Consider the following 144,179-nt stretch of genomic DNA (forward strand, 5'->3'; position numbering starts at 1 on the left):
GTGTCAGTTTCAACAGTGTCAGTGTGGTGTTTTGGAAAGAGGGGGCATGGCTAAATCAAGGTCTCAGTCCCGTGGAACAGTAAAAATAGCTTACAGAAACTGTGGTAATTGGTTAACAGCCTGCAAAACAGAGAACATAGATTTATTTTGATACTGGTCAAATTAATTATCTTCCCCTTGAATAGATATCATTGTACAGCAGGGTAGTAGCAGTCAATTTAAAATTGTGTTGGGGGTATGGTACACACATGGGACAAACAGCTGTTAGTAGGTGGCTCGCACAAACACAACACTTACAGTGCAGTAGTAATATTTAATGGTATATATTAATACATTATATATGTGTATTTGTAATATTTTAAAGATTCAAGTATTACAAATGAATTGCAAAATTAGCTGCAAAAAACAAAAGGGCATCTTGTGGAGCACTTGCTTCTGTTTCACACATGACAATAAAAGACTGAGCACAAGCTGGTCCTGAATAAATTATTACAATAATGTTACAATGACAATAATGACAATTGTGCATGTGCACATTTTATTTTTTTACTCTGTGCATTGTGGGATTTAAATGTATCCAAGTGGCTCGAGTGTTTTGACAACATTCTCCAAAATTTGTCATATCCATTTAATGATTCAGTGACCATTTCTGGTGATGCCAGAAGTATGACAAATGAGTGTCTTGTGTGAAATAAGTTAGTCACTGAATCAACGATCAAAAGAAAATTGAATCCTTTAATATTTGTATGTCTACAGACCTACAGAGAGAATTTAATAGAGGTTTAAGCATTATAGGAACAAAACAAATCTGTCATTTCCCAACAGTTTGTGAACTGCTGTGCATGACTTTTATAATAGTGACATTAATAATAGTCTTATAATAATTATGAGTTTCAATAACGTCCATATCTACATATTCACTTCAGTAAAATGCACAGATGATCTTTCTTTTTCCTACAGTTTATCGACTGCACACCAACATGGATGTAAAAATCAGGAGCTGATATTAAAAGTAGCTTTACATATTTAACACAGATCTATTAATCTGCTTAAATGGGCAAAAACACCTGATCAAACTATTACTTCAAAAACTTCATGTAAAAAGCATAACTTAATGAAGCCTCATGTGCTGATATAATCTCCACTTACAAAGTGTTTAAAAGAACGATTGTCCTTTGTTTTTTTTTCTGCAGTGCATTTCACGTAATGCTGCCAATCATGAACAATATGCAGATCAATAGATTATTCATTTAGATCAACATCAATGGAGATAAATGAGCATTGTTGAAAGCAATGTGTTGATCAGACTCTCTGATTGACGGCATGTTACGTAAGGGTTGTTTCGGCTCATGAAACGCACCTGTGATTGGATGGATGGTCGCTCAATCAACCCAAAGTAACAAAACGCAAAGAATACTGCATACAAATCCACCATTTGGACTCGGTATGGGTTTAGCTTGGAAAAGAGCGGGGGACCAAATCACCTTTTTAAAGAGTGCGGGTCCCCCGTGGTTGCTACGCCCTTGAAGCGAAGTACCTTCAAAACAGCTAATATGTAAGACATGTAAAGATTGAAAAACAAAAAAACAAGTCAATTTGTATAGTGTGATATAAATATTTGAAAATATAAAATTTTAGGACAAAATTAAAAGGAATATTCTGGGTTCATTACAAGTTAAGCTCAATTAACTGCATTTGTGGCATAATCTTGAATACTTACATGTTGAACACACTTACAATGGAAGTGAATGGGGTCAATCCGTAAACGTTAAAATACTCACTGTCTCAATGTCAAACGACAAAATTCATTTTGTGTATACAAATTATGTGTATACAAATTATGTGACACACTGACATTTGGTAAAACCAAACTTTTCAAGAGTATTTTACTCTTTCTCCTTCTGGTCATCACTCCGCTCTGCAGTCTGTTCTGCCTGTGGCCCAACAGTCTCCACAGAAGCAGTGCTAACCGTACTAACAGGCACCATAACTACAGTGTTGCCTGCAGCTCCTCCTGCTGGTGCTGCCAGGTTCTGTACTGTGGCTCCAGCTCCAACATTTGGCAGAGTGACCAGTTGAAATGGACTGACCACTTTGACGATAGTGGGTCCCGTGGTGCCTTCCGATACAGCGGCAGTGCTCAGCACCTTTAGATTCGACCCATCGCACTGGAGTTCAGCCCCTCCCGGTGACGTCAACACTGTGTATCCACCAATCTGAGGAGACTGCGCCTGGGCGGACATCACTTTGTCCAATGGGATGCCGGAGAGCTGAGTGATGGGAAGGGTGAAGTGGGTGGGTTGTGCTGGCGTGGCAGCCCCGGTTGCGGGGCCTGAGACGGCACGGGTCATGCGAGGACGCTTGGAAGTCGGAGGTGAGGTCACAGGGGTCAAGGTCATCAAGAAGTTGTTGAGGTGTTGCGATTTGCTCTTGAGTTCTTTGGCGTGCTTGCGATGTTCGTCACACTGTTGCTCTAGTGCTACAAACGCAAAGGTTGAGAGGTCACTTGCAATAAACCTTCCTTTAAATTCCCCCCTTCGATTAACTGGTCTTATTACACAGCTTTCTGGAATACTTGATTGACTTGGCGCTCTCTACTCACATGATACAATTATTTCAACCTAAATCAATATCATTTATATATTTGCTAAGTAGCCACGCAATAAACAGGACAATTTACAGTCCCAAGGTCATCATTACAAAAATAAGATAAGCTGCTTTAGGGTGATAAAAGACCCCGTCCGGGTTTATTTTGCTATAACGACTGGCTAACTGTATGTTATCCCTTACATATAGACAACTATATGGTGCTCTGTTGTGATTTACTATGACATAATTTAATAAAGACGATTGTAATCCATCTGTGGCTACTACACTGATAATTATTCATTTTTGCTAACTTAAGAAGATATAGACCCCACAAACATACACAAATGCAACACACACAGAAGGTGCTGACCAACTAAGCTGCGGGTGTACTGCTCTCTGCAGCGGTCCATCTGGCTTTTGTGACTGGCAAGAACTTTCTTCACCAGGTCCAACATCCCAAAGTTCTGAACAATATTGTTGAGCAGAGCTGCATCTGTTCACAGATCAATAAAGAATATCAGAAATGCAGGATTGTGATAATGTACAGCACACACACACACACACACACACACACACACATATATATATATTTTCAAGTTGTAGAGAAACACTGGACAAGTTTGACTTCACTTTGGCAGCAAAACGCTTTTGTGCTGCTATGAAATATCAGAAGAAAGTGTCATAATAAAAAGAGCCAAGTATATTAGCCATGGTGAGAATTATATGATATAACCTAATTATTTGTTATTTTAACATCTCTTTGTAAATTAATAGCTCTAGTTTTTTTTTATTTGCACCCTGTTGAAAGCATTTTTTATTAGACTAATTCCATGAAGGGTGTTTTCTTTTTTAATGGAAAAGCAGCTATCGTTCATCTGACTCGATTGTGTGTCATTATTATATTGCATTATTGTGCATAGTCCAGCACAAAAATAGCACAAAATAAACATCAAAATGAGATGACTGGAATTTATACAATTTGTCTGGCAAACTTTATCATTCCTGGACAAGTTGGCCAATATAGAATGTCAGACTCAAATTATTAAAAAATAAACCCCTTCAGTGTGACAATTCACCTGGTCTGGGTGAATGTACAATCAGTTGGTTATTACTGCAGAATAAACCCAGACCAGGTGAATTGTATTATATTATAAATAAAGGTAAATAGGGGTGGAATAAAAGTTGTTTTGTAACTTTAACCTTTAACCTGCAGTGGCGGTTCATGAATACGTTCCTCCAGGCCCTTGAGGATCTCCTGGATTTCTGTTTGCAGGTCTTCCATGACTTCATCCAACAACCCAGCATTCTTCAAACCTCTCCAGAACATCATGGTGTCCTCTGACATGAAACAGAATGGCAAGTGAGAACATTAAATTGACCAACTACACAATTCAAAACATTCTAAATTCTGAAACATCAAAACATTATAAATTCCAAAAGAAAAAAGGTTAGAACATTGAACTTATCAACTACACAGATTCAAAACATACCAAATTCTAAAAATTCTAAATATTCTAAATTCCAAAACATATTAAATTCCCAAACATCAAAATTTTCTAAATCCTAAAACATAAATATTTTCCAAATTCTAAAACATCAACTCATTCTAAATTCACAATAAAAAAAACATTATAAATTCCAAAACATCAATACGTTCTAAATTCCAAAACGTTCTAAATACCAAAACATCAAAATGTTATGAATTCACAAACATGATAAATTCTACAAACACTTTATAGAGCGTTAAACTGACCAATTATACAATTTCAAAATATTCTAAATTCTAAAACATCAAAAAGTTCTAAATTCTTAAACATTCTAAATTCCAAAACATCAATACGTTCTAAATTCCAAAACATCAATACGTTTTAAATTCCAAAACATCAAAATTTTCTAAATTTCAAAACGTTCTAAATTTACAAACATGATAAATTCTACAAAAACTTTATAGAGCGTTAATCTGACCAATTATACAATTTCAAAATATTCTAATTTCCAAAACATCAAAATATTCTAAATTCCAAATCATCAAAGCTTACTAAATTCCAAAACATAAACATTTTCTAAATTCTAAAACATCAACAAGTTCTAAATTCACAATCAAAAAACATTATAAATTCCAAAACATCAATACGTTCTAAATTCCAAAACATCAAAACTTTCTAAATCCAAAAACATCAAAACGTTCTAAATTCCAAAACATGAACATTTTCTAAATTCACAAACATAGAAACATAATAAATTCTAAAAAAAAAAAAACTTTAGAGACCATTTAAATAACCAACTACACAGATTTAAAATATTCTATCATCAAAATGTTCTAAATTTCATGGAGAATTTTCTGGTCGGGCACTTTCTCACCTCCTATAGCCGTGACCCATTCTGTGCAGTCCTCATTAGTGTCTGAGGATCCATTCACTAGAACAACAATATAAATTTAGTTTTTTACAATTTATCGACCAATTAAACAATTAATGGCAACACTGTAGAAAAACATTCAGAAGTCCTCTTTCACGCAGCTGCCATGGAACAGACCATTTCAGAAACTGTGTAAATGTTTTCTGTAAACTGTTTCAACAAACACAAATTATTCAAATTTTTGGGGTGTGTTCCTACCGTCCACTGAAGCGGGGGTTGCGGGGGCAGTCTCTGTGGACTGCTGGCTGCTGAGAGATGCTCGCGACCCAACCAGGTCAATCTTGGCACTGCGGCAGGTGTTAGAACAGAGTCTGGAGTGCTGGTAAAAGTCCAGCTCACCTGAATCCATGATCTTCCTACAAAGGGAACCAGGATAAATAGCCTTTAGGTGGGGCAACAACTGAATAACTGTATTTTTATCTAGATTATAGAACATTATATGGAACAATTCAGGAATTCCCAACACAACAGTTAAAGAGATAGTTCACCCAAAAATGAAAATTCTCTCAGCATTTACTCACCCTCATGCCATCCCAGATGTGTATGACTTTCTTTCTTCTGCCGAACACAAACAAACATTTTTAAAAGAATACCCCAGCTCTGTAGGTCCTCACAATGCAAGTGAATACTTGCCAGAACTTATGAGAACAGATCTATTTTTAAGTCCTTTTTACTATAAATTCTCTTCTCTGCCCAGTAGGTGGCAATATGCACGAAGAACGCAAATCGCCAAAAACAAAAGAAGAATGTGAAAGTGGAGATTGTAAAGTAGACAGTAAAAAATTGCATTGTATGGACGTACAGAGCTGAGACATTCTTCTAAAAATCTTTGGAAATTCACATCTGGATGGCATGAGGGTGAGTAAATGATGAGAGAATTTTCACTTTTGCATGAACCATGCCTTTAAGTTGCCCAGACCTTAACATGGTCCCATTGAGGCGGATGGCTCTCTTCCAGTCCTTCAGTGTGGATTTGCCTGCCAGATACACAAACTCCTTTGGACTGATCAGATGCTCATTCAACTGAAACACAGTATTGACGAATATCATATCATAAAGGGTGCACAATTACACTAAGAACATGAAGTAACATCAATTCTCTTCTTAAGTTACTTATGTGGTAAGTATATGTGTTTCTTAAAGGTCACAACAAGACAAGTTTTTATGGGAGATTCTTTAACTTCAATGCGCAATTTCATCAAATCTAGCTGTGTTAAAAAACATGACATAGTAACAGCTATGATTTAAAACCATTGTTCACCAGCTATTGTGTACAGTAGTTTAGTTTAGTTTACATGTCAGGTACATTTAAACATACATGTTTGTGTGTATGCACAGTATATTCACCTGCACACATTTGATGTTGATGCCAGGACATACAAATTTCTTCCATACGAGGTTGGCTTTGCTGTCTCCACATGTTATTGGGTAAAGAATTTCAGCCTCCACATCAAAACGTTCTATATTCCAAAACATTAAAACATTCTATATTCCAAAACATCAAAACATTCTATATTCCAAAACATCAAAACGTTCTATATTCCAAAACATCAAAACGTTCTATATTCCAAAACATCAAAACGTTCTATATTCCAAAACATCAAAACGTTCTATATTCCAAAACATCAAAACATTCTATATTCCAAAACATCAAAACATTCTATATTCCAAAACATCAAAACGTTCTATATTCCAAAACATCAAAACGTTCTATATTCCAAAACATCAAAACATTCTATATTCCAAAACATCAAAACATTCTATATTCCAAAACATCAAAACGTTCTATATTCCAAAACATCAAAACGTTCTATATTCCAAAACATCAAAACGTTCTATATTCCAAAACAACAAAACGTTCTATATTCCAAAACAACAAAACGTTCTATATTCCAAAACATCAAAACATTCTATATTCCAAAACATCCTAAAATCCAAAACATCAAAACATTCTAAACTGCCGCTCACACTTTAAGTTGCATTGAGAAATATTTTTGAAAACACAAAGACTATTGTGCAACATGTAGCCCTAATTTTATCTGAAAAAAATCCGATTTACATCAATAATCATTGGGAAAATGTTAAGTTTGTAGATGAAAAAACAATCGTTATATAAATTGTTATCGTGATATATTTGTACTCATATGGTAATATAAGATTTTGGTCATATCACCCACCCATAGCTGCAAAGTTGTTTAAATTGTCATTTACCAGGACTACAGGGTTTACGGCATCATGTCGTAATGACAACAAAGTTGTAAAATTACATATAACTTTACAATGATAAGGTTATTAATCCTTTAAGCTCTGAAGGTATTTTTAAAGATGTCCTGTTTCAAAATTAAAGGCTTATAACTCGACAAAAATAACAAAGATGGTCAAGTGTTTGGTATCACTGTAATTTAAAAAAAAAATTAATTTAATGATAAAAGATTATGATACATTCTGAGACTCTCAGCCTAAGAAACTGCTGAAAAAAATCACAAAATGTCAAACTTTTTTTCTGATTGACATTATATGTCTCTGGGTGTAAATAAGGTGGCTCCGAAATAATTTAGTTTTGTTCCTAATCATGTCAACTCTATCTGAAAATACCTTTGTGTTGATATGACAAAGCAATCAAAAGTTATAACATTACAAACATAATTTATCATAGTGTCCAAAAACATCTCCATGTGTCCAAAATAACTAATTACACATGCAAACACAACAATGACTAAAGGTTTGCATAGCATTTTAGTATTGAAATTTTACAGAATGAGTTTCATTCAGTGTCATTTGAGTCATCATTGAGTCTGTGTCGTGTATTTGGCGCCATCTCCTGGTGGTCACATGTAGCATTGTGCTTCATGTGGATTATCTAAGGATCTATGCATCCAATTATATCGTGTGTGTGGACTCGTTTGAAAGAGAATCACCTCCTCTAATATTGGTATGTGTATTTATGTTCCGTTTATATTTCCATGAAGTTATAAGTGAAAACGCAGCATATAAGCAACACCAACGTAATTGTCAAGACATGTTCTTTTAGCTATTACTCGCTATATTTTTGCCTTTGAGCAAAAAAGGCTGATTGTATTTTACTCTTTGAGAGCATTCCAACTACATATGACACATGACTATTGGATCAGTTTGATGTTTTTACTGATTGCAATACTATGTACAGTGCAAATGTATAAATTATCAAAACGGAGCACTTCTGATTTGTCTGCAAATTTCAAAGCACTTGTTCAGTTTTGGTCATAATACCGGCATGCATTGGAAAGTCGAGCTTCTAAGCTTTCAAACAATACCTATTTTGTGTGGGTCAAGGCTGTAGTTATTAATATTTTGATGATTATTTTTTTTTCTTTTCTCGTGGCCCATCCGAGCTTAAAGGTTTAAGCCATTTTATTGCACTTAAATCATGTTTATGTCTTGTGGCTATACTTTTCATACAGTGAGTATTTTAACGTTTACAGATTGGCCCCATTCACTTCCACTGTAGGTGTCTCACTGTAACCCAGATTTGTGCTTTTTTTTAAGGCGGGACGAGTCGATAATATCTTTTTGTGGTAATCAACATTATGCCTTAAATGCTGTCGATTGAGCTTAACTTGTATTGAACCTGATATATTCCTTTAACTGTGGTAAAATCAATGTCCACGACAGCCTCTAATGGCTTATTACTTTAATATGTGAAGCAAAAGTCTACCCAAGACAGTCTCTTTGGGCAGGGAGATGCTGGTGCTCGACTCCGTGGACTGCTCCATGTTTTTCCTGCACAGGAAAAGACAGACGGATGCTGTCAGTCTGAGAGAGGTGGATAATGGGAGATGATGGGACACGTTCAGTTTACATGTTCTCACCCAGCCTGTTCGAGATCTGTCGCCACCAGAATGTCCTTCTCCTCTTCTGAGAGAGTCTGACCTGCGTTGTCAGGGGTCGTGACCACCACAACTTCCTCCATGTGGACGTTCACCTCAGAGGATGATGCCATGAGGTCAGCAGCTTCTGACAGCTGTCAATCACTCAGAGCAGGACTGAGGAGGAACAAAAGAGTATATTGTTTTATACATCTGGAAATAAATTAAACATTTTAGGAATTCACCAAATGCACCACTGTACTTTGATAAACCATGGTACTGGAAGCTCAACAGATCATTCATATATCAGGGTATTTACATGCCACTTCTCTGTATTTCAAAGAATACATACATGTTCAAAATTAAATTATGGTAATACCATGGTGCTTTTTCTAAACCAATAAATAGACTATAATAGCAATATCAATAATCACAACGAGCCCTCAAGGTCTCTAAGGTCCTCTGAAAATGTATTACCTGCAAGAGTTTGAATTTGTGTTTAGGAAGCGCTGAGCTGACCGACTCAACTACGCATGCTCTATGACGACGTCATGTGCGTGACGCAAGGGGGACGCAGCATATGCTGTATTCTGTATTAATGACGTTTTTGTATGTTCTTACTATTTGTTTTGTTAAACTTCAATAAAGGAAAAAAAAAAAGCTAGAATGGAAATTCGCATGACGCTTTGAGTGTTAATGTAGGCGGGGCTTATTTGGACCTGACTGTGATGACGCGTTTCCGCCTTATTTAGCAACGTAAATCCTTGCGACAACGGAAGTTCTAAATGCTTGATCGTCACGTGATTCACGTAGACTTCAGATAGTTCCAGGAAGTGCTTTTGCGGTCATTCCAAACTGTTAGAGTAGAGTGACAGAACTGCGATTTCTGGTAATTAGTAGTCAATAAATGCATTTATTTTATATATTTATGTAACACATCGACATATGTATGTAGCATGAGTATGTTGTTACAGCGATGTTGTTTTTTTAAAGATCAAATCAGCTAATATTTGAGGATTAGTGTTCACTTACCGTTATTTGCCTCAACTTATTTCAGGCTAGGGTTTCTGTTGCCTTTTTATGTTACCTCATGTTCATTGTTTTCACTAATCTCATGGTAACTAATGTCATATTTATGACTTTTCAGATAGTACAGAGACAGGCTGGTGACAGGTGATGTCCAGCTCGCACCGCACAATGGGTCAATGAACTATTAACTATTAGCAGCAGTTACGGAAATGTAAAATTTAGTGAAATGAAGCTTATTGTTTACAATTCTATATATAGTAATATAATTATTTATGTATTATAAATATTATATATCTAATGTATAATTCTTACAATACTTATTCATATACACAATATATTCAGCTTTAAAACAACTTAAGCATACTCCTATATAAACTGCCGTTCAAAAGTAATGAGGCTGAAAATTCAGCTTTTACAATTAATAGGGTGTTCGTTACTAACTTTATCCAGCTCCAATCCTTGCCTAATCTGTTAGTTATCCGATAACATCCCTTATCTCCTAATTTAATGAGTAATACTCAACTATAAGGTTTTAATTTACAAGTTATTTTTATTTAGATGTACTGATAATATACAGAATAAGATAATATTATTCTTTAAACGTCTCACCTTATAAAAGTCGTCGCATAAGCGGTTTGTTCTGATGCATCTCTACAGTGTTTGCTGCTACTTCTGGGAACTATTGAGAGGCTCCACGAGCCGCCATTGCTGTAAAAAAAAACGTTCCATTGGAGTCAATGGAGTTGCTGCAACTCTCTCTCTATATGGCTCTGCGTAAAGCTAGCTTATTTTTTTTTATATTTGCAATTTTTTTTTATTTAGTGTAAATTAAAAATATTATGATTTTTAATATATTAAACTGGAATTCGTTTTAAAAAACGAGTTGGCCTCTTTCTCTCGTCTGTCTGCTACGTCCACCACTATCTATATAATTTATCTTTTTGTAAAGCTGTGAAATCATAATAGCGGATTTTTTTTTTCTTTTGCAATTAGAGCAAAATTGACAAGCAAAAATGTATATTTGCTTTGGTCTCACATTCTCTGCTATACACGTTTACCCTGCTATTTATTTCTCAGCTATGTTTATGCATAAATGTAAGTGTGTGTAGGGTTGCCACTCCTCCCGTATTTAAAGATACAATTATTCGTCATTTGTTCCGTATTTAAGCTGTTCAGAGTCATGGTGAAATCATTTCAGGTCGCAAATTTAACATTGATATAAGTTGTAAAATGTGCCTGTGGTGGGTAAAGGACCGTCCGAAAATTCTACAAATGGTGCTAAAACTGTGGATTTTTTGTTTTGTTTTTGCTATATAAATGTACATAAACAATTTATGAATACAATCACTGAGTCATAAAGACAAGTAAAGGTGAAGGAAGACAAAAATACATACAGGTGCACTCAAAATATTAGAATAAAGAATTTATAATACAGAAATTTCAACCTTCTTAAAAGTATGTTAATTTATGCACTCAATACTTGGTCGGGGCACGATCTTTTTACCAGTTGATTCTGGAGACTCGGTGACCCTTGTGTTACTGGACCTCAGTGCTGCATTGGATACTATAGATCATGGATCCTTATCTGCCATTTTGAGCAGTCAGTGGGCATCCAAGGAACTGGTAAATGGTCTGCAGTTATATAGCACTTATTTAACCTTAGCAATTTCAAAGCACTTTACACTCATTCACCCATTCACACACACACTCACACACCAATGATGGCAGAGCTGCCATGCAAGGTGCTAGCCTGCCATTGGGAGGCACTTGGGGTTCAGTGTCTTGCCCAAGGACACTTCGGCATGTGAGTCATGTGGGCCGAACCGCCAATCCAGTGATTAGTGTCCAACCCGCTCTACCACCTGAGCCACAGCCGCCCCAACTGCTCTTGAATGGTTTAAGTCTGATTTGTCCAATATACGTTTTTCAGTTAACCTTGGACAAGCATCGTTCTCTTCAACCCCTCTTAACTGTGAGGTTCCCCAAGGGCCCATTCTTGGTCCCATTTAGTTTTTTCGCTGTGTATGCTGCCATTAGGGTCTATTTTTAATAAACATGGAATCTCTTTTCATCGTTATGCAGATGACATGGAAATTGATCTGCCACTGAGAAAAAAACATGAAGCGTGCTTTAGACTTACTGGCCTGTTTGAATGATATTAGAGCTTGGATGTCTATGAACTTTGTAAATCTCAATGAAAGTAAATCTGAGATTGATTGTTTTGGGGGATCTGAAATCCTTTAATACTCAAATCTGGGCCCTTTGGTATATAGTTTGATAACACCCTTACATTTGACAAACAGATTAATTCAGTTGTCAAATCTACCTTTTTTCATTTGAGATTATTGGCTTAAGTTAAGCCTTTGGTTTCCTTTAATGATTTTGAAAAAGTGATTCACACCTTTGTTTCCACACGACTGGACCGCTGTAATTCTCTTGGCATAGGAGCCAGTCGTCATCGTCTCCTTTGCAAATTGGTTCAGAATGCTGCTGCTAGGCTCTTGACGGGTACATGCAAGCTAGATCATATTACCCCCCATTTCAGTCTCTCTTCATTGGCTGCCGGTCCACTACAGAATTGATTTTAAGCTCTTACTGTTTGTTTTTAAATCACTGAATGGATTAGCCCAACCCTGCCTCTCCAGCCTCCTGCATATACATTCGACCCTCAAGGTCTCTAAGGTCCTCTGAACAGAGAACTTTAACTGTAGCCAGGTCCGGGATAAAGTTAAGGGGTGACCCGGCTTTTGCAGTAGCTTGCCCTTGTACATAAGAACTGCCCCATTTTTAAATCACAGCTTTATGCTGTGGCATTTGGTCCAAAAGAGTTTTTGTACTGATTAGTGTTATTGATAGTTTTACTGTTGTATTTCCTTTTCTGTTTTGTTTCTTTTTCTTAATTTTTATACCTTGTTTTACATTAAACATACTAAGCAGTGGTGTTGCCGGCCTACCCAAATTAGACACAGGCCCACCCAGAATATTACAGATTATACTTTGACTTCAAATATACATATAAAATATAATAAAAATGCATAAATTCTGATTTCTGAAAGTGTGAAAGTACTGTTTGAATGTGCCGCCTTTCTGTTATTAAGGAAAATAAATAATACATAAAATTGGCCCAACCATTTTTATTGAGGCTCACCCAAAAGTCATTTCCTGGCCACGCCCTTGATACTAATACATTAGAATGGAAATGTGCTGCCAAATAAACAATATATATACTGCAGAGCACCCGCCATCAAAATACAGACTCTATTCAGTGTGCTGGCCCCATATTACTCCAAAAACTGACATGTTAATAACGGTTTCATTTGATTCACTAATAGTTACACCTCCAGGGGGCGCCTGACAAAAGCCGAATCTTCCATTGAGAAGCATTCAAATCTCAAGATGTTGTACGTCTCATTAATGAGCTTTGTTGATTGAAACGTGCAATCTTTTAAATCTATGAAGTACAAAGATTGGTTTGAGACACACAAATAGATATTTTACCTAGACAGATTTCTGCCTGTATTCAAGCCACTTTGGAAACTTAAAGGGATAGTTGAATAGTCTCATCATTTCCTCACCCTCATGCCATCCCAGATGTGAATGTCTTTCTTTCTTTTGCTGAACACCAATAAATCTTTTTAGAAGAATATCTCAGCTAGGTCCTCACAATGCAAGTGAATGGGTACCAACATTTTGAAGCTCCTAAAGCACATAAAAGGCAGCATAAAAGTAACCCAAAAACCTCCAGTGGTTTAATCCATGTCTTCAGAAGTGATGTGATAAGAGAGGGTGAGAAACAGACCAATATTAAAGTCCTTTTTTACAATCAATCTTCACTTACGCTTTCACATTCTTCTTTTGGTTTTGGCGATTTGCGTTCTTTGTGCATATCGCCACCTACTGCGCAGGGAGGAGAATTTATAGTAAAAAAGGACTTAAAAATGGATAGTTTTGCTGTTGAACGGGACGGGGCATCAGAAGTTTATCGAGGCGCTTGAGGTAAACCCCAGACATCCCCCTGACTTTCACCAATGTCCGCTTAGGTCTATTTGGTTAATTTTGTAACGTTCGACGCAGGATGTTCCCAGGACATTTTAGATATTCGCTACAGATCTCATTTTGGTCCGGGCGAAACAGTCTGAAAACCACATTCAAGGGACATTTGCGAACGCCCCTGTTTTGTCCCATTAACATCTCTTCGTCTTTGGTCCCTCAGTTGAAGATTTCATAACATTCAGTGATCTTCAATGCAAGAATGTTTTTAAGTGTAGTGATGCATTTTAAAGATAAGGGCGTAAATTGTAATTTTACCTCCAAACATTTTCAAATCATATCTATCTATACTGAGTGGTGGTGGCATAGTGGGCTAAAGCACTTAACTGGTAAGCAGAAGGTTGCTGGTTCGATCCCCACAGCCACCACCATTTGTCCTTGAGCAAGGCACTTAACTCCAGGTTGCTCCGGGGGGGATTGTCCCTGTAATAATTGCACTGTAAGTCGCTTTGGATAAAAGAGTCTGCCAAATGCATAAATGTAAATCTGTACCAATGTGTTACCTTCTTTCTTCAGACCTATTGACACCTGACACTGTCAATTAAATGTGTGCCACAATGTGAAGTATACGTTAGTTTAATTAGGGAAAAGTGCATTGGAAACAGACACCATTGTAAAGTTATATATTAAAAGTGTCAATGTCAATATTACAAATGGATGGTGGTAAAATTGATACATTCATTGTGAAAAATAATGACTCCCTAATGTTCCCACACGTCTCAATGTTGACCGAGGTTCTTTTGAAAGTAAAATGAAAAGGATGCTTAATGGACCGGTAGCAAACATTCCCTAAAGGCCCCTGAATGTTCGCTGGAAGTCCTGCGAACGTCCCACTAAACATCCTTTTTTAACATCTAAAGAACCCTACACGAGGGAATGTTCACAGTGGCCATTCCGGGGACCTCTTGTTCTTAGCGGGGATCTAGGGAGGCAATGCCCCCTCTAGACTCACCCCATGGTTCTTAGTCATAAAATGGCCCATAAATATCAAGAAAAAGAAGACAATTACCAACAAAATAATTTAAAATAGTAAAATCTAAAGTTAGGGGCTACACTTATTATGAAACATGACGTTGTATGTTTATTATATGTGCAAAAGGTCATTATGCCTGTGAAGATGCTGACCAAATTGGTCACATTCCAGAATCGTCCTTTAGCTGTTAACCCCATTTTCCCATCAGATGGCAGCAGAGTGCTGATCTGGAAAAGAGACATTTTCCCAGATTTTCTGTTGCTGCTTCTTTAACAAAGTAACTGTCAATGACTATGAAAATCTGTTTCCTAAAACAGTTTCATGTTTAGGAATGATATAATCTTAAAATAGGGGTCATTTATTTTTTCACAGGCATTGAGGGCATACTCTTATGTTTTTGCCAAAATATACCCATCCAATGTAATTAAAATGATTATTATTTATTTATTTTCATATACTATTTTATTTCTTTACCATTTCAACTCAAATATCTACTGCTGGACTTTCTGTAGGCTGTTATGTCTTAATATATATTTTATGTTATGATGGTCTGATGTTTGTGAAACACTTGTAACACTACTTTAAATGGCCCCAAATCTGTAAACTTCAATGAAAACATTGCCTTAATGTTGAACATTTTACAAAAAGGCTAATAATCAGTGTTATGGTTCTAACATTGTGTGTGTGTGTGTGTGTGTGTGATACATATACACACACACACTATTGAGCAAGTCTTTATTATTGATTTCCTTTTTAAATGTGCACTCAGTGTTGTTTTTATTTGTAGTCTAGGACTTACACTGACACCTAGTGGTGTGGATGCAGCATACAAACGCAATAGTTTTCAGTTACCAGTACCTATATATAAATTTACTACAGTTAATTTAATTCATGAGTAGAGGGTCCCAAGTGAGTGAGTAGTATTCAGCTGGTCATGTGATTCTAACATGGCAGCCCCCATGAGGGGACCCACTCCATATAGGATAAAACAGCTTTTATATGGTTACAGATATGACTGGTGTCCTAATCTCATGTGAGTGCTCATGATCTTATAAACGTTTCAAAATTACCATTAATTTAACCAGGAGTACAAACTTTTTAAGTGAGGAAAAAATGATCTGAGTGTACCTTTAACTGTCTTAGTTAGGCGAATGAAAACTTTCATTCGGATTTCAATCAGTATTCGATTATTCTGCCTGATGGCCACTGAACCCGGAAGTAGCGTCCTGATACACTGTGTAAAACAGAGGATATTTAGCAGATGTGGGCCACTTCTATTCAAATGAATGGGTGAATTGGAACGCTCAAACAAAGAGCTCTGAGCGCTCAACGGATGTAGAAAAGAAGTCCCGCCTTAAAGTTAAAAGAGCCAATTACATTTTAAATACAGACATCAACTGTCAATCAGCTCTAGAACGCAATGCGCATTAACTATTAACCGTGTTCCCCCATTCAAGTAGATTTCGCATGACTGGAAATAGCCTCCCGAGAGGGTTCCAAAAATACCCGACAGTGGACTGACTCGCTAGAGGGACTTTGGACTTTGTTCGAGTGTCAGCGGCCTCTTATGAGAGTTCACTTCACTGTCGGTCTACTGTTGATTCAGAAGAACAATGCGAGTCACAGCAGTGTCAAGGTGAGCATGACGATGGTCGTCAGACCTGCACAACACGATTCACGTGCTTATAATCACACTGTGTGTTTGATGGTTCTGAAGAGTTGAATGAATTGAAGAGTTGAAAACACACACGAGTGCATATGTAGGTCATTTACGTGTGTTTGTGTGCCATTAATTGCATGATTAATGTTGATTATTCTCTGATCTAAACATTTGGATCAGTCTGAATAATGGCAGTGGGTTGAAAGGCAGCTTAGTTTATTAAGGCACAATTCTAGTGCACCAAAAATACACTAAATGTGCAATTGCATGTTTTTGTGATTTTCATAATGTTATTAGTAAAAGTGATTTACAGTGAATTCAAGGTGTACATTATTATCAGTTTATGTGTTCCTTGTATACCTTGTATATACTATGGCATATGAATATGGAAATCATTCAGCATCTATTTTTTGTGCTTAAAGGAATAGTTTCATTAATCACAGATGACGAGGTAGTCAAAAAGTTGTCAATAAGATTAACTGGTTGAACATCTACCTAGGATAAACTAAGAAAGTGAGGTTTACTTACAATGCTTACTTATACAATGCTTATTCAACAAGTTATATACAGTCAATGTATGCTCCGTAAAAGCTCTGGTGGTGTCTTCATGGAAAACACTAACAAACGTTGCACTCGGTGGATTGTCATTTGTAACTGCAAATCTCCATAATAATAATAATAATAATAAATAATTCAGTTGTCAAATAGTTGCTTGGTGTCATTTAACATAACTTGAGATCATATAAAACTATAATGATGACACGCGAGACGAGAGGAGCTCTGCAACTCGAGTGTCTGATAGAAACACAGATCATGTCTTTATTTCATCCTTAAAGTTCGTATAATACGGGAGTGTGCCATGTAAATAAGCACAAGCTCCAAAACTGTCATTCCCTGTGCGGTCAGAGCCGCTTCAACCAGTCACGGAAGAGACCCAATCTGAGCGGGAGTCGAGACCAGGAGAAATCCGCCGGCTGATGCGCACTCTTAACACGGAGACGCTCGTCTCTCTCCCCCGCTGTCTGCAGCTCACTACGTCATCATCATGAGATCATCATGATAAGATCAAGCTTATGTGAAAAATAACACTAAAATGACAACAATAGAGTGTGTGTATGTATATATGTATAGCAAGAGGAGAACAAGAGCGTCATATTGGTGCCGTGACCCGGATGGGAGTGAGGTTTAGGGTGGTGAGTGTAATGGGAGCCAGCTGGTAGATAGCTGTGCAGTGTGTAAACCTCACTCTCCTGACCTAAACCTCACCACCCTAAACCTCACTCACATCCGGGTCACGGCACCAATATGAAGCTCTTGTTCTCCTCTATCTACCAGCTGGCTCCCGTTACACAGACTTTGCCAACTAAAGCTTGACTAAAAAATAAATTGGATAACATTTACATTTATGCATTTGGCAGACACTTTTATCCAAAGTGACTTACAGTGCACTTATTACAGGGACAACCCCCCCCCCCACAGATGCCAGGTCATTAGGAGTGTATTAATGCAAAGCCAAGATTTACGTGTTCTTAACATCACTTTTTTGATCAGGATGGTACCACCTCCGCCTCATTTTGAGCCAGGAAAAACCCTGTTATAGCCGAGTTGTTGTGTACTCTCCTGTGCATTTATAGGTGTGTTTGGGGGTTAATCGAACCAGCTCTGTGTTTTTATGGAAGGCCTCTGAGTAACTTCACGTGTAGGTCTTTGTGTTCGGATGTCTTCCTGTCTTATATTTGTCCCGGACTTTAATAAAGGCCCCATAATAATAGTATTTTAGGACAAGCTGAAAAAGACATGATAGTATTGTACACGTAAAAACAAAAAAATATCTTGTCATTTCAACTTTAAAGTTACCGTGCTAACTTAAAAATGTAACTTTTGTCAACTTGAGATGGAAAGCTGTTTAAACAGAACGTACAGTTGACTTAAATGTAATAAACTTGTTGTATGAGCATAGTACATTTTTAAGTAAACCTCACTTTCTAAGTTCAATCAATTTCATTGTAATTTAGTTCAAACTCAATACAGAAGTTCAACTTATTTTACATGAGCCCCTTTCACACATGCAACCAGGCAAATTACAGGATTGGGTTGCCTTTACTGGTAAATAGACCACATATGCAGTTCACACATGCTTATTTTTTCCTTTTGCTAGTACTATTCACAGATCAGCACCAAATGCAGTTAAACTCTGTGACGTCATTTGCTGGAAATTATGGGTTCTTGTTTGAAAATTTGGCAGGGTATTATTCATGTCATTTTGTATAACTCATTATCTGTGATTAAACTACCATTGTGTGGCTAATGGCACGTAATTGATAAGAGACCAACATCTGATGCCTTTAGCGTGTTCATTGTTAAGGTTGTGAAGTAAACACATGTGGGACACTTTATATGCCATTCCCAATGATGGTGACGATCATTAAACGCATGATTGAGTAAAAAAAGATGTGCTTTGAATTATTGCTAAATGACAAATGACTGAAAGTGACAGCAAACATCAACAAACATCATAAATATAGCAGCAAAGAGTAAAACAAATAAATAATAAGACCGTATGTTACGTGGTTAAGGTGGGCAAGGAGGCGGCAGGTACCGGCTGAACAGTCAACGTAAATTGTAATGCCAAATTCATTATACTTTAGACACGCGTGCATCTCTCTCTCGAACTGGCATCTCCGGCTCCCCTTTATCTCGCTCTCCTGCTGATCAGCTGACTCAGCGCCAGCCGTGCACCCTCACGGCCCGCCACACCCTCCTCCTCGTCACACTCCTCCCCTGCCACTACCACTGGCATAGATCTGCCCTTTTAGCACGATGTTACAGGAAATACAAAGATTTTATGGAGCTTGTCAGCCTCTGATCACGGTGTACTTTTATTATACCATGCTATGTGGATAAGCTTTTTTGCAGATGTGTCATTCATGTTATGTATATATCTTTTATTCCCAGCTTTCCGAAGGTCCAGGCAGTGTTGACCAATGCTGCTTCAGGACTAGAGGACTTCAAAGCTTACTCTGTCTTCCAGGAGATCAATAAGAAGCTGCAAGAGGTACGAGAATCACATCTCCGGTTAATTAATGTGAATTCATGCAGTGGCGATAAAGCCGCTCAATGCTTCAGCGTCTCTGCTGGCGGCAACCATGAGATGCCAGATGCATCTGAATTTGTGTTATTACCCAGCTTTAATTATGTAAGCAATGAGCCATTGTCAGGTTTCAGGCTTTTCCCTGCTGGCTTGTGTTGATGGGATTTTATTCAAACTATGGGGGGGCCCGGGTAGCTCAGCGAGTAAAGACGCTGACTACCACACCTGGAGTCGCAAGTTCGAATCCAGGGCGTACTGAGTGACTCCAGTCAGGCTTCTTAAGCAACCAAATTGGCCCGGTTGCTAGGGTGGGTAGAGTCTTATTGGTTAACCTCCTCGTGGTCGCTGTAATGTGGTTCTCGCTCTCAGAGTTGTGCGTGGATGCCTATGTCTCTGTGGTAACGTGCTCAACAAGCCACGTGATAAGATGCGTGGATTGAGTGTCTCAGACACGGAGGCAGCTGAGATTCGTCCTCCACCACCCTCATTTAGGCGAGTCACTACGCCACCACGAGGACTTTGAGTGTATTGGGAATTTGGCATTCCAAATTGGGGAAAACAAAACAAACTATGTAGTTTCGGGGTACTGAAAGTGCTGCCATTTTATTGAAACCAAGTACGTCAAACAGGACAATGTCTAATCTGGAGAAGCGATATGCTTATCGTGTTATTTTTTTGTCTCTATTAAAATACTTCGATCTTTCTGCGAAAAAATGTCTCCATCCCTTCCACCAAACCATGCTTTCATGACCTGGTTAATGCACGGGCCATGATGAGGTCTTTCCCTTTCCCGCTCAGCCTTCCCATCCAGTTTTTAAGTTCTAGTTCACCCAAAAATGGATATTCTGTTATTATTATCATCTCACCCTCACGTTGTTCCTAACCTTTATGACATTCTATCTTTTGTGGAACACAATTGTTTTTGCATACAACAAAAGTGGCCTAAAAGCACCATGATTGGACTTTTGCATTATATCAGAGATTTTTAAGCGGAGACGGACCAATTCTGTTAAAATGAATGGGCGATATTGGAACACCCAACGGTCAATGGTTGTATAAAATAAGTCACACCTTACAGGTAAAAGAGCCAATTACCTTTTAGATACAGACATCACCTGTCAGCGAGCACCGAGGACGAAAATTAGCTAAACAACCTGGGAAAATAGCGTTTCTTAGCGTAATCTGAGGTAAAGAAGCACAATTGAGGAAACAATTGTTGTCAGAATTGAATGCTGATTTGACGGGGGCCTGGCTCAGCGAGTATTGACGCTGGCGACCACACCTGTAGTCGTGAGTTTGAATCCAGGGTGTGCTGAGTGATTCCAGCCAGGTCTCCTAAGCAACCAAGTTATTGCCCGATTGCTAGGGAGGGTAGAGTCACATGGGGTAACCTCCTTATGGTCACGATTATTGGTTCTTGCTCTCGATGGTGTGCGTGTGGTGAGTTGTGCATGGATGGCGGAGAGTATGTTCTTCGATCGTAATCTTGAAAATGTCTGACTCTTTCAATTCAAGTAGATAGGAGCTGCTGTTGTATGCTGCTTTTTTTTAAAAATAGCTGCCCGAGAGCGTTCAAAAGATGGCCACAAGTTGACCAACTTGATAGTAAGACTTTGGCTATATTCTTCGGTCTTCTGAAACCATTCGATAGCTTTGTGTGAGGAGCAAACTTAAATTTGCATTTGTTGTCCTGGTGGCTCATTGTCCACTTTAATTGTAATGAAAACAGCATCTCGGTGTTGAATTTTGTGTTCAATGAAAATGGAAAATCACATGGGTTTGTAACGAAATAAGGGTGAGTAAATAATGGCAGAATTTATTTTTTGGTGAACGCACTCTTTAAAACATTTATTCATCCATGCCTCCTATAGAGTGCAACAGTGTCCGCCCACTTTTTCAGTGGTCATGGTTCGGTAAGTATTTTTCCCCATTCATTTTTTCCATAGGGATTTTAGAAAATCCTACATAAGAGTTCTAAACCATGAACCAAACCAACCATCTCCGAGATGAACGTTACAAACTTATAAGCATAAAAGTATTTAAAAATCGGACAAAAAGACAAAGGTACTAGACTGTGTACTTAACGTCTTTAACGAGTGAAAGAACTACAATCCCATGAAGCATTGCAAGGTTGCTTCATTTAAAGTGAGTCATGGAAGTGGGTGGTCGCTGCACAGCTCTTTTGGCATGCTTTATTGACCATGATTTTCTTATTGCTGGTTTTTGCCCCTCAGGATCATGAGCAGTGTAAGAAATTCCACTGTAAAACACGATTATTAACAAATGAAGATTAAATAACAGACTGATGGCTTCAACAGAAGCATATACCATTGATTAACAACCTCAGATCTCATGGTACATCTGTCTTTTTGTCATTTTCAGTGGGTTTGCACATATGAGTTTGTTAGGCCCCGTTGCAAGATGCCAGTTGTAGAGTTTTTCTTATCTTTCAGCCTTGACAGTTGGACCCTCTTGAGAGTCACCCCATTTAGCTCTCACACAGGCAAGACGCTGCCATTTCTATCACTTACTGTTATAAATAACAGCTCAAAAAGGCCTGTTATACAACCAAAAGTACTCTGGGGAAAAATGTATTCATCTGATCCTTTAAACTTTGTAATGCAGTATGTCATTTTTGAGGGAAATTTAATAGCGTATCTCTCACAGTCTAAATGTGGTTTACGTTAAGTAGCCCATGCGCCTCAAGGTTCGACAAGTTGGAGTGGTGTTGGTGTAGTGGGCTAAAGCACTGAACTGTTAATCAGAAGGTTGCTGGTTCGATCAATCGCTTTGGATAAAAGCGTCTGCCAAATGCATAAATGTAAATGTAAGTTGTCCATTGTAGGATGCTATTCTTCTCACCACAACTGTACAGAATGGTTGTCTGAGTTACCGTAGCCTTTCTGTCAGCTCGAACCAGTCTGGCCATTCTCCGTTGACCTCTCCCATCAACAAGGGCCTTCCATTCACAGAACTGCCGCTCACTGGATGTTTTTTGTTTTTGGCATAATTCTGAGTAAACTCTAGAGACTGTTGTGTGTGAAAATCCCATCACTTAGATCACATTTTCCCCCATTCTGATGGTTGATGTGAACATTACCTGAAGCTCCTGTCCTGTATCTACATTATTTTGTACATTTTACTGCTGCGTATGATTGGCTGATTAAATAATTGCATAAATAAGTAGATGTGCAGGTGTAGGTGGCCACTGAGTGTATATAATCATAAAGATTATTTCTGTTCGCTCTTCACCATTATTCAGAATTAGCTTTTTTTAAACTAGCCACAGTTCAGGTTACTGCAGGTTTGCAACTCATGTCCTGTTATGTGTGTGTGTCTGTGTGTAGGACGGAGAGCAATTTGTGAAGAAGATCGGAGGCGTGTTTGCCTTCAAGGTGAAGGAGGGGCCGGGTGGGAAGGAAGCGACCTGGATTGTTGATGTGAAGAATGGGAAAGGCTCTGTTGACAATGATAGCGGTGAGTTTGTTCGAAACAGTATTTTTGTGCGCATTGCCGGAATTTCACTGCTTTTAAACGCCTTAAACGTTGAACTGTCTAATGTGCAGTTATTGTACAGGAAAACTGCTGTAAAGTTTTAAAGTTTTTTTGGGGTTAGAGCTTAAAGAAGAGGTTTTATCCCAAAAACAGAACAACACTCGCTCTGACCACACACACACACACACGCACTCACACCTGCACAAACACGTCCACACACATGCACACACGCGTGTGCACACACATGTAGAAACACACACACATGCACAAACACGTGCACACACACACATGCAGAAACACACACGCGCACACATGCATAAACGCACGCGTACACACATGAACAAACGCACACACATGCACAAACACACACACGCACACACACATGCACAAACACACACGCGCACACGTGCACACACATATGCACAAACACGTGAACACACGCGCACAAACACGTACACACACAAACACGTGCGCACACGCGCACAAACACGTGCACACACACGCGCACAAACACGTGCACACACGTGCACACACACGCGCACACACACGTGCACACACACGTGCACACACACACGCACAAACACGTGTGCGTGCACACACACACGCACAAACACACACACAAACACGTGCACACACATGCACAAACACGTGCACAAACACGTGCACACACATGCAGAAACACGCACAAACACGTGCACACACATACAGAAACACACGCACAAACACGTGCACACACATGCAGAAACACACGCACAAACACGTGCACACACATGCAGAAACACACGCACAAACACGTGCACACACATGCAGAAACACACGCACAAACACGTGCACACACATGCAGAAACACACGCACAAACACGTGCACACACATGCAGAAACACACGCACAAACACGTGCACACACATGCACAAACACGTGCACACACATGCACAAACACGTGCACACATGCACAAACACGTGCACACACACACGCACAAACACGTGCACACACACACGCACAAACACGTGCACACACGCACAAACACGTACACACGCGCACACGTGCACACACGCGCACACGTGCACACACATATGCACACACACGTGCACACACGCGCACAAACACGTGCACACACAAACACGTGCGCACACGCGCACACACACGTGCACACACACGCGCACAAACACGTGCACACACGTGCACACACACGCGCACAAACACATGCACACACGTGCACACACACACGCACAAACACGTGCACACACACACGCACAAACACGTGCACACACACGCACAAACACGTGCACACACACACGCACAAACACACACACAAACACGTGCACAAACACGTGCACACACATGCAGAAACACGCACAAACACGTGCACACACATACAGAAACACACGCACAAACACGTGCACACACATACAGAAACACACGCACAAACACGTGCACACACATGCAGAAACACACGCACAAACACGTGCACACACATGCACAAACACGTGCACACACGCACAAACACGTGCACACACACACGCACAAACACGTGCACACACATACAGAAACACACGCACAAACACGTGCACACACATGCAGAAACACACGCACAAACACGTGCACACACATGCAGAAACACACGCACAAACACGTGCACACACACGCACAAACACGTGCACACACACGCACAAACACGTGCACACACACACGCACAAACACGTGCACACACACGCACAAACACGTTCACACACACGCACAAACACATGCAGAAACACACCCACAAACACGTGCACACACACACGCACAAACACGTGCACACACACGCACAAACACGTGCACACATATGCAGAAACACACGCACAAACACGTGCACACACACACGCACAAACACGTGCACACACATGCAGAAACACGCACAAACACGTGCACACACATGCAGAAACACACCCACAAACACGTGCACACACACACGCACAAACACGTGCACACACATGCACACACATGCAGAAACACACGCACAAACACGTGCACACACATGCAGAAACACACGCACAAACACGTGCACACACACGCACAAACACGTGCACACACACGCACAAACACGTGCACACACACGCACACACATGCACAAACACGTGCACTCACATGCACAAACACACACGCACAAACACGCACACACACGTGCAAACACGCGCACACACGCACAAACACGTGCGCGCACATGCACAAACACGTGTGCGCACACATGCAGAAACACGTGCACACGCATGCAGAAACACACACACGCACAAACACGTGCACACACACATGCACAAACACGTGCACACACATGCACAAACACGCACGCACGCACACACACACACACACACACACACACACACTTTCTCTTCAGACTAGTATAAAAATGGGCTTAAGTCAGGTTTCTCAACGTCGTGGAAATATAAGGGAATTTAAAAAAGTGTCATGCAGGCCAGAAACAATTATGGAAATGAATAAAATCTCAGAAGTCATGGACATTTCTAGAGTCAATATATACATTTCAATTTTTTTTTCATCTGCTCTTAAATATTTCATGAGCTAGATGATGTGTTTGTGTTGAATAAAACTTGCTCGTTGTGATGTCCGATTTGTCATTGAATCGTTCTTTTGAGTCAGTTTAGTTCAAATGCTTCACAAATCGGTTTAAATGATTATTAGAAAAGCACATTCTGTGCTGAATCAGAAATAATCTTTACAAATCTGTATCCAGTCATCACAAATTCATGGAAATTCATTGGTCAAAAATGGTGATAAACCTCTTAATAAACGCATTAATAAACATACGTAATAAACTGACAAACGAAATAAAACACAAACCAATAAATAAGTAATTGCTTAATACAAAACAAATAAGTAATTAGTATTAAATTAAATACTTTAAGTTAAATTTAATAAATAGTTATTAACAAAACCCATAAATTAAAATAATAATATTACAGAAATACTATTTTTTTATTATTATTTTATCTGTAAAAAGATTTTTTCCCATTTATTGTGCAATATTCATTGGTGAATGTTGTATGTTCATCTTTGTGTACCTTTATTGAAATAACTTGCTCCCACTGAAAAAACGTTTCGGCTGATGTTACCAAACCCTCCTAAAGGTCAGAACCGTACTCTTAGCCAATGCACGGTCTGGTTGAACCTGCTTCACGTTCGTTCTTGCGTTACCTTGGCGGTAACAAACCTCAGTAGGTGATAGAGTTACACTCAAAAGTAACTATCTAAAGCAACTTTAAAGTGTGCCATTAAACTGGATGTTATTATTCAGGTTAGTTGCTGCAAATATATTGATTAACTTATTTGCTCAACAATATTCTTTTCTAACCGTTGCTTCGCCATGACAGTGGTTGACTTGAAGGAGAAAACTCACTGTAGAACAGTTCACACTTATGTCCGCTATAGCGCCCCTCGTGGCAACGTTGAGAATGCAACGCTTAGTTGCACTGTGCCATAAGCTATAAGCTTTAACTTCTTGTTCATTTCCTCCCTATTAACGTTCTCCTTTGTCTTTCCCAGGAAAGAAAGCCGACTGCACCATTGCCATGGCCGACTCTGACCTGCTGGATCTCATGACGGGAAAGATGAATCCACAGACTGTGAGTACTGAAGAACCATTAAACATCTATTAAATGAGCCGCCTGTCCTACTTTTCAGTTGCATACTATGCAAAAATATGACTTTCTTGATCCGTATTATGTTACGTATTGCAGAAACAATTTCTAAACATCCGTAAAACAATATAAATGTTCCTTACCACATTGGCTAAATGTTTTTTGCATGTTTAACTATTTAAGCTAGGATGAAAAAAAAATAAAAAAATTTGACCAACACAAAATAGGTGTCGTTTGAAAGCTTAGAATCTCTACTTACCAGTGCTTGCACGCATTATGATTACATTATTAATATATTATAATATATAAAAATAAATAGGATTGTACATATAATTGCAATCAGTAAAAACATCAAACAGCCATCATACAGCCATGTGTCATATGTTGTTGGAAAGCTCACAAATAGTAGAACTATTTGTTTTACTCATAGACATAAATATAGTGAGTAATAGCCAAGTACATGTCTTTGACATTTATGTTAGTGTTGTTTATATGCCACGTTATTGATTATAACTTCACAAAATATAAACGGAACATAAATACACATAACATTACTTAGAGGAGATGATTCTCTTTCAAACGAGTCCACACACAAGATAATCAGATGCACAGATCATTAGATAATCCATATGAAGCACAATGTTACATATGGCCACCAGGAGATGGCGCCAAATACACGACACAGACTCAATGATGACTCAAATGACACTGAATGAAACTCATTCTGTAAATCTCATTACTAAAGTCATGTCTCTATGCTGTGCAAACCTTTAGTCATTGTTGTGTTTGCATGTGTAATTAGTTCTTGTGTACAATTATTATGTTTTATTTGTTTGGAGAGGCTTTTGGACACATGAAGACCTTTTGTACACTAGGACAAATAATTTTTGTAATGCTCTAACTTTTGATTGCTTTGTCGAATCAACACAACATTTTGAAGCCACCTAATTACTGTATAATAATAATTTTTGGCTCGTTTTTCAGCAGTTGAGAGTATCAGAATGTTTTATAATCTATATCATAAAAAATGTGAAATGTTTTCTTTACAGTGATACCTTTGACCCTCCATGTTTTTTTTTTGTTGAGTTATAAGCATTTAAATGTATTGTTAGCAACTGAAACGCATTCAGAACTTAAAGGGTTAAAGCATAAACCTCACTACAGTTTGTTCGATTTATGCTTGAAACAAGACAAAACTATGTGCAAATGGTGTAAGAAAGAAATTCTCTAAAAAGAAGTCAATAAGAAAACATGGAAATTTTTTCTTGTTTTAAGGATGTTTATGTACAAAAATACCATTAAGAAAATGGTCCAAAATTTGGATAAACTTTCATGAAATGTTATATTGTACTATAAAGCTCCTTCTTGTCTCATACACAGAAAACACCATCATTACCATCAAATGCTCTGTTTGTAGCAGGCTTTGTGGGGGCCATGACATCTGTTGCAGTGCTCCCTGTTCTTCTATTTGGCATCAGCTATTAAAACACCCATATTGATCGACCACTAGTTATAATGGTTATGATTCTGGTTGATTATTCGTAGTTTTCCTGTTTGGATTTACCACCCCATCCCATATGACCCATGATTATCGTGGCTTTTTCAAGCAGCGTTTGTGTTTTCAAGCTGCATACGTGGTTTAATATCTGTTCTTTCTGCCAATACAGGAATCTCATGTTTACAGATTTATAAGTGACGCACAAAAAGACAGCTGTATACATGTGCGTGTGGGGGTGAATTCAAGGCGCTATTGTCTTTTAATTACACAGCAGATCTTGCGTTTTATATTTTTCTGCGATTTTGCAATTGAATGAAAGAAACAAGAGGACATTTTATCATTCAGGGACTTTGCTCTTCTAAGAAAGAACCCCAAGGTTGAGCATTCAGAAGTTCAACTTTGTAGAGCTCCAATCTTCCCTTCCTGCGTTTCTCAAACCCACATTGTGTTGTTCTTCCACTTGACAAAAGAGCTCACTCCTAACTTGCTCTCCTCCTTCTAAAGCTGATGCCCCGTTTTGAGAAAAAAAGTTTGTTCTGCATTTTCAACCTAAATGTATATGGGTGTATTTAGTAAAATTGATATTTTAGGTCCTGTAACTTGTCAACAAGTATTTTGTCTTAACATATTTAAGTGGTTTAAATGGTTCTGCTGTGTGATAAATTCATTTTTAAAAGTGCACATATTCCAAAAGCTGCATGCTTAACTAAAACCAACTTTAGCTTTAAATTGGTCACGTTAAAGGTCACATTAAATCTGATTTGGGAACTTTCTCACCATGCCTAAATCTTTCATTTTTGGTCCTTATCAAATGTCTTATGTATACATTTGACTGTTTTAGTCATGTCCCTGACCCAGACTTACAATATTAAACTATGAAATTACAAATTATTACATGTTTAAAACTATGATTATCTTAAACAAAGAGTGAAATAACCTTTTTAGTATTTATTGTGTGAAAATGATGAATACTGGTATCTGAATCGGGTCCGATACCGCTCTCATGTACTTGTACTCGTGCTTGTAAAAATGCTCCAATACCAAAATCTGATGCCAACGAATGCCATTCCGTAAACATTCAGTGCACAAATTAAATCAAGCTATCCCCTAGTGTGATTATTAAACCGCAATGGCTGCAATTAAGTAAGATAAATATATAGTTTGCATGTGCTGCACACTTCAAAGTGTATATGTTAGGAGCCGGTGTTGTATTGCTGTCAAATAACATTTTTAATTTTGAATATTCATTGAATTTAACAAAAATAAAAATGCACATTCGAATGCAAAAACCGTGCATTCGAATTTTAGGTGTGTCAGGATCATAGACTGTAAAAAAAGATGGACGACGCCCCTTCGCTCTTTTCCATTGGTGAGAACTGAAGCCGCCAGTGTCCCTATGTGGCGCTGACATCTTGGGACCAGACCTGCGCAGTATTGAGCAGGAAGTAAAGCCGCGAAATCAAGGCCCCGCCCTCACTCTCACTGAATCAATCGCAAGCACACGCCCCTGCACTTTTGACATTTGACTTATGACTTATGGTGTGAAATAATTCATTATAGAAATTTAGATATTACATTTAAAGCTCCAATCTCCTCAGTCCTCCGAAGATCCCGAAAAAAATTCAGTTGGTGCTTCAGTGACTACTTCAGAGAACCTGTCAATCACAGCTGTCAATCATGATGTCACAGCACCGTTTTTATAGCATCAAATAACTAAAAACAAACTTATTTTGAAAACAAACACTTGAAATTACATCAACGTGACAGAAACTCTCTTTGGAAAAAAGATATGAGAAGTGTAATTTAATTGTTTAGTTGGTCTCACGTCCCGTTGAATAACATGGGGAGGCGGGGTTTATGACCTATACTAGGACCAGTCACCGGGGGGTGATCGAGACGTTTTGGCTTCACTTTTGAGGGCTTGTGCGGCACACTTGGTCAGGATGCGCGCAAGATATGATGATGATGTAGCTGACGCGGTTTGTTTTTGTTAGCCTATCCAGTTCAACCCATTAGACGCGGCATGGCTGAAAAAGACTCTCAATCGGGGAGGATCTGACTTATACCAAAATCTTAATAGTGCTGTGTGGCGCTTCTTCGGTTTCTGGAGTATCGAAGGTGAGATTGTTGACAAAACCAACGTCATATGTAAGTTGTGTAAGAAACCGCTGCTATATCATTCCACAACATCTAACTTGAGAACTTCTCATCATTTTAGTGAGAAGAATTACGCTGTCTCATATTACTGATGCACTTCCAGTTATATGCACTTTTGTTACCTCAATTTCCTTGTGTGCACATTTAGGAAATTATATTTGATCTATGAACGATTGCTTAAAACGTTATGCACTTTAAACAAAGTCATGTCATTTAATTTAATAAAAAAATGAATGCTTGATTTGGATTATATTTGCTCATTGTGCTCACTTGCGCCCTCTTGTGGTCTTGGGAGACAATACAGTCATTTTTCCCCCTCTAACATAGTTATCTTTTAGAATTCTAATATAATTTGAATATTACTATTATTTAAGAAATTCGAATTTAGTTTTTCAACCATTTTGACAGCCCTACGGTGTTGTGCCGACACTGGCTGCTCAATCCTTTTAGACCTTGTTGGCTCATTTACATTCAGTTTTTCACATTGCGTGCTCTGTTCGTAGCAGATTGCAGCGAGCAGAGAACTAATTCACTTTGTAGTGAGAGGCACATACAGACTAATTCAATTAAATAGCATCCTTGTGTGGTTTAATAATAACATTAGGGGTATGTTCGATTAAGATTTGACCCTCTTTATGTCCTATTACCTTCGAAGACTTAATCATCCACTGTGAGAGCTTTGGAGGGCTGGGAGGTGTTATTACTTTTAAGTAGTTTTCATTGGAAATTCTGTTTAAAGAGCTCTTCCAGCATGCCTAATATGATTATTCTCCCCTTCAGAGGCTGGAATGCAGGGTATGTCATGTAGAGACCTGGGAGTGAGAAGCTACCTTCAAAAACACACAGATAAAAGCTTCTGCCAAAATAAAAGCTCAATTTAAATGGAATAAAGTTTGACAAATATATTGCTTCTGTATAGTTATGTAATATTCATTGTAATACCACTGCTACTACTACTACTACTTCTAGTAATAAATAAACAGTCATATTTATGCTATATCACACATCCGTGATGCTCTGTTTTGCAGCACTTTATTTGACAAAAATAAACCCAGTGTTGTATTTTGGATTGTGCTGTGAGTTTCTGTATAAAAGCACTTCATTTGACGAAAATGATACAATATTAAGCTGCGTACATACTGCCAGCGACATCGCGCTCGACAGCGACACTATCCCATTCATTTTCAATGAGAGCACAGCGACTTTTGGCGACTAGATGTGGGCGTGTCCATCGACGCGACAAAGTTGAGACAAGTTCCACTTTATTCAAATGAAGAGCGAAGGAGAGAAGACGGGAGAACTCACATGATCCTTCTCTCTCTCTCAGCTCCTGCTGTAACGGAAAGATGGATGAAAGGCTAATTCTTGCTGTTAGCAATTTTCCAGTGCTCTATGATATGGATATGGTATATCCACCCGCAGCTCTTGCACCAGCCGGTGGTACTCGCCGTGCTGACTCCGAGATTTAATGGTTTTATGCGTTTGCGTTTTCGCCGCAGATAAACAGCCGCTATGGCAAAGAGCACGCCTTGTTTCTCATTCATCTTTGATATAAAGCATTTTATGTACTGATTCAATTTATATTTAGTCTTTTCCCTCCAAAATGTTTGTTTTTAGCGCCAAGAAAAGCGATTTTCTGTCAACAGCAATGGAATGACATCCGTGAATGTCATTTATAAATGTTACTAGGCAACCAGTAGTGGGAACGCCCACTAGCGACTTCACCGCCAGCCACTGGCAACCTGCAGCGACAAAGTTGCTGGCAGTGTGTACGCAGCTTTATGCTGAAAGTGAAATGTTTCTTTTTTATATTTTTATTATTTGCTTAAAGTTTTTATCAGTTCATTTATTTAGACACCATTTTGATGAGAAAATGGAAATAAACCGTTGAAGGGGAAAAAAAAACAGGTATCAGGATCGGCGAATATTGAAGAGGATCTTTCGGTATTCATACTCGTTCTAAAAAAAAATGGTATTGGGTCATCCCTAAAAATTATTACATTTTTCAAAAATGATGATTGTCCCATGGAAATTGCTGTGTATTGTGATAACACGCTTAAGCTAATATATGGGACAAGTGATGTTTGAAGAAAAATTTTAATTCAATGTAAATATCACCGCACAATATTTTTGTTGCTCACAATTTCTTGCTGTTATTTTGCAAAATTATGCAATTTTAAAAAAAATATAATTTAATTATGTGTATTTAGGATACATGATCTTAGCCTTAGTAAGACAAAAGATTAAGCCATTTTATAAAAAAAATAAATTAAAAAAACATAACGTTATTTCCATCATCACCATTTGAGGTGTGGTAGAAATGAAACTGGTGTGAATTGTCAAAAAGACACAAATCTGCAGTGATGCACATACATGCACTGTTGGACATTGTTAGTAGATAAATTAAACTAATGAGAGCGTTAACTTCCAGAAGTTAACGGAGCTATTCATTTTTTTTTATAATTTTTTTTACAACATTTGTTAAAAAAAAAGAAGAAATTGCTGGAAAAGTTAAACTTTTGAGACCCAGCCCTGTCGTCAAAGAGCCATACGTGTCTTGCAAAAGCACAATTTGGTACTTGGGAATATGTGGACTCTCTATACTTGGCACTAACTGAGTCACAGTTTGATCTTAACTCATTTAGCAATTGTGTAATTGCATCTGTGCTGTTGGGGAACAGATTGAAATGAGAAGTCATTAACGGTGTTCGCTCGTGACTCTCTTTTAGCTCTAGCCGAGTGCTTCCTGTAACTATGGCTCGTTGAATGTTTACAGGTTGCGCAGTGCTTGTAGCTTACAAAGTTTTTCAACAAGGCACTCTCGCTCAAATTGCTTCAGTGTGCCAAATTTCTGTCCTCCGGGAAAAGAGCAGGGCACACGTTGCACCCTGCGCATCACGATTGCAGTTGAAGTTTGCATTTTATTTTAACATCACAAAGTTTCTTTCTATGAGAGAGCCGTTCAGAGTACATTTACCATTTAGAATCTCTCGAAACTTGGCAAGAGCACGTGCTGGTCATATTTCACCCCAAAGTAAACAGACAGATATAAGAAGTTATATTTAGCCTTTGTGATACTACAGTACTTTGATTAAATTAAGCAGGTATATTCTCACATCATTTGTCTGAAAAATGCCTTGGTCACAAGGAAAATCAAGGGGGCAGTGCCCTCCCTAGACCCTGCAATATGTTAAATATAATTTCTTATTTGATTCTATTGATTTGATTAAAACCAGGACATTTTCTTGACAAGTTTCATGAGAATCACCATAGTGCATTTAACCCCATTTTTTTCATTGCTGTAATGCAAAAAGTCAAATCTAATTCTCATTACTTTTAATGTAAAAAAATAAATAATGCTATATCATGTAAATTGTGAAGTGTTTATTAGGGACGCACCGATATTATAATTTTTTTTGCCGATACAGATTGTAACAAAAACTAGATGATACTGATATTTTGCCACTTACCATATTTTGTCATCAGATCACTGTTTTACATAGGAAGTATGCTTTAATATTGTACATATAAGATGTACTAAACTTTTTTACTGTTGTAACAGTAACTGGTAATCAGAAGGTCGCTGGTTCGATCCCCACAGTCACCACCATTGTGTCCTTGAGCAAGACTCTTATCTCCAGGTTGCTCCGGGGGGATTGTCCCTGTAATAAGGGCTCTGTAACTTGCTTTGGATAAAAGAGTCCATTAGTTACATGTAAATGTAAATAATTTCCACTGAACATGAATTGGATCTGTTGAACACAGGCCAAAATTTTAAAAAGAGCCACAATGAAAGTTAAATAAAAGATATAATTATATAAATATAATGATAATATAAAAAAAACATGATTGAAATAAAAAAATGTAATTATTATGTTTACTTCTGAAACATTTGTGCACTTTTTCTGTTCAAAACAACACTGGAACATTACAAATTTATACTATGCATATGTTGGGCACTTCCATGGAAATGTTAACCACATCATGGAACGATAAAAAGTTTAGCCAAAGGAAGAAAATCCCTTTTTTAAATTCTGTTTTATACTGGTTTAATGGCTACTGCTGTCTAGACCGCTAGAGGGCGCCACATGCTCACACAGCCTGTATTTTAAAACACAGCCTTTTAAGGTACTCCAGTTCAGAGTTTATTTTGGACTCAAGCTCGATTGTTTAAAGACTCAAACTTGACTCAGACCTGACTAAGGTGGAATCGAACCCAACACTGGTAACTGCACAAGGCCTGATTAATCAATCATGCAGCATTGATCAGAATCAGAATGAGCTTTATTGCCAAGTATGCTCACACATACAAGGAATTTGTCTTGGTGACAGGAGCTTCCAGTGCACAAACAATACAACAACAGGACATAGATAATGATAATATAGCTAAAAAAAAAAAAGAATAAAATGAAGTATTTATATACAAATGTTATATACAGAAGCAAGGGAATGTAATGACAGGAGAGTTAGGATATGTTGGATTAATAAAAATAGACTAAGCTGTGTATTGCACATATTTATTGTTCAGTGTGGCAGATGGATGTCATACGATGTCTGCTGGTTCTTAAGCCTTTTGAATGGTTTCCCTTCTGTAGCCTATAGGTCAGTGCCGCTTTCACAACTGTCACGTCCATTTATGACATTCTTTCCGCATTAACATGAGAACGAGAAAGAATAAAATGAAATATGTTCTTAGAAGTGCTGACCTTTCTACATATTGTGGCTATTACAAATTTCTGGATTGTGCATTTGAATTCACAGAGTTTTAACAAAGTGTGTTACTAATGAATTATAAATAAACCATCATTTTTGTTTCACATCAGCGTTTTCATGCTTACAAATTAAATGCAGATTGTTTTAATTTGGTCAATAATTGGTCGATAAATATTGTCAGCCAATAAATCAGTGCTTACCTAGTATTTAAATATCATGGTAGTAATTGTTCTAGATATGCATATTTTAATTATAATACATTATATTATAGTAATTTTTATGGTTAGGCAATTGTCTCAATTCATAAAATCTTAATGGTCCAAAATAATAGGCTCAAAATAAAATGGATAAATAAAATAGATTTACATTTTTTTTTTTGTTCCTTATGATTTTGGGGTGAAATTTCACACTTTCTCTCTTTTTTTCCCCACAGGCATTCTTTCAGGGCAAACTGAAGATCACTGGAAACATGGGCATGGCCATGAAACTTCAAAACCTGCAGCTACAGCCTGGCAAAGCCAAGTTGTGAGAGGCTCCACCTTCTGTGGGTGGAGTTTTGAAGGGCTCCTCCTGTAGTTTTAAATCTATTAGTGTACAGTGGTGGCCAAAAATATTGGCACCCTTGGGAAATATAAGCAAAGAAGGCTCATAAGAAAAAAATCTGCATTGTTTATCTTTTTGATCTTTCATGCAAAAATATAGCCATTAATTGAAGTAAAACAATTGAAAGAGGGGAAATATTTTTCTCAAAACACGTTGGCCACAATTATTGGCACCCCTAGAAATTCTTATGAGTAAAATATATCTAAAGTATATTCCCATTCATATTTAAAAATTTTCAGTGCACCTGTCTAGGAACATTAAATTGTTCAGCCATGACTTCCTGTTTCCCAGGGGTATTCATATGAGTTGACACACAGGCCAAATTCCCTTTATCATCAATCACAAATCATCAGTGGGTTGGACTCAAGAATATAGTTTTGATGTATGGCAAGAGGTTGTTGAAATTCACAAAATGGGAAGAGCTTTAAGGAAAGAGCTAAAGCATTAAAAATACGCATTTCCACCATCAGGGCCATAATTAACATGTTCCAATCAACTGGAGATCTTAAGAATTGGCCTGGAAAAGGACGTGTGTCTATATTGTCTCCACGCACAGGATTGATCAAGAGGCCAAAAAATCTCCAAGAATCACAGCTGGAGAATTGTAGAAATTAGTTGGGTCTTGGGGTCAAAGTTAAAAAAAAAAATATATATATATATCAGACATCACCTATATTACCACAAGCTGTTTGGGAGGGTTTCAAGAAAAAAGCCTCTCCTCTCATCCAACAACAAACTCAAGCATCTTCAGTTTTCCAGACACAACTGCAACTTCAAATGCGACGGGGTTCTATGGTCAGATGAAACAAAAAAAGGGCTTTTTAGCAGCAAACACCAGAGATGGGTTTGGCACACACAGAAAGAAGTACCCAATGCCCACAGTTAAATGTGGTGCTGGATCTTTAATGTTGTGGGGCTGTTTTTCTGCCAGAGTTCCTGGACATCTTGTTCGGATACATGGCATCATGGACTCTATCATATACCAACAGATAAAAAATAAAACCTGGCTGCCTCTGCCAGAAAGCTTATAAAGGGCCCTGGCAGGATATTCCAGAAGGACAATGATCCAGAACAAACACAATCATCACAAACATGGTTCACTGACCACAAATTCAAGTTTCTGCCATGGCCATCCCTGACCTGAACCCCACAGAAAATGTGTGGGGTGACCTGAAGAGGAGAGTCCACCAACATGGACCTCTGAATTTAAAGGATCTGTAGAGATTCTGTATGGAGGAATGGTCTCAGATCCCTTGCCAGGTGTTGTCCAACCTCATTAGGTATTATAAGAGAAGACTCGGAGTTGTTATCTTGGCAAAGGGAGGTGCCAATAATTATGGCCTTTGCGTTTTGGAGAAAAATTTAATAATGAGATATTTCCCATGTGTTTTACTTCAATTAAAGGTTACATTTTTGTGATTTGAGATTTTTGTCACAGCCTTCTTTACTCATATTTACCAATGGTGCCAATATTTTTGGCGACCGCTGTAGCTGCACAGGATCAGAAACTAATGTGTGTTTCTGTGCTGTAGTGTTCAGCTCTCTCTAACAAGTTTAAGGAACAGTTTACCTAGAAATAAAATGTGGTCATTATTTACTTGCGCTCTTGTTGTTCCGAACCCAAATGCTGTTTTTTTCTCCCCCGTTGAACACAAAAGGAGAATTTTAAACGTCAGCTCTTTTCCATGTAACAACAGTAGTGACCCCGTCTGCCAAGCTCCAAAAAGGAGGGAAAGATTATCAGTGAATAATGACTCAGGTTTGTGTCTGTTCCTCTCTTAAAGCTATCGTATGGCTTCAGAAGTGTTTTTGGTCATTTTTTGTTCCACAGAAAAAATAACAGCATATGGGTTGGGAACTACATGCGGGTGAGTAAACGATGACAGAATTTTCATTTTTGAGTGAACTATTCATATAGTTATGAATAAGAACACCCTGATAGAGGTACACAGAAGATGTGCTATGTAATTAATACGGCTCTTAATGAGATCTGTTTGTAATTGATATAGTTTGCTTATAACTGGCCACCCATAGCGGTGTTTAAACGCTGTGTGTTCGCTCAGCAGTAGCAGATTGGAAGTTAAGGATGTTAAAGTGCCTACAGGGTATGTTTGTGTGTGTTTGAACGAATCCTCATCTATCAACACAAATATACAGCATGGTACCATGCTTTGTTAAAATGTTAAACAGCAATGAATTCCTTCATCTTTAGTTATTGCAGATCTTGTTACATATCAGTGAAAGGACATGCCTTCATAGGACAATTTTAACTGGGAGTATTCATCTGTGATTTCTAAGTGTTTCCCTGTATGCGTGTCTCTGTATGCACATCTCATTCTTGAATTCTGCCCACAAGATATTAAAGTCTAAAGTTATTTTGTACTAAATAAACATCTTTCTCATTAAAATGGCAAGTCTTTCTTTTTAAACGCCTTCCTCAATTTCTCCAAAGCAATGATGGATGGCGGTCAGACGTTCAGATTAGATAAGGTAAGCTCTTTAGTCTGACGTTTAAATATCACACTCTTCTTCAGACACTTCATGTGTTTATTAATGCAAATAGGATAGATAAAATCTTTAATGTTGTGTTCAGTGTGCTGTGGTGGTTAAAGATCTTTTAACAGAAAGGTTGTAGGTTCAAACCCCACAATGGCTGTCAGTAAAGACACTATTTCTGAGAGCACATAACAAACTAGCTCTATTGCACAACAACAATTCGTACTATAATGTAATTCGATAATTGAGATTGAAAATAAATAGTTTCTTCAAGAAAACACAGCTATTGTTGAACGGCTGTCAATCAAGAAAGATGCATTTTGCCATCATCTAGGGTGTGGGTGTAGTTCCAGCATCTACCAACAGGGTCTAACGAAAACCGGCTGCTGACCAAATATAACTCGCAGACATTAGAGAATTTTTTTTTTTTTAATCTACATATTTAAAAATGCATTTCTAAATGTGGCTAAAGGAATAGTTCACACAAAAAATGTAATAAAAAATTCTCTCATCATTTACTCACCCTAATGCCATCCCAGATGTGTATGACTTACTTTCTTCTGCCCAACTCTGTAGGTCATCACAGTGCGAGTGAATGGTGACTGAAACTTTAAAGCTCCAAAAAGCACATAAAGCAGCTTAAAAGCAATCCATACGACTCCAGTGGTTTAATCCATGTCCTCTGAAGAGATCCTGTCGGTTTTGGGTCATAACAGACCAAAATGTAAAATTTTCATTTTTGGGTGAACAGCAAGTTTTTAAGAAATGGTTGATGTTATAAAAATTTTATTAATGAAAAAAAAATCTAACTGTTTTCTAAAATTTAGTCCTATAATATTAGGGGGTTTATGAGTTGGCCGACCGTCTGGGTTGGGGGTCCCTGGATCGGAAAATTTGATGGTCTCTGTGCTTAAGAACTACTTATTAATGTTGAGTCAATAAAAGACGAAGTGGATCCTGTTCAAGGCAAGAACTTAAGAGTTTTGTTGAATCTTGTTTTTTTCTTCTTCTTTTTAACTCTCTCGATCAGCATTTCTGAAAAGCTCAGAACTATCCACCCGAATATATTGGCCTGTTTCAAGCCTGCCACGCTTTTGTTTTCCCTTGGAAAACTTCAGCTGAAACACAAAATCCCTAAAATGAACCAGATCTGACCTAGATTCCATTACTGAAACCTTTCAATTTCCTCTCTCTCTCTCTCTCTCTCTCTCTCAATCTCTCTCTATCTATTTGGAATTTGTATTCTTACAAATCAGATGTACTATTTCAGATATCTGGATTCAGTATGCCGAAGCTGGGCTGGACTGGTAATCTGGAATACCGGGCATTTTCCCGGTGGGTAGACGCACTTTTGGGCCAATCGGGTGGAATGACCATCGGGAGAACTGAGGGGCTGGTGGTTCGGCCGCGAAATGTGCTGAATGGGCCGCGATAATCAACAATGAGCCTTTGCCTTAATGCAGAACGGACCACTAAATGGTGCTGCGATATGCAGAAAAGTACAGTGAACCCCAATGCCCCCCACCGCTTGACAACATTTGGCTCAACCCCCCCACTCAACAGTTGGGCCAGTTGCCATGTAAAATTCCAGGCCGATTTCTCTTCCCCGTCCAGCCCTGTGCCGAAGTAATATAGAATTAACAACGTGCCGTTTCAATACGGAAAGGGATGTCAACTGGACAGTTGGCAATCCTAGTGATTAGCCTGCTATGCTAACAGTCCATAATGTATTTCCTACACTTTTAATTACCCTGTAAGGCTTTAAAAATACAAATAAAAATCAGCTCAAGTACTTCATGTAGTTACATTAATACTTTGAATTTACTTTGAGGATGAGAGTTTAATGATCATTGCAATGAAAATGCCACCTATATAGGGACTAGTTCTTTTAATTAGTCAACCTCACACTTAAACTTTGGGAAATGTTTCATTTATATAATAAAGTGGTGGTGGTGTAGTGGGCTAAAGCGCATAACTGTTAATCAGAAGGTTGCTGGTTCGATCCCCACAGCCACCACCATTGTGTCCTTGAGTAAGGCACTTAACTCCAGGTTGCTCCGGGGGGGATTGTCCCTGTAATAAGTGCACTGTAAGTCGCTTTGGATAAAAGCGTCTGCCAAATGCATAAATGTAAATGATATATATATATATATATATATATATATATATATATATCATGAGTTTTGGTTGGACTATCTGTTTGCTGGACCAATAGCAGATGGTGGGTGTGGTTAAATGTTTGAATACAGTCTATTTTTGCCTTCCACTTACTGATGCTAGTGGCTTGTAAATGGCCCTCTTCAGCTTTATACCTCGCCACATGTTTGGTTATGATAGTGTTCTGAATGATCAGTGTTCTTTGAAGAGTACAGTTTAAAAGAAGAAGGATCAAGTTTGCAATATGTAAGGTCTAATCTGCTGTCTGACCTGAAGGGAGTGTTTGAAAGATCCCCAGAGAGAGTTTTTAACAGGAGTGAGGAATAAGCGATAACATTCGTGGCCATTCAATTTATGGTCTGTTTCCTCAGATTACAGACAGTGAAAAGTAAAAATGAGATCATTTTTTATGGGCAGGTTTGTGTGGCCATCTGATGATAAATCTTTTAAATGTGGTGTTTATATTGTAAATGAATCTTTACAGTGCAGATATAGTCACATATAGCTCATGCAAAGATATTATATGCAGCACAACTGCAGGACAAATACAGCTGTGTTTTTCAGTCCAGTTCATTAGGCAGGTTCTGAAAGAAATATGTCTAGACAAGACAGAGGCCATTAGAAGGGATAGTTCACCCAAAAATATACATTCGGTAAAATCATGAATTACTCATCATCATGTCATTTGTTTCACCCATGGAAGAAGACAAAAGGAGATTATTTCAAAAAATTATCTGGACTGAATTCTGAATATCTGAATCTTCTAGTTCAGTTCTCTTTAATTAAATCTAGATAGGTAGAGTTTGTCAAGACAAACTTTGATGTGAGATAGATAGACAGACAGATATATAGACACTATAGATAGACAGACAGATAGATAGACACTATAGATAGACACTATATATAGACAGACAGACACTATAGACAGATAGATAGACACTATAGACAGACAGATAGATAGATAGATAGATAGATAGATAGATAGATAGATAGATAGATATACACTATAGATAGATAGACAGGCAGATAGATAGATAGATAGACACTATAGACAGATAGATAGATAGATAGATAGATAGATAGATAGATAGATAGACAGACAGACACTATAGATAGACAGATAGATAGATAGATAGATAGATAGATAGATAGATAGATAGATAGATAGATAGATAGACACTATAGATAGATAGATAGATAGATAGACACTATAGACAGACAGATAGATAGATAGATAGATAGATAGATAGATAGATAGATAGATAGATAGATAGACACTATAGACAGACAGACAGACAGATAGATAGATAGATAGATAGATAGATAGATAGATAGATAGATAGATAGATAGATAGATAGATAGATAGACAGACACTATAGACAGATAGATAGATAGATAGATAGATAGATAGATAGATAGATAGATAGATAGATAGATAGATAGATAGATAGACACTATAGACAGACAGACAGACAGACAGACAGATAGATAGATAGACACTATAGACAGACAGACAGACAGACAGACAGATAGATAGACACTATATAGACAGACAGACAGATAGACACTATAGATAGACAGACAGACAGACAGATAGATAGATAGATAGATAGATAGATAGATAGATAGATAGATAGATAGATAGATAGATAGATAGACAGACAGACACTATAGATAGATAGACACTATAGATAGATAGATAGATAGATAGATAGATAGACAGACACTATAGACAGACACTATAGACAGACAGATAGATAGATAGATAGATAGATAGATAGATAGATAGATAGATAGATAGATAGATAGATAGATAGATAGATAGATAGACACTATAGACAGACAGACAGACAGATAGATAGATAGATAGATAGATAGATAGATAGATAGATAGACAGACACTATAGACAGATAGATAGATAGATAGATAGATAGATAGATAGATAGATAGATAGATAGATAGACACTATAGACAGACAGACAGACAGACAGACAGATAGATAGATAGATAGACACTATAGACAGACAGACAGACAGACAGATAGATAGACACTATATAGACAGACAGACAGATAGACACTATAGATAGACAGACAGACAGACAGACAGATAGATAGACACTATAGATAGACAGACAGACAGATAGACACTATAGATAGACAGACAGATAGATAGACACTATAGATAGACAGACAGACAGACAGATAGATAGACACTATAGATGGACAGACAGACAGACAGATAGATAGACACTATAGATAGACAGACAGATACTATAGATAGATACTATACACTCACCTAAAGGATTATTAGGAACACCATACTAATACTGTGTTTGACCCCCTTTCACCTTCAGAACTGCCTTAATTCTACGTGGCATTGATTCAACAAGGTGCTGAAAGCATTCTTTAGAAATGTTGGCCCATATTGATAGGATAGCATCTTGCAGTTGATGGAGATTTGTGGGATGCACATCCAGGGCACGAAGCTCCCGTTCCACCACATCCCAAAGATGCTCTATTGGGTTGAGATCTGGTGACTGTGGGGCCATTTTAGTACAGTGAACTCATTGTCATGTTCAAGAAACCAATTTGAAATGATTCGAGCTTTGTGACATGGTGCATTATCCTGCTGGAAGTAGCCATCAGAGGATGAGTACATGGTGGCCATAAAGGGATGGACATGGTCAGAAACAATGCTCAGGTAGGCCGTGGCATTTAAACGATGCCCAATTGGTACTAAGGGGCCTAAAGTGTGCCAAGAAAACATCCCCCACACCATTACACCACCACCACCAGCCTGCACAGTGGTAACAAGGCATGATGGATCCATGTTCTCATTCTGTTTACGCCAAATTCTGACTCTACCATCTGAATGTCTCAACAGAAATCGAGACTCATCAGACCAGGCAACATTTTTCCAGTCTTCAACTGTCCAATTTTGGTGAGCTCTTGCGAATTGTAGCCTCTTTTTCCTATTTGTAGTGGAGATGAGTTGTAGCCCATCCGCCTCAAGGTTGTGCGTGTTGTGGCTTCACAAATGCTTTGCTGCATACCTCGATTGTAACGAGTGGTTATTTCAGGCAAAGTTGCTCTTCTATCAGCTTGAATCAGTCGGCCCATTCTCCTCTGACCTCTAGCATCAACAAGGCATTTTCGGCCCACAGGACTGCCGCATACTGGATGTTTTTCCTTTTCACACCATTCTTTGTAAACCCTAGAAATGGTTGTGCGTTAAAATCCCAGTAACTGAGCAGATTGTGAAATACTCAGACCGGCCCGTCTGGCACCAACAACCATGCCACGCTCAAAATTGCTTAAATCACCTTTCTTTCCCATTCTGACATTCAGTTTGGAGTGCAGGAGATTGTCTTGACCAGGACCACACCCCTAAATGCAATGAAGCAACTGCCATGTGATTGGTTGATTAGATAATTGCATTAATGAGAAATTGAACAGGTGTTCCTAATAATCCTTTAGGTGAGTGTAGATAGACAGGCAGACAGATAGATAGACAGACAGACAGACAGATAGATAGATAGATACTACAGACAGACAGACAGACAGACAGATAGATACTATAGATAGATACTATAGATAGATAGATAGATAGATAGATAGATAGATAGATAGATAGATAGATAGATAGATAGATAGATAGATAGATAGATAGATACTATAGACAGCCTATGCTTAATTCATAATAATGCACATCATTTGAAGGTTACACAATTCGGTTTGATGGAAATTGTCATAAAAGTGAAATGTGTAAATCTTAAAAATATTTTTGTGTAGTTTATGTTCTTAATTATTTGAGGGGTATTATTATTTCAGGGTGCATTATATTTATGTATTGTTTAGATATAAATAAATGATGTAGAAAAAATAAATAAAATGTACAAGTGGTAATAAAAATACAATTATTATTATTGTAATTATAATATCGTAATTACTATAAATTATCAGCATCTAGTTATTTTAAACTATATAACAGCACAGCGGTGTGTGAACTGTGAATAAGAAACACGTGTTTGTTAAAAATGCTAAATATTATTGGATGAGGTAAAGCAACTTGTTACATTTCTAATGAAAATAAAATAAATAAACCTCCAAAATTAATAGACATCTTTTGCAGACACATGTGATTTATTACAGTGGGTCACATCTTGTTCTGTTTCTCCCAGCACTAATGAAAATCAGACAATAGATGAACAAAAATAACCCTCATACCCCCCATTGACTAGTTTTATTGCCATTAAGAAGAGATTTATGTGATTTTAAACGGTCTGCGATTAATGACAGAGAATCATGTTTGCGTTTCTTCGGTGAGAGCTGTTATCCCGTTATTATCATCTTGACCATGGCTGAATCGTGAATCCGGTTTCCTCTCACTTTGATGTCCACGTGCGTTCACCAGACGAGCTCGTTTTAGAAGGATGACAAAGAGTTTAGGATCTTCCTCTTAAAATTGGCAGACTGCTAATGCTTCTGTCTGGACATTATTTTGTTTCTTTACATTAGTTTTACTCAATAAGACAATAAGTAAATAAGTACAATTGTATTTTATGTTGACATTCAGCTATAGATGGTAAATGGTCTGCACTTATATAGTGCCTTTTTAACCTTAACGGTATTCGAAGTGCTTTACACTGTGACTCATTCACCCATTCATACACCAATGATGGCAGAGCTGCCATGCAAGACGCTAGTCTGCCATTGGGAGCAACTTGGGGTTCAGTGTCTTGCACAAGGACACTTCGGCATGTGGAGTCATATGGGCCGCGATTCGAACCACCAACCCTGCGATTAGCTATATAGACACTATAGACAGACAGATAGATAGACACTGTTATGTCTGAAAACATTCAGTATTGTTTCCTGTTGGACTCCGTTATGTTATGCACTGCGATTGACAGGTTACGGTGCCTTTAAGGCTTACGGCAGTGATTTACGGCAAGGGTCAACAAATGTAATGTTTGCGTCAGTTCAGTAAAACGCAACATGAACAGAGCTACACGGTGTGGTTATTGAGTCTTACACAAACACAACATTTGGCAAATGAGGATGTCTGAATTCATCTTACCACCACCGCCACCTTTCCTACCTGTTCCCGGTGATCCAGCTGTTCCTTGGGATCGCTGGCTGATGTCATTTGAGGATTATCTGCTAGCTTTGGGACACTCGGACCTAGCGGAGGCGAGGAAGTGCGCGCTCCTGCGCCATTGTCTCGGGCAGGAGGGACAGCGAATCTTCGTCACGCTCACCTTATCGGATGATAAGTACGTCACAGCCACGACCGCCTTGAAGGCCCACTTCAGCTCCGGAAGAAGCCGGCAGATGCACCGTTTTGAGTTCCGTCAGAGAACGCAAAAGCCGGGTGAGACCGTTGTCCACTATGTATCAGCATTACGTGAGCTGGCTAGACTTTGTGATTTTGGGGCTTTGGAGGATGGACTTATAGTTGACCAGTTAATAGAGAAAACGTCATGTAACCAACTGAGGGAGAGACTTTTACTAGAGCCAGACTCCACGACACTAGCGGATGCTTTAGTAATTGGAAAGCAGTTGGAAATGGCCCTAATGGAGGCGCCAAGTTCGGCAGCGCTACGCACGAGCCTGTGACATCATCACCACCGTCAGTTCAGCACACAGAGACTGCAGAGGCGGCTGACTGGGTGAGTGACCGTTTGGATGTACAGAGAGTGGACAGGGGGCCTAGGGAGAGTGGGCACAAGAGCTGTAGTAACTGTGGCTCCCCTAAACATGCAACCAGAGATCAGTCATGCCCTGCCCAGGGAAACATTGTCGTAACTGCAACAAGTTGAACCATTTTGCACGCTGCTGTCGCTCTTCCCCTGCTTGCCATGATACTGCGGCTGTCCCCATAAACACTGTACAGACCTCACAGCCTTCGTTCAAGCTCTGCACATGCCGTGTGGGCACAGCTCTCATTCTACTCCTCGTGGACACAGGGGCGAAAGTGTCAATTCTAAACAAATGCACATATGATCGCTTTTTCAGTCGCGTGCCTCTGGAAGCAGTGGCTAAACCCCTGTTAGGCTACGGCCATTCTCCCATCTCCACTCTGGGTGTGGCCCGCCTGCCCGTCAGGTATGATCAACAATGTGCGCCTGCCACCAAGTTCTGCATCACCCGGAAGGGAGCTAACATTATGGGCCTAGACTTGTTCCTTGCCCTGGGTTTTAGTGTGAGTGATGCTAGGGGCCTGCATGTCCTGCAAGTTGCCACCCCCTGGCCTGACCGCTACCCACAACTGTTCAACGGGCTGGGCCGCATGACTGGTTTTGTACACCAGCCCACTGTAAAACCATCAGTCCGCCCTGTTATCCAGCCCCTACGGCGCATTCCCCTGGCCCTCCGTGACGCGGTGGAGGCCGAACTGCATTGCCTTGTGGAGGCGGACGTCATAGAGCCTGTCGACGCCTCGCCATGGGTGTCTAACCTGGTGATAGCCAAGAAAAGGGGGGGGCGGACTGCGGCTCTGTGTCGACCTCACAGATGTCAACAAAGCCATCATCCCTGATAAGTATCCCCTACCTACGGCTGAGGAGCTCACTAGCCATTTCCACGGCTCCACTGTTTTCAGTAAGATGGACTTACAAAACGGCTACCTCCAGGTCCCTCTGGCACCGGCCAGCATGGATCTTACGGCGTTTGTCACGCACGTGGGGGCTTTCAGGTTTAAATGTATGGCATTTGGACTTTCATCAGCCCCGAGCTGTTTTCAGAAGATAATGTCACTCATACTGGCTGGTATCCAGGGTGTCTCCATCTACCTGGATGACGTGGTGGTGCATGCGCCCTCCACCGCACTGCATGACGATCGCCTGGAGCAGGTTTTTCAGCGTTTCGAACAGCATGGGGTCACACTGAACTCAGAGAAATGCATGTTCGGGGTTGAGGAGGTCGAGTTCCTGGGCTTCAGGCTCTCGAAGGAGGGCATCGCCCCAATAATGTCCCACACTGAGGCCATTCTGTCCCTGCCAGACCCGCATTCACCATCCCAGCTGTCTTCCTTCCTGGGGATGGCCGCTTACTACCTCAGATTCATGCCACACTACTCTGACTCAACGGCCCCCCTCCGCTAGCTTCTCAGGAAGGATGTTCCGTGGGACTGGACCCCGGCCTGCCACGAAGCCGTGTGCATCATCAAACGGCAGCTCACGTCCCCACCCACACTGTCCCATTTTAGCCTGACCGTGCCTACTATGGTCACCTGCGATGCTTCCGGGGTGGCGCTAGGCGCTGTGCTCTCACAGATTCAAGAGGGGTGGAACGCCCGGTGGCTTTTGCCTCACGGGCACTTACTCCAGCAGAACAGAAGTATTCGGTGGGGGAGAGGGAAGCCCTGGCCTGCCTGTGGGCGTGTGAACGCTGGCATGTTTACCTATACGGGAGGCCTTTCACCATCCGCACGGACCACCAAGCGCTGACGGCACTGCTGGCAACTAAAGGCTCGGGGCACAGGCCCATGAGACTGCTGCGGTGGGCTGACAGGCTGAACCAGTATAACTTCAGTCTGGAGTTTATGCCTGGGCGGGCCAACACGGTGGCCGACCTCCTGTCTAGAGCTGTGTCTGTGACGAAGGAGACGGGCGAGGTGACACCAGACACAGAGAGCGACGAAGACTGGGTCCACATCCTGCACGGCCCCCTCAGTTCAGTAGTCACTCTGGCGGAGCTGCAGCAGGCCTCAGCTACAGACGAGGCCCTCACAACTCTCTGTAACTACGTCCAGGACGGCTGGCCGGCCAAAGTGGATGACAGGTTGCTTCCCTATTACCGCTTCCGCAACGAGCTCTCCTGCTGGGGGGCAGTGTGTCTGGCCCGTGGCCACCGTGCGGTCGTTCCGGAGATTCTCAGGTCCAGAGTACTAAACATGGTGCATGAGGGGCACCTGGGGGTGGTCAAGGTGAAGCAGCGCTGCCGTGACACAGTGTGGTGGCCCCACATAGACTCTGATGTTGAGGATCTGGTACGTAACTGCGCCTGCTGCCTCCTGAGTGGGAAAACTGGTCAGCCTGCCACAGCCCCTCTCACCCCGACCCCTTGGCCGTCTTCACCCTGGGAACATATTCAGGTCGACCTCTGTGGAGAACTTCACGGGGCACCTGCTCACGCTCGCTACCTGCTGGTTGTGCACGATCTTCATTCAAAATGGCCAGAGGTTTTCCAGCTGAGCTCCATCACTGCATACTCCATCATCGACCGCCTGGACAACCTGTTTGGGTGCTGGGGCCTCCCCAGTGTTGTCACAACGGATAACGGGCCCCAATTTGCATCGGCAGAGTTCACTGAGTTTCTGACGATACGGTCCATCAAGCACATCAGGACGGCAGTGTATCACCCAGAGAGTAATGAGGGGGGTGGAAAGACTGAATAAAACTCTTAAAAATGGAATCTGAGCTTGTCTGGAGGAAGGTAAAACCTTCAGCAACGCACTCGACCAAACTATCCTGACCATCCAGGCATCCAAACATTCCACCACTGCAGTGTCACCTGCATTGCTCATGATTGGGCGTGAACTAAAGCAACCACTGGACTGTTTGAGAGCTGAGCCAGCTCCTACACGTGGAAGCCCAGGGCTCCAGAAAGCCAGAGCTCGAGTGAAAGGTTCGCAGACTCGGATGAAAGCGAGATTTGATGTCACGCACAGAGTGCAAAACCCCTCACTTTCTGCAGGGGTTTGGATCAGGATCAAACACCTCCACCGCCAAAATAAGCTGCAGTCATACTGGTCAGAGCCCCTGTGGGTGACTAAGCAGTTGGGTCCTGCCACTTACAGACTGGAGAATGGGACTCGTTGGCACTCAAACCGCCTGCACAGAGTCGCAGCCCCCACAGCACCTGTATCACCCCCGTCCCCAGCAGTGGCTCTAGGTTGGCAGCCCAGGCCAAGAGCTAACCGGTTGGGGGGTAATCCACCAGCACCGCCCGATGCAGCTTCATGGCCAGCACGCCCTCAGAGAATGAGGGTCCCGCCCGTCTGGCATGGGGACTATGTGACAGGGTGATTGTGACACTGGGGAATGGGGGCTGAATGTTATGTTTCAGTTTCCAGGGGGGGGAGAAAATGTTATGTCTGAAAACGTTCAGTATTGTTTCCTGTTGGACTCTGTTATGTTATGCACTGCGAGTGACAGGTTACGGTGCCTTTAAGGCTTACGGCAGTTCAGTAAAACACAACATGAACAGAGCTACACGGTGTGGTTATTGAGTCTTACACAAACACAACAGACACTATAGACAGACAGATAGATAGACACTATAGATAGATCGACAGTGCTTTACACTGTGACTCATTCACCCATTCACACACCAATGTTGGCAGAGCTGCCATGCAAGGTGCTAGCCTGCCATTGGGAGCAACTTGGGGTTCAGTGTCTTACCCAAGGACACTTTGGCATGTGGAGTCGTGTGGGCCGCGATTCGAACCACCAACCCTGCGAATAGCAGCCGACCCGCTCAACCACCCGAGCCACAGCCACCCCACAGCTCCATTCTGGTATGGAATGCCCACTTTTCATGATCCAATTATCAACCAATGGATACAAATCAAGTCCCGTCCTACATTTCTGTCTCATTGAATATCCTGTTTCATGTTGACCTTTGAATATCTGCGATTCAGTTGAGAAGAATTCAACAGTGAATCATTTTTTTTACCACAACCTGAGATGCTTTCTTATGATAAGTGATGCAGTCTAAACCAAGAGAATAATACAAACCACATGTTTTGCTGTGTTGACCTATTTGCTTCCTACTTGTGCTGAGGAACTTTCTAGATGTGAATGACAACATATAATACTGTTTAACGAGTAAAGTGAGATTTCTCAGAGCTACTGGTGTGCTTATTGATGTTTTCCAGAACGTGAAATCCATACTAGCCTGATATTTCCACTAAAATCATGAAAAAGTTTTTTTCAGGACAGACAGATGTAAGAAGTTCATTTTTGGCGACGCCACTTATTCCCTTTTCCTCTTTCCAGTTTCCACTCCGGGTCTTCACACATCTGGTCGGTGACTGTCTCTGCAGCTCTCCTGATCTTACTAAGTGTATGGGCTTTATTTTTAGGATACTTTGAGCCTTGGACTTTTACTTCACGTCCTGAGCTTGTGTTTGGATGTGCTTCAGAGGCCGTGAAGGTATGGAATTTATAGATTATGCAGTAGTCCCTTTTCATGCACCTCACAGTTTCTGGATTGTGGTGTTTTTCCTTACGATCCATTCCAGAGCATGTAAACTGACTCCAGATGTTTTTGATGTTATTATGTTAAACAGGTGTTTTCTAGGTTATCTCGTGCCATGCTTATACAGTGGTGTGGTTTTTTAAAGTGCTGTTTTATTGGATTTGACATCTGGATATGTTCTTGTGTTACAGTTAGTCTTACATAACAGCAAACTTTAAAGAGTGTGTATTTGTGAATATATCTGTTTTAGTCTCAGAACATGCATTTTTTCATTATTATGAGCATTTGTATTATTTGGCAAGGGAATTGAGCACAGAGTGGAACATATTTAGTGTGGTCCAAAAGTCTGAGACAGTGAAAATGCTTGATTTAATAGTTTTTATTGCAATTTGAGGAAAAATTAAATTGAGCAATTTGCATGAATTTCATAACGTCTTAGTATTTGATATGTCCCTCTTTAGCTTTAATGTCAACATGCATTCATTTTTGGTACATAGTTAAAATATTAGAACTTTAAAGGAAACTGTTTTTAAATAGTAATAGTCAAACAATTGTACTTATATGTCTGTATTTGTTATATATGACGATATATGTTATCCTATAGCTCAAGCAGTAAAGCATGTTAGTAGTAACACCAAGGTTGTGGCTTCGATGCCCATAAACCGCAACCTCTGGTATAATGTTTACCTTTAATGCAAAGTTGGTTGATTTGGATCGAAACATCTGCCAAACGAACAAATGTAGTTGACAGTATGACATATAAAAAAAAGCTAAAACAATAGAAAAAAAAATTTATTTAATATTTTTGGTGGATTAATATAGATAAAAATGTATAAATAAAATATATACGTATTTAAGAATTTTTCCTAATAGATTTTGTCCATTTCCTGAACCTCCCCCAAATATATATTTAAAAACAGTGTGTACATATATATATATATATATATATATATATATACACACTGTTTTTAAATATATATATATAAATATATATACACTGTTTTTAAATATATATATATATGACAATATACCATAAAACAACTAAAACTGTAGAAAATATAAGTATTTTATATTGTTGATGGACTATATTTTAGATTTTTATATATATTTTGGACAATATCTGCATATATACAGTATATTACATATATTGTCCAAAATACATGTATAAAACATATATATGCATTTATGAATTATTATATATAATATGAATATACTAATATATTTTAGCCATTTTATGTAAGTGTATATATATATATATATATATATATATATATATAGACTTGAAATATACATAAAATGGCACACAAAAAAGGGTAAAAAATGATAAATTAATTTAAATATAATTTTTTTTAAATCTACAGTATGTATGAGCAATATATTTTCTATTAAAATACATTTAAACTACACCTTAAACATAAATAAAATATATAAAACATGTATAATGTATTTTCAATATTTATATATTTTATTTGAGTTTGTTTCTTATTTATTTCTGTTTGGGGAATGTTGTTCCAGGAACACGTCCTACTTGGCAAAATCAAGGTCATGATGGCTTTGAGAATATTCCAGTTTTGTTAGAGATTATTTAGAAAGCCTTTTCCCCAAGCAGCCACCTCAGATCAGCACTTCTTACTCTGATTTTAACTATGTATATGTAAAACACCTGTTTGCGATTGACGAAACTCATTCCAGAAACTCATATTCCTTCCAATTCCTCAGCAGGACATTGGGAAACAAGGCTTTAATGAATGGAATGTTGATGTTTGTCATGAAACTGCTCTAAGGTCAGAGGGTTGTTGGTCTTTTCACTGGGAGAAACGGGTGAATGAACCCCAGGAACCAATCTACACTTGTATATATTTACTGGAGTAAAAGAAACAACATTCATTAATTTGCTCTACATTAATTGCAGTTTTATCTGGCTTTTTCAAGCAGTCACCATCTGCTCTAAAGAGCAATCCAAACATTGAGAAATCACAAATAAATAATGAGATTTGACTCGATCAACCCCGCCGCAAACAAGTAATATCCTTAAACATAAAGGTAGATATACAAATAAAAATGCTTTTTTGAGAATTGTAATGTAGGTTGAACAGTACTAATATATAAAAAGTACATAAACGTTACATAAATTACTCTTATGATCATTCTGCTTACTGACTCTATACTTTACATTGTATATACATACAGAGCTATACATGTGGAGATGGTGGTGGTGTAGCGGGCTAAAGCACATAACTGGTAATCAGAAAGTTGCTGGTTCAATCCTCACAGCCACCACCATTGTGTCCTTGAGCAAGACACTTAAATCCAGGTTGCTCCGGGGGGATCTTTGGATAAAAGCGTCTGCCAAATGCATAAATGTAAATGTAAATATACATTCATGCATTTATCCAAAGCGTTCAATCAATACATTTTCATCAGTACTTCCTAATCTGATCAAACTACACAAGAGGAATTTTGTGTTGCTCAGGGGTTGCTCTTTTATGCCTAAATTTACGCATGAGTCAGGCAAATGGGATATTGTTTGATTAGAATCTGAACTTTTCTTAGATGACCATCACTTCTGCATTTATGTTACATAAAATAACAAAATGAGGCCTGAAAATATTTGCGTCACAAATCAGCACCACCTAGAGGTCATGTGGTGGAAATATTAATGAATGTAAACGTCTTGGACTTGCAGTGACACCTAGTGGTTTGGATGCAGCATCATTTAAAATCAATAGTTTTCAATTTCAGATGCCATTGTAGGAATTTAGTATTCCCAGTCAGCCATGATTACTTTAATAAATGAGTGTCAGTGGGGCGTGGATTGCTCAGCGAGTAAGGATGCTGACAACCACCCCAGAAGTTTGCGTGTTCGAATCCCAAGGCGTGCTGAGTGACTCCAGCCAGGTCTCCTAAGCAACCAAATTTGCCCGGTTGCTAGGGTGCTTAGTCACGTTGGGGTAACCTCCTTGTGGTTGCTATAATGTGGTTGTCGCTCTCGGTAGGGTGGGGTGTGTTGTGAGTTGTGCGTGGATCGCGGAGAATAGCGTGGGCCTCCACATGCGCAACGTCTCCTCGGTAACACACTCAACAAGCCACGTGATAAAATGCGTGGATTGACAGATTGACGTGGAGGCAACTGAGATTCATCCTCCGCCACCCGGATTTAGGCGTGTCACTACGCCACCACAAGGACTTACAGTGGGGAACTGGGCATTCCAAAATGGGGAGAAAAAAAACATGTGTGAAAGAGTCAAATAAACAGGACGGTTACTGAGATTAAGCGAGTAGTATTCGGCTGGTCATGTGATTCTAAAATGGCCGCCCCCATGTGAGGACTCTCTCCATGTAGAATAAAACAGCTTTTATAAGGTTACTGATATGACTGGAGTCTTCATTTTAATGTGAGTGCTCATGATGTCCTGCATATATTGCAAAATCACAATTGATGTCTTTAGGAGTTTGAAGGACTTTAAAAAGAATCACAAAGTGAAATATGATACTTGTAAGACATTAAATACAAAAGTCTCTTTATGCACTGATCACTGCTGCTGTAAGCCCCAAATAACTAAAAACCTTCACTGTATCTGCTTTTATCTTAGGCATTTTTCCCAAAAATTATCTATTTTTTTTACTTGTCTGTGAGCGTGCTTGTGTGAATAATCCAATGTTACATCTTAGATGTCCAGAACAAAATATGCGGTCCATAACAAAATCCATACAAAATACAGGGGGACAAACCAGCAGGAACCGCATGCTAAACAAATCACTGGAAAGATATGCTATCGATTATTGATTGATTATCTAATGATCTTCTAAAGCTATCTAATGACACCTAGATTGAGCTTCTAGTCCACTCAGAGGCCGAGATATTCGATGAAACAATGGGGGTGGTGCATGAACTGTAAATTAGACTGAATGTCTATGGACGAGCACATCTGTGAGGGCTAAAATGCATTACAGCGCCACCTACATTTCAGATCTGTATATTGTGATGGAAGGTGATGGAGGAGAAATGTTTTTCTCTCTTTTAGAATTAATGAACGTTTTCCTCTTTTAGAATTGACCCCTTCTTTTTAATCACATCTTATCTATTACTAAGCTTGTTTCATTTTTTTTTTTTTTTTGCATCCAGAACTCTTTGTAGATCTGAGCAGGTTTCTTTTGATGCCCTGAAGTCCAGATTTGATTTGGTTCTGGCTTGACTGGTGGATACATTCCAGAGCTGGAAGAGGAATTTTGGACATTGTTTTAGGCGACGTGAAAGTATTATCCGGCCTGAAAGTGATGGGTCAGTTGAGTGGGCGGCTGGAGCTGTTGTGTTTGGTTTGGTTGGGCTGGACTCTGGTGCGAGGTCAAGGAGAAACTAACCTGGATCTTCAGCTGCTGGATGAGAAGGAAGTGGAATCAGATGAAGCAGCAAAAAATGAGAAGGAAGAGATATTTTGTCCGGAAAAGTGCAGCTGCACTGTGGAGGAGGCAGTGGACTGCAATGGAGTGAGCCTAACAGAATTCCCACCAGAATTGTCCGAAAAAACCCGTCAGCTGTCTCTGCAGGTGTGTGTGTGTGTGTGTGTTTACTGACTGAATATATTGCTTGTGTTTTGTTGATACTCTGATAAAATAAGTTTCAACATGGTTTCCAAGAATAACATGTTTCAAGCAATATTCGACAAACTAGAAGATTAGTATACCAAAAATGAAAGTTTCTGTCATTATTCACTCACCCTCATGCCATTTAAACCCCCCCATTCTTAACCAAGCATGTCCAAGCAGCTCTTTTCCACGCAATGCAATTGAAGTCATTGTATGGAAAAGAGCAGCTTGGAGATTCTTCTTTTGTGTTCCATGGAAGAAAGTCAGTCATATGGGTTTGGGACAACTTGAGGTGCAGTAAGCGATGATAGAAATGACAATTTTTGGGTGAATCAACCCTTTAAATTTCATTTGATCTTTTTATTTTCCAGAATAACCAGATCAAAGAGGTCACGCTAGAACATCTTTCACACCTTCAGCAGTTGGAGACCCTAAACTTACAGAACAACCGCCTCACAACACAAGGTACAGAGGAAGAGAGGGGAATGAGGGGGTCGGTAGAGGACATCAGCTGAATAGAGTGGGAAATAATATGTTACAGATCTTAAAAATGATAGAAAGAGAGAGAGAGAGTGAAAGAGCAGGATGAAAAGGGGTATGCTGTGTTTGGATTGCTCTTCGCCAACAGAGGAACTCTGCTGTTTCCTGCATGTGTGGTGCAAAAACAACGTTTTTTTCAAAACGTTCTACCAAGTGGATGCATTTGAAAATGGCATCTTTGTGTTGTTGTGTGGACAGGGAAAACTGAGATATTCGAAAAAGATGACGTATTTGTTATAATAAGTCTTTTTTTAACCTGTTGATACGCAATCGCCCGCACGCGGTGGTGACGTCTCTCTACTTACATTTAATATAATTTACCATCTATAAATGTAAATATTGTTAACAAATGATACATCTTTTCAAAGGTCTAGGGTTCAACATTGATATCCGATCTCTGTTTCACGATAGTAATGTTCCAGAAACAGTAATTTAGTTATTTGTGCCAGGAGTACAAATGAAAACATGCAATATCAAAACGGGACTTCATACATTTATTACAAAAACACGATCGCCAGATGAATCCAGTTCAACACACTTCGGTCAATCGGCCATCACAAGCGTTCATTGTAAAACATCCAATAGCACTTTTTGTCCATAAAAGTGATAAATGTGAGAGATATTGATATATTCTCCATTGTTTACATGAGATCTCACCTGAAAGAATTACCCTTCGTCATCGTTCTTCATTAAACTGTAATCTGAGCAGCATTCATGTTGTAAAACTGTATATGATCTTATATATTAGAGTCTCATGAGCCTGTCTCCAAAGTCTATTTTTAAAAATGCGGCGTCATTTTATTCAGAATAGCCGAGCAGTGCAGTCAGATTTAGTGTCGTCTTGAGAGGCGGAGCCTTAATTTTACTCTGTACACTTCCAGAGATTTTACAGAGAAAAAAGCTGCAGGAACCTCATTTTTTGTGAGATCATCTTCAAATTTGAAAAGAAACTTCTTTAGACTCGTGGCTTTGAGAACATTATATTTCTGGTTTGTCTTGGTACTTTTATTATTGTTTTTTAGATTATGTTCAGCACAAAATATTTCCATTACTACAAACTTCAGCTACTGTAACAACATCTATTAATTCTGAAACTTGGGAAATAAAGCCCAAAGTGTCTTCTTTCAAAAGATACTACAAAGGGTCCAGTAAATACAACCATTTAAGTCAGGGCTGGACTAGTAATTTGGCATACCGGACATTTTCCGGTGGACCGACGCACTTTGGCGGCCGATCAGAGACTGAATGACCTTCGGGAGAACCGAGCAGGCCGGTGGGTCAGCCACGATACGTACTGAATGGGCCACGATAAGCTAAAATGAGCCGTCGCATTATGCATAACGGACCACAAAATGGCACCACGATATACAGAAAAGGACAGCGAACAACACCCCCCCCCCCCACCCCCCACTCAAGTTTTGGGCCAGTTGCCATGTGGCAGTGTGGACGTAGAGAGTTTAAATAGGAAAATCGCCCTTTTTTAAATTTATCCGGATTAATGTGGACGTAGTCTAATTCAGCTGTTCGCCAATGTCTGTGAGTGAGAATGCATGTGTGAAACAAACAAACAAACAAAAAACGAAATATATATATATTTTTTTCATTATTTACAAACCCAAACACAAAGTTATAGAACTTGGAAACGAGCCCGAAACCAGACTGTCATGTTCCGTTGGGCTTGCGTTGGGTAGCAGACCTCTACTCTAGAGTCACCAAATAGAACTGCAAAAAGTAATGACTGTTTTCCCAAAAAATCCCTGTGTTTCATTGCTGCAAAAACAGATGGTCCTGCCACAAACCCATGGTCCCATGAGCCAATGTTGCGGTGCCAGGCTGGACGGGCCGCTCAAGCAAACAGAGGAACATTTTGATAATGCCACACGTGTTACACTTTCCCACATTATACTTGGGTCTTTTGGTGTTTAGGATAGGAATAATATCTATCCCTCTTTCTCCTAATTACCTCATCGAGACCAGGTGGGACAGTATGTCTACATAATTCAACAAGCACTTGTATCTCAAAAGATCAATGGAAATTGTATTTCTGAAGATTTTGACCTTCTTGAACCAACTAACTAACTTTTGTTCAACATTCCAGCCCACTGTTCTGTCGGCGTACTGTAGCCCCTCTATAGTTAGACAGCCCATGCACATTGATGATTTTAGAAAATTGCTTTTAGAACTTCAAATGAAACATGAAATGAAGGTATGTGCTGCATGCAATGGAATAATGTTTGTTTGTGTATATTCAGGTCTTGATGATGAAGGGTTACATGTTCTGGAAAGGCTGAGTTATTTGTACTTGGCAAATAATAAGGTGAGTCATAAATGTTTACTCTCAAGCTTCATATCTCTCCCTCTCTTTGTCCTATAAACACTATCAAACCTGGAGACAGCTCTTTTCTCCCAAATAGTCCAAATAGGAATTTACATAAGACTTCAGGACCATTTCCACCCTCTCTTGACCCTTTAAAAAAGGCCACTTGAGTTGCGCTTGGCCTTACAAAGCTTGCTGCCAAGATGCAAGTGTGTTGTGGGTGCACTTTAAAAACCAGATGTAGTTTTGTTGGTGTTTCTCTCAAAGACAATCTCTGCTGTGATCGGCACATGTTGTTTTGTTACATTTAACCCTTTACTGACAGCACAGAGTCTCCTGAACTGAGAAATGTTGGTTTGCCCATGCACGTGTATGCAGGGTAGCATGAGGTTAACATTTATATTTATGCATTTATCCAAACGATTTACAGAGCCCTTATTACAGGGACAATCCCTCTGTCTGGAGCAACCTGGAGTTAAGTGTCTTGCTCAAGGGCACAATGGTGGTGGTCGTGGGGTTCAAACCAGCAACCTTCTGATTAACAGCCACTATGCCACCACCATAAGTTACCACCACCATGTTAAGTTAGTGTTATTATTTTAGCATCACATGTGTTACCATGATGGTGACTTTGCCCACACAGTGTTTACACATTCATTGGCCATTTCTCATGGGGGGGGGGGCATTTGTGATGAAATTTAGGTCATAGTGTCACCATTTGTTTTACCATCTGTGTTACATTGGCAGCACATTTAAAGGTAAAGGGTCTGCACTTATATAGCGCTTTTTTCTAACCTCAGAGGTTACCAAAGCGCTTTACACTGTGTCCCAATCACCCATTCACCCATTCACACACGCACATTCATACACCAATGGCGGCAGAGCTGCCATGCAAGGCGCTAGCCTACCATTGGGAGCAACTTGGGGTTCAGTGTCTTGCCCAAGGACACTTCAGCACGTGGAGTCATGTGGGCCGGGATTTGAACCGCCAACCCTGCGATTAGCAGCCTACCCGCTCTACCACCTGAGCCACAGCCGCCCCTGCATTTAAAGTGCAAAGCAGATTTTTCTTAGTTCAGTAGGTTGGTATATTAACAGTATAGCATTGAATGATACAGTATATGCAGTCATGAACTGTACCCCAAAATGACATACAGCAATGCCTGAAACAATTACACAGCTGCCAGTATTTTACCGTAAGTGGGATTTGTTTGCCTGCGAAAATCATCAGATTGCTTGGAGAAACAATAGCACAACTCTCCTCAACGAGCGGCACAATTTGATGTAATATTCGTGTCTGTGGTGCAAACGTGTGAGACGAGTGACACTTAATTTTCAAGGTCTATGTGCGCATGTTGCATCACACTAAAATATGAGTCCTCATTCACTCAAACTGTTGTTGAAGTGTTCAAACATTTACATGGTTTCATATGAGAGTACACGTTTGAATTAAAACAAGTTGCTTCATATGCTGAGTGTTTCTCATTTGCACTGTTGATTTTACACATAATCACCCACTTCTAAATAACCGAATGGTACAATTTAATGGCAATTAAAACAAAAAAAGAGTGGTTATAACAAATAAACCCTCAAAATGATGTCTTGGTGAAATGCCAAAATGTTCTTCTATGGCCTGTGAGAGTGACTCCCTTATGACTTTTTACGATTGTTTTCCAGAACCCATTCACTCGCTGAAGGCATTCACACGTCTGATTCAAACTGACTGATGGCGGAAAATGAAGTTTGATATTTATGTTGGACAGGAAACACAGTCATTTGTTTTCTTGTTCCTCTGGTTACCATACCAAGCGGTGTGCTCATTGTTGTTCAGCTAACCACAATCCTCCAATCTGTCAGTCATATGGATTGTTCTTATTCCAGCTGGTAACGGGGACATGGTGGCAGTGGGTTTTAGTGCACACACATACACTCATGCGCCTGTCTGTGGATGTACCATGCCAGCTTTCCCTGTTAATCAGCCAGCTTTGCACACCAGGTGGTTGACGTAAAAGCAGACCTGTCGACCTCTAGCTGTTTCCACAGAGCGAATGCTGGACAGATTTGCAGGACTTAAAACAGGACAACAGCAAAAGAAAGATATCCTGCTGTATGTTTGAGGGCAGTTTTATCCACGTGGGCACAAAAACACTGGCCTGTATAATCTCCCAACCCCGCTAAAAAAAGGACGTGATGGAAGAGACATGAAGACGGGTCTTAGAGGTGTCCTAGCACATATAAATGCAGTCCTAACCAAATGAACCACTCTTAGGCCAGAAACATATTTTAGGCAAGTACGCAAAAACAGACATGAGCCAAAAAAAAACAGATGTGTCATTATTCAGGTAAGCAGCTATAAATATTTTGACTCTAACAGAAATATTCTCTTCAAACTGTTGACTGTATTTGGCTTGAAAGTGGAAACTCACTGTAGAAGCCAATGGCGGTCCTGAGCCGCCCCCACCCCACTCCACAAAAATAAAGTAAAATACATAAATTAATTTAAATGATGTATGTAGCATATACCGACGATTACTAGTATACAAAATGGTTTTTTCAAAACGGGTCATATTTTGGGATTTCTGTGACTTCAAGTAGACCTGAAGACTACATGGAAGCTGATAAATGAAGAAAACGTTTGCATTTAATATAAATATATTATTTAATTCTAAACAATTTATCGACAAAAACAACAACAATCTCAATAAGGGGGATATTAAACAAAGAGGGTGGCAACATTAAATTGAACACATATATTCATAGGCTATTAAACAAAACAGGCAAAATTCGATTCAATTGAACAAATACATTCATACTAAATAAAACATATTAAATTTAACATAAATGTATTTGTACTAAACACAATGAATAAAACACTTTTATATTAACTGAGTTGGAAACATAGTTGTAAAAATCTGCAATTACCAAAATATTTTACTAAAAAATCCTTCGTAAGTAAATCGGTGAATCGCAAATTTGAAATGCTGCCGCTTATATTGCCTATGCCAAGATCAACCACTAGTGAACGCGAACAGTTCACACCAATCAGTGTTGCCAACTTGGCGACTTTGTCGCTAGATTTAGCGACTTTTCGGACCTCTTTAGCGACTTTTATTCAAAAAAGTGACTAGCGACAAATCTAGCGACTTTTTGGAGAAACCTTAACTACTTCCGTAGAAGAGACTTCATGGTCTTGCTTTCCTGCCCGGACTCGGAGACACACCTCTCTCTACGTCTACTCGGTTCGGTGAGACTGACGGAGAGAGTGGTGAGCTGGCGAGAAGGCGGAGCAGCACAAAGTCGACCGCACGGCAGCTGACATAGACGTGAATGAGCTGCGCATGTGCAAACAGCGTAGTCAAGGACCAATCGCGAATCTGTATTGTTAGCTCCCCTTTAGTTTTACATTTAAATAGTTTAATTTGACCGTTTATTTTTATTATTTTCATGCACTTAATCACGGGAGATTTTTAGACGGTTGTTCATTCCTGTTTCTGAACTCTCTGAATTCAGACACTTAGACAACTCTGTACAATGTACTTTATTCAAACACGTAACAAACTTGACATTTTGCTACATTTGTATATAGGGAATTAATAGGGTATTACAATATGTACGGTAAGCACAGGGAAGCAAACACATGTAAAGGGCGGACACTATGCAAAATGCAAATGAGACCCGGTGAAGTCATGAATATGTTAATTAGCATATGACGTCATCTAGTGACATTTAGCGACTTCTCGAGCAGGCAATGTTGATAGTGTTATGCATACATAAGTTGTGTTGTAAATTGGAGTCGGAATCTTTTAAAAACCTGAGATACACAAGTACTGTTAGTGAGCGTAAATTAAATCTGGATGTGAAAAAATAATGTAGCTTGTCATTAATGCTCATTGCTGAAAACCTTTCTGACCTTGTTTAAAACATTGTTTAAGTTTAATAACTACATATGACAGATAGCGCCAATAACACTGTTGGTTGTAGCTTGTGAGGTGCAAGGTGACCGTGTTAGTGGTGCTATCTGTCATAACAGAGGAAGTCTTGTATATGTGTATGTAGTTGTAATATGTCTAAACTCGTTTCATCTCCCTGTCCAGTACTATTACCTTACACTGTTACACGGGGACCTTTTTCTTGTTCTGTGACCCTCTTCACTCTCAGAAGAAAAGCTGGAGTCCTTGATTACAGCTTTTAATGGGAATGTCAGTTAAACAGGAGGCTCACAGAGTTTTGCCCCCTAGATTGCGCACCAGATCAATGCTGAAACGATATCAAGGGGGACCAACCCAAGTGAAATCCCCCCCAGCATCCTAGTACCCAACCCTGCAGTACAATATCTTTTTAACTTTTTCACAGCTCACAGCTGCTCCGAGATACCTTCCTTCCTCTTTGGTCAGTGCTGATTTTGCTGCTAACCAGCTCACCAGAATCTACCCTGGCACCTTTGGACAGAAGCCTGTTCTCAAGTAAGCAAGAAGCTTTCTTTTCAAATATATTATGCTGCACTTTGTGGCTCCATATACAGTTGAAGAAAGACGTTTACATACACCTTAGCCAAACACATTTAAACTCAGTTTTTCACACTTCCTGACATTTAATCATAGAAAATATTCCCTGTTTTATGTCAGTTAGTATCACTACTTTATATAAGAATGTGAAATGTCAGCATAATAGTCGAGAGAATGATTTATTTCAGCTTTTATTTCTTTCATCACGTTCCCAGTGGGTCAGAAGTTTACATACACTTTGTTCATATTTGCAAGCATTTGCATTTAAATAGTTTAACTTGGGTCAAACGTTTTGGGGAGACTTCCACAAGCTTCTCACAATAAGTTGCTGGAATTTTGGCCCATTCCTCCAGACAGAACTGGTGTAACTGAGTCAGGTTTGTAGGCCTCAATGCCCGCGCACGCTTTTTCAGTTCTGCCCACAAATTGGATTGGATTGAGGTGAGGGCTTTGTGATGGCCACTCCAATACCTTGACTATGGTGTCCTTAAAGGGGTCATATAATGCCATTTTGTACAAGTTAATATGAATCTTTAGGGTCTAAATGAAAACTTTGTAATATACTTTTATTAAAAATTCTCATTAGTATTTTAAGAAAACACTAATTTTACCTGCTCAAAAACAGCTCTGTTTTCAGCACGCCGTTTCAGTGCATATGACTTTAAATGATAATGAGCTTTGGTCACCCCGCCCCTCCGTTCTCTAATATAACGGTTAATAAAACGTTACACTTACTTCTTCTGGAGGTGCAGAGGGAATATAAATAGTTGGTACCGAATAATTTTTCAGCAGCAGCTTCTTAGCAAAACCAGCTTTATACTGACCCTCGTTTATAAAGCAGTCTGGTGAAAAATGATTCGCGCAAACATGAACGCATTGACGTTGCTCGTGGGGAATATTCCCATCGTAAACAAAACTCAGCCACTGCGTCTTCAGCGGTTCAGATTTAGGAACATCAAAATGACTGCTGTGTTCGTTATTACACCGAAGAACAGAACACCACAATCGCTAGGCGCCATTCTGCTCCAGTGTATCAACAATGATGACGGACTATGATTGACAGCTCGCTCACGAGCGAGGGCGGTCTGTGTTGAAACACTGCTGTCAATCAACAATCCTGGGAGGACGTCCGACCGTGTGACGTCACACGGTCGAGCGGCTCGATTTGAGGCAGGGAAAATATATAAGGAGATTAAAACAAAAACACTGGATGGATTTTTATCATAATAGGATGGTTGTGTACAGGCACAGCCAACACACATTTCAGTACAATCAACTTGAAAAAGTGCATGTACCATTATATGACCCCTTTAAAGCCATTTTGCCACAAATTTGGAGGTGTGCTTGGGGTCATTGTCCTTTGGAAGACCCATTTGCGACCGAGCTTTAAATTCTTGCCTGATGTCTTGAGATGTTGCTTCAATATATCCACATAATTTTCCTTAATCATGATGCCTATTTTGTGAAGTGCACCAGTCCCTCCTGCAGCAAAGCACCCCCACAACATGATGCTGCCACCCCCATGCTTCACAGTTGGGATGGTAATCTTTGGCTTTCAAGACTCACCCTTTTTCCTCCAAACATAACAATGGTCATTATGGCCAAACAGTTACATTTTTGTTTCAACAGACCAGAGAACATTTCTCCAAAAAGATAAGATCTTTGTCCCCATGTGCACTTGCAAACTGTAGTCTGGCTTTTTTATGGTGGTTTTGGAGCAGTGGATTCTTCCTTGCTGAGCAGCCTTTCAGGTTATTTTGAAATGGTACTCGTTTTACTGTGGATATAGATACTTGTCTACCGGTTTCCTCCAGCATCTTAACAAGGTCCTTTGCTGTTGTCCTGGGATTGATTTGCATTTTTCACACCAAACTACATTCAACTCTAGGAGACAGAATGCATCTCCTTCCTGATCGGTATGATGGCTGTGTGTTCCCATGGTGTTTATACTTGCGTACTATTGTTTGAACAGATGAATGTATGGTACCTTCAGGCATTTGGAAATTGCTCCCAAGGATGAACCAGACTTGTGGATATCCACAATTATTTTCTGAGGTTTTGGCTGATTTCTTTTGATTTTCCCATGATGTCAGGCAAAGAGGCACTGAGTTTGAAGGTAGACCTTAAAATTCATCCAAAGGTACTCTTCCAACTCAGGACACCTCATATCAGAAGCTAATTGGCTAATTTTCTAAAGGCTTGACGTAGTTTTCTGGAATTTTCCAAGCTGCTTAAAGGCACAGTTAACTTAGTGTATGTAAACTTTTGATCCACTGGAATTGTGATATAGTCAAAAGTCAACAATTGTTGGAAAAATTACTCATTCCATGCACAAAGCAGATGTCCTAAATGATTTGCCAAAACAATAATTTGCTAATATTAAATCTGTGGATTGGTTAAAAAAACTAGTTTTAATGACTACAACCTAGTTGTATACAAACTTCTGACTTCAACTGTATTTTAATCAGTCATCTATGTGCTGTGGGCCAGGTCAGTTTATCTCCATAACAACAAGCTAACAGATGCAGGTCTACCAGAGAACATGTTTAATGGATCGGACAACCTGGAGGTCCTCATCATGTCCAGTAATTTCCTAAGCTATGTTCCTAAGGATCTGCCAACCGCACTCTACCGCCTACACCTGAAGGTATGGCCACTCTTGAATTCCAATAGCTACTTAATTTGGACTGTGCTTTGTTCTTTCTGTGATGGGTGCACATGTTATTAACCTCTTGTGTTCTCCCAACACTATAATGCCAGACTACATTAAACAGAAGGCCAACTTCAGTGAATGGAAAAGTATGCAAATCCAGGGCGTGCTGAGTGACTCCAGCCAGATTTCCTAAGCAACAAAATTGGCCCGGTTGCTAGGGAGGGTAGTCACATGGGGTAACCTCCTCGTGGTCAATATAATGTGGTTCTCGCTCTCGGTGGGTCACGTGGTGAGTTGTGCGTGCATGCTGCGGAGAATAGAGTGAAGCCTCCACACGCACTATGTCTCCGCGGTAACGCGTTCAACAAGCCACTTGATGAGATGCACGGATTGATGGTCTCAGATGCGGAGGCAACTGAGATTCGTCCTCCGCCACCCGGATTGAGTCACTATGCCACCATGAGGACTTTGGGAATTGGACTTTCCAAATTGGGGAGAAAAGGGGAGGGAAAAAATAACGTGCCAATCAATAATCAATATATCTATATTTTTATGACATGCCTATTACTCACCATCATGTAATTCCAAAACCAATGACAAATAAACCTATATGGATATCTACATCTACATAAATAATGCCATATTTAAAGTCTTCAGAAGCTGCTTTGTGTGAGGAACAGATTGAAATAGAAGTCATTATTCGCCCAAAATATTGCTCATTAATGCAAGTGTTCAATTCAAATAAGGTGCATCAAGTTGCTTCATGGCACGTTTGATGTCAAAAGTATTTGGCTCTCTCTTTTCTAGTGCCTCTGTTTTGTGAGAAATGTCTAAAAAGCTGTTTTGTTCAGGTCAAAAAGACCTGATAGAGTACAGTAGATACACAGCACACCTCTCTTTGTATTATAAACATGAACATTGACATAGGCTTGTTTTCTGAACCAAACACAAGCTTTTATATTACCATAACACTAGGAAAAAGTGCCAGCTTTAGTATTATTTTACAGTAAAAATCCAGTAAAACAAAAAAAGCTGATAATATCTTGTTTGCAGTCACGTGATTCTGATGACAGGGCAGGGCAATTCAGATGGAGGGCAGGAAGTGAAAAGCAGAATGGAGGAGATGGAGGAAAGTCCGTACTTTACTAGTTTAGATGCGATTATGAGAGAAAGATATAAACAGAAAATCACAACATATGTTGGACGGGATCCTTATGTTATGAAGGGGAGCGATTTTTCAACTGAATTGAAATACTTCGAGGCATTAGATACAAGCAACTACCTTGTCTCCCAGACATCCTTCTTCTCCAGAAAACAAATGAAAGCATACAGAATTATGGCGGCATTCAACTTTTTTGTTAGTGTGGGTCAATGACCACAGTGGTCCACAATGACTGTCATTTGGTTTTCGCCCAAGTGAGTAGCATTTATTTTGTGTCCTGTGGATTAACCTAGCAACAAACATTAAAAGTGGCGGTGCCTCTCGTTGTTAGCATTACGGTTGTTTACGTGATTAGGTTAATCACTCTCAAAGGTCCGCCGAAACCCCACTAAAGATCATCGCGAAACAAGACGGAGAAGTAATTGCATGTCAGGGTACGTTATTAAGTTTGCCTGCAAATACTTTGTAATTAGCTTTGCTATTATAGTTACTGATTTTTTTATCAATTACAGGGGTACAATCTCAAAGAGAAGAAAAAATAAGTACTTGGAAACGTTACATAAACATAGCCACATAAGTTGTATTACTTACCTTTGACGAAGTGCTCACTGCACACATGAGCATTACCGACTCTGCTCCTCCAGACCACAGACGCAGGTTTACAAGCCATTTTTCCAGCGTTTTTCAGTCAATTTCTTGCATTTTCCCACTTATGAACAACAACTTTTGGTACACGATAAAAGCTCCTTGTGGTTTCTCGGTTTTGTGGATTTGAGCAACCGTAAACAATGCAAAACATAGGCATTTTGAGTTTGTGATGGTGCTTTCCTATGTAGAAAATCACTTCCTGCCCTCCATCTGCATTTCGCCCCACAGCAACGCAGTGCTGTGACATCATATGCAACCAAGCTATTGGAATACTTACACATTGTATCTGTTCGAAACACATGATTTATATCCAAAAATATATATATATTTGTTTTCAGTTTATAAAATGTCAGCCTGAAAAATCCCACAGACATAAATTGAGAAGGTCCACGCACATATCTAAGGATCAGGTGATCATATAGACTTGGGATGGTCTCGTTTGACTCTGGCCGGTGAGCAAACATTTAGAAATGCCCTAGTAACCACCCAAAACACCCTGACTTTGCATATATAAACAAGTGTCACAAAAATGCTATTTTTATTTATTTTTACCTACTTATTTATTCATTGTTTTGGATAATCCAAAAGCATTTTGACCAAATACAAGTTTAAGAATGATTTTCCCATGTTTTTAACTCTTAAAAAGGTAAAGAAAAAAAAAAAAAAAGACCCGAACATAACAGGAGGGCTTGTTTTCATGATTTTTTAAAACTTGGCATGATGCATCTTAATGGACCATATTTTAATTGATGTTTCAGGTCAAGTGTAATGTTGACCTTCCTCTTTAAAAACCATGTAAGAATAAGAACAGGAAGAGGTAACAAAATGGAAATGTTACGTTTGTTCATGAAACTTGGTGACAACATTGCCGTAGAGTGTACCAACTCAAAAATATCGATATCCATACATTATTTTTATCATTATTTGTTTTTATTTATTCTAGAATAACATGTTGGAAAAGATTCCCTCAGGTGCTTTTGATAATTTGCTCCATCTTCGAGAGCTCTACCTTCAAAACAACTTATTGAGTAATGATGGCGTAGACAACGAGACCTTCAGGTCAGCATGACTCAAATACAGAGAAAAAACATAATTTACATCCCACTCTTTCTACTGCTTGGCTCACCTCTTGTTCATCCTCTTATAAAAACCTACATGAGTTGTTACTGATGGAAAATATCATTCCTTCTCTCATCAGTCAGTTAAACAGTTTGGAATATCTGGATTTGTCTGATAACAACCTTACCACGGTTCCTCTTGGCCTCCCGAGGAATATAATCCTGCTACACCTGGAGAGGAACTCTATCCAGAGCATTGCAGTCAATGCTCTGACACCCATCCGGAACTTAGAGTACCTTCTCCTGCACAACAACCGCCTCCAGTCTCACTCCATCCATCCGGCTGCCTTCCTGGGTCTTAAACGACTCCACACTGTCCACATGTACAATAACCTGCTAGAGCGAGTACCCCGAGGTCTTCCTCGTCGAGCGAAGACCTTCATGCTTCCCCACAACCTCATCAGCGAGATCGGCCGCAATGATTTGATCACATTGTACACCCTAACAGAGCTCAACCTCAGTTACAACCGGCTCACTAGCACCAAGCTTCACAGAGAGGCCTTCAGGAAGCTCAGGCTTCTGGAAACTTTGGATCTGTCTGGAAACAAGCTGCAGGCTCTTCCAATGGGACTGCCCAAGAGCCTCCAGATTCTCAAGGTAAAGGACAACCATATGACAGAGATACCAGAGAGGGCGCTGTTGGGTATGAGCAAACTGAGGGAGCTCTACCTGGCAAACAATCAACTGAAGCTGAACTCTATCTACCAGGGAGCATGGCAGGAGTTGAGTGCACTCACGGTAAGAAGGTGTTCTTTGGTGGTGAGGAATTCTAGCTGTTTTCCTTTTTTTTATAGTATCGACTTTCTAGGGGGTTTATTAGAATAACATTTTGCTTTAATTTTGACTCTTGAAACTCTTGTTTCGAAAATAACAACAAAACACTAATTTAGGAAATTTTACTGCCACAAAGGCCAAATGTTTTGTAAAAAGGCACCACCCAAGAGCACATCACAGAGTAAAACTACAGTAGTGATGCTTAATTGGATCATCAGTTTGAGGAAATTGTGTATTTCATTGACGTTTTAGCATAGATGCTAATAAAGTGCAACAGTGCCTTCCCATTTTTTCTGCAGTTTTGGTTCTGGAAATATTTTTCCCAATATTATTTTCCATAGAGTTTTCATAAAGTACTTCATAAAAGAGTTCTAAGTGATGAAACAAGCCAACAAGCTTCGAGGCTAAAGCACAGAACTGGTAAGCAGAAGGTTGCTGGTTCGATCCCCACAGCCACCAACATTGTGCCCTTGAGCAAGGCACTTAACTCCAGGTTGCTCCAGGGGAATTGTCCCTGTAATAAGTGCACTGTAAGTCGCTTTGGATAAAAGCGTCTGCCAAATGCATAAATGTAAATGTTATGAAAATCGAGAGTTCATGGCAAATTCGCTACTGAGAATTTTCACAAGCAAATGAACTTTGTGGCAAACTTGCAACAAATTGTCCATTGTTGCCAAAGATTTGCCGGAGGTTCACCACTACCAGCGAAAAGCTGCAAACATCTGGAAAACATTTGTGGCGAATCAAAAGCTAATTTGCAATTGAAAATAACAAGCGAGCAAGTTTTCAGCTAGTTAAGATTTTTGTAAGGGTTCGATTTGAAGACAAAAACACAAAGGTACAAGACTTAATGTCTTTAATAAAGGAATGAACATTTAAAACTATTTACAGTTGTTGATTTGAAGTACAGAAACAATGCGTTTGAAGTTTATTGTAAAATATTCATGTCTAGAGTATACAAATATGTAAGTAGTTTGAGAGTGTTGGTAGAACGACTTGATATGCGTTGTTCTCCCTACACTCTCATTTACAGTGAGTCATGGGAGTGGGCGGTCGCTGCTTAGCCCTTTTGGCACACTTTGCTGGCCACAATTTTCTGACTGATGGATCTTTCTCTGCAGAATCAAGGGAAGTGTAGTGGTTCACCACTATTAAACATTTTGAAGCTCCAAAAATCACATAGGTCAGCATAAAAGTAATCTATATGACAGTGGTTAAATCGATGTCTTCAGAAGGGATATATTAGGTGTGGGTGAGAAACAGATCCGTATTTTAGTCAATTTTTACCTTAAATTCTCCTCCCTGCAGTCAATCTCCACTTTAACTTTCAGTTTCACATTTTTATTCTTGTGTTTTTGGTGACTCACATTCTTAAATGCAAACGCCCCCTACTGGGCAAGGCGAAGACTTAAATATTGACCCGTTTCTCACCTATACCTATCATATCACCTCTGAAGATATTGATTTAACCACTGGAGTCTTATGGATTACTTTTATGCTGCCTTTATATGGTTTTTGGAGTGTCAAAATTTTGGCACCCATTCACTTGCATTGTATGGACACTCAGATAAAAAATATTATTCTAAAAATCTTAATTTGTGTCGTGTAATGCCGAGTTTACACTATATAGTCGATTCTAAGCCCGATTTGCGCTCACCGACGGTTTTGTAGAGATCGCTGACAAAAGCCTGAAATCGTAGGCAAATCGGTGCTCGCTCCCGTGAGCAACTATCGCAATGTATGTACTATCAAAGACGCGATCTGAGAGAAGCGTTGACGCGTCGCTGATGTCAGCGAGATATCTAACATGTTAAATATCTGGACCTGTCTGCGACTCCAAATCGTGCAATGTGAAATATGTTTTGACTGAATACAACAGCAGCGTTGACCTACAGCCAATGAGAAAGCAAGAAACGAGGCACGGATCGTTTCAGTTTGAGGAGTCCTGATGTACCTGCAACAGAACATCAACTAGCATGACTGCGGTATCAAGAAAGTCTTATTGAACCGAAGAAATGGAGGAAAAATGAGTGGAACATTGGCAGGAGCACCAGCCCCTATTTGATGTTTCCTCTGAACTGTCCCACAACCAGGTGGAGAAAGAGAAGAGTTGGAGAGAAATTGCCAATTCTCTTGGACGGTCAGGTCAGCAAATAGGCAGATTATACAGTAGGAGCTACTTTTTCATATTGTAACCAATAAAATATATGATTAAAAACATACACATTATATTCTGATATAGATAACATATGATCATGCTTTTGTTTTCGTATCTCGTATCACTTCTCGCATGTACTCTGTTGTGAAACGTAATTTGGAGTCCAGGCAGAGTTGTCGGGGATTCGTCAATAGTGAAATGTTTTGTGATGTGTTCACCCCTGTTGCCGATTCCTCGTGTAATTTGAAAACACTGCGACTTCAGTGACAAGACAGACAGTTGTGTAATCTGAACGGAACCACGATCCGACATCTTTGAAAGTCGTGTAGTGTGTAGGAGGCATAAGTCAAGTCTGGGATGGCATGAGGACGAGTCAATGATGACAATTTCAATTGTGGGGTGAACTATCCCTTTAAAGATTTATTGTAAAGTTATCGTTAAAAATTAAGTCGCTTCTTGAGAAAATAAATGGGATTTTTATTTCCGGAACCAGACTTGTTGCACTTATTGAGAGTAAGTTTGATAGAAGACCATATGTCACCAAAAATCAGCTTGATCAAAGGGGGTCATATCATGAAAAATGTGTTTTAAAGGTACATAAGCAAATTCAAAGGGTCAAATAGAGGGTGAACAAGTATTAACTAAATTCCGCCTACTTCAGGTGCAAGAAGCCTTTAAAAGTGTAGAATATGGCCACATTAAACCACTTTTTCCAATTCACATATGAGCTTGTGATCTGCATCCACCTGCAAATTGAAGACAAACTGCACCAGTGTTGCTGCAGTGGTGTGGGGTGTAACGACGGTATGTATGTGGATTTTTTACATGCGGACCACCCGGGTTCGAGTACGCCTTTTGTCCCACTTTTTCCCATTTTGTTTGCTGTCTCCACTCTTAATATTTCCTTTAATTCTACTTATAATAATAAATACAAATGAACATAAAGGCTGATTTTCTCACAGTGATTTGATCACTGTGACGGTCATGCAGTTGAGAGAAATGTTTTTATTTCTGGTAAAATTAACCATGGTTTTACTATAGTAATATTGTAGTAACCATGTTTTTTTGTGGAAGCCATAGTTTTAATGCAATTTACCATGGCGTTACTGTAACAGTAGCCAGCTGGTAGGTAGCTGTGTGTGTAAACCTCACTCCCCTGGCCTCAAGAGGCACAATAGAGACTTATGATAGAGGCCGTAGCCTTTAGCCTCCTCATTAGCACGCCCAGGTTCCACGCTGAAGATGCCGGTTTGAATCCCACTCGAAGCGGGTGTCGAGCACAACCGGTTACATATGGTTTAAAACTCTTAAACCTGCCGGCAGGTTAGTGGGGAGGCTCTATATGGCAAGCTGTTTTATCACTTAAAACACTGAAATCCCTGGATGAATGAGTTCTTTTTTTTGGCCCCACCTAGAGGTTACGTTGTAGAAATTTGACAAGTTAATTTAAAGGTTTGTTGCCATAATACCGCAGTTTGTATTATTTTCAAAAATATCACATTGTGACATTTTATTTCAGTCATTATATCAAATCTTACCTTGGGTTGTTAGCTTTACAATTAGCCTCAAACATTATATCAAATCTTTCCTTGGGTTGTTAGCTTTACAATTAGCCTCAAACAATATATCAAATCTTATCTTGGGTTGTTAGCTTTACAGTTAGCCTCAAACATTATATCAATTCTTATCTTGGGTTGTTAGCTTTACAGTTAGCCTCAAACATTATATCAAATCTTACCTTGGGTTGTTAGCTTTACAGTTAGCCTCAAACATTATATCAAATTTTACCTTGGGTTGTTAGCTTTACAATTAGCCTCTAACAATATATCAAATCTTATCTTGGGTTGTTAGCTTTACAATTAGCCTCAAACATTATATCAAATCTTATCTTGGGTTGTTAGCTTTACAGTTAGCCTCAAACATTATATCAAATCTTATCTTGGGTTGTTAGCTTTACAATTAGCCTCAAACATTATATCAAATCTTATCTTGGGTTGTTAGCTTTACAGTTAGCCTCAAACATTATATCAAATCTTATCTTGGGTTGTTAGCTTTACAGTTAGCCTCAAACATTATATCAAATCTTATCTTGGGTTGTTAGCTTTACAGTTAGCCTCAAACATTATATCAAATCTTATCTTGGGTTGTTAGCTTTACAATTAGTTAAATAAGTTACTTGTCTGTGAGCTTGATTTGGTTAATAATCCTATGTTATGACAAATGTTTTTAGAACAAAATATGAAGGCAGATAGAAAAAGTATGAGAAACAAATAATTGGAAAAATAGGTTTTCATCAATAGAATATGAAATGTTTCACATCTCAGAAGCAAAGACACTCAACAAAACAGTGTGGAAGCTCTCAGCACACACAAAAATGACTTGCTGTCTGTGGGTGAGGGCTAAAATGCATTCGAGCACCACTTACCTTTCAGATCAGTACAATATAATGGAGGGAAAAAAAAAAATTCTAGTACTTGTTGCCATCCAGCAGAATAAAATAAGACTTTTTGCTTGAACACAGAGGATTGCAAAAATTCTTGAAAAGAGTGCATTTATATCTATTTTTGGGCAGAAACAGAAAAGGATTTTTTTGAGTAAAGAGGCAATTTTAGCAAACACAAATTCCAACATTTCAGTCAGGAAATGCATTGTATCAGTAACCACAGGACAGATGTGTCTAGTGACATCTTCTGAAGTGTAGAAACAGTCTGATTTCACATTTGAAGTCACAACTTCTCTGTCCATGTATTTTTCAGACGCTTGATCTCTCTGGTAACATGTTGTCTCATGTACCTGCTGACCTGCCTGAGTCTCTAGAGTTTCTTCACCTGCAGAACAACAGAATCAGTACAGTATCTGAGACAGCCTTCCTCAACACTCCCAACATCAAAGGAATCTTTCTCAGGTAACTTTATTATCTTAATCTAATCAAGATGGGTCATTCATATTTTTGGTCCATTTTGCCGGAAAAGAAAGACTACACAATTTTTGACTTCATGCGTACTGTATATATGGTTTTGCCATTTTCTATGCAACGATTAGACATCTGATCGATTGTGTCCTCGTAGAGTAGCAGTTGATTCGCAGACTCAAACTCAGCAGTTCAGTTGGATTTTCTCTACCTTGATTCAAGGAACTCGTTTAGAAGCTCTCACAGCTGCAGCAATCACATTTCCTATAAAATCAGAAGGACATTGAACAGTGTTCAGACTTTAAAATTGGACCAGATTCAGAGAGAATATGGAGTGAATTAAATGATTCATTTTCAGAACATCTGACTGGCCAGATTTTCACATGCAGAATCGATTATATCAGTTTTAGAAACATAAGGAACAGCAAGATTTTGTCTAGTTTAGATGTTGTCTTGGAGGCCTAAAGAACAGCAGGTGCTGTAGGATAATTTCATGGTAAAAACTGCACTCCTATCAGGCTTTCTGTAAAATAAGATAAGATTAAGATTCAACTTTATTGTCATTGTGCAGAGTACAGGTACAGAGCCAATGAAATGCAGTTTTTTTTTCCACATATCCCAAGCACAGGGTCAGCCATGAAACAGCACCCCTGGAGCAGATAGGGTCAAGGGTCTTGCTCAAGGGCCCAACAGTGGTATCTTGGCGGTGCTGTGCCTTGAACCCCCGATCTTTTGGTCAGTAACCCAGAGCACTAACCGCTGAGCCACCACTGGCTTATAGACGAATTGCAGAGGAAAAACTGTTTAAACCAGCCTAAGATAATCTGGTCTCTCAGAGTGGTCAAGCTTGTTAGACTGGCCTGTTTTGATGATTTTAGATGGATTTTGGGCAATTTTCATCTACTCGACCAGCTTAAATGTGCTAGTGCACATGAATGTTTTGCTCAGTTGGGATGAGATAATTTAACGATTCTGGTTACAATTCCAACATCATTTGATAATTCCATGAACGATTCTGTCAGGATTGTGACAGGTCGGAGGGCGGGGCCGGGTCGTGATTTTACACACCTGTCTCTCGTTATAGTGATGGCGGAGGGAAACTTAAGTGTACAGCAGCCAGAGTGTGCTACTTTATATATTTGTGTTTACATTTATTTATAACGACGGTTGCATCGTTTCAAAAGAAAGAACTAAAACCAAAAGACACAAACACACACATAGGATGGTCAGCCGCCCGTAAACGTTCTCTCTGTCGCACCACCGTCCACAGTCAGCCTTTATCCCTCTCATAGGCTTGATTAGCCTGATAAGGGACCGGGTGTGTAAAATCGCGACCTGGCCCCGCCCTCCGCCCTGTCACAAGGATTTATATTTTACAATAATTTTTGTGCAATTGTGTATTTTTAATTACACTTTGTCATACGAACAACTAACCGGTATTTACTTGGAAGTACATATACACAGTTTTTGGTTCATTTCAAGTTGGACATGATTTACGGTTTAACAGCAAGGACTAATTCACCTTTCTGAATAAGTTTAATGGCCTGGTGAGTGAGCGGGATGGAAGACATAAGTCATGAGTTTGAGTGGCCACCTTTCTTTATAGCGATACTGATATCACGTTGCATAAAATCAGCCTAACTGCAATGGCTGAATTTATGCACCAGTGTCCGGAATTGCAGGTTGGAATCGGGGGATGTGCTTTCCTGATTAGACGTTTGGAAATTGTGTGTTGGAATATACATTTCTTGGAACGTACATGGTGGGAACTATACTTTGGAATTAAGGAAACTATTTTAGGAATGCACTCAAAAATATTTCTTAGGTGCCGGCATGTACTTCTTGGAATGGCAGCATAGGGATTACTATAGACTTTTGGGATTTTTGGGATTGGTATATATGTTCTGGAACAAAAGGAACTACTTCCTTAAAAACAACCTGACCACACTGGCAGTTACTCTTTCCAGGATAGAGTTAATAATACAGTATATGCATTCCTGTTGACTGTTTTACAGAATTTACACAAAAAATGCAACTCTCTTTTTGCGGCACTCAGTGGACATTTAACCCGAAAACCGGAGTTCATTTGCACCCATAGAGTCAACAACATTTCCAGCCTTGTCCACCGGGGGCAGTGATTTCAATTTCAGTGAGCAAAGACCGAAATTTCGACCTACTGTTTTTGAATATTTGTATATTTCCTTTGAAATTAAATACTGAAATTCAAATCATTGTTTATATTTTGGTTTTAAATTTAGCAGAAAAAAAAAACGCAACCTACACAGACCCCATGACATGTTCTTGTCCCTGTTGCAAACCATTGCATTCAGTCTCAAGTGGGTGGGTGGACGTCATTTCAACCTCGATGGTAGTTTCTTAATGCACATGCTTTAACCATTAAAAATCAATGTCAATGCAACTTTTTAGCGATTTAGCCAATCTATTTACAACAATTTGGGCAGGAAAGCTTGTAGTCCTCTTGATCTGAGAACACAGAGAAAAACACAACTGGTCTGGATATTTCAGACAATAACTGTGGAAGGCATTTTAATATAGACTGGAACAAGATGGCATGCTCGAAACTAACTGAGAATTTGTTCCAAAATATGAGCTGCAAGATTCCCTTGCGATATCCTTGAATTAAGTTTAAAATTGTCTCATGATGTTTTATATGAATCTTTTTGATGTTTATGCAATAGTTCAGCCAAAAAGGAACGTTCTGTCATTATTCTTTCTCTCCCTTCATTAGGTTTAACCGTCTCTCAGTTCACTCCATATCTGAAGAGTCTTTCTCTCACCTGTCCAAGCTTCAGGTGTTGGACATCGGCCATGGCAATATCTCTCCGAACCGAGGCCAGGGAGAGGAGGTAGAGGACGAGGACTTATCATATGATCAAGAGGAGACAGATTCATGAATCACACAGGAGAAGAGTAGATGGAAAAAAGTTTAAAAAAAAAGTCATGCAATGAACTTTCCCTTGATCAGAAATGAATTCAGATTATTCAGATTATTTCAAAAACTTTGACCCATTGCAAATTCATTTTTTACATTTTAAGCCTGTGCATTTTCCTCTGGTCTGTTCATGCATGTAAAGCCCAACGTATACTTCGGTTTTAACATGAATGCTTAGCATCTATGTACAGTCGAACTCTAGCCTTTCAAAGAATACTTCATTTGACTCTGTGTGCATACACAGGTGTTTGGTGCCATGACTGCTATGAGATGCCGGACTATTTCTCTTTAGGAGTTTAGACCAGGGCTGGACTGGGAAGAGGGCATTACATATCAACTGGCCCAAAAGTTCAGCCGTGGGGTGTTCGGTGTATTTTTTGCATATTACGGTGCCGTTTTGTGGTCTTTTGCATAACGCGGCGACTCATTTTAGCTTATCGCGGCCAATTCGGCCTGTTTCGCGGCCGACACACCGGCCCGCTCCGTTCTCCCGATGGCCAGTCCACCGCTGATCAGCCCCAAAGTGCGTCTGCCCACAGGGAAAATACCCAGTATGCCAGATTACCAGTCCAGCCTTGGTTTAGACCAATAAAGATGTCTTTATATTCCTTCAGACTCAAGTTATATAAATGTAGGTATCTCCTGATCTCCTCACACATGTGCTATTGACGTACACATCCACTGTTGTTGTTTACACCTTCATCTTCTGATGTTTATTGGCATTACATGTTCTTCTAGTGCTTCTCTGTGAAAGCAATGGCTTGCCACCTTGTAGACCCACAAATATTGCAAACAATTCCAGACGCATGAGCATTTTGCGTGTTCGGAGTATGCACAGTCAAGCCCAAAGCATACTTACATTTACATCTACATTTATGCATTTGGCAGACGCTTTTATCCAAAGTGACTTACAGAGCCCTTATTACAGGGACAATCCCCCTGGAGCAACCTGGAGTTAAGTGCCTTGCTCAAGGACACAATGGTGGTGGCTGTGGGGCTCGAACCAATGTCCTTCTGATTACCAGATTACCAGTTATGTGCTTAGACCACTACACCACCACCTACTTCAGTCTGATGCAAACCCTCTGATCATGGAGAATGCACATACACCTGGAATTATTTGGGGTTCACAAGGTTGCAACGCTCACAACTGAGCCATTGCTTTCACAAAGAAATGCTATAAAATGCAATGGCCTCAAACTTCTTGAGAAAAATGTATAAACAACAACTGTGGATGTGCACATCAAGAGCGTGTGCGTAAGATGGTCAGGAGATACCTGCATTTATATAACTTGAATCTGAAGGAATTGAAAAAAATCCTCATGGGTCTAAACTCCTGAAGAGAAATAGTCCAATCTCTTATAGTAGTCGTCAAATGAAGTATACTTTGAAAGGTTAGCATTCGACTGTACGTAGACGCTAAGCATTCAAGTAAAAACCAAAGTATACTTTGGGCTTTTGAAAATCGGGCTCCATGCGTTCAGTGCTTGAGGTCTCTGCTGATGACGAGATTTGCATCAACCGTCATGTATGCACCTAGCATTCGTGTCTGACTGAAGTATACTTTGGGCTTAACTTCTCCATATACCTCTATAAACACAACCTTTGAAGTCAACATGCAATCAAAATGATTAATACAGTCTTTACTTTATTAATACACATGTTATATATATACACATCCTGGTCTTATTGTGCTCTGTACAACAGTGCATGTTACTCTAAAGAGGAAAAATATATTTTTAAACATTCATTAAAATTTCATATATTTCTCCTCGTCTGAAACAACTTTCTATTTCGGCTGGTGTCATGCTATCCCTCTTACTTTTCAACCCCTCCGTTCAAACCACCTGACTCCATTCTGTAACATCCTGTTTACGATCCAGCCAATGCCCGATGGATAAAAGTAAGTCCTGTTCTTCAATCGATTGGCTCACCTGTTTCAATCTGCAATAAGTCATCTTATGGAAGTAAAATGGGTTTTGAATGTTGTTTTAAAGCCATTTATTGTGCCATGTTTTGTCTGTCTTGCTATCTTATTTTAATTGTATTTTATTAGGGCTTTATATTATAATGGAAAGTGTTACAATCCCGATTCCGGGTTGGCAACAAAAATGGAAAAGACTAGCACAATTGTCAAAATAGTAACATTTTATATTAGACAATCACAGGAATTGACAAAGAACAATTGATAATGAAACACATTGCTCAAGGCCAGGTACAGACACAAGTTATGTATGTGGAACAGAGCCCAGAAAGGAATGAGACTCCCCTGATAGCACACGTACATCACCCAGATGACTATTTGATGTGTTTACATTTAGAAGATGTATTTATTAGGTTGTTTGCTCATCTGCAATTCGTCTATAAGACGTTTAGTCTTGGATGTCAGTGAGACATTCAGCTGATGTCTTTGAGATGTTTATGATTAGATTTCCAGATGAAAAGACCTAAAACAAACATCTCTGAGACCATGGGAGAGGAAGCTGGGTTAAGTAGGCTGGGAAACCTGCGTGCCGGTGTTTCCAATCAATTTTTAGCCCAGCGAACACCTGCTAACATGACACTCAGAGGAAGATAAAGCAAGCAAACAAAAACAAAAAAAAACAACTCATCATATATTAGCAATCTGGTGCAGGATACCAGAAAATTGTCCTTATATTGATTGTCTTTTATTTAATATATATTTGTTTCTTTTAATTTGTGTTGCAGTGTGTTCACACGGCCACAGATATGTGTTTAGATGTATGAAGCAGTTTTTATGTTATGAAAACATAATTGAAAACAAAACAAAAATGCTGTCAGCTTTAATGTGCGTCACATATATCTTTGCAAGGAAATTCCCATTTGCACAAATGCCCGTTGAGATGACTGTAATTCATTGTGCGAAGGTATTATTGTGCGTTAATACTGCATTTGCATCTCTGATAGCAATGTGTAAAACTACATAAATATTTTAAAATCAAACATTGTTAAACAGCTAAAACACCGCACACGATAAGCATGCTAATTATAGCATTGCTGCTAAAATATATATTAATAAAATATATATTGATGAAGGCAACATACTCTATAATTCTATCATTTTTAGTAAACTTTTTTTCATAAGCCCTAAATGGAGACCAAAATTTCTAACACTAATTAATTCTATTGACCTGCTTCAGTAACGTCACATTTTCTCCGCAGCCGCCATATTTATATGTATATAGGAAACAATGGCGGTGAATGGAAAAATACCCGTAAAGCAATGTCAAGAAAAAAACTAAAAAAATGCTTTTGATTGTAAAATGGTCTGTACTTATATAGCACTTTTTTTAACCTTAGAGGTTACCAAAGCGCTTTACACTGTGTCCCAATCTCACACACACACACACGCGCACACACACACACACCCCAATGGCGGCAGAGCTGCCATGTAAGGTGCTAGCCTGCCATTGGGAGCAACTTAGGGTTCAGTGTCTTGCCCAAGGACACTTTACCATGTGGAGTCATGTGGGCCAGGAATCGAACCACCAACCCGGCGATTGGCGGCCAACCCGCTCTACCACCTGAGCCACAGCCGCCCCATGCCATTTTGATACATGCAAGTCCCAGGAAAGGTGTGTACAGGTCTGAGATCAGCACAAATATTGCCAAATTTGACTTTCACGGACATTTAAATATATTTTATCCACAATTTACCTCCGTCACAAATTGTGTCCGCATCGATGATGTTATAAATATAATGGACACGTGTTCAGATAACTGACATGTCTGAATAAACGAGCAAAGACCCACAAGTGTTTTTATCTCTGTTCTCACCATTCATAACTGCTTGTCTTTTGGGAAATTAAGCTGTGTCGCTTAAAAGACAAAACTTTATCGAAAGAAAAATTACATTTTGGCTCTGGTAATTAAAAAGCAGCCTTTTTGATATTTATACATAGAAACAAAAATGTTGCTGACATTTGCCACATCCCACAGCACAGCACATTGAAGGTAAATGGAATTTTGGTCACAAACATGGCGGCGCGGTCATACACTGACGTCAAATGAAACAGGTCAATAGCTTTTAAGCTACATCCAACTAACTTGGCACTGACCTTCAGACTGTTATGACTTAGTGTGCTATAGCTTTCCTAAGTGACCAAATGGAATGCCCGTAAATTCAAAAGTGGGGACTGGATACCCTGACCGCCTTTATCCCTCGCGCGCCTCATCAGGCCGATTGGGGACCGGGCGTGCGATATTCCGACCCGGCCCCGCCACCCTCCGCTCCACAATCACTTTTCGACTTTACCGGGAGTTTTAAAATGAAATTCACGTCTTTGTTTAGTGGGCTGTGCTTTGCTTAAGAGTTCTTCTACCTTACGAAAATCGAGAGTTCATGGCCAATTTGCCGCAAAATTGCCCCAAATTCGCCACTAATCATTTTCACATGCAAATGAGCTCTGTGGAAAACTTGCTGCAAATTTTCCATTGTTGCCAAAGGTTTGCCGGAGGTTCGGCGCTAATGGCGAATAGCTGCAAACGTCTGGCAAACATGCTGCAAATCAAAAGCTCATTTGCATGTGAAAATAACAAATTTGCTGCTAGATTTCTTTTAAGGAATGTGTCAATTTTCTCGAAACGTACTGCTTAATTATAAGTTATTATGGAGCATACAGGCTGTTTAAATTGGCAACCAGTCCCCTGAAATATTGTAATTACATTCATAGTCTAAACCAATAAACAAGTTCCAAGGTTAAATGCAGATGCCATGCAAAGCAAACATGCAGACAAACACACCCCACAAAAAAAACAAAACAATGCCCACAGTTATTATTTGGACATCAACTTTTTTTTCTTTGTACCCAGAATGCGAGCAAGCAAGCTTTTGTAATGTTTTGAAAGTAGATATTGTGCTGATTGTGCTAACAGCATAATGTTCATTTTCACAGTCTTGATTGTGATCAGATCATTTAAGAAGTAACTGCTGTGAGAAACAATGAAAGACATGAAGCCAACAACAGTATTGAACTGATGACACAAGCTCAGCTGCCACAGCGTTGAGTCTACGCCTTACAGAACAAAACCCAGGAAGAACGGTATCCCAGCGTGTATATCTGCTTTCTTTCTTTGACATGGTTCTGCTGTTTTCTTTGAAGATGATATCTTCATGTGAAGGGATATATTGTGGAGGGCTGCTTTGGGCAGAATTGAAATCCATTTGCCATTTCTTTACCTTATGCTTCAGTCAATACCACACTGTTGCTATTTGCACTTTTACTTACTATAATGCAATACGTCCAAGGAAAAACTGGCTATATGAATTTTGCTAATCATTTCACACTAGCATTAAAATGATTTGTTTTTATGACAGAATTGTTGAATTCTTCATTCTGGTTGGTTGTAAAATGTTGTGTATAAAATGCTTTACTGATACAATTGTACACATTTTAGAGTATAAACAAAATGTTGGCTCATGCATTCTCTCATCAATAATCTAGAGTACGCATACGGTCAGGAGGAAATGTATTATTTAACAGATGTTCATACGTAATACCTGTAAGAACATAGCTTATATTTGCAGATTTGGTAGGTTTATTTATTTATAGGTTAACAGACAGATTTGCTTTCTTTCAACTGTTGACAGTAAAAAGGGCCAAAAAGGAGGTCAAATAACTAAGGATATAACTGTGTTACTAATCAATATATCCAAATCTCAGAATTGAATTTGTACATTCAATAAGCATAAAAACGTCTCCGGTTACACATGTAACCTCGGTTCCCTGAGATGAAGGGAATGAGACATTGCTTTAAGCACTATGGGGAGACCTTCTTAGATGATCAATATGAAACCCTTATCCAATCACGGCAATCCTCTGATTGGCAATGTTGTTTCATTTGAGTGTTTTGAGTTTATTGTTTGTGGGACGTTTGTCATTTGTATGTGTGAACACCCAAAAGTGAAATGCTGCGTAAACAGTTTGCATGCTCAAATCGGAGCGTTGCCTATAACTGCTATTTTCTTTATGTGAGTAAATGTCTACATGCTGGGAAGCACTACATAAGCTCTATGGAGAACAGTATCCTATCATGTCGCACTACGTGATGTCACACCTCCAGAGGTATAACACAAAATATATATATGCATAAGGAGTCAAAGGCCACAGGTCGATGTGTATATGCAATGAATAGTTCCTTGTGGCAGATGCCAGATTGAAATGAATGTAGTCTGGGAATCAATATGAACCATATAGATATACACAATATGGCTTTATGAACAGGAAAAAGTAGATTTTATTTCTTTATGGAAGTGCTCACCCATTGACTGTAAGAACTGTTCTATATGGAGAGATCTTGTGAGGAGATGGATGCCACTTATTTTGTCAGCAAACATATTTGTCAGGACCATCCTGCTGCCAAACTTATGTCCTGTAAGGACACACCATTTGTCCATGCCCACGAAGAGGCCATGCCTCTGGTTGAATGCACTTTGGCACCAATAGGGCAATTCACGCCCAGGGACATTCCTTTTGTTCATCCTCCATAATTTGACGGGTGCGCTCGACTTACAATATATGCAATGACCTCACCGGGCATAACATATGCATAGACTACTCTTCTTCTGAATAAAGTGGTGGGGGAAAGAAGGATTGCAAATGAACCATCTAAGCCCTGAAGGGCATTGATAAAAGCTTAGGCGCATGGCCTAATCGACAGCACCTGCATGATAGCAAAGCCAATAGGATTGTGGTCTTTAGGGAAAGCACCCACAACTCAGCAGATTCCAATGGCTTGAACGGGGAGTTTGTGAGTGCCTTCAGCACCAGATTTTAGTCCCAAGTTGGCACCATAGCAGGGCGAGCGGGTTTCAAATGCCTTGCTCCCCTAAGGAACATTATGACTAGATCATGTTTGCCTATCGATGAGCCAGCATCTGGGGTGTGGTATGCTGAGATAGTCAGTACATAAACCTTAATACCAGCATCCATTTGCTCTTGAAGGAATGTAAAAATGTCAGCTATGGGGCAATTCACCGGGTCTTTACTATGTGAAGAGCACCAATAGAGGTGTCTCTTGGACGGTGCTCAAACATATGAAATGGCGTTCATCACCGTTCAGTCAACGTGTCCATGCCCAGCGGGGCTTGGAACATGGATTACCAAAGGGGAAAGTGGGCGTTCTCTGCAAAGGCAAATATGTCAACTTCTGCTTTGCCAAATACTTCCCAAATCTGTATGAGAATGAAGTTTCCATTCCCCTGGTCTTGCTCTTTTGCGAGACAACAGATCCGCTCCGTAATTCAGATGGCCCGGGACATGTGTCATACGCAGGGAGAGGAATGTGGTGATTCACAATGTCAGAATGAAAATCCCTCAAATCTATAAAGACAGCCAACAGCCAGGTTGATGTGCCATGCCCATTTCGCATCTGTCCAGGTGACGAAAGTCAGACATCCATAGCACACCGTGTTCCAACCTTTGTTGGATGCGTCTTTGGTTACCACTTTCCTCCTGATAATTTGACCCAGCATAACACCATGTTAGTAGAAGGCTGGTGCTCTCCATGGTGATAGAGTAGCAAGGCAGCTGTGAGTTCCCACAATTTTCTGGATTGGGAAAAGTGTGCTTTTCGACTAATTGACATTCAGACCCAGATTTACAGATGGCAAAGAAGCAAGTCTCTGTGTTCACTCAATAGAGCCTCTGATTGGGCTAGTAATAGCCAGTCGTTGATGTAATTCAAGACATACAACACCGTTCATATTCAATGGGGTGTGCTCTGCATCAATACATTTCATGAACGTGTGGGGAGCCAGAGACAGACCGAAAGGAAGGACTTTATTTATACACAGTCCCTCAAACTTAAATCTCAAAAACAGAACTTATGTGAGAACATTCTTTATTTGAACAGTACACACAGAAGCAACATTTTGAACAATGTCCCATTTGCGATGAACAGTATTGGGTAAGAGGGGAAAAACACTGTGTGCCATGAATCAAGTCTTCTTAGGCTCTGGGCCTTGAATAACAGCAAGATCTGGGCTCCTTTTCACAGGGCTGGGCATATCAGGAATTTTTCTGCTGCACGGCTGGGGTTTTTCCTTCTCTGCAGGATTCATGCTGAGATGCCGTGAGATTATGCTTGGGCCATAGTTTGCTTGGATTCACAGATGGCTCAGTAGTAGCTTTCAGCTGTGCTGTGGCAGCGATAGATTAATTCTTTGCGGGTGCTGATTGGAAGTACATCAGGAGTGTGCTGAGAAGGGGCAAGTGCTACTTTTCTTTGCCAGAAAGTGTTTCATCGCTTATGACTGCTTTTGTGCAACAATGAAGCATTCTGAAAAGCCTTCCATGGCATTGAAAAAGAGACTGTTGGGTGACACCGGGGTGTCAAGGAGGGTGGCTTTCTCTGCGTCATGCATCTCCGTGAGAGTCATCCAAATATGCCGGTCTAGAAACACCAGGGTGCTCATTGCTTTGCCGATAATCTGAGCGGTAGCTTTTATGGCAGCTGCAAATCTGTAGCGGTGCGGTGCTCTTTATACAGCTGTGGATTGGGGCCTCTCTCATCTATTTGTTTGAGGAGCTTGGCTTGTGAAACCTGGAGCACATGCTGTGGAGTGCTTAACCAGCTTGGCCCGCTGTTGTATAAGCTCTTCTAGCCAGTTTGGACGTCAGTTGACGCCATCCAATGGCGGTACTCGGTCAGAGGTAGGCTGTGACCCCCTTTTCCACCCAGGGGAAGCTTTGAGTAGCCTGCATTGCCCACTTTAGTGAGGACAGCAGCTCCACGCGGACCTCAGGGAAGAATAGAGTGCTCCTCTGGACCGCGGCCTGTTGACGACGACCAGTTTGCAAAACCATTAATCTAGGTGAGACTTTTCTGGCTCTTCTGACTGAGCTCCTAAACCACCCTCATGAGTATGCAATGAGCTCATTGTCCATGGCATGTGCACGCTTCTGACCCAGGCTGGGGGAAGGGGCAGTAACATCCTCTGTGGACCCCTCCCTTGAAGGTGCAAGTGACACAACATCATCCCCTTTGTCAAAGCCACCAAACATAATGAGGCTGTGCGCTCCAACAGAGGGCCGAATCTCATCACGTTCATATTGCACAAGTGAGAACGTTAGATCGGAAGTTCGGGGGGGCTCACATGGTATGAGAATCCTCCTCGAATTCTTCCAGCTCAACCTCACTTCCCCACCGTAACTCCTCATGTGGTCCCTTGGGATGTAACACAGAAGAGGCGGGTGGGAGGGTGCGAGAGTCTGGACTTTCCCTCAGAGGGTGGTTTATCCTTGAGTGTAATGCTCTTGCAGTGAGAGCAGTCTGTATCCATGAGAGCTGCTTCTGTGTGGGCGTGGCTTATATTGACCAACTGCACACCTAAAGGGGCAGGGATCAAACACCATTGCCAATCAGAGGATGTCATCTGAGAAGGACTCCCCATAGTGCTTACAGCAATTTCAAGTGAAATTATTTGAAAGGGAACTTTTTTGACAGTCTTTGATGGAAACAGTTTGACCACAAGTTATAGTGGCCCTAAATAGGTATTTGGACACTAAGCCACATTTAAAGTCTGAATGTCATTGCATTAAAGGTGCTGTAAGTGATTTTAGCCATTCTACTTCCTCTCTTTTCAAAACCCTGCAATCCAAAGATACCACGACCCTTTTAACACGACCGCATTCGCAAATCAGAAGTCGTAATAGTTGGGTAAACGCAACTATGGCTGCTGCCGAGGTGTATGTGTTTTAAAATGTTTGCCTGAATTAATGTATGGAGACATTAACCTCATAGTCTATCAGCAGTTAAATCTGAACTCAACAAAGTTGTTTTTCGAGGGTTATCTGTACGAATGCGAAGGTATGTCAATAAAATATATTATTATTTAGAGGTTGTGCATTAAATCAGCAGGCACATATTTATCAATTAAAGGAATGATCTATAAATCTTTTGCCATAAATTGTAAAAATGCAAAAAAGGGGGCCCAGTTAACAAATCTGTGAGTTGTAATTGGTGAAACTAATAACTGTGTGGGACATTCTATGATTTCAAGGAGTGGAGAGACCCATGTCCCATCCATTTGACTTCTAACCCCGACAAACACACACTCTCGTGTCGGTTGGGTGATGTGTAATCGTTCAAATGAAACCTTGATGGTACAGCTACAAATTTCAAAGCATTACCCAATTCTACCTGTGAATACTGTCCACAAACGAAAGTGCTTCCTTGTTTAATAACAAAGTTATATTCTTTGCATTTAATTGCCTGAACCAGAAGCTCGTACAAAGTTCAACGTATTTTGGAAATTCATGGAAACACAAATTGTACCCCACTGAGAGTGAGAACCATTAATCACAACCACAAGGATGTTACCCCATGTGACTCTACCTTCCAAGCAGCAACCGGGCCAATTTGGTTGCTTAGGAGACCTGGCTGGTGTCACTCAGCAAACCCTGGATTTGAACTTGTGACTCCAGGCTTGGTTGTCAGCATCAATACTCGTTGAGCAACCCAGGCCCCACCTTTCAGCATTTTTAATAAAATTTTGTCATTCAAAAGGCTATGTTTGATTATAGTTATTATTCTCGAAGATGTACAATACAGAGAGCTGCTCAGCTTCTGTTCGGACGCTCTTGCTTACTGCTCCGCGCTTTTGCTCTATCGCTTTTATATTTTCATATTTTATCTCCTTTTATCAACTAATTTTAACTAATTTTAACTTAAACAAATCAGCACAGTGCTCAAAAGCTTGGATTACTACAAAAAAAAAAAAAAGCAGAATTATTTTATCCGACCAGCCTCCCACTGAAAGTTTTCATTCCAGGGAAGGGAAAACACAACTGCCTACATTCAAAAGGATAAGAGAAAATGCCTCTTCTGGAATCTACTTGCTGCACTAACTGCCACAGACTTTTAAAAAGGATTGCAGTTCTTGAAACAAAGTTATTTACAGGACCACCAAACCAGACGGAACACACAACAGAGCTTCGTCATGGATGCCCTCAGCATACAGCCGGTGAGTCCCATGAATCTAGTGCTCCTCGACAGGCCATACTGAGTGTAGAGAAACAAACCGATCGACTTACAAATCGATGGCAAAAACAGGGAGCGAGACTGTCAGATTGTCACGAGCATCTCATATTGCCGCAGTAGCATCCTCTACCCCAGATACGGCTCTGACAAGGAACGCAAACACTGGTTTCCTACCACCGCCTATACGTCTTGAGAACAGATTTGAAGTATTAATGAATGAGGAATCCCCAAATGTGATGAATGTGATCGAACACAGACTGAATCAGCCAGTAGCTAACACTGATGTGAACTGGCGCTCAAGGTCGAGCAGACAGCGGCATTCAGCTCAGAGCGCAGCCGGGCCCAGGACTCTGATAGTGGGTGACTCCATAATCAGAAACATTAGCAGCAGGGATACAACTACATGCTGCCTTCCACAAGCAACAACCTCGGATGTAAACAGGGAACTTCAGAACATTCTGATGAAACATAAGACTGCAAATCGACTCATCATTCATGTGGGGAAGAATGATATTCATAAAGAGCAGTCAGAACTCCTTAAGAAGGATTTCAATGAACTTTTTGAAACACTTAAAAGAATGAAAGTTCAAACATTCATCAGTGGACCACTTCCAGCAAGAGGAACAAACAGGTTTTCACGGTTGCTTGGGCTTAATACATGGCTGCAAAAAACCTGCAATATAAAAGGAGTGAACTTCATTGACAACTTCAATCTTTTCTGGAGTCAGAGGCAACTGTTTCGACAGGATGGCCACCACCCAAACAAACTTGGTTCAAGAGTGCTAAAGGACAATATCTACTTCTCCCTCAATCATCCTTCTGCAGTGTGTGCCAATCCACTCAATCTGAATGGCACACACACACCTGGACACAGTATGAATGACCACAGGACTTCACTTCAGCACCTGAATGGACATGCAGTTGACAAATCACACAAGGACAATGATAACACCACTCAGCCACAACAATTTCTGCTCATGGACACAATCTCATCTGAGCCCTGCCCACAAAGTTCACCACAGACAGACTGTGACATATTAGAACTGCTCCAAGATTCAGCACCCAAGGACGACTTTCTGGAAAACATCCAGGGAAACCAGGACAGCATATTACAGCCCCTCTCACCAGACACGTTATCCCTCTCTCCAGCATCTCCACATCTGTGTTTCTCAGAGAAAATGGAAGAACTGGTGTATGCTGGAACCAAACTATCCCACTCTTTTGCTGCAAGCCCCCAGATATCAAGCAAAAACGTCAGGCCCCTCAAGCACCTGCGGGCCCAGCTCGCCCTCCCCCTCCTCCTGTGAGAGCTCTTCGACCTCTGCCACAACGCCAGGGCTCACACCCTCCTCCATCTGCTCGAGGTGAACCAAAAACAACTGACACCAGCTCTCAGTGATATGTGTTGGGTCCCTGCTATGATAACAGTAACTTTCTCAAATGTTTACAAAACAAGCGGGAACCCAGTGTGCCTGTATCAATCTCTATTGCTGTTCGATTACATCATAGAAAGTCTAAGGCCTTCAAAAGCCGTACAGCAAACCCATCTAATCTGGTGCCTATTACACGCCAAACTAAGATTGCTGTGGGGACAAAAACTGTTAAGTTAGCACTTTTAAACATCCGCTCACTTAAAAATAAATCACTTCTAGTCAATGACTTAATTATCACATACAACCTGGATTTTATGTTTCTAAATGAAACTTGGCTAGAAGACAGCTGTAGTGCAACAGTCCTTAATGAAACATCCCTCCTAACTTTACTTATTTGAGTGTCTGCAGAGAAGGTAGACGAGGTGGGGGTTTAGCTGCTCTTTTTAAAGATGTCTATCAATGTAAGCAAATATCATTTGGGAATTACCCGTCTTTCGAATATCTGGGTAGTGTGTTAAAAGGTGCTCCATGCATTTTACTTATCATTATTTACAGGCCTCCAAAATACTCTCCAGCCTTCGCTGAGGACTTTACAGAACTGTTATCAACAATTACCTCAGAGTTTGACTGTTTTGCCATTGCTGGAGACTTTAACATTGACATAGATAATGCAGAAAACAATATGACAAAAGAAATCATAACTGTTTTAAAAACTTTTGATCTGACTCAGCATGTACATGGACCCACACACAATCATGGACACACTCTAGATTTACTTATCAGTAAGGGTCTAAACATTTCATCGATTGTTATTAAGGATGTAGCACTGTCTGATCATTTCTGTATTTTCTTTGATATATTGATCTCTCCTGCCATTGAAGCTAGATCTGTGTCTGTCAAGAAGAGATGCTTAAATGAGAACACTAGTGTACTATTTATGAAGGCTATATCTTTAACACCAAGTATATCTGCTGACTCTGTTGATTTTCTCCTTGATTCTTTTAACTCAAAAGTTAAAAGTGTAATTGATGATATTGCTCCTGTGAAAGTCAGGAAGAAGAGTGGCATTCAAAAAGCGCCTTGGAGAAACTCAACAGCAGTGCAAAATATGAAAAGACAATGCAGAAAAGCAGAGCGTATGTGGCGGAAAACAAAACTTGTAGTCCATTATAACATCTACAAAGACAGCATCCATGCTTTTAATATGGAACTAGGCAAAGCTAGACAGACTTTCTTCTCGAATATTATAAACAGCAACTTAAACAACACACGCACTCTTTTTGCGACTGTAGAGAGACTGACAAACCCCCAAGCCAGATTCCCAGTGAAATGCTCTCAGACAGCAAGTGCAATGAGTTTGCTTCTTTCTTCTCTGAAAAAATCAATAATATCAGAAAGGTGATCAGCACATCCTTGAGTTGTGCTGGGGTCAGACAAATCAAACCACAACCTGAGAAAGTAGTTACTATGTCTGATTTCAAAGAAATTGATGGCAAAATTTTGGAAGAAACCGTACAGCACCTTAAAACATCAACCTGCGCCCTTGATGCACTTCCCACATCTTTTTTCAAAAGTGTGTTCAACTGTTTAGAAGCAGATCTCCTAGAAGTGATAAACTCTTCACTTCTCTCTGGGAGTTTTCCAAACTCCCTGAAAACTGCAGTTGTCAAGCCCCTCTTGAAAAAGAGCAATCTGGATAAGACCATATTAAGCAACTATAGACCGATCTCAAATCTTCCTTTCATAGGCAAGATCATTGAAAAAGTTGTCTTCAATCAGCTGAACAAATTCTTGAACTCAAATGGATACTTTAACAATTTTCAATCTGGTTTCCGATCGCATCACAACACAGAGACAGCGCTCATAAAGATAATAAACGATATTCGCTTAAATACTGATACAGGCAAATTATCAGTACTGGTACTACTCGACCTCAGTGCTGCATTTGACACTGTTGATCACAACATACTTCTTGACAGGCTGGAAAACTGGGTGGGGCTTTCTGGGATGGTCCTAAAATGGTTCAGGTCATACTTAGAAGGGAGAGGTTATTATGTGAGTATAGGAGACCATAAGTCTGAGTGGACGTCCATGACATGTGGAGTCCCTTAAGGCTTAATTCTTGCGCCACTCCTGTTCAACCTGTATATGCTCCCAATGAGCCAAATAATGAGAGAGAACCAAATTGCTTACCACAGCTATGCAGACGACACACAGATCTACTTAGCCCTATCACCTAACGATTACAGCCCCATTGACTCCCTGTGCCAATGCATTGATGAAGTTAACAGTTGGATGTGCCAAAACTTTCTTCAGTTAAACAAAGACAAAACTGAAGTCATTGTGTTTGGAAACAAAGATGACATTCTCAAGGTGAATGCATACCTTGACGCTAGGGGTCAAACAACTAAAAATCAAGTCAGGAATCTTGGTGTGTCTCTACAGTCAGACCTTAGTTTCAGTAGTCATGTCAAAGCAATAACTAAATCAGCATACTATCATCTGAAAAATATTACAAGAATTAGATGCTTTGTTTCCAGTCAAGACCTAGAGAAACTTGTGCATGCTTTCATCACCAGCAGGGTGGATTATTGTAATGGACTCCTCACTGGCCTTCCCAAAAGACCATAAGACAGTTGCAGCTCATACAGAACGCTGCTGCCAGGATTCTGAGCAGAACCAGAAAATATGAACATATCACACCAGTCCTCAGGTCTTTACACTGGCTCCCAGTTACATTTAGGATTGATTTTAAAGTATTATTACTGGTATATAAATCACTCAATGGGCTAGGACCTCAATATATTGCAGATATGCTCACTGAATATAAACCCAACAGATCACTCAGATCATTAGGATCACATCAGCTAGAAATACCAAGGGTTCACTCTAAGCAAGGAGAGTCTGCTTTTAGCTTTTATGCCAGCCGCAGCTGGAACCAGCTTCCAGAAGAGATCAGATGTGCTCCTACAGTAGTCACATTCAAATCCAGACTCAAAACACATCTGTTTAGCTGTGCATTTACTGAATGAGCACTGTGCCACTGTGTGTCCGACTGTTTGCACTGTATTTTATTTTATTCTAAACTGTTTCAATTATTCTTATTTTTTATTCTTATTTTAATCTCTTCTATGTAAAGCACTTTGAATTACCATTGTGTATGAAATGTGCTATATAAATAAACTTGCCTTGCCTTGCCTTGCCTTACTGCTGTCTTGTAGCTTTTGTCTTTTTTTGGTCAGATTTTCAAATACATTCAAAAATGTACATGAATGTGCTTTTGTGAAAACTTTTGAGACAAATATAACTGGTACAATCTGTTATCTCACATGGATGGTGTTTGTAATGCCAAAATTGATGGAGTGAGACCACATTTGTTAAACAAGCCCCTGATAACCTGTTCATAATTCTAGAAACCCTCCCACGAGAAATACATTTTAATCTTCTCCTAAATAGGTATTTGATGTGAATTTATTCTTTTCAGTTAAAATATGTTTTTGTGTGTCATGTCCCTTTAAGTGCCTTTTGCTATTTCACTAATTAACGGACAAATAGTGAGTAAAACACATATATGGTTGTCATGATGTTTTCTTAAAGCTGCACTATATAAAATGTATTTGGTTACAGGTCCATTATTTAGTGAGTACAACCACAAATCTGTGTTCCAATCCCTGTCCTTGTCTTCCTCGATTCTATGGAAGCCGTTTTCCGCTACAGTTAAAAACGTGATTCTGTTTCTCATAAAATTAGAAACTTTTTTTTTAATACTAATACAGTTTCAAGTGCACGTTCGGGAGGAGCTTGTTCATCTAGTTCTGTCAAATAAGTATTTAAGTGGCTGTTCGCTCACTTCTAACACATCTTCTGGCATCCCTCCATCCCTCCATCTTCATATTTTGCAATGCCTACATCAGTTATTTTAAAAGTCTCTTTATATTCTTTGCGTTTGTCATATTGTCCAGAGGGGATCTTAGAGTTTAAGTTCAGTCCCATGTTTGAGCACCTGCATTACAAACAGTACAACGGTTATTTGTACCTTAATACCCTTCAGGGCAATATGAACAGTGAACTTGTGAAATTATGGTATGCATGCGTAATATGCATATGTGACTTAAGGGGTTATTTACAGATGTCAGAGATGGTGAAGGGATTGCCCCAAATGGGTGAGATCAGAACAGGTTAGATTAGAGTTAAGATTAGTTCTGTTCTTTCAAACATGTGTCTGTAGTTTTCTGGAGCGATCTACATTTAATTTCCCCAGACTTTTTTAAAACTCTATTAAGATGACCCTCATGATAGATTTCATGATTTTGTTAGATAACTATCATAGCAATAATAATAATTCCTTACATTTATATAGCATTTTTCTTGGCACTCAAAGCACTTTACATAGCATAGAGATGATGATGCAATGGCAGCCATAGTGCTGCCAGAACACCCACCACACACCAGGAGAGGAGAGATTAGAGTGGTGTAGCAATTCAGGGATGGAGATTAATACAAGGCCATGATAGATAGGGGCCAATGGGATTTGGCCAGACTGGGATTTTTAATGACCACAGATAGTCAGGACCTCAGTTTAACATCTCAGCCAAAGGATGGTGCCTTTTTACAGTATAGAGTCCCCATCACTGTGTGGGCATTAGGACCCACACAGACCATAGGGTCTCCCATCAAGGTACTGGTCAGGCTCAACCCTGCTTAGCTTTAGTGGGCAACCAGGCAAGAGCTGCAGGGTGATATGTCTGCCTGTAGAGCTCCATAGTGACAGCTCCAAGACACTACCACATGTGTCCGGCCCATGAGAGTGGTTCATTCAGCAATTGGACTACAGTTGGGCTGCAACAGTGGAATTGGTAGTTCATTTGTTTAAAGAAGCCAGCTACAGATCCTCATACAGTCGTTCATGAGTTGTCCAGGAATCGGACTACGCTGTTTGTGCTCCATGTTTTGCCCTGTAAATGTGCTTTGATTTACAGATTCATAAGAGTCATCCATTGTTTGTGGAATCACACTTAACTTATAGCTCTGTGTTTCCTGCAGTAGATTCCCGTCTCTGAGACAGTAAGAGTATATAGTATGGTGATCCTTTCGAATTGGCATATTACACTCCTGAGAAATCATTGATAGAATAGTAATGAAAATGATTTGATTCCTGTACTTTTTTAAAAATGGAACTGGTTCCAAATAAGAACTGGCTCTTTGTTACTAAACAATGGGTTGTCTTTGGAAGCCTTCAATCCATTTGCAATTGGTGATCAATCTAAAAATGTTTTTCCCCACAAAGAGCAGCTTGCATGTGAACAACCAAACTGATAATGTTTTCTCAATTCCACTGTTTCAATTTAACTGTATTCCAACTCTTGAATGAACCACTCTTATGAGCCAGACACATATGGTTGTGTCTTGGAGCTGTCAGTTTGTTCTGATATTTATGTCGATCTGAGATTAACAAAATCATGGAATCTATAGTGTGGGTAATCTAAATAGATATCTGTCTCTAAAGCCATGCAATTTTCAGTCTGTTAGCCAATTAAATGTAGATTGTACCAGAAAACTGTAGAAAAAGAGTGAAAAGAATAGACCTAATCCTAACCAGTTCGGACCCCTGATTCTTGTTTTATTCTATAAACTACTGACAACTTTTCTCCCAAATTCCAAATAAACATTTAGAGGATTTATTTGCTGATAATGTCAACTGGTCAAAATAAGACATAAGATGCAGTGTTTTCAGACCTTGAATAATGCAAAGAAAACAAGTTCATATTCACCTTTATACAACACAATACTAATATTTTAACTTAGGATGAGTTCAGAAATCAATATTTGGTGGAGTAACGCTGATTTTCAATCACAGCTTTCATGTGTGATTGGCTCGGCTTTGTTTGATGGCTTGTGGCCATCCATCGTCCTCTTGATCACATTCCAGAGGTTTTCAATGGGGTTCAGGTCTGGAGATTGGGCTGGCTATGACAGGGTCTTGATCCAGTGGTCCTCCACCCACACCTTGATTGACCTGGCTGTGTGGCATGGAGCATTGTCCTCCTGGAAAAAACAATCCTCAGAGTTTGGGAACATTATCAGAGCAGAAGGAAGCAAGTTTTCTTCCAGAATAACCTTGAACGTGGCTTGATTCATGCGTCCTTCACAAAGAAAATATTACCGATTCCAGCCTTGCTGAAGCACCATCAGATAATCACAGATCCTCCACCTGGTCGTCTAATGGTTAGAGAGAGACCTGAAGAGGCCTACAAGCCACAGTGCCTCGCACCCACTGCGAAATTTGGTTGAGGATCGGTGATGGTCTGGGGGTGCTTCAGTAAGGCTGGAATCAGATTCGTCTTTGTGAAGGATGCATGAATCAAAACACAAAACTCTATGTTCTTGGAGGAACATATTCTTGGGAGAAACCAGGCCCAGTTCCCTCTGGCTATATTGCATGAATATAATGCCAGTAGTAGTTATCTATGTGCAATACTAGTCTTGTTTATGTGAGTAATCTCAGTAGATGTTGGGCAATGATTAAAATTAAGGATATTGTATGAAATGTAAGATTAATGATACAGTGTTTTTAAAGTCCATCCAAGTTTTTATTTGGCTGATGAAGGCTATAGTTGGCATTAACTTATTGTCTGTATTCCATTTTATAGAGTGTAGTCCATCCTATCACCAAGATGATGCAGGCAGAGGTCAGTGAGGTGTGCCTCGCAGTAAGGCTGGAAGCTTATGGCAGTTTATTTCTGGTGAAGTCCATTTCATGTCCAAGGTGCAAACAGTGGAAGGTGAAGTATCCCTTGTTTTACGGTTCAAGTTGGCAACAGTACATCCTCTGTGATGTTCATCGAAATGGATTGAAGTGATGGAGGAAAACAGATCTCATTCCATAGAAGTGTGAGCACCCCTGCTCAGTGTTCTTAATACTTATCAATAATGCAGCAATGTGACTACTAATAAGAATTGTTGCTTGCATAATATGCAATTACATTAATTGTCCACACCTATCCTATAGTAAATTATCAACAAATTGTGATGCAACCAGTAAGGCCTAATTGTGTGTTTATTGAATTAATGATGTCCTTCCATTTACATTAATGCATTTGGCAGATGCTTTTATCCAAAGCAACTTACAGTGCACTTATTACAGAGACAATTCCCCCGGAGCAACCTGGAGTTAAGTGCCTTGCTCAAGGACACAATGGTGGTGGCCGTGGGGATTGAACCAGTGACCTTCTGCTTACCAGTTATGTGCTGATTAACAGTTATGTGCTTTAGCCCACTACACCACCACAAGACAAATCAAAGAGACACAGTGTAGAATGTCAACAATGTACAATTCTTGACACCCCACCCCAGAAAGTACTCACTTTCAATCTCTGGTTACGGCCCTGGCTGCAGGTATGTTACATAGGCTGATGTGATGTCAGTGGTGATGTAGGGTTTGTTTTGGACTAGACACTAGAACAATTAGATCTCATTCCATAGACATGAGAGCACCTCTACTCAGTGATTCTTATTATTTAATATTCATACAGCAATGCTTACTGATGTGAAAACAAATAATAAGTATATAAGTATTGTTGCATGCACAAGTCTATAGTAAATAGCCTACAGTAAACTATCAACACATTTTAATGCAATTAATATGGACAGAACAAAGAAAGAGAAATAGTGTAGAATGTCAACAATGTACAATTCTTGACACCCCACCCAGGTCTGGGTGGGGTGTTACAGCCCTGGCTGCAGGTATATTACATACTATTTAAGACTGGTATGTCAGTGGTGATGTAGGGTTTGTTTCAGACAAGACAGAAGCTTTCACTCGTGAAGAGCTGTAGAGCTTCATGAAAATGGCACATGTTTGGAGGACAATATTGATATTTGTGTTTGCACACTTTGTAGGTGAGTTACAGATTGCTTAACCTAGCAGATTTTATTAACAAGTGTAAAACAGTGTTCCTTAGATAATTTCTCAAACTATGACATTTGATAATCATTGGTATCCACACAGTTTGTAAGATTTACTATTTTATGGACCTCTTGAAGTCAGTTTAGTGTTGAGCTGTGCTTTGAAACTGTTTATTCATTTGTCAGTTTCAGAGTCTGGCAAACATAAACAATGTGGCAAACCAGAAGATTATCCGGAAATGCAGCTGGACGACAAATATCGTTTCACATCAGTCTTCAACAATGGGCAGAATGTGGAATATAAATGCGCTCCTGGTTACAAGCAAAAGGATGGCAGTCCAATGTCGCGGTGTAAGGACGGACGCTGGACACCCGTGGAAATGAAATGTCAAAGTATGACACGTCTCTGTAACAATCACATAATCTATGGCTTAATTTACACTGCTGAAAAAATCTGAGATTTTTTTTTAGGACCAACTGTTCAAACTGCAAATAATGTGGTCAGATTTTATTTTATTTAATGTTTCTTATCCTTTGGTACATGTAGGTATAGCCAGAGGTGGGTAGAGTAGCCAAAAACTGTACTCAAGTAAAAGTACTAACATAAATAATTACTTGAGTAAGAAAGTAACTCTTTACTTTCACAAATGACATACTAGACGTTTACTCCCTTATATTCCATTATATAATACACATTGAACATGTACTACAGAATTATTATTATTATTAATAATGGAAATTCAGTCATCATTCACCATCATGTTGTTCCAAACCTGTATGACTTTCTTTCATCCATGCAGCACAATAAGGAGATATTAGACAGAATATTTGCCTGAGTCACTATTTACTTTCAGTGAATGTTTATATATATATATATATATTGAAAGTGAATGGTGACCGAGACTGTCAGTTCCAAACCTTCTGTCTAACATATTTTGTGTTTCACAGAATACAAAGCGTCACACTGGTTTGGAACAACATGAGGGTAGAGAAATTACGACAGAATATTAAATTATTTCAAGTTTTCACTTTCACTTTCACAAAGAGATAGTTCACCCAAAAATGAAAATTCTCTCATTATTTACTCACCCTCATGCCATCCCAGATGTGTATGACTTCCTTTCTTCTGCAGAACACAAATGTAGATTTTTAAAAGAATATTTTAGCTCTGTAGGCCAACATTATGATGCTCCAAAAAGCACATAAAGGCAGTATAAAAGTAATCCATACGACTCCAGTGGTTTAATCCATGTCTTCAGAAGTGATATGATAGACGTCGGTGAGAAACAGATCAATATTTGTCATTTTTTGTAAACAGCAGGTGGCAATATGCAGAGTAGGATGTGAATCACAAGAAGAATGTGAAAGTGATTTCTCTGTTTCTCATCCACACCTATCACATCACTTCTGAAGATACTGATTTAACCACTAGAGTGTTATGGATTATTTTTATGCTGACTTGTGTTTGTTTGTTTGTTTAGCTTTAAAATGTTGCTACCAGAGTATGTGAGTGGAGTGGAGCTTCAACAGTTCCCTCCGCACTCAATGGATTCTTTAATCCCTCCACTCCCGCTCCACTCCGGGTTGTCCATTTCCAGCTCCTCGCTCACTCATGTTCGCTCCATGGCAAAATCAGTGCCTAAATACCTCTCCAGTGTAAAGTTATTTCAGTATGCTTTTTAATATCACAACCTTCCATGCAGAATATGTATTAAATGAAAAATAAATACACAATACTAGAAGAAAAGCTACAATGTGCTTTATTAGAACACTAACATTAGCCCAAGACTAAATTAAATATTTTTATAGCTTACTTTTGAAACATATCGGCAGCATTCTCTGGGTTTGATCAATTAAATACATTTCTTGATGGAAAAAACAAAAAATAGAATATTAATATTAAATTAAAAATATAATTTACCAAATTATATATATTTTTTTATAAATTAGCAGAACAAAAACAAAACATTAAATTAAATCAAATTTATACATTACGAAAAAAAAAGAAACATTATTGGGTCTATGTATTATTGCCTAATTATTTTCTATTATTGCACTTCTTTAATTAACCTTGCCCTATAATTCCGTGAATCGCATTTGCTGAGCTTCTTCATCTGCACATATATAATGCATAAATTAGCCTATGGCACTCAAATAAATTCAGATGGCAATTGATTAAAGTCAAAGTATGCAATATTATCTTGTTCACTTGTTCAGTTGATGTTTTGAGTCATTAAAAGTTCAATACTACTTAATGCGTGACATAATAGGCTACAGTTAAGATTGTGATGCATTAGATTAGAATGATGATATGATTATTCCAAATATTTAATAGGGGAGAGATACAGATGTATGCACTGATGACGTTTAGATTTTCTCTCCACATATGAAGGGATTATCATTGTGTTTTCTTGACACGTCTTTTAGGATTTAACAACAAACCTTTGATCGTGGCACGACCTCCCCACTCATGTTCTCCTTCACCATCCCGTCATTAATATTCAATAAACGGCAGTTGATGCAGGAATAAAGAGACAAGACACAAGCATGTAGTTAGGTCAAGCTTTACCGCAAGATTAACTCAATAATAATTCTTCTAAAAATCTTAATTTAAGTTCAGCAGAAGAAAGAAAGTCACACACATCTGGGGTTGCATGAGGGTGAGTAAATAATGAGAATTGTAATTTTTGGGTGAACTTTTTCTTTAAGGGCTCTTGTCAGATCTGGACGAATTTGTCAATTAGAAGAGAGGTTTGGAAACATTTCTAGTCATTATTACAGTGAAAACGTGAAAATGTCCCACAAGGACATTATATATAATGCTGAAATATAAACCAAGGCAAGATCATGCTTTATTAATGCCTTCTTTTGCTATTTCATAGCTTTTAAATCCTGTGTGGATTCTTGTTTCAGTGTAGTTACAGTTTTCAGTGTCAAAAGTATTTAGATTGGTAGTTCTGTACAGCAGTACCGCCACTCTCTAAATGCAGAGAATGCAGCCTACGTAGGGCACCAACCCTGATTGTGGAACACTGCGTCTGAAACCGCCCCCTATCCACTATAAAGTGCACTATTTCGAGTTTTTGCTATTTTGTAGGCGTATCTGAATTCTGAGTGAGCCACTCGTTCCCTACTTTTGTTCACTCATTCTTACCCACAATGCACTCTTATTTCAAGTGTACATTTCAAATACAATCGATGACAGTTAATTTCCCACAAACCACCATGGGGAAGACATACGAGCTGGGAGTTTACTGCTTCCTTCACTCCTGCAATATTTTATTTCATGCTGAATGTAGTAAATTACTTTTTGAAAAATCATTACTGGATTAAAATAATATAATAACATATAGAGAGACAAAACATACAGATACATTTTAAAATGCACTCTTTATTTGATCAAATGTGGTTACTCTTTATAGTAACACACAGTATAAAAATTACAAACAGAATGAGGATTTTTGTATTAATATATTATTTGATAAGAATAACAAATAAGGCCCATTTAAAAATGTCATATGTGATGTTTCTGCACCATTCCCAGAGCTCCGACACTCTCGTCCGAATTCACACATTTTGTTCACTTACTGCTGAGACATAGTGCACTTAATGCCATTCACTATATAGAAAATAGTGAATGAGTGAACGATTGCGGACACAGCCACTCTCGTCGAGATGATTGCCTTGTGCACATCACATGCACGGGCTTCGCTCTGCATGTGCAGAAATGCTGTCTGTTCTCACTCCAGTTGTCGATCACGCCAATGGCAGCAATTTACGCTCAACTTGAGTGTTTACGTGGATTTATACAGTTAATTCGCTTGAAGTAGCTGCGATAGTTTCCAGTACCCCCGTGAAAGCACAGAGTAAATGCATAAATACTGCTTATGACAGGCAGGACAAAGCACACTGGTATTTTGCTGCACTGATTTAAAAATGTACACTTAAAAACTGATGTCATAAGAGCCCAGTTACAGAATCACCCTGAAAATGAGCATCTCATTACACAGAAAAGCCCGCGTTAGAATTAGAGTCAAAATTTACCTCAGCGTGTTGCTTAAAGTTGGAGCTGTGACTTTAATCTTGAAATATCAGCTTGTCTTGGTGTTAGATGAAGGCATAGCATGACTAATCTATACTTTTTTTACTATACTTTTTTTACTGTGTGGAGTGAAGAAAGTGTTTCACTTTGAAGAGTTTGATGCTGTAGCAGTGACTGAGTGACAGTCTCATCACTCAAGTGGGAGCGTCTCATCATGCGCAGCTGTGAACTTCCGCTCTCGTAAAAGTCACATTCAATAATCTCTCAATAAATTACACATTTATTAAAATGAAACCCAGTAATGTAACGACAGTAATGCCACACATTGTAAAGAAGTAAAAGTAAAAAAAATCATTCGAAATTTACTTGAGTGAGAATAAAAAGTCCCCACTTTTAAACCTACTCTAAAAGTAAAATTTTCCCCAAAATGTTACTCAAGTAAATGTAATGGAGTAAATGTAACGAGTTACTACCCACCTCTGGGTATAGCTGCAGGCCGGAGTCCTCCAAATGGGGGTGGGATCTCCAATAGAGGGTGTGGTTACTCCAGAAGGGGGTTGCACAAACTCAAAAAGAGGGCTTCACGTCCACTCACGGTTAAGGTTAGGGAAAGGGTTAGGTCATGGGTTCCCCATATCTTTAATGGCAGTTTGGAGCTCCCGCCCCATGTTGGAGCAATGCCTCCAGCTATCTCCTTCTTTGGATTTGTCTACCTGTGTGAACATAGCCTATCTCTCCACACTTTAATATTTTCATGTCTATTCTCCCAGAGAAAAAGTGCAAGCCATTGAGAGCCATAAAGAACGGACGATACAACCAAGAGGGACAATCATATGGCGATAAAGTCACTCATGAGTGTAATAAAGGGTATGGAAAACCTGATTTGCAACATTGGTCTTTTAAGTGATCTTTACAAAAGCTCCTATCCCAGTTTTTTTTTGTTAGCCTGCTTATCGCAGGAGATTTGCTCAAATGTTTCAAATGAATGACATGGATGAATATTTGATTCTTTAAATTTAAATATTTCTTTTATATTGTTTTTATTGATTTATATCAGAGACTTTTACAGATTTTACTTGGACCTTAATGTATATTTTAAAGTTTGTTCCAGGTCTTTTCTGTACTAAGTGGTTTATTAAAGCAGGTCAGTGTTTCCTTAAAGGTGCAGTATGTAAGATTCAGAAACCCTTGTTATTAATGACACCTGTGGCCGTTTAGTGAACTGCAGCCAGCTGCCTGTTGCTCGTCACACTCCATAGGGACGTGAGCGAGCATCGGCCAAAACAATGACGTAACTTACAAAGAGACTGAACAAGATCCACCGGCATTATGCTGACAGATGAGGTAGCATAATTAAAATTACACAGTTACATTGTTGTACTACAAACTTTGAGAGTAATCTAAAACTACTAATCAGCTAACATATCATACTGATACACACGTACAGCTATATACTACTGAACTATACCAGACTGTTTACTGTTGCACTGCACTGTTATGTTGAACTATTGTATGTTTTGTATGTCATGTTCTACTACGATCAAGAAACCAGTGTATTTGCATACATTTATCTTGTATACCTGACATTTAGTATAAAGAGAAGGTCGTTGAAATTATTTGAAAGTTATGAAGCAAGGTAGCTTGCAATTTATCAGGGTTGGCAGGCAAGATAAAGTTAGTTAAAATGACATAAGGATGATCAATCCTTATGGCACTATATTTCACTTGCTTTGCAGTTATGTAAGATTACCTGGCCAATAAGAAGAACGCCAATTCAGGGTCGGTTTTGTTCCCCAAAACTGAACGAAGGTCCCTCCAGGAATCAAATGCCCTGCCGATGTTCACTCTAGTTTTCGCTCGACCACGATCACGTTTCCGCTTAGCCAGACGGGATTCAGTAGATTATTTATTTTTTTTGGCTTACTCTGAGTTTGTGTAGGAGTCGGTGTTGTGCTGGACTCCATCTCTAAGATAATGTTACCTAGTGTTTACTGTCTGTTGTCACTGTTGAATAGCAGAAGAGAAGCTATAACTGTCTGAGGCAAGGTTCTCGGGCACGCACATAAACGTCACATCCATGGATTTTCCCAGCAAAAGCGACCCGCTCCCTTCGCATGAAAATCAGTCTAGAGACTTTAATAAGCAACCTTGGAAATCAGCGAAGGGCTCATTTTTTCAAGTTGCGTTACAAGCCGTTCACACATTGGCAAAAAAAAAAAAGGTGAATATTATATGTAAATTGTTACATATTGCACCTTAAAGGATATTTTTGTTGTATTAATGTATTTTAATAATATCATTTTTTTCTTATAGATATATTTTAAAAGGTGACCGTGTCCGTGTGTGCCAGGATGATGACTGGAGTGGGACGAGCCCAACATGCGAGGGTGAGTTTATACTTTCGTCAGCATCACTTCTCCTGTGTCAGAGGAAATAAGTATTAATTAGTCTACTCATGATGAGGGACACTAGACTTGCATTACCAGCCTGAAGTCACACACACTCTGTGTATTAAAGACATGTTTTTAATAGAAGTTTCCCAATGAGACTTTAGCCTTTAAATTAAAGGGACAGTTCACCCAAAAATGGATGAAAATTGTAATTCTCTCATTATTTACTCACCCTCATGCCATCCCAGATGTGTATGACTTTCTTTCTTCAGCAAAACACAAAACATATTTTTGAAGAATATCTCAGCTCTGTAGGTCCTTACAATGCAAGCGAATGGTGACCAGACATTTGGCGCTCCAAAAACGACATAAAGTAAATATACAAATAATCCATATGACTCCAGTAGTTAAATCCATATCATTAGAAGCTATATAAGTGTGGGTGAGAGAAAGTTTAAAATGTAAGTCCTTTTATTACTTTTTCAGATGTGAAAATTAAAATAAACAGGCACCGCATGTGTCCGCACTAGTACAATATAAATAATATTTTAATGTAAAACTGAAACCAAAAGACACAAACACACACATAGGATGGACAGCTGCCCATAAATGCTCTCTATCTGTCGCACCACTGTCCGCAGTCAGCCTTTATCCCTCTCGGAGGCTTGATTAGCTTGATAAGGGACCGGGTGTGTGGAATCACGACCCGGCCCCGACCTCCACCCTGTCACAATAAATACTAGTACCTAATATAATAGTTATTAGAAACAAAAAAGTACTAGTAACATAAAAATAGATACTAGTAACTAGGGGTGTGTAGAGAAGTCATTATCTGTATCTGTCTCTGTATTCGGATTGAACCAGGTGTGGGTGGGGCTTAAATCAGAAGTGCATCAAAACTAAATGAAACTCCCATTTTTAAGAGTAACTCGTACATTTATAGTTTCTATTCATAAAATATGACTATTAATCTGTTATTTGTTTTGAAGTCATTATTTGTGCCTTTCTGAATAAGGGCTTCAGGCACATCCCTAATAGTAACAAAAATTAATAGATACTAGTAACAAAAAATAGATACTAGTAAGTTTTAAGGAATAAATGTTAAAACGGCTTGCCATACAATACGTTTAATTTTCATATCCTTAAATGTTTTAATCCCTATTCAGACTGTAACTATTTGGCATGGGACGAGAGGTAAGAAAGAGCATGGCACAAGCTAACATTTTTTTGGATTTATCAAGTTTTTGCAAATGCACTTGGGGTTCAAAGTATTTTTCTTTTTTCACATTAATTTTCCACGTCTGATACAAATACATGGTCTTATTTCAGGAATACAGCTTATACTTGTTTCGCCTTCTACTTGGAAAGAATGAAAGTGAAATGTTGCAACGTGCCCCATAGGTGAGGGGCACATCTGACCAAATCCCCCTCTAACATCTGTATCTGATCCAATTAAATACATAGATTAACTAAATTATTAGTTAATCCCCCCAATAATGCAGGGATTAATGACACACAAACACACACACACACACACACACACACACACACACACACACACACACACACACACACACACACACACACACACACACACACACACACAGCATGGAGTTTCATATAGTTTGCTCTAATTTAACACTGCATTACAATGTACCCCATCAGCACAACAAGGCTGGATAGTAATTTCTGCTGGCTAGCATGGTGTAGCCACGATGACTAAACTTGCATCAAAAATCCCTTGTCCCCTGTGAATAGATTGCTGGCCAAATAGAGCTTTAGTAAATACTTCTGTAGGCTGAAAAGCCTGACATGCATTTTCATTTCCAACCCCAAGTAAGAATAACACCTAACTGACGATTGATAACACTGCACATGTACTTGAAAGCTTGAATGTAAAGTGAAGACATGCCACATGCTTCTCTGGTATCTCTTTCTCTCATTCTCTCTCTCTCTCTCTCTCTCTCTCTCTCTCTGATTCCTCAGTGGTTGAATGCCCAGTCCTTGTCATTGCCAATGGTCAATTAGCCCCACAAGCTGTGGAGTTTGACACTGTTGTTCAGATCACTTGCTCTGCTGGATTCGAACTGCATGGAGAACCGCAACTCCAGTGTGGAGTAGATGGTTCCTGGACACCAAGTGTTCCCACCTGTGAGCCAAGTAGGTGACCACAAATACCTTCAGAGTTTTGATATGAAGTCCTTCTATGTGGAAGGATGCTCACCCTTGAACATGAAATGCCACAACCCCGCTATTGATTCGACAGTGATGTGTAAAGTTTGACCAGTGTAACCTGATGAACTTGTTCTTGTCTACTCAAATGTTTTAAGAATGGAATTGGTAACTGAATTAATCTCAAACAGATTCTGTATCCCAAATTATTCCTTTTATGTCTGATTCAAAATGCACAAAAGTTAGTGATTTGTGTTTTTGTCACAGTAAGTTGATGAGGTTAGATGAATCCAAATGGAGAGAATTAGGTAAGAACTGAAGTACTCAAAACAGTGAGGATGAACTGAAGACCTATGCTTATTGGGTGATCAGAAACGTGGGCCAAATATCAAGTTTGCTGGATTTATAGTAAAAAAAGAAAAGGGGGCAAACAATTTGAAAAGCTTGAATGAGAAGACTCACCACATGCTTCTCTCTCTCTCTCTCTCTCTCTCTCTCTCTCTCTCTCTCTCTCTCTCTCTCTCTCTTGTTCCTTAGTGAAATGTCCAGTCATTACCATCCCCAATGGTCAGGCAGCCCCATCAGCAGTCGTGTATAACACCAGTGTTCAGATCACCTGCTCTCCTGGATTCAAACTGAATGGAGCACAGAATGTCACCTGTGGAGCCGATGGTTCCTGGACACCTAAATTACCCACCTGTGAGACAGGTAGGTGATCTTAAGGTGTGCTAGGGTTTTGATCGGCGGTAGATTATTAACACGGGTACACACACTGAGCACCTCAAACCAGTCTGGCCATTCTCCGTTGACTTCTCTCATCAACAAGGAGTTTCAATCCGCAGAACTGCCGCTCACTGGATGTTTTTGGTTTTTGGCTCCATTCTGAGTAGATTCTAGAGACTGCTGTGTGTGAAAATACCAGGAGATCAGCAGTTACAGAAATACTCAAACAGCCCATCTGGCAACAATCTTGCCACAGTCAAGGTCATTGAAATCAAAATTTTCCTTTTATACTTAGTATAAATAGTGGAACATGCTATTTGCACCCTAATGCAAATTGTGTTTTCTAAAACAGTATGAAATATAAAATCTAATCAGTGTATGTAGTATAAGTATTGTGACAGAACTTAAATACTTTGCTGGCAGTGTGACGAAACACACCTGATTTTTCATGTAATGGCGCCTCATCACTGCTGCCTTTAATTGCAGAGCGCGGCTATAGAGTGACTGTTCTCTTCCCTGTGAGGACACATACCCATCCCATGTAAGCAAAAACAACAGCCATTAGATTTAATGTAACAAAACGTACCATCCTCCATCGTGGATCAACGCCAGTCCAGGGCACTCTCCCTCCCATTGCTCGCTGGTTTAGATAGTGTCCATTTGTTCAAACCACTTCTACTTTTCCTTGATGGTTCTGTAGTCACTTTTAAGTTTTTTTTACTTTTCCCTACACTGTTGGTAGGTCCGGTGGTAGCCGTGTGCGGCCAACAGCTGAGACACTTCCTGAGAGACTTTATCATTTGGCTCATCTCTAACGAGTGGACCGTCTGCACCTCGTTTATTGACCATGGAGTGGTTTTGTGCACAGCCATTTCTTTTTTCACAATTCGAAAGTCGTGTGAACAAATGATACTGCTATCGCTGTTGCTAACTTTAAAACTAGCGGATTCATGTCGCAAATTCATGACATTTGTTTTTCATTGGTATCCACACAGTTTGTAAGATTTACTATTTTATGGACCTCTTGAAGTCAGTTTAGTGTTGAGCTGTGCTTTGAAACTGTTTATTCATTTGTCAGTTTCAGAGTCTGGCAAACATAAACAATGTGGCAAACCAGAAGATTATCCGGAAATGCAGCTGGACGACAAATATCGTTTCACATCAGTCTTCAACAACGGGAAGAATGTGGAATATAAATGCGCTCCTGGTTACAAGCAAAAGGATGGCAGTCCAAGGTCGCGGTGTATGGATGGACGCTGGACACCCGTGGAAATGAAATGCCAAAGTATGACACGTCTCTGTAACAATCACATAATCTATGGCTTAATTTACACTGAGAATCTGAGAAATCTGAGAATTTTTTAGGACCAACTATTCAAACTGGAAGTAAAGTGGCCAGATCTGATATTATTTTATTTTATTTCACTCACAGGACTGCAGTCCATTTGGTAGCACGGCCACATTGGTTGTCATAATAACGCAACTTGTGTAAATTTAAACTTTAGCAATGGATGTGTCTGCCTGTGTGAAGATAGCCTATGTCTCCACACTTTAATATTTTCATGTCTATTCTCCCAGAGAAAAAGTGCAAGCCGTTGAGAGCCATAAAGAACGGACAATACAACCAAGAGGGACAATCATATGGCGATAAAGTCACTCATGAGTGTAATAAAGGGTATGGAAAACGTCTAGGTTATGGATGTAACCTCCGTTCCTTGATAGAGGGAACGAGATGTTGTGTCGAAGAAGCGACACTAGGGGTCTCTTTTGAGCACCTTTTGCATCTCTGATCTATGAGAAAAGGCCAATGAGAAATTGGCAGACAGAATTTGCATGTCCCGCCCCCGGACATACGGGTATAAAGGAGGAGAAATGCATCTGTTTCATTCAGGATTTTTCTGAGGAGCCGAAAATGGTTCGGCCGCAACAGTGGCTCGGTTCAGTGATGTGGCCGGGAGGACAAAATGTCTCGTTCCCTCCATCCGTAACCTAGACGTTCCCCGTCTGTCGCTCACTTCGACGTTGTGTCGAAGAAGCGACACTAGGGGTCCAATTTAAATCGCGCCATGCACTGAGCCGTGTACATGTACTGCGCAGGGTTTTGTTATGTTCACTGTGAACTGTGGTAAAGCGGGGGCCCCAATGGGGGGGGGTCTGGCAAATTGAATAGCGTAACCGAGTCGAATGGTGTGACGGATTGGGAAGTGAGAGCCATGCGTCCAAACTCCGAGCTAGGGGCACGGTTATTTTTTTATGTACCCGGTGGGGCAGAGCAGGTAATGTGGCATTGGGAGGCAAGGATGCGTCCCGAGGCTCTGGTGCTGAGAGAAGACTCGAAGCTCTTACCTTGCTCTGCACACCCGGCAGGGGGCGGGTTAGTGACTGAGTAGGAGGTCCCGTAGAGGCGTCCTCTGGACTCGTCAGAACCGGCCGGCTGTCCAGTGGCACTGTAGGCTCTAGAGGTCAGTGAAGACGTCATACTACAGACCTTGGAGGGGAGCACAGGGCGACCCCGCCAGGTGGCAGCGTTCTAGGATCGCAACCGCTTGGTCCACCTGGGGGACCGCCGTGTACCCGTGGGCTGCTCTGCCGTCGATGGACGTGAGAGCGGATGAGCGAGAGGCTTTGTGACTGGTGGAGAAGGGTGTCCTCCATGAACTTGTCAGCTCATCATGCACTTCCGGGAAGAAAGGAACCGCGGAGGAGGGCGCGTCTGTGAGCGGCGCGCAGACCCGAGGAACCAATCGTCAAGCTGCGAAGGCTATGTGGAGGATGAAGAGTTCCAGTCCAGCCCCATACTGGCGGCAGCCCGGGCAAGCATGTCGGACATCTGGGCGTCAGCCTCAAACTGGGCATGCTGGCCCGAAGGTGGCAGCCCAGTCGAGTCATCCGCGTCAGACGTGGGACCGCTCTCCGATGCAGCAGCGAGCTTATCCAGCTCGGGGGGCTCAAGACGGAAGTCAACGAGCCCGGACGGAAGTCAACGAGCTTGCCGGGGGGCGGGTGGTTTGCGGGGGCGTACCCTGCGGAACCGAGCCCGCTGCCATCCCCAGATCGCCTCCATCGCCATCTGGGTCATCCTCAATCCCATTGGAAGAAGGAACATCGCAGAGGTGGCTAGAGTGGTGTTCCTTCTGTTGAAGGAAAACTGCGACCGCAACGTTGCCATGGCCATGTTCTCGCAGTGATAACATGAGCCATCCACAAACGCTGCCTCGGTGTGATCGCAGCCCAGACACACAAGACAGCGCCTGTGGTCGTCAGAAGCAGAGCGCACTCTACCACATCCAGGAACTACACGGGGCGGAAAGGCATCTTTATAAAGACGCGTCCTGAAAATGACGTTCAACCTCAGCTGTGTTATTGCTCTTTTAGCGAAAATAACTCTTTTAGAGAAACTCAACTCTTTTAGTTGCGCTGTCGAAGCGCACAGGGGCAAACTGCACTGCCATGCAGAGAAGGAAGAAAGTCGCTGATATACGCCGTAGATCCAACAGCAATCGCTCAGAGATGAGAGGAGCAGTGTGTGACTCGCAGCTCGCTGCATACACAACCATCGGCTCCGAAGAAAATTTCTGAATGAAACAGATTAATTTCCCCTCCTTTATACCCGTATGTCCGGGGGCGGGACATGCAAATTCTGTGTGCAAATTTCTCATTGGCCTTTTCTCATAGATCAGAGATGCAAAAGGCGATCAAGAGAGACCCCTAGTGTCGCTTCTTCGACACAACATCGAAGTGAGCGACAGACGGTGAACCTGATTTGCATATTGACTTATCCCAGTTTTATTTTATCTTAGGAATTTTGCTTAAATGTTTAAATTTAATGACATGGATGCATATTTGATTCTTTAAATTTAAATATTTATTTTATACTCTTTTATTTTGTATTCAAATAAGTTGTGATCAGAGCCTTTTTTAGATTTTACTTGGGCCTTAATGTACATTTTTAGTTAATTTTGAACTATGTGGTTCATTAAAGCAGGCCAGTTTCAATAATTATATATATATATATATATATATATATATATATATATAAAGCAGTTTTTATATAGTTTATGTGAGTAAAATTTTTTTTTTAACCAGATTTGTTTTGAGAGGTGACCGTGTCCGTGTGTGTCAGGATGATGACTGGAATGGAACGAGCCCGATATGCGAGGGTAAGTTTATCATTTAGTCATGCTAAAAATCAGCATCATTGCTCCATTGTCAAAGTAAATGTAACATATGTGTTCTCCCAGCCCTTTCGAAAATTGAGAGTTCATGACACACTTGCCGCAAATTCGCCTCTGACAATTTTCACATGCAAATGAGCTTTGCGGCCAACTTTCGGCAAATAGTCCATTGTTGCCAAAGGTTTGCTGGAGGTTCACCACTACCGGCAAAGAGCTGCAAACTTCTGGCAAACATTTGCGGCCAATCAAAAGCTCATTTGCATGTGAAAAACATGAGCAGCAAATTTGCAGGCAAGTTTGTGGCTTGTATAGAATTTTTGTAAGAGAAGTGGCCGCTAGGAGTGCAAGTCATGTTGGAGTCTTATTTTGAAGTTTAGTTTGGGGTTCTTGTCTTGTCACTGTTTCCTATTCCTGTTTCCTCCCTGTCTTTATTGTTCCCCAGTGTGTCTCGTTAACCTTGTAAGCCCTCATGTTTGCCTTTGTCCCTCGTTCAGTATTATTGTAAAGTTGTATTCAAATCAAGTCATGACATGACATGTCCAGTTCTCGTTCTAGTCTTTTGGTCTTTTGTTTTCATGTCTTTTGTTACTTTTGGAAAAAGCTGGACTTGGGCTCATTTTATCATTGTCTGTAGTTCTGCAGAAATTATTTTAGGTATGCTGGAGCAGACCCAGTAAGACATCAGAGCCTTGAATTTGATACATGCATCAACCGGCAACCAGTGGTGAGAGACATAGAGTGGTGTTACATGCACTCTCTTTAGTTCATTAAAGACCAGACGTGCTGCTGCATTCTGGATCATTTGCAGAGGCATAATTGCGCATGTATGGAGGCCTGCAATGAGAGCATTACAGTAGTCCAGTCTAGAGATGACAAGTGACTGAACAAGCAGTTGTGTGGCATGTTCAGAAAGGAAGGGTCTAATTTTCCTGATATTGTAGTGTAAATCTACATGATCTTTGAGATGTGGTCTGTGAAATTTAGGTTGTTATCGATGGTTACCCCTAGATTTCTGACCGTTTTGTAAGGCGATACTGTAGTTGAACCCAGCTGCACGGTGATGTTGTGTTCAACAGCAGGGTTGGATGGAAAGACAAGGAGTTCGGTCTTGACTGGGTTGAGTTGCAGGTGGTGTTCCTTCATCCAGGTCGAGATGTCTGCCAGGCAGGCAGTGATATCTCACATTAGCTGTGCTCAGATATTCTTTGTGTTTTATTTTATTCATTTGCAGTTTATTTCCCTCTCTAACTGTGCTGTACTTCAGGCATTCAGAGAGCTACTCTAAATCTTCTGATAAAGGAACACCTCAATTGAATTCATGCACATTTGATAGGATATTGATAAATATATATTTTTATGATGAAATTATAATGTGGGCCCCAAAAGATGGCTCGAGGGCCGCATGCTGCCCGTGTGCCGCTTGTTGAATAGCGCTGCTAGTACATGCAACATAAAGAGACCTTGTCCAAAAAGAACGATTTGTAGCATTTTTGGATTAGGCTACTGTGATTCAACAACTTATAATTAACATCAGAGAAATGTAGCCTCTGACTTAACGGTCGTTTACGCAAATCTGGAGATATTAACACGATTCAACAATAGAGGTCACTGTTGCCCCAAACGTTGCAAATGTACAGTTCTATCCTTGTAATTGGTAATTTGTACTCATGACAGAAAAGATCTGGCAACCCAGCAGACAATGATCCGTGACACCCTGCTCTACAATTTACTCAGAAAAAAAAAAAATCCAGTGAGCGGCAGTTCTGCAGATGAAAATGCCTTGTTGATGAGAGAGGTCAACAGAGAATGGCCAGACTGGTTCAAACTGACAAAAAGGCTACTGTAACTCAAATAATGACTCTTTACAATAGAGCAGCAACAGAATAGCATCTCAGAATGCACAACACGTCGAACCTTGAGGACGATGGGCTGCAATAGTAGAAGACCATGTGTGGTTCCAATTCTTTCAGCCAAGAACAGAAAGATGTGGCTTCATTGGACACAGGCCACACTCAAAATCACTGAGATCACATTTTTTTCCCCATTCTGATGGTTGATGTGATCATTGACTAAAGCTCCTGACCTGTGTCTGCATGATTGCACTGGTGTCACATGATTGGCTGATTAGATAATCGCATGAAAAAGTAGGTGTACATGTATTCCTAATAAAGTGGTCAGTGAGCGTATATGCCATTTACAATGAATGCTAATTCCCTGAATGTAGCCCTAGTTCTCCTAAAATGAAAACAAGTATGATGGATAAAAGTAGATCATAACAGACATTTTACAATTCTATTAAAGATTTTTTCTTGCTCAACCTCTAAACATGATGCCACGCACAAACATCCCTAATAATTTAATCGCAGCACAAAACACCAGTAAAAAAGTGCACTTCATTTGACAAAAAGTTAAAAAGCGACCGTGAAAGCAATCGAGATATAGGCAAATAGTCTGTCTATATTATCTCACTATTTCTAAGCATGAACAGCATTACTAAACTAATCTCTATATTTTGCAGTTATTTCAATCTAATAAAAACAATGCATCAACAAGACCTGAAAGCAATGCCATGCAGTTCATTGAAATGATGAGCGTTTATTAATCCAACCTGCAACACAGGTTTAAAACTCACCAGTAAAGTTCACTTCGCAGGTTTGGCGAAGCATGGTGCAACTTTGAAAGCTTGAATGCGAAGTGAAGACATAGATGCTACATGCTGCTCACTCTCTCTCTCTCTCTCTCTGGTTCCTTAGAGGTGAAATGTCCAGTCATTGTCATCGCCAATGGTCAGGCAGCCCCACAAGTGGTTATGTTTGACACCGTTGTTCAGATTACCTGCTCTCCTGGATTTGAACTGAATGGAGATCCTCAACTTAAATGTGGAGAAGATGGTTCCTGGTCACCAAATTTACCCACCTGTGAGCCAGGTAGGTGATCTTAATGTGTGCTAGGCAGGGATGGATTATGATCATGCGAGGCCCTGTGGCACCAGCTTCCTGGAGGCCCCCTTCCCTCAACATAAGCACCAGCATGGGTCGGAATTTTAAACGAACCAAGAAATTCCATGACTGCTACTTTTTGTGTTGTATTTACCAGAGTTATTGCATCATGAGACACTCCAACTCATTGAGCCGCACCGTAGACCACACATTTAGAGCAGCTGTTGAAGCAATCCAAAGTGTATGCCAAAACAAATGTTGATCAAATAGTGAGACATATTAAGTATTTGGAAATATTATAATAATGAAAAAAAAAAAATATTCTACCCCTGTGCAATATTTAGAAAGACAAATAGCTCATTAATGTGGGACAATGAATTACACGGCTTTTGGATTCCTTACATGCATAAGTGTCAAACATGTAAGGAAGCCAAGTGCAAATATGCTAAAATACATAATTGTTTGTTGTATATGATTGTATTATATAAGAATTTTTTTAGTAGGGCCTCTGATTATAGGCCCAGGTAGAGATATCATGGCTGTCACACATTTAAGCACTCTTTGTCTATTTAATTACATTTTGCATTTGTTGCGCCAATGCTGGCGTCATCAGCCCGGTTCATAATCCATCCTAGGTGCTAGGGTTTTCATAATTAAGGCCTGTTTCACATGTATTTAGTTTTGTTACAATATTCAAACTGCCTGTGTAGTACGTTTTGTGGCTCTTCATAGCAACAGTGTAGCTGCAAGTGAACTCTGGGCTCTTGGCCTAAAAACCATCAGTAGAGAATGTTATATGCTGCGTGGCAGGATCTCAAACATCCCGTTCTGTTCAGTAAATCTGACTGATTCTGAAATACTTTTCTCACATGCCATTTTAAAATCTCTCTCTGGTTCCTCAGTGAAATGTCCAGTCATTAACATCCCCAATGGTCAGGCAGTCCCACAAGCTTTGGAGTTTGACACTGTTGTTCAGATCACCTGCTCCCCTGGATTCAAACTGATTGGAGCATACCAACTCCGCTGTAGAGCAGATGGTTCCTGGGCACCTTGTCTTCCCAAGTGTGAGCAAGGTGGGTAACCACAAATACCTTTAAAGTTCTGACATGGGGAGAAAGTCCTTCCGTGAGGAAGGATTCTGAATTTGAAGTCAAGTTGTGTAACTAACATACAGGTAATCAAATATTAAATATTATTATGTTGCATCTATATTGCCCTGTGTATACACTGATGAGCCAAAACAGTATGACTACTCACAGGTTAAGCAAATAACGTTGATCATCTCCTAACAAGACCACAGGTCAAGGTCTGGGTAGATTATATGGTATGCAAACAATCAGTTCTCAAGTTAATGTGTTGAATGCAGGAGAAATGGACTGGAGTAAAGACCTGAGCAATTTTGAAAAGGGCCAAATTGTTATGGCCAGATGACTGGGACGGATCACCTCTGAAACGACAAGGCTTGTGGGGTGCTCCCGGTCAGCCATGATGAGTACCTAACAACAGGAGGGACAAAGGTCAGAGGAGGGACAAATCAAGGCTCATCAATTCGCAAGGGCAAAAAGGCTATCCCATCTGGTCCAAACTGACAACTGTGAAGGTCATCTGTGGAACAAGTCACAGAAAATGTTAACGATGGTTACGGGAGGAATGTGTCACAACACACAGTGCATTGCACCCTGTTGCGCATTGGGCTGCATGGCTTCAGACTGGTCAGAGTGCCCATGATGACCCCTGTCCACTGTCAAAGGGTGCCTACAATGGGCATGCAAGCATCTGAACTGGACCTTGGACCAGTGGAAGAAGGTCACCTGGTCCGACGCGTCCCGTTTTCTTTTACATCACGTGGATGGCCATGTAAGTTTGAGCCATTTACCTGGGAAAGTGATGGCACCAGGATGCACTGTGGGAAGACGACAAGCCTGTCGAGGGAGTTTGATGCTATGGGCAATGTTCTGCTGGGAAACCCTGGGTCCGGCCATTCATGTGGATGTCATTTTGACACATGCCACCTACCTAAACATTGTTGCAGGCTAGGTACACCCCGTTATGACAATGTTATTTCCTGATGGCAGTGTCCTCTTTCAGCAGGATAATGCGCCTTACAATACTACACACATTGTTCGGGAATGGTTTAGGAACATGATGAATAGTTCAAGGTGTTGCCCTGGTTTCCAAATTCCCCAGATCTTAATCCGATTGAGCATCTGTGGGATGTGTTGGACCAACGAGGCTCCACCTTATAACTTACAGGTCTTGAAAGATCAGCTGTTAATGTCTTGGTGCCAGATAACACATGCCACCTTCAGGGGTGCAATTAATTGGACTACACATGATAACAGGAACGTTTCCCTACAGCAGGCTATTTAAAGTCACTTAATGACTGATTGTTTTTTTTTATGTGATGAATTTGTACACAAGCAATGCTTTACATAAGGACACAATGAATTAAGACAGAACTCAAAGTTTACTTTGCTTAACGTAATCACACAAAAGCACATTCCGATAAGTTCTCTCAATTCATCCCTTTAAATTCACCAAAGCTAAAAATATTAAACTCCACAGTTGAATGTTGGATGACTAGAGGAACATCCTGTCCTATTTGTAGAATGTGTTGTACCTTTTTATATGACTTCAGTCTGCATGTTTTAACATACTGGATATCTGCCATATGCAATAACCCTCAGTCATTCAAATGCTCCCAAGCATCTGATTTAATTCACTTTCTGTATAGATGAGTCTGGTAGATGAAATTTCTCTGTCGTATTTTGCCGTTTGTGTGCAGCCCCAGTTTCACATGGTATAAAAAATAATGTTCGGTCTGCAGCACCTGGCCAAGCACGACGCAGACACCATCTGTAACCATAGTAACTATTTTTTCACAGCATTTCACGGTTTTTAACTGATGTTCTAAATTCTTACAATTAAATGAATCCTGACATTTTCAATTTCAATATGGTTAATAGTGGTAGTGGTAATGTTAATGCCTATTGGGTGATCAGTAACAGGGCCCAGATATCAAGTCTGCAGTATTTATGGAAAACAAATAGGAAAAGAGGATGAACACTGCACAAGTGAACTTTGAAAATCATGAATGTGAAGTGACGATTCATGCTCCTCTGTCTCTCTGGTTTCTCAGTGAAATGTCAAGCCCTTAACATCCTCAATGGTCAGACATCCCCAAATGACGGTTTGTATAACACCACTGTTCAGGTCACCTGCCTTTCTGGATACAGTCTGACTGGAGCACAGCAAATCCAGTGTGGAGCAGATGGTTACTGGAAACCAAAATTACCCTTTGAACCAAGTACGTCATCCTAAGGTGTGCTAGTGTTTTTAGGGGTTTGTTCTATACCATATGTGTAAGCAACACCCTTACAAACTGGTTACTGTATTCACTCTGCCTGTAAGAACAATGCAGTATTTTGTAATAGTTGTCAATGGCTGATAACTGGCATGCAAGAGTTCTTAAATCTTAAATTATAAAACAACTTAAGGCAACATTTCTCACATGACCTCTAAATCGAAGAATGCTGTTAAATTTATGGGGAAAAAATGTGTGTTAATGTTTTATTTCTCTGATTTTGTATCAGTTATCTGTTCTCCACCTGAGGTGGAAAATGCAGTCATGGAAACTGAGCTAGGGTTATGGTACATACCCAATGAAGTTGTGACCTTCAGCTGCATGGATGGCTTTTTTATGACTGGTTCATCAATGGCCAAATGTGGACCAAATGGACAATGGCTGGGCTTGCCCACTTGTAGTTTCGAATCTTAAGAACATTTATGGTCTTGACTTGTATTGGCAATTAATCAATCTGTTCTCTGTCTGTCACCTTTAAGTGTGTAAACATTTACTGTTTATTAAAGCAGAAATAATTATTCTGAAATAAATGTGTCCTCTCAATGTTTTTTTTCCATTTGTCACTTCTATACACAGTTCTCTGTGCTATTTTAAAATAGCATTTTTACCCTCTTGACATCGAAGAGCACCTTGTTGTTTTCACAAGTCTAATGTCTTGATTAGTTCAATCTTAATTAGTTGCTAAGGACCTAAAGCTCATGCTTGGCCTCCTAGTGGTGGGAATGCACTGGTAGTTTTGAAAGGAATCAAATCTGAGCTTTTTAAAAGTTTAAATTCACATTTTGTTAACCAAACACTCTTAAGAAAAATGGTTCTAAATTGTACATTGAATACATTAATTATTACTGTGATATGTCTTCTTGGACTTACACTGACACCAAGGGGCATGGAGGCAGCATCATTCACACACAATAATTTTCAGTTACTAATGCAGTTGTAGAAGTTCACTATTCACTGTGAGCCATGATTAATTTAATCCATGAGCGAAAGTGTCCTATAACAGAATAGTTACTGACATTAAGCATAGTAGTAAGCAGAGTACTTTTCGTCTCTATATATATATATATATAGAGAGAGAGAGAGAGAGAGAGAGAGAGGTAGAAGTGGTAAATTCTGACAATGTCAGCTTGACATACATATGATCAAAGCTTTTCATTGGCTAAGGGTGAAAGGAACAACAGTGCTACATCTTAGTGCCCACTTACCCCTAATATAGAGACACCACTGCTCCAAGATTTGTGCAGTTTCTGATATTTGTAAGATTTGGGCTGGGTGAAAAACTCTTTTGAAAATAAATTAATTTTCTATTTTTAATTACTAGTCAATATTCCATTAGATACAAGTACTTATTCAATAGATACAAATGTTACTAATACATTCTTTTCATTTTTTATTGGGTCACATGGTCTTGGGTATGGTCCATGCTTCAACTTAATGCCTGTGGAGAACTCTAACAAAGACAACCAATACTTTAAAAACGAGAGAGAGAGAGAGCGAGAGAGAGAGAGAGAGAGACTTTGACTTTTAAGGTCTCTTTATTACAAAAAGATTAAGAAAATATATGAAAAAATAAAATAAAAAAATCACATAAATATGAGTGTAGTTTTTACAAGCAGCATTTCTCAGATATAAAATTGCAAACAATCATCAAGGACAATATCACATACACACTGGTTTACTCCCCATTTATGTTTGAAAATTTGCAAGTTGCTTATCAATTTATAATAGCTAAACTCTATATTAATGCGGGATTTTATTAATCCCTTTAGTATTAACATTACATCAGTTGAACACTTTTCATTCATTTTATTTTTTCTGGATAAACATATAGCCATCTTTGCTTGCCCGAATAAATAATTTAATAAAACATGACTCTCCATTCTATTTCTGCTGTACTTTGGTCCATAAATAAAGCTTGCCGGTGTAAAAACTTCCCCTAGGGTTTGGCACCACTCTTCTACTTTATAAAATAAAGGTTGCAGTCTCGCACAATTAAGAAAAAGGTGAAAAACAGTTTCTTGTATTCCACAAAAAGGACAACCCTCCCCGACCTGAAGATCAAGGTGTGCTCTGTGTCTGTTTGTGGCTATTATACCATGCACAATCCTCCATTGCAGGTCACCAGTTCTTTTCTCAATAGGAGGTTTGTACAAGGTCCTCCAGCAGCCTTTAGGGGAATCACTTGGTCCAAAGATCTCTTGCCATTTTGATTCTCTCACACTCCGAAGCTGAGGAAGATGTGACACCTTAACACACAATATATAGATGGCTTTCTTTCCAGCTTTTTCAATCTATACACACCAGGGAGTCTGATCTTAAAAACACGACGACAGCTTTGTTCATCCGTGAGGCTGAAATTATATTCTCAAATCCGACCTGTTCTCCTATAACTATAAGCAGTTCCTCTACTGTCACTCCGGGCTCTGGTACACATTTGCACCCATTACGAAGTGACAGATTTGGCATTCCTTGCACGGGAACAGACGCCATACCGGCGTCTGAAAACCGTGCAAGCGAAACCAAACAAACTTTCTTGACTGTAAGTAAGACTGTCCAGCAAGGGGAAAAAAGAAAAGATAATTATGAAAAAACAAAAAAAGTTTAAGGTTAAAGATTATTTGAAAGCAAATAAGCTTAACAAACGCTCTCACAGCCACGCTTCCACTCACTCGCCACTCACGCGCATGCGCTCAGAGAGAGAGAGAGAGAGAGATTACCAACATTACAAAGTATACAGTTTATCTAACTACCAATACCAAAGGGAATTTAAAATTGAATAGAACTAATAATTTCTAACTTACAGTTGTAGGCCTTCTTCATTATGGACTGAGCGTAACAAAGTGCTTACTGACTGCATATAAACAGATATTTGTTTCCTTGGAATGATCCGAGATAATCCTGTGGGTGTCCATGCAAATAAATATTGAATTATGAATAATAATAATAAAAAAGAGATTATGAACACAGCAAGAATACTCCTTAGAAAAAGATGTTGTGGGATCTGCGCCTAAAGCCTATATTCAATTACAGTAGTTTGCTGTAATTATTTACTGTAATTTACTGCACATAATCTTTAAGGAAAATTGTCGTCATCTACAGTATTAAAATAAAGTAACTACAAATATTGACATACACATGCCTCTTATAATTAGAATAAGTAATCTAATGAATAAATACTACTATCTATTTAAAAACTACTAGTATCTAAAAATGAATACTAGTATCTAATGAAGAGGTACCAGTATCTATTGAATAAGTACTAGTATTTAAAAAAATAACTACTAGTGTTACTGTCCTTTGAGTCGATCTGGCTTTGTTCTGTGTATCTGAATGGTTTTCCGCTCCTTCGTGTGTTACTGGAGATGGCAACACTGGCACATGCCACTCATTTGGTGATCAGCCTTATTTCCCTCTCCCTATTTAGTCTCCCTCTTGTTTGTGGTTCAGTGTCAGATTGTTTTGTGTTTCATGCTCATCAGTCTTGCCTCTCCTGTTGGTTTTTGTTTGGCTCTCCATGTCTTTGTTCAGTCTCGTTTCCCTTGCCAGTTGGATTACTGAAATTACTCTGCTCCATCACCCGTGTCTCATCGCTACATGAATGTTTACGGCTCTTCTCTATCCGAGAACCCAACATCCTCAGCAATAGGCCCTTTTCACGTGACGTCACGCAACTTCCGTTCTGAATCAAAGCAGTGTATGTTTACATACATAGTGGAACGCTATGGAGTTTACCCAGTCCCTTCGACACCTGCCAAAAATACATCTAGATGATGTACAGCGACTTGCAGACAAATGTTCACTTACAGACAACACGTTCCAAACTTGACAAAGGATACAAATTCTTCATTGAGCAGTACCTGTTTGCGTATGAAGGTAAGCATTTTGTATTGTCCCGCCCAAATTACGTTAGCGGAGGAGTTAGGATAACGATAGTTGTTAGCTTTCTCTCCTGCAGTGAAAGTCCATATTCTTAATTAATTTACTGTAATACAGACCTGTAAACTCTTGTTGCAATCATGTTTATTACTGATGTTAGCTACAGATTGTGTATTGTTAGATAAAAGTCAGTAACATTGTGGCATTATTGTTTCAAAGTGCTCACTACTGTACCATGGGCTTCAAATGACATGGTAGTGTGTAAACCAGTACCGAAGTCCAAGGATCATGCCCGAACTTGTCACAGTAAAACAACGGAAGCAAAGATGCAAGTCACTCTTTTAATGTGAGAGGTCAGAACACACGAAACAGTACAGAATAACGGGAGGGGCTGGAGAGAGTGAAGGAGTGAATCCAGTGCAGGTGGAATCCGGATGAGATGAACTATGAAGACACCGAACAGGGACACGAACCAGAAAGATAGCGGACAGGAAAACAACCGAACAAACACTGAGGACATCAAACCAACGATCTGACAAAGAGAGGAAATAGAGATGAGTATAAATACATGGTGGTAATAAGCAGCAGCTGGTGCAGTGAATGAGATCAGCTGGCACGCTGATCAATGGAACAAGCGGTAACGCCCACTAACACACGCTCAAACACACAGAACAACAATAACACGGGACATGAAGGAAACAGCGAATTCATGAATCGTGACAGTACCCCCCCTCCTAGGAACGCCTCCTGGCGTCCCCAGACTCCTTTACCTGTCGATTGTAATCATCAATAAGGGAATGATCCAGGATGTCTCTAGCAGGCACCCAACTTCTCTCCTCCGGACCGTAACCTTCCCAGTCCACCAAGTACTGGATTCCGCGTCCCCTCCGCCTAGAGTCCAGAATACGGTCAACCGAATAAGTGGGTTCCCCTTCTACGAGTCGCGGCGGTGGGGGAACCGGGGCTGGCGGGTTAATGCGAGAATAAAAGACGGGTTTGATTTTGGATACATGAAACACGGGATGAATTCTCCTGTACACTGGAGGAAGATTGAGGCGGACTGCCACCGGACTAATGATCTTGGTGACAGCGAACGGGCCAATGAATTTAGGAGCAAGTTTATTAGAAACGGAGCGGAGAGGAATGTTCTTGGTAGAAAGCCACACTTTGGAACCGACGACGTATACGGGAGGTCTCGACCGGTGGCGATCGGCCTTGGCCTTGGTGCGCGCTCCCGCTTGGAGTAGAGTCTCACGGGCTCTAGTCCAAGTGTGACGACACCTCTGGACGAAAGCGTGAGCGGAGGGGACCGCGACTTCGGACTCCAGACTAGGAAAAATTGGTGGCTGGTAACCTAGACTACACTCAAACGGAGATAGGCCCGTGGATGATACTGGTAATGAATTGTGGGCGTACTCCACCATAGACAATTGTTGGCTCCATGAGGAAGGATTCTTGGAGACCAGACATCGCAACGCTCTTTCCAGATCCTGGTTGGCTCTCTCGGTTTGACCATTGCTCTGGGGATGAAACCCTGAGGACAGACTAACAGTCGCACCCAGTAATCTACAAAACTCTTGCCAAAATTTGGACACAAACTGGGGACCTCTGTCGGAAACCACGTCCATCGGGAGGCCATGTAGCCGAAAGACGTGGTTGACGACTGTAATCGCTGTCTCCTTGGCTGAGGGTAATTTGGGCAAGGGAATGAAGTGGGCCGCCTCGAGAACCGGTCCACCACGGTCAAAACTACCGTGTTACCCTGAGAGGGTGGGAGGGCGGTGACGAAATCTAGCGCGATATGGGACCAGGGTCTCGAAGGGACCGGCAGCGGTTGGAGGAGCCCGTCTGGGGGTCGATTGGAGGTCTTACCAGTGGCACAAACTGAGCAAGCCAAAACAAAACTGTGAACGTCGCGAGCCATACGGGGCCACCAAAATCGTTGTTTGACTAAAGATGTAGTGCGACTAACTCCTGGGTGACAGGCCACATTGGAACAATGCCCCCACTGAATGACGTCGGACCGTAATCCCTCCGGCACAAATAAACGGTTCGGTGGACAGCCGACCGAGGCGTTACCCCTTGTAAGGCCGTCTTGACCTTCGATTCGACCTCCCATGTGAGTGTAGAGACAATTAAGGTCTCTGGAAAAATGCACTCGGGAGTAGACGGGCGATCGGAATGGTCAAAAATGCGCGATAAAGAATCAGGTTTGATGTTCTTGGAACCTGGGCGGTACGAGAGAGTAAAGTCAAAACGTCCGAAAAAAGTGCCCACCGAGCCTGCCTAGAGTTCAATCTTTTAGCGGTTCTAATGTATTCCAGATTCTTATGGTCGGTCCAGACGATAAAGGGTACCCCGACCCTTCTAACCAGTGACGCCATTCTTCCAACGCTAACTTGACTGCCAACAACTCTCGATTACCAATATCATAATTACGTTCGGCGGGTGACAGACGGTGAGAAAAAACGCGCACGGATGCATTCTGTCGTCAGAAGGAAAACGTTGGGATAACACTGCACCTACCCCCACCTCTGACGCATCGACCTCCACCACTGAACTGACGTGATAAATCAGGGGTAACCAGGATGGGGGCCGAAACGAGCGGCCTTTCAGTTTGGCAAACGCAGCCTCAGCTGCGTCTGACCACCTGAACGTAGTTCTGGGGAGGTCAAGGCGATCAGAGGCGAGGCCAGTTGGCTGAAATTGCGAATAAACCGCCGGTAAAAATTGGCGAACCCCAGAAACCTCTGTAGGGCCTTACGGGAGTCCGGACTTGGCCAATCCACCACAGCCTTAACCTTCTCAGGATCCATACGCATCCCCTCAGACGACACAATATACCCTAAGAAGGGAACCGACTGTGCATGAAAAGCGCATTTCTCCGCCTTGACAAAAGCCCATTCTCTAGGAGCCTCTGAAGCACTCGTCGAACGTGCTGCACGTGTTCCTGGAGAGAAGAAGAAAAAATCAATATGTCATCCAGGTAGACATACATGAACTGGTCGACCATATCTCGCAGCACGTCATTGACGAGTGCCTGGAAGACTGCTGGGGAGTTGGACAAGCCGAAAGGCATGACCAAGTATTCAAAGTGCCCCTGGGGTGTTAAAAGCAGTCTTCCATTCATCCCCCTTCCTAATGCGGACCAAATGATAAGCGTTACGTAAATCCAATTTTGTGAAGACCGACGCTCCCTGCAACCTCTCGAAGGCTGAAGACATCAGTGGCAAAGGGTAAGTATTCTTTACCGTGATGCTGTTCAGCCCCCGGTAGTCAATACAAGGTCGCAGGGATCCGTCCTTCTTCCCCACAAAAAAGAACCCCGCCCCCGCTGGAGAAGAGGAAGGACGGATGAACCCCGCTGCTAGAGAATCAGAAATATATTTCTCCATGGCCTCTCTTTCTGGAACAGAAAGTGAATATAATTTGCCCTTAGGCGGAGACGTACCTGGCAGTAACTCTATGGCACAGTCATAGGGACGATGCGGAGGGAGGGAAGCAGCGCGAGACTTACTGAACACTTCCTTCAGGTCTAGGTACTCCGTGGGCACGTTTGACAAATCCACTGCTACCTCCTGAAACGAAGAGACAGAAACAAACGGACAAGCAGACACAAGACAGGACTCATAACATTTATTGCTCCACTCTGATACTGATCTCTGCCGCCAGTCTATCTTGGGATTGTGTTCAATGAGCCAGGGGTGTCCTAAGACAATAGATGCAAGGGGGGAGTCCAGAATATAAAAGGAGATGGTTTCAGTGTGGTTGCCAGATACGCAGAGTGTGATGGGTCCAGTGGTGAATGAGATAGTGGGAAGCGCTTGGCCGTTGAGGGCTTGAACTGCGATGGTGTGGGTGAGAGGCAGAAGGGGAACCTGATTCTTGATTGCAAAGGAGTAATCCATGAAATTACCTTCTGCCCCGGAGTCCAGTAGTGCTTGACAGTCGAGGGATTGGGCTGCCCATCGTAGTCTTACCGGGAGGAGCATAGATGTTGACGAGGTCTTCTCAGCGGAGATCCCACCCGACAGTAGCCTCTGATTTACTGCCGGGCTTGCCCTTTACCGGGCAGTTGAAAGCAAAGTGTCCCGCTGTGCCGCAGTAAAGACAAAGGCCCTGGGATCTCCGCCTCTCCTTCTCCTCCCGGAAAGCCGAGCTCGCCCGACCTGCATGGGCTCGTGATCGTAGACGGGGCTGACCGCGTCCCCGCTGCTGGCTCGCAGCGTCTCCGTTGCTCCAGACAACCGAGCGGTTGCCCTCCGATGTTCCACTCGGAGAGTCGGGAATCTACACGGAGCGCCAGTTCGATCAACCCGTTTAGTGTAGTAGGCAAGTCCAGAGCATAGATCTCTCTTTGAACGCGGTCAGCCAGCCCATGCAGGAACATGTCCCACTGCGCCTCCTCGTTCCACTGACACTCTGCTGCCAAGGTCCGGAACTCAATGGAGTAATCAGACACGGATCTCTCATTTTGTTTAAGGTCCGCGAGAATCCGTGCCGCTTCTCTGCCCGCGACTGCCCGGTCAAAAACTCTCTTCATTTCAGTGGCGAGTGTCTGGAACGAGGTGCAGCATGGATCTTGGTTCTCCCACACCGCCGTTCCCCAGAGCGCTGCCCTCCCAGTCAGTAGTGTGAGCACAAATGCGACCTTGCTTTGTTCATTGGCAAAAGTTCTGGGCTGCAGAGAGAAGTGCATAGAACAACGTGTTAAAAATGCCCTGCAAAAATTCGGCTCACCGTTGTAAGACTCGGGAACAGGTAGGCGGGGCTCTGACTGAGAGACATTCTCTGGTGGTACAGGGGAGCGGGCGGTGTGGGTGGCGCAGCGGAGCACGCATAAGCTGAAACTGTTGAGTGAGCTCGGACACCTGCGCCACGAGAGCAGAAATAGCCCGACCCGTCTCATTCATATTTCTCTCCTGGGAATCCATCCGTGCCATGCTGGATCTGATGAAATCTTCCAGAGAAGAGGAGGTGCCACTTGCTGCTTCCATGCTTGGTCAGATCGTTCTGTCACAGTAAAACAACGGAAGCAAAGATGCAAGTCACTCTTTTAATGTGAGAGGTCAGAACACACGAAACAGTACAGAATAACGGGAGGGGCTGGAGAGAGTGAAGGAGTGAATCCAGTGCAGGTGGAATCCGGATGAGATGAACTATGAAGACACCGAACAGGGACACGAACCAGAAAGATAGCGGACAGGAAAACAACCGAACAAACACTGAGGACATCAAACCAACGATCTGACAAAGAGAGGAAATAGAGATGAGTATAAATACATGGTGGTAATAAGCAGCAGCTGGTGCAGTGAATGAGATCAGCTGGCACGCTGATCAATGGAACAAGCGGTAACGCCCACTAACACACGCTCAAACACACAGAACAACAATAACACGGGACATGAAGGAAACAGCGAATTCATGAATCGTGACAGAACTGGTGTGAAATGTACACTGTACAGAGCATATGGTGGCAAGTCTGAATTAACACCTGTCTATATATTTTAATGTATAACAGAACAATGATTAGTATATTTTCCCTTTAAACTTCCAGTTGATATCTTCTGTAAATTATGAACATCTCTTAATATATAGGGTTTGGGGCAGCTCAAAACATTTTCATGTTTATTAAAATATACATCTCACTTTTTTGTCAGGTCCTCTTCCAGATCCTCACATCCTTGCCAGTGTTGAGAAACTGCAAGACAAACGCCCACCACCAGGCATTTGCAAATTGTTCCACGGGCTTGAGGCCCTTAATTTTGTGGCCTCTAAATTTGGCCCGGTGCCATTTGGGTCTTTGCTCTCTTACCAGTGCCCTCCTGAGATAAGTAGAGACATTATTAAACACCCTGGTGCCCCTGGATTTCCTCAGTTGCCCATTGAAGGTCACAATTTTAAATTTCACATACAATTTGAGCCTAACTACAAGCAACAATGCCACTTAGAGAGCCTTAAAGTGTCATGGGAGATCTCTGCTGCTATTGAGGCAGAAACACGACTGCAGTCAGAATGCCAGCTGTGGACCCAGGTACGCAAACCCCGACTTACAGCCAGCAGATTTGGTGAGATATGTCATGTCCGTGGAGAGTCAACTGCAAAATCCTTAGCTGCTCGCATTCTGAGAGGAACTCCTCAGACAGCAGCTATGAAAAGAGGGCTGGACCTGGAGCCTGACATGCTAAGGCAATATTCTGATTTCTGTGATGTCACTGTGACGCAGTGTGGGGTCCTCATCCACCCTGATGCACCTCACCTTGCAGCCAGCCCTGATGCCAAAGTTTTCAACCCCAGAGAAACACCACCATTTGGGTTGGCAGAGGTTAAGAGTTGTGATGTTGAAGATGTTGCTCAAGATAAACACCTGATCACAGTTCGAGGCCAGGCCTGCCTTAAGAAAAGCCACAAATATTACAGTATATCAGGTTCAGGTTCCATAAGCGGACTTCAGTGGTGTGATTTTATAACAGATACCCACACTGACTTCACAGTTGAAAGAATATTTAGGGATGAGGAGATCATCAACTCAATGCGACAGAAGCTGGATTATTTTTATCACAACATCTACATGGATGTATTATTACGTTAAGGCAGAATTTTCAAATGTAAATATTTCTATGAACATCTGATGCATGTAATTCCTGTTGTAAATACTTGTTCAATTTACAACTTAAGTCAGTGTTGCATTGTATGTAAATATCCTTTGTCTTATCGAGCAGTGGTCGCTCTTCAACCAGTTTTCAACCTTGTTTGTAGCTTTGAGCTGCTATGAAAGTTTTGTATTAGTTTCCTTCATCTCACATAAATGCTATTACCAAATATGTAAATAAAAAAAATGGCAAGTTTTAAAGATATTCTCTTTCTTTTATTGGTTAAGATGTTGTAACGCTTCCCACAAGGAGGAGGACAGGGAACAGGTGTTCAGCACAAGGTAAGCTTTTAATTCTCTCTACTTTTATAATACACAATATCATGCAAGCGCACTGAGTTGGCTTGTCGTCTCTCTCTGACTGGAGGCTCGGTGTCTGCTTTTATGCCGCTCTCCTCGTGCTCACTGGAATTAGAGACAGGTGTTAGGCATAATTTAGCTCAGGTGTAAGCGCCCTTACCGCTTTCCTCTCCCGGACGGGCGCTTGACCACGCCCCCGCTGCCACATACCCCCACCGCCCGACTCAGGCCGGGGCACCATCCGGCCTGCCTACCACTCCCCCCCCATTTCTGGAGAGAAAGTCGGCGACAGCCATCTGCACCCCCGGTCTGTGGACCACCTTGAATTTAAAGGGCTGGAGAGCCAGGTACCAACGGGTGATCCGGGCGTTAGTATCTTTCATGCGGTGGAGCCACTGGAGTGGGGCGTGATCCGAGCAGAGGGTGAAGGCCCGCCCCAGCAGGTAATACCGGAGGGTGAGGACCGCCCACTTGATGGCCAAACACTCCTTCTCCACGGTGCTGTACTTAGTCTCCCTCAAAGAGAGCTTCCGGCTAATGTACAGCACTGGGCGCTCCTCCCCCTCCGCCACCTGCGAGAGTACGGCCCCCAGCCCTCTGTCTGAAGCGTCCGTCTGCAAAATAAAAGGGAGAGAGAAATCAGGTGCATGAAGAAGCGGCCCCCCACAAAGTGCGGCTTTAATCTGCATAAACGCCTGTTGACACTGCTCCGACCATTGAACCGGATCTGGAGCCCCCTTTTTAGTGAGGTCAGTCAGCGGGCTGGTGACGTCCGAATAATTAGGCACAAACCTTCTATAATAGCCAGCCAGCCCCAGGAACTGCCTCACCCCCTTTTTGGTCTTAGGTCTAGGGCAAGTCGCAATCGCCGCGGTCTTATCAATTTGGGGACGCACCTGGCCATGACCCAAGTGGAACCCCAGATACCGTACCTCCACACGCCCAATCGCGCACTTCTTAGGGTTTGCTGTGAGCCCCGCCTGCCGCAGCGATCTCAGGACGGCCCTCAGATGTTGCATGTGCCGCTGCCAATCATTGCTATAAATGATAATATCATCTAAATAGGCAGCGGCGTACGCGGTGTGAGGTCTGAGGATCCGATCCATGAGTCGCTGAAACGTGGCCGGCGCCCCAAACAAACCGAAAGGAAGCATCACAAATTGGTGTAATCCAAATGGCGTAGTGAAGGCTGTTTTCTCACGGGACATTGGTGTCAAGAGGATCTGCCAATAACCCTTTGTTAAATCCAAGGTCGAATAAAATCGAGCAGTACCTAACCGATCGAGCAGCCGTTGACTAAATTGCTCCAGTACCACCTGATCGATAACACCCTCGACGTCGCGGTCCCCCACGATCAGCCACCTCCGACAGGCATCCCGGAGCCGTTGGGCAAATGCGAACGGGCGATCGGACTTTTCCAACTTCATGCCCTGGAAGAGCTGACGATTCTCTTCTGGGCTCCGACTGACCCGTTGCAAAATGGCTCTTTTTAGGTCTGTATAGGCCAGGAGGTTAGTTGCCGGCAGTTGTTGAGCCGCGAGTTGAGCTTCCCCGGACAGGAGAGGAACTAGGCGGGCTGCCCATTGTTCATGCGGCCAGCCCCAGATTTCTGCCGTTCACTCAAACAAATCAAGAAAGGCCTCAGGATCGTCTGCTACCCCCATCTTCTGTAACGTGGGCGGGGGCAGCGTGGAGCGGGTGTCCGGGGTCGCGGCTGTGGCCGGCGCGGCCTCCTGGCTAAGGAGGCTCCGGATGGCGTGCCGGTCCTCTGCCTGAGCCCGCATGATCTCAAAAAACCGGCGATCCTGGTCCTGCCGGAGCTCAAGCAGGGATTGTTGGTGGCTCTGGTGTAGTGTCGCGAGGGACTGGAGGACCTCCGTCAGCTGGGAGGACTCTACGGGGCGACCCATCTCCATACTTGGATGAACAAGTCCCGGGTTTCGGCACCAGTGTAACGCTTCCCACAAGAAGGAGGACAGGGAACAGGTGTTCAGCACAAGGTAAGCTTTTAATTCTCTCTACTTTTATAATACACAATATCATGCAAGCGCACTGAGTTGGCTTGTCGTCTCTCTCTGACTGGAGGCTCGGTGTCTGCTTTTATGCCGCTCTCCTCGTGCTCACTGGAATTAGAGACAGGTGTTAGGCATAATTTAGCTCAGGTGTAAGCGCCCTTACCGCTTTCCTCTCCCGGACGGGCGCTTGACCACGCCCCCGCTGCCACAGATGTAAATTCATTTTACTCTGGATAAACTTTTTACAGAATGCTTCACAACATTGTTTATTAATAACCATGAAAATTACTCGTCTCTAATGAATAAGTAATAGTCTCTAATGAATAAGTAATAGTCTCTAATGAATAAGTACTAGTAGGTATTGAATAAGTACTAGTCTCTAATACTATGTACTAGTCTCTAATGTATAAGTACTAGTATGTATTGAATAAGTACTAGTCTCTAATACTATGTACTAGTCTATAATGTATAAGTACTAGTCTCTAATGAATAAGTACTAGTCTCTAATGAATATGTACTAGTATCTATTGAATAAGTTCTAGTCTATACTGAATAAGTACTAGTCTCTAATGAATAAGTAATAGTCTCTAATGAATAAGTACTAGTAGGTATTGAATACGTACTAGTATCTAATGGATTGTTACAAGTCTCTAATGAATAAGTACTAGTCTCTACTGAATAAGTACTAGTCTCTTCTGAATAAGTTCTAGTCTATACTGAATAAGTACTCGTCTCTAATGAATAAGTAATAGTCTCTAATGAATAAGTACTAGTAGGTATTGAATAAGTACTAGTATCTAATGGATTGTTACAAGTCTCTAATGAATAAGTACTAGTCTCTACTGAATAAGTACTAGTCTCTAATGAATAAGTACTAGTCTCTAATGAATAAGTACTAGTCTCTTCTGAATAAGTTCTAGTCTATACTGAATAAGTACTCGTCTCTAATGAATAAGTACCTGTCTCTAATGAATAAGTACTAGTATCTTATGTATAAGTACTAGTATCAAATTAATAAGTACAAGTGCCTATTGAATAAGTACCAGTATCTAATTAAAAAGTACTAGTCTCTACCGAATAAGTACTAGTCTATAATAATATGTACTAGTTTCTAATGAATAAGTACTAGTATCTAATTAATAAGTACAAGTGTCTATTGAATAAGTACTATTATCTAATTAAAAAGTACTAGTCTCTACCGAATAAGTACTAGTCTATAATAATATCTACTAGTTTCTAATGAATAAGTACTAGTATCTAATTAATAATTACAAGTGTCTATTGAATAAGTACTATTATCTAATTAAAAAGTACTAGTCTCTACCGAATAAGTACTAGCCTATATTAATATGTACTAGTTTCTAATGAATAAGTACTAGTATCTAATTAAAAAGTACAAGTCTCTATTGAATAAGAACTAGTATCTGTTGAATAAGTACTAGTCTTTAATACTATGTACTAGTCTCTAATGTATAAGTACTAGTATGTATTGAATAAGTACTAGTCTCTACTGACTAAGTACTAGTCTATAATAATATGTACTAGTATCTATTGAATAAGTACTAGTTTCTAATTAATAATTACAAGTGTCTACTGAATAAGTACTAGTCTATAATAATATGTACTACTTTCTAATGAATAAGTAGAAGTGTCTATTGAATAAGTAATAGTATATATTAATATGTACTAGTATCTAATTAATAAGTACAAATCTCTATTGAATAAGTACTAGTATCTATTGAATACGTAATATTATATATTAATATGTACTAGTATCTAATTAATATTTACAAGTCTCTATTGAATAAGTACTAGTATCTATTTAATAAGTACTAGTCTATAATAATATGTACTAGTTTCTAATCAATAAGTACTAGTTTCTAATTAATAAGTACAAATCTCTATTGAATAAGTACTAGTATCTATTGAATACGTAATATTATATATTAATATGTACTAGTATCTAATTAATATTTACAAGTCTCTATTGAATAAGTACTAGTATCTATTTAATAAGTACTAGTCTATAATAATATGTACTAGTTTCTAATGAATAAGTACTAGTATCTAAATAATAAGTACAAGTATCTATTGAATAAGTACTAGTCTCTAATGTATAAGTACTAGTATGTATGGAATAAGTACTATTCTCTAATGGATTGGTACAAGTCTCTACTGAATAAGTACTAGTATCTATTGAATAAGTTCTAGTCTATACTGAATAAGTACTAGTCTCTAATGAATAAGTAATAGTCTCTAATGAATAAGTAATAGTCTCTAATGAATAAGTACTGGTATGTATTGAATAAGTCCTAGTCTCTAATGAATAAGTAATAGTCTCTAATGAATAAGTACTAGTCTCTACTGAATAAGTTCTAGTCTATACTGAATAAGTACTAGTCTCTAATGAATAAGTACTAGTCTCTAATGAAGAGGTACTAGTATCTAATGGATTGTTACAAGTCTCTAATGAATAAGTACTAGTCTCTACTGAATAAGTTCTAGTCTATACTGAATAAGTACTAGTCTCTAATGAATAAGTACTAGTCTCTAATGTATAAGTACTAGTATCTAATTAATATGTACAAGTGCCTATTGAATAAGTACCAGTATCTAATTAAAAAGTACAAGTCTCTACCGAATAAGTACTAGTATCTCATTAATAAGTACAAGAAGTACTATTATCTAATTAAAAAGTACTAGTCTCTACCGAATAAGTTCTAGTCTATAATAATATCTACTAGTTTCTAATGAATAAGTACTAGTATCTCATTAATAAATACAAGTGTCTATTGAATAAGTACTATTATCTAATTAAAAAGTACTAGTCTCTACCGAATAAGTACTAGCCTATAATAATATGTAGTAGTTTCTAATGAATAAGTACTAGTATCTAATTAATAAGTACAAATCTCTATTGAATAAGTACAAGTATCTATTGAATAAGTAATAGTCTCTAATACTATGTACTAGTCTCTAATGTATAAGTACTAGTATGTATTGAATAATTACTAGTATGTATTGAATAAGTACTAGTCTCTTCTGAATAAGTACTAGTCTATAATAATGTTTACTAGTCTCTACTGAATAAGTACAAGTCTCTACTGAATAAGTACTAGTATCTAATGGATAGGTACTAGACTCTAATGAATAAGTACTAATATCTATTGAATAAATACTAATCTCTAATGAATAAGTACTAGAATCTAATATATAAGTAGAAGTATCTATTGAAAAACAGAATAAAGAGCAGACTGTAAGATGCTTAAAGGAGTCTCCAACAATCCTGAAATGTCATCTCAGGACCTACAGGTAGTTCTTGCCACAATTGATGTCAAAGTACATGCATTTACGATAAGAAAGAGACTGCTCATGTTTGATTCTCATGGGAGGTGTGCAAAAAAATAAAAACATCAGGGCAAGACTAAAGTTTGTCAGAGAACTCCTAGACAAAGACCAGGACTACTGGAACAATGTGCTTTGGACAGATGAATTCAAAGTTGAATTGTTTGGGCACAGTAACTGAAGACATGTGTGGTACAAACCAATGACCAAAAGTATTTGAGTACAAGATCATCATACCAACTGTGATGCATGGGGTGGAAATGTCATGGTTTGGGGCTGCTTTGCTGCAGCAGTGCCTGGCCAGCTCACTATCACAGAATCAACTAAGAATTCTTCATTGTATCAGAGGGTGCTTGAGGAAAATGTAAGACCATTTGTCCGAAAATTTAAGCTGAAGCGGATGTGGACTCTTCAACACGACAATGACCCAAAACATTCCAGTAAATCCACCAAGGAATGGCTAAAAAGAAAGAAATGGAGAGTTCTGGAATGGCCAAGTCAAAGCCTGGATCTTAATCCTGTTGAGATTCTGTGGGGTGATTTGAAACGGGCTGTGCATGCTAGAAACCCCTCAAACATCACACAGGGGAAAAAAAATTCTGCATGGAGGAGTGGGAAAAACTTTCTCTCAGTCGATGTCAGAGACTGGCAGACAGTTAAAGGAAACGTCTTATTGAGGTTATTTCAGCCAAATTGGGCAATACCAGCTATTACGTAATTGGGTGTCCTAACTTTTTCCACAGTAGGAATTGGCGTCTTTGTAAATGTTTTGTTAAATAAATGATATCATGGTTAAAATTTCATTGTTTTTGGTTCAATTACATCACCTTTATCTATAGATATTGTTTGAAAGAAGATCAACGAATGATATGTCCATATTTCTTAAAAAAAAGATCGAAATATGTCATGGGGTGTCCTCATTTTTCACATGACTGTATACTTAATGAATCTTACAGTTCATACAAAATCTTTTTGTTTAAACATTGGCCCCAAACACTTACTTAGTTTACCCCAATCTATGGAACCCAGTTTACGCCACAGTGATTCTGTAAGTCATAATATTGAGAAACTTTTTTCATAATGAGTTAGTACCTCATAATAATGAGACACTTTCTCACAATTATGACTTATTATCTCAAATGTTTTTATACTGATAAATAGGGGTGTGACGAGATCTCATGCCGATATTTCTCGTCGAGGTGAAAAGCTGTCTTACGATATCAGAACGATGGAGTGTGAGGGTGAATTTAGCATAGAAATCCCCCCCCCCACACACACACACAAATACACTTTTAAATCGTTTGTATGGCAGCATTTTGGGTACCCGGTGGAAACAACAAACGGCGACAGAGTGACAGACAAGACACGAAAAATATCTAAGCACTGCAAGAAAATAGTGCTGTGCACTGTGGATAACACAAGCACTATGCAAAGACACCTGCAGAACCACCACAGCTCCCAACTAATATCAAGAGACTCATGTGAAATCTTAAAGGAGAGAAGCCAGTCAGTTGAGTTTGTGGCAAAACCTTTTACCGTGCTTGCATATTGCTGTCTTTACTGCATATGATAGTTCATACTCAGAAAGTAGAACAGAAGTGATATTCATTACAAGATATTAGTTAAAACATTTCAAAATGCACCTGCATTGTTTTGGATTTTGTGACTTTTAGTCAAATAAAAGACTATTTCTCCAATCATATATTTCGTCATTGAAGATTTCTTAAAAATTTTGTTAAAATATCGTTTTTTCTCGTTCTCGTGAACCCAATATAGTGTATCGCATCGTCTTGTGAGCTAAGTGTTTCGTCACACCTCTACTAATAAATAAAGTTGGATCAGGAAGACTTGCAGACTTGAGTGAAATTTAAGATGACATTTATTTGATTAATTTAAAACAGAAATGTAATGTCTCTCTTTGGTGTAAGCCCCGTCTGGCGGTCTGAGGAAGTTGTACTTGGAAGCATCATATCCTGCCAGAGACAGGAGGCAGGGGCGAGGAGTCTACCCCCCGTGCGGGACGGGACTCAACTGGTGGTGTTGGGGTGGTGGAGGTTGCAGTGTTAGCACAATAAAACAGCAATGTGATTGATTGTGAGCAGACTTATAAAGCAACGGCTTATGTGTGATTGGCTAGGAATTACCCAGCTAATTGTGTGATGATGAACAGCTGCTCTTACATTTCCAAGTGTAAGATCAGGAGGAGCTTGTTACCTAGTTTTGTCCTGTAAAAAAATATCCTGTATATAAGTGCCTACTTCCCTCACTTCTGTAACAAGTCTTCTGGCATCCCTCCACCTTCCCATCTCCATTTTATATTTCATAATGTCTATAGAAATTATTACTATGAATTGTCTCGTCTTGGAGCTGTCAGTTTGCTATGTTAGTTGCCTCAATCTGAGATTAACAAAATCATGTTGTCTATTGCATGGGTTATCTTTATGGAGTTCTAAATAGAGATCTGTCTCTAAAGCCATGTCATTTTCAGTATGTGAACAAATTAAATGTTGATTGTACCAGAAAACTATAGAAAAAGTGTTGAAAGAACAGACTTTATCCTAACTCTAACATAACATGTTCTGATCGCACCCTTTTGGGTTAATCCCTTCACCTCTCTGACATCTGTAAATAACCCCTTAAGTCACATATGCGTATTACGCATGCATACCACAACTTAAGCTTTGAAATGTATCAACCAGATGTCTACAGTGGAATGATGTTCCAAACCTCACCCAAGCAGCTGATTCTCTAGCTACCTTCAAGAAATATCAGACGACCATAAAGATCTTTTTCGTGAGCACTTGACCCAATCCTACTAATGCAAAAACTGTCTTATTTCTCGACCAAAAATGAAAATAAATCCATTCTAAATGTATTCTTGTTTACCACTCTCTCTCACCTTTCACTCTACTTGTGCTTCTTCGAGCAATTTGCCACTCTGAATTACAGCACTCCTATATTACTGCCTCCTCAGGATGAATCACTTCTATCGTACTCCTCATTTGTAAGTCCCTTTGGATAAAAGTGTCTGCTATATTTTTAAGGTTGTTTTCTCATCTGCATTTCATCAATAAGATCTCTGAGATGTCTGTTTTATTCTTTAATCTTTTCATCTGGAAAGCATCACAATGTAATTAACATCTGCTAAACATCTTAAAAAGATCAGATTTACAGACATTCTAAATAATAAACGTCTCAAAGACATCTGCTGAATGTCTTATTGACATCTGAGAAATATAGGTTGACATATATCTTATAGACGTATTGCAGCTGAGCAAACAATGCAAACAAATAGTCTTCCAGATGTGCTATCTGAGAGCGGACACTAAACAATCTAGACAACTGTTTAAACTGCATTATGTTGAAGCCAGTTTCAACCACAGTTGATAAAACATATGTGATTCTGTAAGTCATAATAATGAGAAACAGTTCTTTTGATAATGATTTAGTATCTGAAAACAATGATAAACTTTCCTTTAATTATGACTTAATATCTGATTATAATGAGAATATTTTTATACTAATAAGTCCCAAGTGTAAGTTCAAAGGAGCTTGTTAATCTAGTGGCTACTTACCTCACTTCTGTGACAATATTTCTGGCATCCTTCCATTTTTCCCATCTCCACCTTTATATATTACAATGCATATATCAATAAATATTTTAAAATTCTCTTTCTATTCCTTTCTTTAGTCATATTGTCCAGAGGGGATCTTAGAGTTTAAGTTCAGTCCCATGTTTGAGCCCCTTTATTTTGAACAGCACAATAAATCTGTTTACCTTAATACCCTTCAGGGCTATATGAACAAGTGAACTTGTGAAATTATGGTATGCATGTGTAATATGCATATTACATAATGCATAATATTCAGGGCTATATGAACAAGTGAACTTGTGAAATTATGGTATGCATGTGTAATATGCATATTACATAATGCATAATATTCAGGGCTATATGAACAAGTGAACTTGTGAAATTATGGTATGCATGTGTAATATGCATATGTGTCTTAAGGGGTTATTTACAGATGTCAGAGATGTGAAGGGATTGCCCCAAATGGGTGAGATCAGAACAGGTTAGGTTAGAGTTAAGATTAGTTCTGTTCTTTCAACACTTTTTCTACAGTTTTCTGGTACATTCTACATTTACTTTGCTAAAATGACATTGCTTTAGAGCAGGGGTGCCCACACTTTTTGTTTATATATTTACAGTGTTAAGTTTACTTGAGCCAAATAAGTAAGTTAACTTAAAAAAGCATGCATGAGATCAACTAATCAATAGTAATGAAAAGTATTGCTGCATGAATAATCAGTAAATACATTAATCCTCCACACCCAGCCTATTGTAAACTTTTAACAAATTGTGTTGCAACCGATAAGGTCCGATTTAACAATGTCAATTCCCCTCAGAAAACAAAAAGAACACACAGAGAGAGAGAGAGAGACAGAGTGAGAGAGAGAGAGTGAGAGACTTGACTTTAACAATCCTTTAATTACAAATTTTCGTTAAAATAATTACATAAATACTTAAAACCTACACAAAAAATCCACCACACTTATTTCATAACACAACCACGTAGATATAAATTTGCAGAGAACCATCAATGCAAATTTCACATAAACATTTTTCCACTCCCCAAGTATAGTTAAAGGTTCCCATGTCTTTAATTAGCTGATAGTACGCATATTCCACCTTTATCCTTGATTTGATTAACCCCTTTAAAATAGCCACTGCATCAGTTGACCCCACACCATTTAATTTACTTTTACTTGACAGCCATATTGCCATTTTGGCCTGCCCAAACAAAAAATTAAGCATCACATGGATCTGCTTCCTATTTTTGTTATATTTGGGTCCATAAATAAAAAGTACAGGTGAGAACACTTCTCCTAACTTTCTACACCAATCTTCTATTTGAGATAGCAAAGCTTCAAGTCTGCCACAGTAAAAAAATAAATGTAAAACAGTTTCTGTTTGCCCACAAAATAGACACCCCTCCCCTTCCTGTGGATCAAAGTGTGCTCTGTATCTGTTTGTAGCTATTATACCATGCACAATTCTCCACTGAAGGTCCCCGGACCTTTTCTCAATGGGAGGTTTGTACAAGGACCTCCAGCTACCTTTAGGAGAAGTGCCTGATCCAAAATTCTCCTGCCATTTAGATTCTTTTATTCCCTCTAAAGAGTTCATATGTGAGACTTTAACACATGTGACATACAGTGCTTTTTTCCCCGTTTCACTGAAAAGTTCCATTTCGGAGTCTTGAAGGTAAGCAAAGACCCTTCCCTTTCTTGAAAGGCATTAAAAGCTGGTGCAATTTTTAACTCTGGGAAAAAGTCATTTATATCTTCATTTGATGTCTCCAACCCATGTTTAAAATCCATTGGCAAACATTCAAAAAGCTCATTCAGCAGTCTCTGTGTCAAGCGAATTGACCTCACACCCAGCTTAGCGGCCAGCATCTCAGCAGACATCCATTCATTTGTTGTTATTAAATGTCCAATCTTTGTAATTCCAGCATTCCTTAAACCAGACCTCATTGTCGATGACTTCAAAATGTCTAAATCCACAACAGGATTGTACAACAGGGGTTCTTCTCTCATCCAAAGGCCTCGCACATCCTGGAGATTCCTTGATATATGTAATATTTGCCAGGCTTTCAGCATGGATCGATAAAAAGGTGTTAATCCAGACAAATCAACTCCTTGAGTGTCCATTAGAAAGAGATGTCGGTCTAGCCACATACTGCCCGCTTTTCTTAGGAGGGCACAGGCTACTCCAGCCCAGCTTACGTTTTTCCCATAAAGTAGTCTTTTTGCTGTCTGAAGTCTAAAAGTTTTTAGTCTGCTTTTAATATCCACCAATCCTTGGCCTCCTTCTTGTTTGGGCAGATATAACACAGCTGCTTTTAGCCAATGCTGACCAGACCAGAAAAAATTCACCAGATGTTTTTGGACACTTTCCACCAATTCCTCGGGGGGTTCTAAGACATTTTATGCCATAAGGATGAGGCTACTAGATTGTTGCAGACCAAAACTCTTCCCCTATACGATAGCTGGGGTAGCAGCCAATGCCAGTGAGACAACCACACACCTTTTCCATCAGGCCCTCCCAATTCTGTTTCTTATATTCCTCTCTTCCTAATCATACCCCTAAATACTTTAACCCAGCCCTTCCCCACTGTAATCTAGCTGGAAGTTTCGGACCATTACAATCTACACCACACCATAGGGCATCACTTTTTTCCCAATTTACTTTGGCGGATGAAGCTTTTCTATAACTCTCTAAAATATCTGTTAAAACCTGAACATCATGACCATTTCTTAAAACCACAGTAATATCATCAGCATATGCTGAAATTTTTACACAATCATTACAATTTAAAACATTTGTCTGTAATCCCGTTAACTTTTCTCTCAATTTGCAAAGGAAAGGTTCAATGACCAAACTATATAGTTGACCTGAGATTGGGCATCCCTGTCTTATGCCTCTTTGTACTTTAACAGGAACACTTAGTCCACCCGCCATTTTTATCATACATGTGGCATTCTTGTACAACAATTTTATCATTGCAACAAAATTGTCTCCAAAACCAAAAGCCTTTAAAACTTTGAAAAGAAACTGGTGATCAACTCGATCAAATGCCTTTTCCTGATCTAATGATAAGATTACTATATCAACATTATTTCTCAAAGCATAATCAATAACGTCACGTATTAAATGCAAATTGTCAGTGATATATCTATCTTTAATACAATAGGATTGATCTTTGTGTATAATTCTGTACATTACTTTGTTTAACCTGTTAGCCAAACACTTTGATATTAGTTTATACTCGAACATAAAACTGCAACAGGTCTCCAGTTCTTTATTAAAGTAAGATCACCTTTCTTGGGAAGTAGAGTTAAAACTGCTCGTTGACAACTTTTAGGCATCAAACCTATACTGAAAAACTTCTTGTAGTACTTCATAGAAATCAGTTCCAATTAAGGTCCAGAAGTGCTTGTAAAACTCGCCAGGAAGGCCATCTATACCTGGGGTACGACCTGAGGCAAGTCCTGATACTGCAGCACTTAATTCCTCAAAGGCAAGTTCTGATTCCAAAGTTTGTTTATCTTCAGCGTTTAAACAGGGAAGGTTCTGTAAAAGTTCATTTTGGCTCTTCTCATCTGTGTTCTCAGCAGAATATAACTTAGAATAAAAGTCCACTGCCAATCTCCGCATTTCTACGGGATCACTTGTATTGTGACCATTACTGTTTTTCAAACTATAAATTTTTTTTTCTTGTATACTTTTATGTTCCAAGTTAAAAAAAAAAGAAGTAGGTCCATCCATATCTTTCAAAGATAAAAACCTGCTCCTCACAAGAGCACCCTTGACTTTCTCATTTAGAATTGAACTCAACTTTAATTTCTTGTCAGTCCACTCTTGTAAATTAGCAGCAAGATCTCTCATCATGTTCTCTTCAATGACTAGAATTTATTTCTCAATCCATTCTAAAGTCGATTTCAAACACAAAGTTGAGTAAGATGTATATTGTTGACAGAATTCCCTTATATGTGTTTTACCAATTTCCCACCAAAGAGTTACATTTTCATATCTACTTTTTTCACTTTTCCAAGTTTCCCAAAAGTATTTAAAGGATTCACAAAAAAACTTGTCTTGCAGTAACTTTACATTAAAATGCCAATACGAACTCTTATTTCTTCTATGTATCAAAGTACAGTCAACAGTAATAAGTTTGTGATCAGAAAAATAAAGTGGGGACAATAGCTGTATGTACAATTCTGTTTTTCATATTATTTGATAAATACAATCTATCTAAACGTGCAGCTGAAATTCTCCCCTCATTCACCTTTACCCAAGTATATTGTTTAACCAAGGGATTATTTTCTCTCCAACTATCTGTGAAATTAAAAGTTTTAATAATATTAGCTAAAACAGTAGGTGACAGAAAATTAGGTTCTTCTCCATTTCTATCAAAAGAAGGATCAAGTGTACAATTCCAATCCCCCCCTAAAATGATCAAATCATTAACCTGCTGTTGTTTTAAAAATATCTTCAATTTATCAAAAGATTTTATCCTATCAGATCCAGTATTAGGTGCATATATATTAACAAAAACGAAAAACAGTCCATTAATCTCAGCTCTAACTGCCAATACCCGCCTTCTTTGACAGAATTCTACCTTTAGTGCTAGGAGAGAAAATAATTGCAGCTCCTGCACTCAGGTTAGTCCCATGAGTAAGAACACACTCATTACCCCACCACAGTTGCCAGTCAACCTCATTATTCACATCACTATGAGTTTCTTGCAGGAAAATCACATCTAAGTTTTTCAACCTGCTAAATTCTACGATAATTTCTGCTTTCCTCCTATCCCTCATCCCATTAACATTTAAGGATCCCACCCGTAAAGTGTCCATAAGGAGAGAGAGAAAGAAAGCAGACACGAAAAAAGAAAAAAACTTATTACCCATAGTGATTAATTAGATTTTTTTTCCCCTCTTTGGCCTATTTTTTCCAGTTGTACTTTTTTGTCGGATTGAAGTGATGTGTTTTTTTAATCTAAAATGCTTCTGCTGTGAAAGCTCTTCATGATTACTATGTCTTCTTGCCCACATGACAGATGTTATAAACTTCTCCAAGTCTGGAAAAAAATCACTAACTTCAATTTTTCTACCCTTCGTATCGTCAAGAAATTCGTTGATTTGAGCCACAGTATACAAATCTTCTTTCAACACTTTTGACATCTCTGCTCCTTCCAACCATTGATCAACATCTTTCATGCTATCATCAGTACATTGAGACATTCCATCCAACTCATCTACTGAGCCTTCCTCTGCTTGTACGTCTGTCTGAGTCACATTCTCACTATTAACCACATCTTCAACTTCATGACTTGAATGCCTTACAACAGCATCACTACATCCAGCTTGCTCACCATCACCATCGCATTCACTCACCTCATTGTGCCCGATGACTCGCTCAACAGGCCTTTTCTCTGTCACTTGTTGTCGTATAGTTGTAATTTCCACGATATCTGAACTGTTGTTATCTTTAGACGATCCGATCTCCGTTGAATCGACAGGCAAACGCTGTTCATTATCCTCTTTCTTGTACGGGCAAGAGAAACGTTTGTGGCCTAAATTTCCACATTCCAAGCACTTAAGGCTGTCGGTACTAGCATACAGCATATATGAACTTGTTCCATGACTCACACGGAACGAGATCTCTAACGTACACTCAGGAGCAGTGAGAAACATCAAAACCTGCCGCCTGAACGAAAGAACGTGTTTCAATGCCATGTTTTTACATCCCAGCGGGATCATTCTAACTGGACTTGCAATTTTTCCATATCTAATTAACTCTTTAGTAATGGCGTCATTTGAGATGAAAGGAGGCACATTTGAGATTGTTATTTTAGTGGCCGGAGCCGCTAAAGGAGTCACAGGCACAAAACTTTCACTAATCCAAATCCCGCTCTCTGTCAGCTGGTTTACTAACTGCTCCGATTTTAAAAACACTACAATTGCCTTGTTCATTCGTGAGGCTGAGAGAATATTCTGAAAACCGATCAATTCTCCCACCACCACGAGTACATCCTCCACGCTAACGCCGAGCTCGGGCACACACCTGCACCCATTTCGCATCGACACGTTTGGGTTTACCTGTGCAGGGACAGACGCCATACCATCACGCGACAAAGCTGCGAGCGGCTAGAAGTACAAGTTACTTTTACTATATAATAATAATTTAACCAAAAAGGGGGAAAAAAAAAGAAAAGAGAAATTGAAAAAAGAACAATTTTTTTCCGCTCACTCAACAACACGCTCCACTCTTCCAACCACACTTGCACATGCGCACACAGAGAGAGAGAGAGTGAGAGAGAGAGAGAGAGAGAGAGTGAATTCTTCACATCCCATCCAGAACGTACTCATTTTCAATCTCTGGTTACGGCCCTGGCTGCAGGTATATTACATACTATTTAAGACTGATGTCAGTGGTGACGTAGGGTTTGTTTTGGACTAGACACTAGAACAATTAGATCTCATTCCATAGACATGAGAGCACCTCTACTCAGTGATTCTTATGATTTAATATTCATACAGCAATGCTTACTGATGTGATAACAAATAATAAGTGACTAATAAGTAAATACATCAATTCTCCACACCTAGCCTACAGTAAACTATCAACAAAATGTAATGCAGTCAATAAGGTCCAATTTATCAATTTCCATCCCCTAGAGAAAAAACACAGAACAAAGAGAGAAACACAGTTTAGAATTTCAGAAATGTTCAATTCTTGACACTCCACCCTGGACCTGACAGTTTACAGCCCTGGCTGCAGGTATATTACATACTATTTAAGACTGGTATGTCAGTGGTGATGTAGGGTTTGTTTCAGACAAGACAGAAGCTTTCACTCTTGAAGAGCTGTAGAGCTTCATGAAAATGGCACATGTTTGGAGGACAATATTGATATTTGTGTTTGCACACTTTGTAGGTGAGTAACGGATTTCTTAACCTAGCAGATTTTATTAACAGTTTACAAGTGTTAATCACTGTGAATTATGCCCTACTCTTGTCATCATAGTAACTGGAAGGTTTTGAGTTAATTTCCAATTACACAAACGCTGTAGATGGCAAATGGACCCAATTAGGAGTGTTTCTTCTGTCATTTCAGTTCTAATTCCTCAGATTTGTTCTTTGTCGGTATCACAAAGTTTGTAAGATTTGCAATGTTTGCTTTACATCAGTTTAGTGTTGAGCTGTGCTTTGAAACTCTTCATCCTTCTGTTTGTTTCAGAGTCTGGCAGACTTAAACAATGTGATAAACCTGAAAATTACCAGGAAATGCAGCTGCACGACAAATATCGTTTCACATCAGTCTTCAACAATGGGAAGAATGTGGAATATAAATGCGCTCCTGGTTACAAGCAAAAGGATGGCAGTCC

General features: G+C 39.9%; 4 protein-coding genes across 4 annotated transcripts; 3 read left to right on the plus strand and 1 right to left on the minus strand.

The window, feature by feature from the left end:
• Positions 1-238: 238 nt before the first annotated feature.
• On the minus strand, positions 239-9,461 carry LOC127619067 (glucocorticoid modulatory element-binding protein 2-like). The gene is made up of 10 exons (XM_052091796.1): positions 9,330-9,461; positions 8,856-9,029; positions 8,702-8,766; positions 6,355-6,467; positions 5,927-6,030; positions 5,206-5,363; positions 4,951-5,007; positions 3,790-3,927; positions 2,960-3,082; positions 239-2,479 (listed from the first exon to the last, which is right to left on the minus strand). The coding sequence occupies exons 2-10, from the start codon at positions 8,984-8,986 to the stop codon at positions 1,887-1,889; spliced, it is 1,482 nt and encodes a 493-aa protein (XP_051947756.1). The 5' UTR covers positions 8,987-9,029; positions 9,330-9,461; the 3' UTR covers positions 239-1,886.
• Positions 9,462-16,150: 6,689 nt separating this feature from the next.
• LOC127618812 (sterol carrier protein 2-like) lies at positions 16,151-38,155 on the plus strand. Its single transcript, XM_052091447.1, has 5 exons — positions 16,151-16,540; positions 19,520-19,619; positions 23,003-23,132; positions 26,692-26,771; positions 35,588-38,155. Exons 1-5 carry the CDS (start codon positions 16,518-16,520, stop codon positions 35,681-35,683), a joined length of 429 nt encoding a protein of 142 aa, XP_051947407.1. The 5' UTR covers positions 16,151-16,517; the 3' UTR covers positions 35,684-38,155.
• Positions 38,156-50,430: 12,275 nt separating this feature from the next.
• On the plus strand, positions 50,431-79,552 carry podn (podocan). Its single transcript, XM_052092144.1, has 10 exons — positions 50,431-50,574; positions 54,746-55,167; positions 55,578-55,671; positions 57,999-58,063; positions 62,417-62,526; positions 65,059-65,215; positions 67,975-68,090; positions 68,230-68,887; positions 73,838-73,986; positions 76,742-79,552. The coding sequence occupies exons 2-10, from the start codon at positions 54,898-54,900 to the stop codon at positions 76,905-76,907; spliced, it is 1,785 nt and encodes a 594-aa protein (XP_051948104.1). The 5' UTR covers positions 50,431-50,574; positions 54,746-54,897; the 3' UTR covers positions 76,908-79,552.
• Positions 79,553-97,124: 17,572 nt separating this feature from the next.
• LOC127619328 (sushi, von Willebrand factor type A, EGF and pentraxin domain-containing protein 1-like) lies at positions 97,125-117,492 on the plus strand. The gene is made up of 13 exons (XM_052092210.1): positions 97,125-97,221; positions 97,414-97,620; positions 102,040-102,136; positions 103,583-103,656; positions 105,646-105,819; positions 106,369-106,539; positions 107,633-107,839; positions 108,133-108,229; positions 110,641-110,714; positions 113,483-113,656; positions 114,571-114,741; positions 116,808-116,975; positions 117,262-117,492. The coding sequence occupies exons 1-13, from the start codon at positions 97,164-97,166 to the stop codon at positions 117,444-117,446; spliced, it is 1,857 nt and encodes a 618-aa protein (XP_051948170.1). The 5' UTR covers positions 97,125-97,163; the 3' UTR covers positions 117,447-117,492.
• Positions 117,493-144,179: the final 26,687 nt, after the last annotated feature.

The sequence above is a fragment of the Xyrauchen texanus genome, chromosome 25, assembly GCF_025860055.1.
Source record: "Xyrauchen texanus isolate HMW12.3.18 chromosome 25, RBS_HiC_50CHRs, whole genome shotgun sequence".
Lineage (NCBI taxonomy): Eukaryota > Metazoa > Chordata > Actinopteri > Cypriniformes > Catostomidae > Xyrauchen > Xyrauchen texanus.

Coding starts and splice junctions, on each gene's coding strand:
- LOC127619067 (XM_052091796.1), bottom strand. CDS start 8,986: ATGGCATCATCCTCTGAGGTGAACGTCCACATGGAGGAAGTTGTGGTG. Junction 5,364..5,926: donor CTCAATGGGACCATGTTAAG/GTCTGGGCAACT, acceptor TTCCCTTTGTAG/GAAGATCATGGATTCAGGTG. Junction 2,480..2,959: donor GTACACCCGCAGCTTAGTTG/GTCAGCACCTTC, acceptor TTGCGTTTGTAG/CACTAGAGCAACAGTGTGAC.
- podn (XM_052092144.1), top strand. CDS start 54,898: ATGGGTCAGTTGAGTGGGCGGCTGGAGCTGTTGTGTTTGGTTTGGTTG. Junction 62,527..65,058: donor GGACAGAAGCCTGTTCTCAA/GTAAGCAAGAAG, acceptor GCTGTGGGCCAG/GTCAGTTTATCTCCATAACA. Junction 65,216..67,974: donor TCTACCGCCTACACCTGAAG/GTATGGCCACTC, acceptor TATTTATTCTAG/AATAACATGTTGGAAAAGAT.
- LOC127619328 (XM_052092210.1), top strand. CDS start 97,164: ATGAAAATGGCACATGTTTGGAGGACAATATTGATATTTGTGTTTGCA. Junction 97,621..102,039: donor CGTGGAAATGAAATGTCAAA/GTATGACACGTC, acceptor CTATTCTCCCAG/AGAAAAAGTGCAAGCCATTG. Junction 108,230..110,640: donor ACTCATGAGTGTAATAAAGG/GTATGGAAAACG, acceptor TTTTTTAACCAG/ATTTGTTTTGAGAGGTGACC.
- LOC127618812 (XM_052091447.1), top strand. CDS start 16,518: ATGCGAGTCACAGCAGTGTCAAG. Junction 19,620..23,002: donor TCAATAAGAAGCTGCAAGAG/GTACGAGAATCA, acceptor GTCTGTGTGTAG/GACGGAGAGCAATTTGTGAA. Junction 26,772..35,587: donor GAAAGATGAATCCACAGACT/GTGAGTACTGAA, acceptor TTTTCCCCACAG/GCATTCTTTCAGGGCAAACT.